This window comes from Mauremys reevesii, linkage group 19 (genome assembly GCF_016161935.1).
Source record: "Mauremys reevesii isolate NIE-2019 linkage group 19, ASM1616193v1, whole genome shotgun sequence".
In the NCBI taxonomy this organism is placed as follows: domain Eukaryota; kingdom Metazoa; phylum Chordata; order Testudines; family Geoemydidae; genus Mauremys; species Mauremys reevesii.
In genome coordinates this window covers 1,605,588-1,749,766 of record NC_052641.1, presented here as the reverse complement: position 1 = coordinate 1,749,766, position 144,179 = coordinate 1,605,588, and the positions used below count along the sequence as shown (strand labels likewise).

The window sequence follows — 144,179 nt, the reverse complement described above, 5'->3', positions numbered from 1 at the left end:
CAGGGAAAATACATCTCCCTAAGCCATATCTGAACTAAGCATCCAATGTTACAGAAACAGTAAGTAATAGCAAGGAAATGTGTTCGATTATCTTTGTTTTAGCTTGTGAATTTTCCCTGTGCTAAGAGGGAGGTTTATCCCTGTTTTTGTAACTTTAAAGTTTTGCCTAGAGGGAAAATCCTGTGTTTTGAATCTGATTACCCTGTAAATTATCTTCCATCCTGATTTTACAAAAGGTGCTTCTTTTACTTTTTCACTTTTTCTTTATAATAAAGTTCTGTTTTTTAAGAATCTGATTGGGTTTTTAGGACACTAAACTCACCTTGGTTACTCTCAAGCCTCCCCAGGAAAGGAGGTGAAGGGGTTTGGGGGGGATATTTTGGGGAAAACAGGAACTCCAAGTGGTTCTTTTTCTGAATCTCTGTCTAACTCACTTGGTACTCATCTAAGGACAAGGAAGGATTTGTGCTTTGGGGAAGTTTTTAACCTAAGCTGGTAGAAATAAGGTTAGGGGGTCTTTCATGTGGGTCACCACATCTGTACACCAGAGTTCAGAGTAGGGAGGAAACCCTGACGTGGTGGCAACAGTGGGATCATTTTGAACCAGAAGCACAAACCTCAGGGTATTAAAAGGACATTAAAAGCCCTCTTTTGGCTGCTTGGAAAGCTTTTTTTTTTTTAGCTGAGAGCAGCTGAATTTTTTTTCCTCTGCCTTAAGGCAGAGGAGTTATAGAATCATAGATTATTAGGGTTGGAAGGGACCTCAAGAGATCATCTAGTCCAACCCCCTGCTCAAAGCAGGACCAATCCCCAAATGGCCCCCTCAAGGATTGAACTCACAACCCTGGATTTAGCAGGCCAATAATTCAAGTGTTTTTTTTTTTCTTTTTCTTTCTAGCTCTCGAGTTTGGCTAGGCTAAGCACAGAAAGGTTAGGATGACCAAAAGTGATGTCCAGAAAAAAATGGAATTAGCCAGATTTAAAGCCGAGGAAAGAAAAAAGGAACATAAAAGACAGCTACGAACTCAGACAGATGGAGTTTGATGCACAAGTGGACAGAGAAAAAGCTGCCCACAAGAGAGCTATGGAGGCCCAGAAGGAGGCCCAGAAGCATGAACTGGCTGTTATGGAGTTGAAGAGACAAAACCCTTCAGCTGCTGGCTCCACTTCCCCCAAAAATCCTCAAATGGGAGCGACTATGTCCACAGTATAATGAATCCAGCAATATTACCGAATATCTCATCACCTTTGAGAGACTGTGCACCCTCCATGCAATTACTGACGATCACAAGATGACCACATTGGTAGCAAAAGCTCTGGACATATTCAACAAGATGCCTATTAAGGATGCTTCTAACTATGGTAAATTTAAATATTTGGTTTTGAAACAAATTTCAAATTACACTTGAAATTTACAGAGTAAAATTTAGAGACCTTAAGAAATGGCCTGGACTAAGTAATGTGGCTTATGTAAACCAGATGAAGGCTCTGTTAGATAAATGGGTCAAAGGAAGGGGTGTAACTAGCTTTGAAGAGATGTGTGATTTGGTTGTACAGGAGCAGTTCCTGACTATGACCAAAGATGATATAAAACAGTGTTTATGGGATAAGAAAATGGACTCAGCAGGAAGTCTTGCTTCTTATGCTGATCAATATGAGCAGTCCCAGACCATCAGAGAGGTGGGGCAAATCGAAACAAAACAGGTGGAGGTAGCAGAGAGGAACAACCCTGGTCACAGTTTGGGTGGATACCAGAAGGGACACCCCAAGACCACACTATACCACCAGGGCCAGCCCAAGGCCCCAACTACACCCCAAGGAAAACCCCAGACACCTTATCATCCCACCATACCATTCTCCAGCAACCCACCTCACCCCAGTGACCAGTCAGCTGGGCAATGTTTTAAATGTAACAAGCTGGGGCATATAAAGGCCAACTGCCCCAAGAACCCCAACAGATTGCAGTTAATTGTACCAGGGTCACACCAAAGGTCCTCAGGCCCAGATGTCTCCCAGATACCCTAAGAGTGAAGGGAAACTAAGTGTGGGCGGGAAGAAGGTTATTACATGGAGGGACACTGGAGCACAGGTGTCAGCTATCCACCAATCCTTAGTGGACCCCATATTCATCGACCCAGAGACCCAAAGTGTCAATTCAACCATTCAAGTCAAACTCTTTTGACTTGTCTACAGCCAAGTTGCCTGTCCAGTACAAGGGCTGGTCAGAAATGTGGACTTTTTCAGTCTATAATGATTATCCCATTCCCATGCTGCTGGGGGAAGACTTGGCCCACCATGTGAAGCTAGCCACGAGGGTGGGAATGGTCACCCGCAGCCAGTCTAAGCAAGCCTTCACACCTAGCTCCGTTCCTGAGCCTTCTACAAGGGCCCAGTCTGTTACCAGAGACCCAGACTGGGGTGGTGGAACCAGACCCCATGCCAATGTCTGCGACAGCAGTAATAAATCCAGTCAGAGACCCAGCCAGAGCCAGTCCCAAAACTGGAACTGGTGGAGCAACCAGCACCAGAACCATTGCCAGCCCTGAATCCAGCGCTTGCAACCCCATCTACAACTCCAACGCCAGAGAGGGCACCACCAAGCCTGCACTGGCAGTAGCAGATAAACCTACACAAGAGGTTCAGCTGGAGCCTGAAACACAACACAGTGCACCAGCAGAGAGCAGTTCAGTCAACGGAAACATCCCCATCCCCTACATCGCTTCCAGAGGGACCAAGCCCAAGTCCACAATGCAATGAGGAACTGATGTCTCCAGCATCAAGGGAACAGTTCCAGGCCGAGCAGGAAGCAGATGAAAGCCTCCAGGGAGCTTGGACGGCAGCACAGAGTAACGCACCGCCTCTCAGCTCTTCTAATCGATCCTGGTTTGTTGTAGAAAGAGGACTTTTATACAAAAAAACACTTTCTGGTGGGCACCAGGAGGACTGGCATCCTTAAAGACAGTTGGTAGTTCCAACTAAGTATCGGGTAAAGCTCTTGAGCTTAGCCCACAATCATCCTAGTGGCCATACTGGGCTGAACAGGACCAAAGACCATTTGGGGAAGTCATTCCACTGGGAGGGAATGGGCAAGAATGTTTCTACTTATGTCTGGTCTCGTGAGGTGTGCCAAAGACTGGGAAAACCCCAAGACCAGGTCAAAGCCCCTCTCCAGGTACCCCCCATAATTGAGGTTCCATTTCTGCGAGTTGCTGTGGATATTCTGGGTCCTTTCCCAAAAAAAAAAAAAGACACCCAGAGGAAAGCAGTACATACTAACTTTCATGGATTTTGCCACCCGATGACTGAAAGCAGTAGCTCTGAGCAACACCAGGGCTAAAAGTGTGTGCCAGGCATTAACAAAAATAGTAAGTAATAGCAAGGAAATGCATTAGATTATCTTTTCTTTTAGCTTGTAAATTTTCCCTGTGCTAAAAGGGAGGTTTATCCCTGTTTTTGTAACTTTAAAGTTTTGCCTAGAGGGAAAATCCTGTGTTTTGAATCTGATTACCCTGTAAATTACCTTCCACCCTGATTTTACAAAAGGTGCTTCTTTTACTTTCACTTTTTCTTTATTATAAAGTTTTCTTTTTTAAGAATCTGGGTTTTTAGGACACTAAAAACCCAAGGGTCTGGTCTGTGCTCACCTTGGTTACTCTCAAGCCTCCCCAGGAAAGGGGGTGAAGGGGCTTGGGGGGGGGATATTTTGGGGAAACAGGAACTCCAAGTGGTTCTTTTCCTGAATCTTTGTCTAACTCACTTGGTGGTGGTGGCAGTACTCATCCAAGGACAAGGAAGGATTTGTGCTTTGGGGAAGTTTTTAACCTAAGTTAGTAAAAATAAGCTTAGGGGGGTCTTTCATGCGGATCCCCACATTTGTACCCCAGAGTTCAGAGTGGAGAGGAAACCCTGACAAACACCAATACACCTCTACCTCGATATATCGCAACCCGATATAACACTAATTCAGACATAACGTGGTAAAGCAGTGCTGGGGGGGGGGAGGGGGGGGAGAGGGAGGGTGGCGCTGCGCACTCCGGTGGATCAAAGCAAGTTCGATATAAGTTTCACCTATAACACGGTAAGATTTTTTTGGCTCCCAAGGACAGTGTTATAATGAGGTATAGGTGTATTTAGAAAGGGTTCTAGAGGTTATCCTGGCAATTACAGACTAGTAAGTCCAGCGTCCGTACCGGGCAAATTAGTCAAAACAATAGTGAAGAATAAAATTGTCAGACACATAGAAGAACATAAATTGTTGAGCATAAGTCTGTAAAGGGAAATCATGTTTTACTAATCTATTAGAGTTCTCTGAAGGGGTCAAACAACATGTGGACAAGAGGGATCCAGTGGACATAGTGTACTTAGATTTCCAGAAAGCCTTTGACAAGGTCCCTCACCAAAGGTTCTTAAGTAAATTAAGTTGTCATGGGATAAGAGGGAAGAACTTTTCATGGATTGAGAACTGGTTAAAAGACAGGGAACAAAGGGTAGGAATAAATGGTAAATTTTCAGAATGGAGAGGGGTAACTAGTGGTGTGCCCCAAGGGGTCAGTCCTAGGACTAAACCTATTCAACTTATTCATAGAAGATCTGGAGAAAGGAGCAAACTGTGAGGTGGCAAAGTTTGCAGACGATACTAAACTGCTCAAGATAGTTGAGACCAAAGCAGACTCTGAAGAACTTCAAAAAGATCTCACAAAACTAAGTGACTGGGCAACAAAATGGCAAATGAAATTTAATGTGGATAAATGTATAGTAATGTACATTGGAAAAAACAACCCGAACTATATACATACAATATGATGGGGGCTAATTTAGCTACAACTAATCAGGAAAGAGGTCTTGGAGTCATCGTGGATAGTTCTCTGAAGACATCCATGCAGTATGCAGCAGCAGTCAAAAAAGCAAACAGAATGTTGGGAATCATTAAAAGAGGGATAAAGAATAAGATGGAGAACATCTTATTGCCCTTATATGAATCCATGGTGCGCCCATATCTTGAATACTGCATACAGCTGTGGTTTCCTCATCTCAAAAATGTTTCTGGCATTAGAAAACATTCAGAGAAGGGCAACTAAAATGATTAGGGGTTTGGAATAGGTCCCATCTGAGGAAAGATTAAAGAGGCTAGGAGTTTTCAGCATGGAAAAGAGAAGACTAAGGGGGGATATGATAGAGGTATATAAAATCATGAGTGGTGTGGAGAAAGCAAATAAGGAAAAGTTATTTACTTGTTCCCATAATACAAGAACTAGGGGCTACCAAATGAAATTAATGGGCAACAGGTTTAAAACAAATAAAAGGAAGTATTTCTTCTTACAACACACCATCAACCTGTGGAACACCTTCCCTGAGGAGGTTGTGAAGACTAGGACTATAACAGGGTTTAAAAGAGAACTAGATACATTCATGGAGGTTAAGTCCATTAATGGCTATTAGCCAGGATGGGTAAGGAATGGTGTCCCTAGCATCTGTTTGTCAGAGGGTGGAGATGGATGGCAGGAGAGAGATCACTTGATCATTGCTTGTTAGGTTCACTCCCTCTGGGGCACCTGGCATTGGCCACTGTCAGCAGACAGGACACTGGGCTGGATGACTTTTGGTCTGACCCAGTATGGCCGTTCTTATGTTCTATCAGTAGAGATTCTATGGAACAGTTTGATTCTTTCAATTTTTTTTAAACTGTATTTGACTCTATGCTTTCTTTCACATATAGTGCCAACTACCCATTGTTGGCTAAGACCTGATCATCCCCCCGCCCCCACATTAAAACTAGCCTTGGGTGAAACTCAGGGAGTTCACAACTAAAATTGAAAAAAAGAATGTTCTGCTCTGATAAAGCACCCCCACCTCAGGAACATCCCTGAAGAGAGTTATAACCACCAGGTTGTAAAGTAGAGACTCCCAGGCACTGGGAAATTAGGGAGGATACAGAAAGAGACTCAACAAATGGTAAGATAAGCTTTGACCATCATTTTTATGTTAGCTGCACAAATAGAGATGGTCACAACTAAGTTAAAATTTGGGCGTGAAACATACAATGTTAAAAAAACGTGGTCAGGAAGGAGGAGTGTGTAATTGTGAAAGTTACTGGTGGCCCCCTTAATGACTAGCAGACAGCCAGTAGAGGGAAGCGGAAGCAGAAGCCTCACGTACACAGTAACCTGAACTTTTGAACTGTCTTTCCTCCTGCTGCCTTGAAGCAGAAGGAACTAGCTCCAAGCCGGTTTGCACTGACCAGATAATGGTTTCACGGGATCTAGCAACCACCAATGAAGTGTTAACACAGCATGGTCTTTGTCTGAAAATGTATAAAAAGTTTGTGAAATTTGTGTGCAGCAGAGTTCTTTGTACCGGAGTATAGAACTCTCCTTTTTTCTGCAGAATAAAGCAATCTTTCCTTATCCCTGTCAGGCTGTTATTGGTTCTCAGCTAGACGGACCCGATATTTTGGTAACATAATTGGTTAAAATCTTTCTTATCTAGGGGTGTAGGATAATGATATGTTTAGTAAATTTGAAGTTGGTAGCTAGTTTTACCCATATAATGTAAATGAAAAATGTTCTCTGGGATCAACCTCAGACTACAGTACAACAAGCTGTAAAACATTGTACTCACTAAACAACCATGACATGTATGAGGGCTGGGAACCCCCAGATGAGTGGATCCTGACTGGCCATTGGCTGAAATTTGTCTGTATATTGGGAGTGGTGAACATAAGACATTTGTTTGGTATCTGTGTATGTTGCTAATAAACAGATGTTTAGAGCACAGCTTCATAAGACAGACACTTTCACTGGGAAAAGGTTCATTAGACCCATAGAGCCCTGAGCCCCATGGGAAAGGGCAGGCACTTAAATTGACCAGGTTTCTTTCTGAGCCCCGCGGCTAAGGGTAGGTGTCTTACACCCCAAACTCTCAGTAGGGTAGAGGTGGGGTCCCCTAGATTGTGCAGGTAAAACCACAAACACAACCTATTCTGCCATTCCTATATATTTTGTATTGTAATATTACCATGTCCCATTGATTATCATCATCCCACCAAGTTCAGTAATGCCTATTATATCAATATCCTCATTTAAAACCAGGCATTCAAGAACAGTCACTTGAGAATTTAGCCTTTCTGCATCTGTATACAAGAACTTATAAATTTTGTCAATATTTAGTTGTCTGCCTCTTCAGCTACTACTTTATGAATTTCTGTCCTCCCCTCTTTAATAGGATATAGAGAATCCCCATTAAGAGACCCTCCCTTAAAGGATGGCTCTTCCAAACCATTTGTTTCTTCACATCTATTGCAGTTCCCCCAGCCCTTAGTTTAATACAGGGTGGGCAAACTACGGCTTGCGGGCCACATGCGTCCTGCGAGACTGTCCTGCCCGGCCCCTGAGCTCCCGGCAAGGGGAGGCTACCCCTGGCCCCTCCCTTGCTGCCGCCGCCTCACCTTGCCGTGCCACACTGCCAGCACTCTGGCCCGCTGCTCCTGCCAGGGAGCGTTGCAGAGGTGTGGCTGGCTCCAGTGAGTGGGGAGCTGGGGTGGGGGTGTTGGATAAGGGGAAGTGGGTTGTAGGGGGCAGTCAGGGGACAGGGACTGGTTGGATGGGATGAGGTTCGGGAGGAGGAGGAGAAGTGAGGGGGATGGGGTCCCGGAGGGACGGTTAGGGGATGGGGTGTGGATATGGGTCATGGCAGTCAGGGGACAGGGAGCGGGGGAAGGGGTTGGATGGGTTGGGGATTCTGAGGGGGCAGTTAGGGGGCAGAAAGTGGGAAGAGGTGGATAGGGGACAGGGAGGAGTGATAGCGATAGCTCAGTGGTTTGAGCATTGGCCTGCTAAATCCAGGGTTGTGAGTTCAGCCCTTGAGGGGGCCATTTGGGGATTGGTCCTGCTTTGAGCAGGGGGTTGGACTAGATGATCTCTTGAGGTCCCTTCCAACCCTAATAATCTATTATTCTATCCAGTCCTCCATACCATTCACAACCTCAAAGGGCCAAAAAATTAATGTCTTCTTTATTAACTTTACATGCCAGAAGTCTGGTTCCATTTTGGTTTAGGTGGAGCCCATACTTCCTGTATAGGCTCCTCCTTTCCCAAGAGGTTCCCAATAAACCTCAAACTCTCCTCCCTACACCATCATCAAATGATGAGTCAAAGATATTGAAATTCACACATGCAGCAAGATGAAGGTCTTTTAAAGCCAGAGAGCTTCCAACCATCTGCTGTCTCAGTAATTAACTGGCTCAAGAGGGCATGCTATGGCCATTAAACCTGAGCTATACCATGCATTTGAGTCTGAGCCCTATCACTGACAATGTGTGTTGTAGATTTTTCCTACATTCTGCAGGAGTTTCTCTTCAAAGTCTTGTCTTGATACCAACATTTGTCTTAAGAATACTATTTTCAAGTGCTCTTAAATTTACATGTAGATATTGGACTGGTAGCTAATTCGGAGTTTTGAGAGCACTGATCTGTCAGTTATTTGTGTGAAAAAACAAAAACAAAAAGAACCCACATCCCTACCTGACATAGCTTGCTGGCAAAAGCTCTAATGCAAACACAGTCACAGTGGCAAAAAAGTCCATTAAAGAGAAATCAAGGAAATAAAATGTCCATAAACTACATTAAAGCAGAGTTAAGGTTGCCCAGTGCTGCCTCATGCCCTTTCAGCACGTGTATAGTGGTGAAAGTAAAAACCTCTGAAAACCAGGAAACGAAGAACTAAACACCACCCCTGCAATGCAACCTTAACTCAGCCTTAACTTTGGAGATGGCATATGTCACTGGAAATAGGTCAGTAAGGATGGTGCAGATGTTAACCAACTTCCCAGGGAAGTGGTAAATTTTGTCTCTCTCGAACTCTTCAAAGCAGGACTGAATGCCTTTCTGCCCTTCCTACTTCTCCACGTGAGTACCAACGATACTGCCAATAATGACCTTGAACTGCAGGTTACATGGCTCTGGGAAGGAGGATAAAGTAGTCTGAGGCACAAGTCGTGTTCTCGTCCATCCTCCCTGTTGAAAGAAAAGGCCCAGGTAGGGACCGTCGAATTATGGAGGTGAATGTGTTGTTATGCAGGTGATGTCGGAGAGAGGGCTTTGGATTCTTCGACCATGGGATGCTGTTCCAGGAAGAAGGATTGCTAGGAAGTGATGGGATCCACCTACTGAAGAGAGGGAAGAGCATCTTCGCAGGCAGGCTGGCTAACCTAGTGAGGAGGGCTTTAAACTAAGTTCACCAGGGGATGGTGACCTAAGCCCAGAGATGAGTGGGGGAGTGGGATGCCAGGAGGAAACATAAGGAGGAGAGTACAAAACGGGAAGCCTCCTGATTCATACTGAGAAAGGAGGGCAATCAGCTAGTTATCTTAGGTGCATGTACACAAATGCAAGAAGCCTGGGAAACAAGCAGGAAGAATTGGAAGTCCTGGCACAATCAAGGAACTATGATGTGACTGGAACAACAAAAACTTGGTGGGGCAGTTCACATGACTGGAGCACTGTCATGGATGGGTGTAAACTGTTCAGGAAGGAAAGGTGGGAAGAAAGGTGGAGGAGTTGCACTGTATGTAAGAGAGTGGTATGATTGCTCAGAGCTCCAGTTTGAAACTGGAGAAAAGCCTGTTGAGTATCTTTGGGTTAAGTTTAGAGGTGAAAGCAACAAGGGTGATGTCGTGGTAGGAGTGTGCTATAGACCACCGGATCAGAAGATGAGGCAGTCGAGGCTTTCTTCAGACAACTAACTGAAGTTTCCAGATCACAGGCCCTGGTTCTAATAGGGGACTTCAATCAGCCTGACATCTGCTGGGAGAGCAATACAGCAATGCACAGACAATCCAGGAAGTTTTTGGAGTGTTGGGGACAACTTCCTGATACAAGTGCTGGAGGAACTGACTAGGGGTTGTGCTCCTCTTCACCTGCTGCTTACAAACAGGGAAGAATTGGTAGGGGAAGTAGAAGTAGGTGGCAACCTAGGCAGCAGTGACCATCAGATGGTTGAGTTCAGGATCCTGACAAAAGGAAGAAAGGAGAGTAGCAAAATACAAACCCTGGACTTCAGAAAAGCAGACTGACTCCCGTAGGGAACTGATAGGCAGAATCCTCTGGGAAGCTAATATGAGGGGCCAAGGAGTCCAGGAGAGCTGGCTGTATTTTAAAGAAGCTTTATTGAGGGCGCGGGAACAAACCATCCTGAAGTTCAGAAAGAATAGCATATATGGCAGGTGACCAGCTTGGCTTAACAGTGAAATCTTCGGTTAGCTTAAACTCAAAAAAGAAGCTTGCAAGAAGTGGACATTTGGACAGATGAATAGAGAGGAGTATAAAAATATTGCTCAAGCATGCAGGGCTTGTAATCAGGAAAGCCCAGGCACAACTGGAGTTGCAGCTAGCAAGATATGTGAAGGGTAACAAGAAGGATTTCTACAGGTATGTTAGCAACAAGAAGGTGGTCAGGGAAAGTGTGGGAGCCTTAGTGAATGAGGAAGGCAACATAGTGACAGATGATGTGAACAAAACTGAAGTACTCAATGAGGTTTTTGCCTCGGTCTTCACAGACAAGGTCAGCTCCCAAACTGCTGCACTGGGCAACACAGTATGGGGAGGAGGTGAGCAGCCCTCAGTAGTGAAAGAGCTGGTTAAGGACTATTTAGAAAAGCTGGACGTGCACAAGTACTTGGGTATAATGCATCCAAAGGTGGCTGATGTGATTGCAGAGCCATTGACCATTATCTTTGAAAATTCATGGTGATCGGGGGAGGTCCCGGATGATTGGAAAAAGGCAAATATAGTGCCCATATTTAAAAAAAAAGGGAAGAAAGAGAACCCAGGGAACTACAGACCGGTCAATCCCCTGCAAAATCATGGAGCAAGTGCTCAAGGAATCCATTTTGAAGCACTTGGAAGAGAGGAAGGTGATCAGGAATAGTCAACATGGATTCACCAAGGGCAAGTCATGCCTGACTAACCTAATTGCCTTCTATGATGAGATAACTGGCTCTGTGGATTTGGGGAAAGCAGTGGATGTGATATATCTTGACTTTAGCAAAGCTTTTGATACAGTTTTCCACAGTATTCTTGCCAGCAAGTTTTAAAAAGTATGGATTGGATGAATGGACTATAAGGCGGATAGAAAGCTGGCTAGATTGTCGGGCTCAACAGGTAGTGATCAATGGCTCGATGTCTAGTTGGCAGCCGGTATCAAGAGGTGTTCCCCAGAGGTTGTTCCTGGGGCTGGTTTAGTTCAACATCTATATTAATGATCTGGATAATGGGCCAAAAGAAATCTGATGAGGTTCAACAAGGAGAAGTGCAGAGTCCTGTACTTAGGAAGAAAGTTCTGCTGAAAAGGACCTGGGGATTACAGTGGATGAGAACCTGGATATGAGTCAGCAGTGTTCCCTCGTTGCCAAGAAGGCCAATGGCATATTGAGCTCTATTAGTAGGAGCACTGCCAGCAGATCAAGGGAAGTGATTATTCCCCTCTATTCGGCACTGGTGAGGCCACACTTGGAGTATTGCGTCCAGTTTTGGTCCCCCCACTACAGAAGGGATGTGGACAAATTGGCAAGTCCAGCAGAAGGCAATGAAAATGATTAGGGGGCTGGGGCACATGGCTTATAGGGAGAGGCTGAAGGAACTGGGGTTATTTAATCTGCAGAAGAGAAGCGCGAGGGGGGATTTGATAGCAGCCTTCAACTACCTGAAGGGGGGTTCCATAGAGGACGGAGCTAGACTGTTCTCAGTGGTGGCAGATGACAGAACAAGAAGCAATGGTCTCAAGTTGCAGTCAGGGAGGTCTAGGTTGGATTATTAGGAAACACTATTTCACTAGGAGGGTGCTGAAGCACTGGAATGGGTTCCCTAGGGAGGTGGTGGAATCTCCTTCCTTAGAGGTTTTTAAGGCCTGTCTTGATAAAACCTTGGCTGGGATGATTTAGTTGGTGTTGGTCCTGCTTTGAGCAGGGGATTGGACTAGATGACCTCCTGAGGTCTCTTCCAACCCTAATCTTCTATGTTTCTAAGATATTTTCATCAAAATACAAGGTATTCAGCTCACTACAATGATAAATAGGCCAAACCGTATGGCCTATATTATACAGGAGATCAGACCGATGACCTAACAGTATCTCCTAGCCTTCAAATGTATTGATGAATAATCAATAGGAGGAAGGACTAAGAGAACATGCCATTGTTTGTGTTGTACAGATTTGAATACTAGCATTTATCTGCATGCACTCCAGCTACGTGCACTGTGTCAGCTGCAGCTTTAAATGAATGGTGGAGGGAATTGTTGGAGCAGCAGGGCAGAGCTGGGATTGTGACATGAAGAGAGGTGCATGTAAAAGCTGAAGGAACAGATGTTCCTCATTTCAGTGCTGAGTGTTGTAGGTTGTGCCAATAAAGGTGCACAAGGATGAGTTCTTGCCATGAGAAATGTCAGCAGGCTGGTGCCATACATGCTAGTGGTCTCCAGGACTCAGTGAGGGGTAAGTGAAGGCAATAACTTGGAAGGAATCCTCAGTGCAAAGCAAATAAGGTGGTAACACTGTAAAAGTCTGAGATGGACTGTGTGCAGTAGGCTCAGTATTTGAGTGCAGACAGGGGTAAGTAGCTTCTGTTCCCTGCATTGGACCTAACCCTACATTTTGCCTTAGCAAAGAGGTGTTAGACTTTGTGCTATACTGCACTTGTGCTCTGTTCCAAAAGTATTCTGTAGCGTGAGGGTAATGTTTGTCATTGGCCAGTTCTGGTGTTACTGAAACAGGGTACAACTGAGTTGCATTGTGAGATGTGAACCTTAACTCTTCATTTCCCCTTCTAATACCTGGGGGAACAGGAATCCTTACCCAGCGAGTTCACAGTCTCATAGTTCTCCAGCATGACATCTCTGTAGAGGGTTCTCTGAGTCGGGTCCAGCAGAGCCCACTCTTTCTTGGTGAAATACACAGCCACCTCCTCAAAGGTCACCAGCCCCTGAAAGAGCAAGAGCCTTCTGACAACCCCACTGTTCAGAGGGGAGGAGCACCAATCACATGGAAGCTCTGGCATAGTCTGACCCCCATCCCATCAGAGCAGCTAGGAGGCATCAGGGTGAGGGACAGAAAGAGAGAGAGGGCAGGGGTCTTCATATTCATCACTCACCTACTAGCCAGAGGCTAATACAGGAGCTGGAGCCCCCAGAAGGAATCAGGGACAACTCTTTGGTGAGAATCAGAATACTCTCCCCATTGCCAGCAGGCGGCATGGGGTATCTTCCATGGGCATCACTGGTGGGTTCCCCTTTATATCTCATAGGAGCCTCTGGCTAATAGGTTCAAGCTCCAGTACTAGAGTCTAGTAAGTTTTCTTAGCCCAGTCCAGGATGTTTGGTTCTTGTTTGTCAAATTAGGAAATTCCCACCTACAAACCCCATGGGTCTGTTGCTGGGATCTAGGCCTCACAGTAAACAAATCCCAACAGGTTTGTCATCACGCTGCCCCCCTCCATTTCTCCACCCTGAGTATTTCCTAACCCCTCCCCCAGCCAGCACCTCTCAGACCTACCCAACCAGAAATGCCAACCTCATTTGTATTTACTGCCCTTCTCCCTCCAACAGGAACCAACCAGTAACTCCCTGATAATCCCTACCTCAATTGGCTCCACTGCAGCCATTTCCCTTCCCTGATCCCTGGAAGGATGGAAAGATCTGGTGGAAAATGCGGATGCTGTGCTGCAGCCTGTTAGGGCAAAAAGGGCAATTGGGGACATGTCAGAACAGGAAATAATTTCACAGCATAATTCATAAAATATAAGGGTTGGATAGGAGATCATCTAGTCCAGCCCCTTCTTAAGGCAGGACCAATCCCCAGTTAAATCACCCAATAGATTTTTGCCCCATATGTCCCCTCCAGGATTGAACTCACAACTCTAGGTTTAACAGGCTAATACTCAAATCAGTGAGCTATCCCTGCCCCCAACTCTTCCCCTGCACACTGATGTTCTAGACCATTGGTCCCCAACCTTTTTGTGGCCAGTAGCACATTCATGTTTTCAGAAGAGTGTGGCAGGCGCCAACAATTTTTCAAGGCTTATTTTGTATTTGTACATTAAATAATATGAAAAACACCATATTTAATATTACATAATGTATGAATCCATAAGATAAAAAGGGTAATTTTACATGTAAAAGGTATTAATAAAATTATTCAGCAATTACTCTTTCACCTTAGCATGTGAATTTGCTCTTTTTTAATCTACTTGTAAGAAAAATTAAGGAGTTTTGACAAAATCATAGAATCATAGAATTCAAGATCAGAAGGGACCATTATGATCATCTAGTCTGACCTCCTGCAAGATGCAGGCCACATAAGCCGATCCACCCACTCCTGAACTAATTCTCTCCCTTGAGAGAACACCAGAACTGAGAATTATCTCTCTGCTGTTGAATGCTCCAAATCATGATTTAAAGACTTCAAGTAGCAGATAATCCACCAGCAAGCGACCCCTGCCCCATGCTTCGGAGGAAGGCGAAAAACCTCCAGGGCCACTGCCAATCTACCCTGGAGGAAAATTCCTTCCCGACCCCAAATATGGCGATCATGTGGGCAAGACTCTCCAGCCAGACCCTCTGGAAAAGGCTAACAATATCCCAACATTGACCCTTTGTACTAATTACCAGTGTGGCACGTTATTGACCTATTGACTAAACCCGTTATCCTATCATACCATCCCCTCCATAAACTTATCTAGCTTAATCTTAAAGTCATGGAGGTCCTTCGCCCCCACTGTTTCCCTCGGTAGGCTGTTCCAGAATTTCACTCCCCTGATGGTTAGAAACCTTCGTCTAATTTCAAGCCTAAACTTCCTGACTGACAATTTATATCTGTTTGTCCTCGTGTCCACATTAGCACTGAGCTGAAATAATTCCTCTCCTTCCCTGGTATTTATCCCTCTGATATATTTAAAGAGTGCAATCATATCTCCTCTTATCCTTCTTTTGGTAAAGGAAAACAAACCGAGCTCCTCAAGTCTCCTTTCATACGACAGGCTTTCCATTCCTCGGATCATTCTAGTGGCCCTTCTTTGTACCTGTTCCAGTTTGAATTCATCCTTCTTAAACATGGGAGACCAAAACTGCACACAATACTCCAAATGAGGTCTCACCAACGCCTTATATAACGGGACTAGCACCTCCTTATCTCTACTAGAAATACCTCGCCTAATGCATCCCAAGACCGCATTAGCTTTTTTAACAGCCACATCACATTGCCTACTCATAGTCATCCTACGATCAACCAGGACTCCTAGGTCCTTCTCCTCCTCCGTTACTTCCAACTGGTGCGTCCCCAGCTTATAACTAAAATTCTTGTTAGTCATCCCTAAATGCATAACCTTACACTTCTCATTATTGTATTTCATCCTGTTACTAATACTCCAGTTTACAAGGTCATCCAAATCTCCCTGGAGGATATCCCGATCCTTTTCCAAATTGGCAATACCTCCGAACTTGGTGTCATCCGCAAACTTTATCAGCCCACTCCTACTTTTGGTTCCGAGGTCAGCGATAAATAGATTGAATAAGATCGGACCCAAAACCGAACCTTGAGGAACTCCACTGGTAACCCCGCTCCAACCCGACAGATCACCCTTCAATACGACCCTCTGCAGTCTCCCCTTTAACCAGCTCCTTATCCACCTCTGGATTTTCATTTCGATCCCCATCCTTTCCAATTTAACCAGTAATTCCTCATGCGGTACCATATCAAACGCCTTACTGAAATCAAGATATATTAGATCCACCGCATTTCCCTTGTCTAAAAAATCTAAATATAACAGTTTTCATCTTATGTATTTTAAAAAAGTAAAACATTGTTGAACTGCTAGTCCAAATATATTTATTATTCTTACTTTAACATAGAATGAAGCCTGCAGCCCCGGAGCTCTCTGTCCCTGGCAGGCGCGGGGCCACGGTTCCTCTCCGGCTTAAGCGGAAGCCCTGCGCCTGCTGGGGACCGAGAACACCGGCGCCTGCAGCCTCAGAGAAGCCAGAGAGAAGCCGCAGCCCCGTGCCTGCCAGGGACAGAGAATGCCGGCGCCCGCAGCCCCGGAGTTCTCCGTCCCCAGCAGGCGCAGGGCCCCAGCTTCTCTCCCCTGCTGGGCACTAGGAGGGCCCCGTGCCTGCCAGGGACAGAGAATGCCGGCGCCCGCAGCCCCGGAGTTCTCTGTCCCCAGCAGGCACAGGGCTGCGGCTTCTCTCTGGCTTAAGCCACGGCTCCGCACCTGCCAGGACCGAGAACACCAGCCCCGCAGTTTTCTGTCCCTGGCTGGCGCACGGCTTCTCTCTCCTGCTGGGCACTAGGAGGGCGCACATAAATGCCCTGGCGGGTGCCATGGTGCCCGTGGGCACCGCGTTGGGGACCGTTGTTCTAGACTGTCCTGCATGTAACAGAAAAATCTGGTGCCAGGGGGAAGGCAGGAGGGGAGGGGAAGAGGCTCCGGACAGTCCCATGAGTGGGCGGGGGGCAGTCAGACCCGGGGGAGGCAGGACGGGGGTGGCCAGTCGGACCTGGGTAGGATGACCAGATAGAAAGTGTGAAAAAAATGAGCCAGGGTGTGTGCGGGGGGTAATAGATGCCTACAGAAGAAGCCCCCAAATATCAGGACTGTCCCTACTTGGGACATCTAGTCACCCTAGCCAGGGGGGACATGGCACGGGGGGGGCGTACACAGGGCGGCTGGTCAGACCCGGGCGGTCGGACCCCGGGGCTGAGGCTCCCCAGCGCCCCACAGCGCAGGTGGCCGGGGACCAGGCTGCGCCCCCAGGACACGAGAGTTTGCCTTGGAAACCGAAGGCGCCCGGGGGTGGCCGGGCGGGATCGCTGAGGGTGGATGAGAGGTGGGGGGAGGGGCTCCCTTACCTGAGCCAGAGAGGGCGGAAGCGCCTCCGCCCCCCGGCGCAGGCTGGGAGATGTAGACGCTCCTGGGTCCGGAAGTGACGTTGCGGGGATGACGAGCAGGGCTGCGAGCTCGGGCGGGGGGGCGCTGGAGGCTGGAGGCGGGTTTTATGCTGCTCCAGAGCTTGTCTGTCCTGCCTGCAGATGCTGGGCCAGTGAAAGACGTGACCTCGCCCCTGGCTCGTGTCTCCTGGCTCTGAGCATGCGCAAAGGAGGGAGGCGGCCCCCTGCACACGCAGAGGCATAAGTCACAGAGCTCATTTCCCAGCGCACCTGGCACATGGGTGCCCGCCCCCCCCCCGTAGCTCCCCCTAAATCTTTAGGCTTAGGCAGTACCACCCGACACCACCGATTATTCAAACGGCTAAATGCCAGTGTTTACTATGCAGACAAGAAAAGTTACATTTGCTGTTCAGGCATTTGAAAGTTAAGTTGCCTGTACATTTATACCTGCCTCTGGAAATTTCTGCTACATGCATCTGATGAAGTGAAGCTTATGCTACAATACGTCTGTTAGTCTATAACGGGGTCGGCAACCGGTGGCTCACGGCTAGCCAGGGTAAGCACCCTGGCGGGCCGGCCTGGTTTATTTATCTGCCGCGTCGGCAAGTTCGGCCGATCGCGGCTCCCACTGGCCGCGGTTCGCGGTCCCAGGCCAATGCGGGAGGCAGGAAGCCGCGGCCAGAACATCCCTCGGCTCGCGCCGCTTCCTGCCTCCCGCATTGGCCTGGGACCGCGAACCGCGGCCAGTGGGAGCCGCAATCGGCCGAACTTGCCGACGCGGCAGATAAACAAACCAGGCCGGCCCGCCAGGGTGCTTACCCTGGCGAGCTGCGAGCCACCGGTTGCCGACCCCTGGTCTATAAGGTGCCACAGGACTCTTTGTCACTTTTTACAGATCCAGGCCTTGGCTACACTGGAGAGTTACAGCACAATAAAGCCGCCCACAGCATTGTAACTCACTCCCTGTCCACACTGGCAAGGCACATACAGCACTGTATCTCCATGGCTACAGCGCTGCAGGTACTCCACCTCCCCAAGAGGAATAACAGCTGCTGCGGAGTGGCTGAGATGCTGGTGCTCCAGTGTAAACAGGGAGTAACCTTATTACGCAGTGATTGACCTCCAGAAACTCCCCACAATCCTTTTAAGTGAAGGTTCTTCTCCTTGTTTTGTTGTGATGCCTCTCTTTGTTTTGTTGTGAACTCTGGGCTCCAGGAGCTGCTTATCAAAAAAACAAACACAACTACTGTTTGCTGTGAATGAGTAGAGGCAGGGAGGGGGGCTCCCTTTGGAACGGTCCACAGCTAATATTTGCTTGAAGAGAGAGGCATTGTGCAGGAGGGGGACCCTTTCAGCAAGCGGCTGCTTATCTGGTCTGTGAGAAAAAAAACAAACAGCTGCTGTTTGCTTTCAGTGAGTGAGAGAAGGGTCAGAACTTGCAAGGCAGGGTACTGACACTGTCTGCACTCCAAAAATCCACTCTTCCCCCGCGCTCCCTGTCACATCACACCCTGCCCCTTTTGAAAACCATGTTGCAGCCACTTGAACGTTGGGATAGATGCCCATAATGCACTGCTCCCAATACCACTGCAAATGCTATAAATGTGGCCACAACAGTACACTGTTAGCTGTCAGTGTGGACAGACTGCAGCGCTTTCCCTACTCAGCTGTATGAAGACCGGTTTAACTCACAGCACTGTACAGCTGCAAGTGTAGCCATACTCCCAGACTAACATGGCTACCCCTCTGATACTTGAAAGTTAAGTATTATTTAACATTTTTTAACAAGGCATTTTAAGTTGTTAGTTCTCCTTTATTGGGGTAGGTAGCAGAGCAGTACCATGAGAGGAGTAGAACAGGAAGAAGGCAGAATTGAGACCTTTCAAAGTTTTGGTGCAAGTGAGGGGGTATGGGGGTGTCATTTGAGCACCTCCCCCTTCAGGTGCCAAAATGTTGTGGACTGGCCCTGGCGTTAATGGGCTAAATTTGAAGTTAGTAGAGCAAGGGGTTAATGAGAGACATGGTGACAGCTCAGGGATATTAACATGTGGTTATTGCAACTTTTTGTGAACATCTGGGGCCAAACAATGGCTGATCCTCCTCAGACTGATGTCAGCAGCTGAGATTAATTTGGCTGGTGTCTGGCACCCACAGGCTTATAGTGACTGATTCACAGGGCCCTGTAGCCTAGGGCCTGGTCTATGCATGGGAGAATTGAGGTAAAAGCAGGAGGTCTGACCCCTGAAGGTGCTGCCAGAGAGACAAGAAGGGGACAGGTGTAGCCTTAACTTAAAAATACCATTCACAGGGCATGTGCTGAAAGCATGGGATATTCCACTCATTGACACCAAGATTGGTTTGATGAAAACAAGGAAATTCTAACAATTCAACAGAAAATAAATGTATTTTGTAGCTGCCAAAATGACTCCTCTAACCAATAAAAACATTAGGCCAAATTGTCTTTGAGGAGAGTGGAGCCAATCTGGGAATGTAAGGGGGTTGGGCCTTTGGAACTTGGCCCATATATAGCTTTTGTTGCTTGGAAGAAGCTTCTTGTGTCATAGAATCATAGGGGTGGAAGGGGCCTCAGGAGGTCATATAGTCAAACCCCCTGCACAAAACAGGGCTAATCCCCAGATTTTTACCCCACTTCCCCCCAAATGGCCCCCCTCAAGGATTGAACTCACAACCCTGGGTTTAGCAGGTCAATGTTCAAACCACTGAGCTATCCATCCCCCCCCCATCATTGTCACTATCATCATCATCCTGGTCTATGAAACCCTGGATCTTAGAGGCCTTCTCTTGCCACCACTTGTGTTTGATGTCACATAGGAGCTGAGGGTGTTTCACCTTGCAGGCTGGGATGCCATTGGCCAGATTTTCATAATAGTTCAGCACCCAGAAACCATCATGCTTCTCAGTGGGGCTGGGGAAGGGAACTCTTCTTTGTTGTGATGGTGTAGTGAGGACTGTGTTGGAATTGCAAGCTATCACTTTAATAGAGGGGTGTTTCCAGGTCCTGTTTGCAGTCCAGAGGGCTCTGTAGTGAAGACTGCTAGCAGAAAATCAGGGCTTATCTATAGGAACAGGTTAGTTTGTGGCCAACTGGACTGGAGTGTAAATCTGCCTCTCACTGGTCTGGCACACTAAGCATTTGTGTGGCCCCTGCTTCATGCACTAACAATTCTGTAGTGCGCTTCCATTTACCCCGCTTTGAAATGGGAACAGATCTACATGACCGGGGATCTTTAACAGATCAACATGCACTGGGGAACTTTCAGTGGATGGCCACAGGGTGCACACAGCCAGCTAGTGCAAGGTGGATTTACTCTCCAACCTGCTGCGCACTAAGGGTTCCTATAGACAAGCCTATGTAAAGAAGATGGGTGAGTTCTACTCATTGCCTTAGGGAGCAGCCCTACCCCTCACCCCCCGTGGGTTCTTGTGTGTTAAGATTCTGGATTCTAAGGAATAAAGTTGTGTTACACTGCAACCTTTCAGCCAGAGCATTTATGTTTGTAATTAACTTCTCTGTGTGTGCTGTGACCGGCACCGTTCTCAGTGGGGTCGGGGAGGGAATTCTCCTTTGTTCTCAGTGAGAGCTGCTGGGTGCTCAGTGTTTATGAAAATCTGGCTACTGAAGTCATGTTTCCTGACAAGCATGAGAGCACCCTGGATATGGCCTGAGCATCGCTACTTAGTTGACTTCTGAAAATACCACATCAATGTGAGAGCTGCTAAATGGGCCTTGTTCAGGACTACATTTGGACTCTGGCAAAACTCCCATTGCCTTAAATGAGAGTTTTGCCCAAATCAGAACTAAGGGTGAGGCTGTAACTTGTATTCAATTGCACAAAAGGCAGTAAACGCCAAGCTCTACAGCTAGGGTCACTCCGCTTGTCCTGTGAATGTATGTTGTGGGAGCAGGAATCTGAGTGAGTTTTTACTTTGAATTTCCAGGCTTACGTTTTGTTTTTATTAAAATCCTTCATTAATATATTTTGGGCCAGACACTGTCATGTGAGCTAAGCTCTTCTGAGCACAGGAGAATTGGGGGTGTCGGGAAACTGGTCACAACTCTCTGATTCTAAGAGCTAGTCTGCACTGACCACAGTTTTGGATCAATTAGAGAAGCCTAGAGACTGCTTGAACTTATGCCAGTGAAAGATAGGTATAGCATAGTAGAGCTTCACCATACCCCTTCTTTCCCCCAACACACTTTCCCATTAACTAATCATCTTCAGTATATGCAGAAATGAAATCTTGCCTAAGAGCAACTTAATTTTTAGAAAAAAAATTAGATTTTATGTATTATTATCTACCAAATAACTTGATCAATACAGAATGAATATATCATCACTATAATAATAAGGATGTTGCATTTGTCAAGCAGTATTCACTTTAGATCTCCAAGTGCTGCACTGCTAATTAGCCTCAGTATTACGTGATTGTTATGTTCACAGTGCACACACAGAGTTAGAAACAAAACATAAATACTCTTCCTGAAAGGTTGCAGTGTAACACTGCTTTATTTATGATAATCCAGAACTCTAACACACCACAGCTAAATTTAGAGAGAGACAAAGCAGGCTGCTCCCTAAGGCAGCAAGGTAGAACTCAATCCACCTTTCTCTGTGAAAGCTAAAAGCATAGGACCCACACTGGATGCTCCCTTCAGAGACCCCTAGCCTGCAAGCAGGACAAGGAGATCCCTCAAGATTTAAAGTGACAGCTGGTGATTTTTATAGTTTTCAATACACCACATTAATCACTTAGAAAGCACCCCATAGTTGGCCATCACTTCAGGGCCCAGGGAAGAGGACTCTGGAGGAAATATTTACTTTGAATTTCCAGGCTTTAGTTTTATTTTTATTAAAATCCTTCATTAAAATATTTGGGTCAGATCCTGTCATATGGCTCAGCCCCACTGAGCACAGGAGAGTCAAGGGTGTCAGGAAACTGGTTACAATTCACTAATTTTGAGGATCAGTCTGCACTGGCTGCAGCATAGGTTTGACTGCTTGAATTTATGCCAGTGGGGGATAGGTCAGAATAGAGCTGCACCCTATCCCCTGCCTACCCGCAACACCCCCCACTCCTATTAATTAATGATATTCAGTAACCAGGATACAGCCTGGACTTTTAATAGCTCAATAAAAAAACACAAAGGAGCCACATCTTACTATGAAATTCTTTTAACTAGTCACGGTGTCACCACTGTCTCAGTGTCCTGCCTTCATTCTGCACATGTTTGCTCCCAAGTCAATGACACTTTTGCTTGCAGATCTGTTTTTCCCATGAGTCCTGCTGGCTCTGTGGGTGATTCTGGCTTTTCTCATTGTCCTGGCCAGTTATTGCTTCTGGAGGCAGCACAGAGCAAAGGTGAAGTAACAAGAGGCCGGAATTCGGTGTGTGTGTGTGTGAGAGAGAGAGATTGAAAAGCAAAATCAAAAGTCGAGAGACAGGGATTAAGGGGACTAAGGATTCAGTGTTTTTCAGGGGAGTTTCAGGCAGTGGGAACCAGGCTGGGGATGAAGGGGGAGCTGTATAAATTATGGCTTCATTATGTTTGACTTGAGCTATGTCAAATGTTCAGATCTCACTAAGTGTTCAGATCTCACTAAGTGATCCATCAAATGTGATTCTGCACTATTCCATGGGGATCAGCATGGCTCAGTTTGAAACACCATGTGAGGCTCAGTGAGCTGGGCTTGGAGCACTGACATATAACTTGACTGTTTGCAGGAAAAACATAACACAAAGTGGGGAGGGATGTGTGTGAGGGGATACTTAGGGCCCAGTTCTGCTCTTTAGTTCTAAATCTAGGAGAGTAGGAGAACCAGCCCTCAGAGACCGCAGCAGGGAAAGTGCTTTTGAGCCCTTAGGATGCACTGGGGTCACATTCTGGTTTTCTCCACAGCCACAAGAGTTAGAAATATACTTTTTCTTTAAGAAGGAAGGCTGAAATCATCACATTGCCACTTGACTCCAGGAGCTGGGGCTTTAAGGAAAACAATCATTACCATGAGACTCATGACAAAATCATGAGAGTTGCAAAACAGTCCATGTTTAGGTGATAGGGATTCACTCATTTTGAGATGTGTATAACATTTGTCTGCGTGCCCAGAGAGAACTATGTTGGGCTCATTTTCAAACACTAAACAATCAGAACAGTGAACTGTCACTTCCTTGTTCCCTGAGCCTTTTAGAGAATTCTCTGCACCAGCTGTTCTGGTTCACTGTGGCTAGGATTGCTGTAATAAAACAAACACACCCAGGAATTACATGGCTGATCTGTGAAGATGCTCACACTGGGCACAAGAAGGTCTAACCCAGGCGTGTGTCAGATATGGTGCTACCTCCATTTCCAGCAGTATTGGTACCCCAGGGCTGACACACCAAGGAGACGAGCTCCTAGTGGAAAAAAGCTGATCTTAGAGGCAATTCCTGTAGGGGCTCATACACCCTTTGCTCCCTCACTCCCTGGGCATCCAGCTAAAGAAAGGCCCCTCCACCCCATTCTTAGCTAGGGCACCTCTCAACTAACCTGGCCTTACAGAGACCTGTTCCCATGTGTCACTAGGACCAGGGGGCAGGCACCACACCCACAAGTCAGGAGTTACATAAGAACATAAGAAAGGCCGTACCGGGTCAGACCAAAGGTCCATCTAGCCCAGTATCCGTCTACCGACAGTGGCCAATAACAGGTGCCCCTGAGGGAGTGAACCTGAAAGGCAACGATCAAGTGATCTCTCTCCTGCCATCCATCTCCATCCTCTGACGAACAGAGGCTAGGGACACCATTCTTACCCATCCTGGCTAATAGCCATTTATGGACTTAACCACCATGAATTTATCCAGTCCCCTTTTAAACATTGTTATAGTCCTAGCCTTCACAACCTCCTCAGGTAAGGAGTTCCACAAGTTGACTGTGCGCTGCGTGAAGAAGAACTTCCTTTTATTTGTTTTAAACCTGCTGCCTATTAATTTCATTTGGTGACCCCTAGTTCTTGTATTATGGGAATAAGTAAATAACTTTTCCTTATCCACTTTCTCAACATCACTCATGATTTTATATACCTCTATCATGTTCCCCCTTAGTCTTCTCTTTTCCAAACTGAAGAGTCCTAGCCTCTTTAATCTTTCCTCGTATGGGACCCTCTCTAAATCCCTAATCATTTTAGTTGCTCTTTTCTGAACCTTTTCTAGTGCTAGAATATCTTTTTTGAGGTGAGGAGACCACATCTGTACACAGTATTCGAGATGTGGGCGTACCATGGATTTATATAAGGGCAATAATATATTCTCAGTCTTATTCTCTATCCCCTTTTTAATGATTCCTAACATCCTGTTTGCTTTTTTGACCGCCTCTGCACACTGCATGGACATCTTCAGAGAACTATCCACGATAACTCCAAGATCTTTTTCCTGACTCGTTGTAGCTAAATTAGCCCCCATCATGTTGTATGTATAGTTGGGGTTATTTTTTCCAATGTGCATTACTTTACATTTATCCACATTAAATTTCATTTGCCATTTTGTTGCCCAATTTTGTGAGATCTTTTTGAAGTTCTTCACAATCTGCTTTGGTCTTAACTATCTTGAGTAGTTTAGTATCATCTGCAAACTTTGCCACCTCACTGTTTACCCCTTTCTCCAGAGTTGGCCTAGGATGAGGGGACAGGAACCTCCGCAGACAGACCTATTCGTGTCTCTCCATTTGTTTCTCTGTTTCATAACTACAGCAGAGCTGCATCAAACAATAATAGGAACTTTACCATTAACGTGATGGGATGAAATCTCATCTCTCACCCTTTTCTCCCTCTAGACACCCTGCGATCTGAGATGGTCACTGTTTGGGCCAGTTACAATATTAACTCTTTCCCCATAAACACTACAGGGGGAAGTCTCACCTCTCACCCTTTTCTCCCCCCTAGAGACTCTGCGATCTGTACTTCAGGGTGAGAAAGGTCAGTGTGTGGGTCAGTTACCATATCTGACATTAGGGTTGTTCCCATAAACACAACAGTGTGACATCTCATCTTTCTTCTTCGAGTGTTGCCCCTGTGGGTGCTCCACTTTAGGTGTCCATGCACCCCTGTGCTCGCAGTCAGAGACTTTTGGTATCAGTGCCCGGTTGGGTCACACATGCGTGATCCCTGCCTCGCGCTGGTGCAGGCAGTTAACTGATGTTGTGCGACCAACCCCCACTCCGTTCCTTCTCTGCCGCCCTTGGCTACGAGTTGGAGCAATCATCAGCACCTGGCTACTTTGTAGTTAATTAGTTATAGTTATTTAGTTTCCTTGTTAGCAGCTACTTAGCTTGTTTCCCTTTTCTTTTTTCCTTGGTAAAAAAAAAAATAAAACCCAAACCTTCCCCTTTCTTCCTGGACTTGCGGGCTACTGCATGTGGAGAACTTCAGTGACACCTCAGGATAAACAGCCATTTTGAGGGCAAAACACCACCCCCCCCATACCCTGACAACAAAGGTCGGTATGTTTGCTGCCTGGGTGAAGCACACATGCCACAAAGTGTTGGCATTGCCTCAGGCTCATGGCAAGAACAGGACGGAGTGGAGAGGTCTCTCAGACCTGCGTCAGGGCATGAGGCTTGGGGGCACACACACACACACACACACACTTTGCTGATTGCGGCTTCTGATGGGTCTTTTCTCCATCTCCACATCAGAGTGCCCTGCCAGCTGTCACTTGAAGAAGCACCTGGGTCTCCACCACAAGAATCGGGGGAGGGGGGGACACCACACAGCTGTTCCACGGACATAATAATAAGCTTACTTCTCCACTATGCCTCACCTCTGCATAGCCAACTACGCGACATTACTAATGAAATATGACTATACAAACTATTCAAAAATATCTGAATTGATTAATTTTATTGCCAAGGACATAATAATAGCACCGGCTGTGCTGTCAGCGCCAGGAGCTGGGGTGGCTGAGAGCTCCAGCACAGAGACTCTGCAGGGGATGGCTCTGGCACAGGCACTGAAGGGAGGCCAGAGCCCCATGCCTCCGTGCCACAATCTGCAGCTGCTCTGCGGGCAGGCATCCAGTGCCGGCACCACCAGGGCTGTCACTGCTGGGAGACAAGGTGGCGGAAAACCCTGGCACCACTGGAGCCAGAATCTCTGCAGGAGCTGGCTCAGACACAGGCACAAAGGGGAAATATCAAAATGCCGGGCCTCCACACCGCAATGTATATTCGTTCTGTGGACAGGCATCTTGTGCTGGCATCACCAGGGCTGTCAGCACCGGGAGCCGAAGTAGCAGAAAATCCCGGCACTGCTACAGCCAGAGACTCTACAAGACAACAACAGCCCAGAAACACAACTCATGATAAAGACTGGTAAAGACTTGATCAGTTTTGGCAATAAGGCTTACATAAGTAAGCCTTACTATGCCTCACCTCCGCATAGCCAACTATGCAACATTACTAATGAAATACAACTATACAAACTACTCAAAAATATCTGAATTGATTAATTTTATTGCCAAGGACAAGAGAGAACAATTCGCAGTGCTTGATTCTGAGAACATGGCTGCAACATCTGTGCTGATGGTGGCTGTAATGAGAAGGGTCCCCTGGCACTATCGTTCTGGTTTCCCCAAAGAGGTGAAATCCCTGGGGCAAAACTTGCCATTCAAGGGGCCCAACTTATTCGCCAAAAAGACAGACGGCTCACTCCACTCACTCATGGACTCACGAGCAACTCTCTAACCCTTGGGAACCTAGAACCCCAAACCCAAGAGGAAACAGAGGAATTACTTTATATCCCAATGATATCATCGGCCAATGTATTCACAACAGCAGTGACTTGATTCACAGGATCGCAGACACAGGCCCTAGATGGGACAACAATCTACTTCTCAAGTAGCTGTGTCCCAGCCATCAACCTCCAGACATCAAATTTGAAGCCTTGGTCGAGGGCCCGAGGGACCACTCTCACGACTATAGGTTTAACACACATGAAGGTTTCCACTTTCTTTATATACGCTATCACACTCAATTTCATCGATACACTCATAGAAATAGCTGTTGGAAATGACTCTGAGATCCTTTCCACATAAAACTGGAACAACTGACTGATTCTGTGTGTATGAAAGTTTTTGTTTCTGGTCTATCCAAGTTAGCTTGTATCAGAGATTTGACACTGCAGCTGGTATAGACCACAAGTGTTTTCAGGAGACAGGAATAAATCATTGGGACAGATGCTATCTTAGAACATTTCCTGTGGGGAGCTTTCGTTCAGACTAGGCCAGCTTGATGCAGCTGATCCACCTTGGCAGAGCAGACCACAAACAGTCATGTTTCAACATGATGACACTAGCAAAGAGAAACAGCAGAGTGACTGATAAAATAGCTGGTAGATCAGATAATTAATTCACTTTTACATGGTTAAAAGTAGGTCATTGTGCCTAATGCAAAAAGCTCATGATTGAACTCGCATATAAAATGTCATCACTAGAACTTATAAATTGTGGTTATTACATTAGCTGAGACACAAACTATTGCAGTAAATTACCTTTTAACAGAATTAAAATCCATTCTTTGGACTGCCAGGGAAACTGAAGCTTGATCCTTCTAGCCTCTCTCAGGCAAACTCCCCACCCTCTTACACTCTGAGTAAGAGCTGCAGGATTGGGTCCTTTCTAGGGAAAAAACTTAACTCTGCTCCCATGCTGCTGTTAACGGTAACCAGTCTGGGAAATGTCTCTGTTATTGTAAACAAGTATTCTACCCATTACATCAGTCCCATCGTAATATCAAAGTGTCTTGCTACACTGCACTCTGTTTGGGTACCTTAGGTTTAAAATACAGTAGGAACTAGTTCACCTCTAGTGAACTAGTTCTCTAGCTTGCTTCTTGCTTGCTTATATATACCTGTCCCTGGAAATTTCCACTACTTGCATCCGAAGAAGTGGGTATTCACCCACGAAAGCTCATGCTGCAAAACGTCTGTTAGTCTATAAGGTGCCACAGGATTCTTTGCTGCTTCTAGTTCACCTCACTAATTTGCAAGCCTTATCATTCTGAGATCTTTACTGGGAAGTAAGAATGGAGGTTTCATTATTACTAATCCTGTATGTATTTCTAAAGCAGATTACAGGACACTGACGTATATTTTATGGTGTATTGTTATATACTGTATAAACAGAACTAAACTATCCTTTTCAAAGTAATAAACAGTATGTGTTGCCATGCAGGATCACTGATCTCTTCTAGTTTGCTTGTTTTCTTGCTAAGTCACAAAAATCAGTTACCACCACAAGTCTCCTACTCACTTGTGCAAATTTTGCAGTTTCTATTATGTGTATGTTTGTTTTCTCTGACCTCTTTTTCTCTTAACAGTTGTATGTAGCCCATGTGCTAGCACTAGGCTGACCCTACTGCAGAGAGGATGCTCAGAAAAGTTCAAACGAATCAATGAAAGCTGCAAAGTTAAAGTGAATTAAATCCTTGTGTGTGTGCTCTTATTCAGAACTGGTTTTAGTTCACTGTAGCTTAATCCTCTTTAGGATTTAATTTTTTCTCATTAACTTCACAGTGCTAGTTGATTTGTCTTAACTTTCCTGAGTACTTGGTTTCCTAACTTTGACTAAACTAGTCATTGAACTGAACTAGTTAAAAAACTGAAATGAAGAAAATAGTCTCTCCATGCTTGTAGACAAGGCTATTGCTGAGAGACTGCGGCCACTAAACTGTGATATAGCGGTTGCATGGCTGGCCCGTGTTTGGCAAATGTACCCTTCTGCTGATGGCATGGACTTAACCCAATTGGCTCAGTTATGTGCCTCCTTGTGATGCAGATGCTCTAGACCTAGGCATAGGTCCTTGGGAGCGGACTGCCTCTGGACCCCGGAAATGGATGATAAGTGCTCTTAAAATATTACTGCCTGCATTTTCCCTTAAGAAACTGTATATAATGGAAGAGCAGAAACCAGGAGAGGCCCCAGAAGCTTACCTAATTCGAAAGAAAATGCTGGCAGCTCTCTCTGATTCATTACCCCAGACAGAAGAGAATGGGATTGTTACTTTCCAGTATCAGGGACACTAATTAGTACAGAGCATTTATGCAGGACTAAAGTCTCAGACAAAATTGATCATGGGGACTGTGGATTTAGAACACCTAACCTGGAGTGAACTAGTGGCAAAAATCAAAGAGGCAGGAGATTTGCTGCGAGAAACTGGTGTCTTAAAAAGACAAGTCGGCAAAAAGACTACCTCGGAGCCCATGCAGGCTATCACTTTTACAAATAATGGTCCTCACTCTGCCAGGCACCCTTCCAATTCTAATTCCCCTACCTCCCACAACCCTGGGCAGCGCCAACCTAAGGAGACCCTTAGGAACATGATTTGTTCCTGGTGAATTTAGGGGAGGAGCTGGTGAATTTAGGGGAGGATATGGGAAAATATGATCACCAGCCCCTCAGCATCCTGATTAATGCTTTGTCTTGGGTCATGCAGAAAATAGTTAATGCAGGGAGCTCCCCCACAACCCACTGCCCCGATATGGAGTGCATCCCCCACGCCCACTCCCTGTCAAAGCCAGATCCCTGCCTCCCTCTTCTGAGTGGAGGCTCTGGGAGTCTGACAATCAGTAGGGTTGACCGGTTCCCCACGTGCCTCCCCAGCTGATTGCAAGACATCAGTGCAACGTATAGAGGAGGAGACCCACTGTGACGGCTACAGTGGAGAACCCAGGGATGTTAGCCCAATTGCTAGCGGACAGGATCTCCAAAGGGAGACTCACCACTAAACTGGTTCAGCTCAGTAAGTATGAGGGAGAAACTGTCTCCCATGGTTTGTCTCTTGGGAGTGATAATTTGCCTGTTAAAAAAGCCATCCCAATCTCTCAGTGTTTGGCTGTGAATAGCCATGTGGTCTGTGACAAGGGGGAGGGAAGTTCAAACTGTTGGTCTAGTCAGAAAAGCAGTTTAACTGCTGGGGCAGAAAATGTCTTCAGTGTTCTGTCTAGTATCAGAGGGGGAGCCGTGTTAGTCTGGATCTGTAAAAGCAGCAAATAGTCCTGTGGCACCTTATAGACTAACGGACGTATTGGAGCATGAGCTTTCATGGGTGAATACTCACTTGGTCGTCCTGCATCCGACGAGGTGGGTATTCACCCACGAAAGCTCATGCTCCAATACGTCCGTTAGTCTATAAGGTGCCACAGGACTCTTTGCTGCTTTTACAGTGTTCTGTCTGTGGCGCAGGCAGAAGGTACCTCAACTGAGGATTTTTCAGTTTTTCTCAGTAGTCATTCTGGACTCAACTGAAACCCAGAAAGATGCTTAGGCAGATGTTTCTATAGAGCAACCCCTAGCTGAAAAGGGAAAGGACAAAATTTCTGGAGAAAATGAATTGTTGCCTAAAAGTGCTCCTGAAGGAATAGAACTTCATGCTAGCTTTTGCAAGCAGTTTTCTGTAACTGAAGGGTGTGGAAGTGAGTTGATTGAGTTAGCTCTGAATGAATCATTGCCTGTAGCAAGCAACAGTGTAGGTGCTGAGAAATTTTGTTCAGTTTCTAGCTGCCAAAGTTTCTCAACTGTGTATAACTCCATTGACTTTGTTTTAGAAAGATCCAGAATGGAAGCCATCCCTACTAAAACCAACACTGCCTCTGTTACTACTAAGCAACTCTTTACACGCACCTGGGATGGCCACTGCTCTATTTTGAATCAGGCCAGCCCCAGTGTTTGTCAGCTAGAAATCCTGAATGAAAAAAATTGAAAACCCTGGTGGAAATGGTTTCATTCTTCACAACTCAAAGAATGGAAGGATAAACCACCTGACCCTAAAGACTGTCTTCTCCATCCTGTCGGCCACTCTTCTTGGCCGGCAAGAAGGACTAGCTTTGAGCCGTTGGAAAATACACATTGAGTGGGCTGGTCAGTGCCTACCCCGATATTAAGACAGGAAAAGGCCAGAAAAGTCATTATGGCCACCCTCACATAGGTCACTGTTTCATGTTCAACCTGTAATATTGATCCCAGATTCTCCCAGTATATACGGGGGGAGTGTGGGAAGGTTTTCTCTCTTCGTCCCCTCATAGGTCCTGTACACGAGCCATGACATCCCACTGGTGCACCAGCACCCTGCTGTTCATAAGTGGCTGGAGTCTGATGCTGTCCAGGCTCTATGCTGTACCTGTGCTCCCTTTGAGCCTCTGGAGTTGCTTGCCAGCTGGAGGCCGGGAAGCAAAATTGTTGTGCCACCTGCATGGATTCTATGGGAATGAGAGCAACCCCCTGGCACTGCAGCATCACTACCAGTTTGAACGGGACAGACACACCCAGTGACAGCCTCCTGGGTAGTGAAAGGTGCAGGGTTGCACTGTTTGGGGAATAACCATGCCCCTATGTGTCATCATTGTCATTGGAACTCAGACACCTCCGTTACTTGGAGATGAACTGCAGCTATCTGATCACACCAGCAAGCAGGAATATCACACGATTCCTCATAAACTGGGAACCGCTGAACTGGACTTTAGCTGGACATGACTTGATTCAGCAAGGTCCCCCAGATTAGTAGTTCCATTAAAGGACACACATTGTGACAAACTCATGCCAGCAATTTGGTTTAAATTCTATAGGCATAATGCCATTTTGGAGGGATTTCATGAGCCCAGTTTGTACAGAGTGGAATTGGGCCAACAATAAAAAACTAGTTTAAATTTCAACCCTCTGATCACAAACTTTGCTCCTCTCTGACATTTAAGAGCCCCAATTTCAGGACCCCATCTGTTGAAATAGGATCAACAAGAACATTTGGTTCTTCAACCTCAGACTTCTTGGAAGGAAGTTCAAATCCACTTAGGGCATGAATATCTCTCACATTGCACCTGCATGTGCTCCCTTGATTGGAACTAGCCATAAGGATTGGGATGAATGGGTAACCTGGGAATAAGTCTCACTGTTCCTTCAATGTTATCCAGGAAGAGGGGTCTGTTATTGTCTATGTTGGTAAAGCTTGTGTGTGTGTAAGGACAAGATGTAATATTGTATTGATTAATGGACATTGGGTCCAACCCATGGGGCCTTATGTTAATCGCTGTTTCTATAATGTAACCACCATTGTTAGTTGTGATATTAAGTTTACTGTGCCTATATGGACTACAACATTTAAATGCCTATCCTGAGCTCTACAAGGAGATTCTCCCATTTAACTGGGAATGGGTCTCATTGCCATTAAGGTAAAAACAGGCCATCACTCTTGGTGGGAGACTTTGCTTGGATGGAGCCCCAGTGCAACAGGTCTTTTAAATATCATGCTTCAGCCCATTGTAGTGATCATTGGTTTCCAAAATTATACTAGCAATTGGTCTGATTCTGCTGGTTTGCTGGATACAACAGCTGCAATGGATGGAAGATCAGACCCGGTACCACACAAGCACCCCATCAATAGCGGGACTTGATTCCAGTCAGCTCTGTGTTTTTGGGGAACCAGGGCACAGTATCTAGCCTGTATGACTCATGAAGGACACCCCCCCCCCAGCCTCTGTTTGATCCAAAACTGATCAGAGAAAAGGCTTGAAGAGAACAATGAAGGGCATTGAGATACACACCTAGACCCCTCCTGACAAAGGTGACAAGATTAAGACATCTCCATTTGCATACAGAATGAAGAACAGAGACAACTCCCCTAACCTCATCTGCATGAAAGATAGGACAGGGATTAGCATAAAGAATGAGCAACAGACAACCACACTGAACTCTGGGACCAGAAAAGCAGGGACGCACTGCATCATAGGAATCACTGCTCCAGATGCTGCACACTCCTGCACACACCCAGCTCAGCAATTATCAGACCAGTAATAAATCTTTGATTGATATCCCAAAATACTGAAGCAACCTAGTTACATTTTTAGCTCCCTGGAAGAAAACATCACCCATAGCCAAGAGTGATCAACTCCTATCGTCTAGCATAAAGAAAACCCTTGAGTCATCCGTTTATCCATAAACAAATCTAGTATTCTCCCTTGAACGATTTGTTTTGCTACAAAACCCCCCTACCTATGCCCAAGTAAGTGGTCTGATGTATAGACCCAAACTCTGCATCAGTTCTACTGGGATTCCATCTCCTGACTGAGCATGCTGGGGGGCGCTGCCTGTCTCCAGCACTCAGGACCCTGAGCTACCACCATCACCTGGGAACCCTGACAAGTTCAAGCCTCTCTCTCTGTTTTCTTTTCTACCTCAGGTATTAACCTTTAAAATGTAACTGTTATGTTTGTTTAGCCCTCCTTGTATACTTATCACTATTATTCAATAAATAACTTTTATGGTTCAGCTGGTTGCTCTTCTCTCTCTCTCTGAATTTTACTCGTTTGTGTTTTCAGCTTCCCCTATTTACTCTGCAGCAACACTTCTTTTACTTAAGCTTAAGATCCCTGTAGTGCTCATAAATACTGTGGGTTTATCACGTAGGTTACTACCAGTACAATTGTAACGTGAAAGTGGGATAGGGATGAGTTAAAGTTGGGGCACATAAGGGGTGGGGCAGCTGAAAGTGCTGCTTAACCTAGCCTATTGAGTACAGGGACACATGAGGGGATCAGCTGGAGAGTGCTGTTTGACCCGGTCCGCTGTGTGTGTGTGTGTGTGAAAAACATAGGTGGGTTGTTTTTTTTAAAGTATATGGCTGCAAACTGATGGTAATGGTGTGTTTCAAACTAACAGTGTTTTTTCAAAATGTGTTTTAAACTGGATTTTGAGGTGTTCCTAAAAAAGCTATGACTTTTTAAATAGAAAAACACCCTAATGAAAATTTTATTTTTAAGTTTACAAGACAGTTCATGTGATTTATAATAATATTGTCTGCTCCACAGTATGGTCAAAACATGAGAGACCCATAGACGAGAGGGTAAACAAGCTTAAAAGAAAAGAGACAGCTCAAAAGAAAAATTCACCAGTATCAGTGATTGATGGACAGGGATTTGGCGCAATCAAATTTTTGAATTGCTCTGCTCCAGCTCCGCTCTGGCACCAATAGTGACTGCACCAACTCTGCACCGACTCTGCTCCGCAAACCGACTCAAATTAATTTTTAACTAAATAAAGTGCATACTGTAATTTTGAAAAAACATTATTTTTATTCAGACTTTTAAAAAATTTAAATGTCATGAACAATGATACAAACTAGAGTAATTCATTCTGTAAAAAAAATTGCAGCAATCAAGTTGTCTTTCATGGCCTGCTGCAAATCATTTAAAATTAACTTCAAATCTGAAAACAGGCACTCTACACTGAACTGTTGGCATGCTCGAAGCAATTCTACAGGCAGCCTGAATGCGGTGTAGACAGCTGTGAATGGCCTCAAAAACTGACAACTTTTAGCCTACCAATTAACTCCATCAGCTCACAATCTTCCCGAAAGTTTCTCTCTAAATAACGCGTCATTACAATTATGAAGAACGGAAACTCGCTAGCGTTTCCTGTTTATCCAGTTCCTTTTCAAAGTCATCATCTTCTGAAGAATTGATGCTTGACTAATCGCCATTTCCCCATGATGGTTGAAAACGTCTGAGATGGAGGCTTGAACAAGTTCAGAGTTGAGACAGAAGTTTGAGAATAGCCTGCTATTTCTGAAGGATGTAAACTTTCTGAAACCGCAAATTCGATTGTTGATGACTCCTTTTGTTGTGTTTCGTTTTCTTCAACTTCTTTCACCAAGTTCAAATGTAGCAAGAGATTTTGTTTTTTCGAGTCGTCGAGCAGTATCAAGGAGCCCTTCCTTTGCCTTTGGTATTTCCCTTGAGGTAAGAAGAATCCGATACCGTGGGTCAACATAAACTCCAGCAAGGAAATGAATATTGTCAAAAAGCTTCTCTTCGCATTTCTGCATGGAGGATAGCATTCCTTCTGCAACTTGTCCACCATTTTCTTGCAAGAATTTTGACAGTTTTTGTCATTCCTTCATTAAAAGTCCCGGGGTTACATCGACAGCTTGAAGATTCAAAGTTGTTTGGTTTGGCTTTGCCAAGAGGGCTTGCAGATTCTTCACTTAATCACATTCAGCTTTTGTTAAGTTGAGTTCTCTTGTTCCAGCAGCAGCAACTTGAAAAATGAGAAGCCGATCAATTATCGCAAATGTTGAACCCCAGCGAGTGTCAGTATCCAATGATTGAGTTACCCCATGTAGATCAAGCAGACCACTTCGAATACTTGGGGTTTGTAGTCTGACAACGACTTGAATTTTTGCCAGAAATTTCTTCGCATGTTCTTTGTTCAGTCCATCCCAGATTGCCTATTGAAGAGTATGAATACTACACTTAATCAGTTGGACTTTTGAGTCGTCCTCCATTAAGCCATGTTGGAAGTCATTAATCCATTACGCAGCAGCATCCATATTGAGTTTGATTTCATCCATTCCTTTAGTTCCTTCATCAGGCAAAATAGCTTCAGTTCTGTCCATATCCCTGTTCTCAGAGGCAGAAATGGTTTAATTGTCACAGCTGAAAATTTTGATGGCACATGTCATGTTTGCTGCATTGTCAACACAGATGCTCAGCACTTGCATTTCACCAATCCCAAATTTTTCTAAAATAGCTTTTACTTGACTTTTCACATACCAAGAATTGTGACGCCCTTATGGCGCCCTTATGGCCAAGGTTTTTTCCTCAGCTTTATCTTTTCCTTCTTCGTAGTACTGAGCATTGATTGCAAGGAAATTTCTGTTTCTGCGGGTTGCCGCATTCATTTTCAGGTAGCACAATTTTTGCTCCAGAGCTTTCTTGAACTCTTCGCGACCAGACTCAGCTGTGCTGACAACTAAATGATGAACCACATTGTGCCTTGTTGAAATGCCAAGCTGCTGACCCATTTCACCTGCAAGTTTTTGGAATCCTTTGTTCTTTAGCCCGAAGGTAGTGAGTGGTGTAGTACTCAAGCAAACCATTTCCATCAGCCCTTCACCGAAAGTATTGGCATCCATGGTGACTATAACCTTTGAGGACTTCAAATATGAGTTGTTTTGTTTGTTCAATTTTGGGTTTCTTTTCAGATGAAACTCTGCAAAAAATCTTTTCTCCAGGATGAACATCGGTTAGGTGTGTCAGCTTTCTGTTTTGCCTCATCTTCCGGGTCCTTTTTTGTAACCAGAGCCGCATAGTTTTCAGTTACATTTTACATGCCGCCAAAGTTTGAAAGTTTTCATGGCACTTGCTTCACTTGTCTTGAAGCTACATGGTTTGAGCTTGCCATTCACTTCTTTTTCCAACTTGCACGTTGCCGATTTCGTCTTTGCTTTTCCCAAAAGCGCAAATTTGGGCTTTCCAAATTCAAAAGTAAAGACATCATTGAGATCCTTATCTGATTCTTTAATACATAGCTCCAAAAAACTTTGTAATTTTTGTATCTGTACATTAAAGCTTGATTTCGGCCATATTACATAAAGTGGTAAAGTAGATGTTAATATCAATTGTTATACAATCTGAAAGTGTTTGGCACCTTTAGGACTGACTTGCTAAATATTCATTTTGGACTGAAAAAAAATGGAGCAGTCAAGATTGTCTGTGCTCCAGCTCTGGGCAAAAACCTGCAGCTTCACTGCTCCGCTTTCCAGCTCCGGGCTTCGCTCCAAAGCCCTGCAATGGATGAAGCCCAGTAAATATATTGTGTTTATTAGTTTGGTGAATTTATGACGTTTTGTATTTTAAGTACATATGTGTGGGTGAGAAAGACGGTAAAGGTAAGTTTTATACCATATTCCTTCCCCACACCCAATCAGGCATGTGCATCTCTCCTGACAATGCTGTAGTCAGAGCACCTCCACCAGAACGGCCAAAGAACCAGAGACATTTGAGACCTTTAACAACGCAAAACAGCACAAGAGTGCAGATGAAACATCATAGCCGTCCAAACCTCATATACGTCAAACCCAAGGACAAAACAAAAGACTCTGGTAAAAACCATCCGAGGGATAACTCAGTGGTTTGAGCATTGGCTTGCTAAACCCAGGGCTATGAGCTCAATCTTTGAGGGGGGCATTTGGGGATTGGTCCTGCTTTGAGCAGGGGGTTGGACTAGATCTTCTGAGGTCCCTTCCAACCCTAATAATCTATGATTAAACAGAACTCCAGTTCCTCAGCGGCCACTGCCACACCAAGCCCTGAGAAAACTAAGCGAAAGCACACACATATTCACAAACCTGGAGCATGAGCTCTAGGGGGTTGTGAATAAAAAAACCCCAAGGCCTGACAAACCATTCTCCCAACACCTTAAGCTCATCATAGCTCCCCCATATTTGGAAAAAATATGATGCTTCGTTCAGAATACTGGTGAACGCTTTATCTCGGGGGGGGGCTAAAAGAAAGGAGGGCTGGAAACCACATAAAAAATGCAAAAGCTTTGGCGGGTGAATTTTTGAAAAATACTTCAATTTTTCCAAAGGGTGGCTCTGAGCAGGCGTGACGACTCATGGAAAGGGGCCTGGGTAAAAGGGGCACCCTCATCACATCAGCTCAGGTGTAAACAAAGGGGCGGGGGGAAACAGTACCTGGTGGATAAACAAATGGCTGCCAAAAAGTTCCCAGCAAGGGTCGCTGTAAACATTTTTAAAAGGGCTAAAGAGGTAATGAGGGAAAAACCAAAAAGAGATGCCCCCCTACTGGAGGCTCTCAAACTGGCTTGTCCAAAAATGGGGAAGTGGAATCAGACTCTCACGCAGAGTCTGGTTTAAAAAATTCCCAAGCGGGCTCCCTAGATGGGCCCCCATCTACTCCTGATGACCCTCACAAAGGCACTTTAGAGCAGCGCCACCCAGAGGGTGGGGCAATTTGCCCCGGGCTCCGCAGGGGCCCCCACGAGAATGTCGGAGGCTCCTTCCCGCCTCCACCTTCACCTTCCCTCATCCTCCGGTGCCTCAGTGCACCGCGTCCAGGAGCGGCCCTGGACAGCGCTGCAGTGGCGTGGCTTGGGTGAGGCCTGAGGTCCTCCTGCTCGGAGCCATGTGGTAAGGGGGCAGGACTGTGAGCTCCGGCGGTCCGAGTGGCAGGAGCTCCTGGACGCAGCTCGCTGAGGCTCTGGGAGAGGGGGGAGGTGGGGGTAAGAGGCATGGTAAGCCCCTCTGAACCTGGCACCCGACCCCATCCCCTCACAGCCCTGATCCCCAGCCCCTCTGAGCCGGGCACCCCCCGACCCTATCCCCCCCACAGCCCTGGCCCCCAGCTCCAAGCCCAGCCCTTCTGAGCCAGACACCCCCCGACCCCATCCCCCCCCAGCCCTGACCCCCATCTCCGACCCCAGCCCCTCTGAGCTGGGCACTCCCTGAACCCATCCCCCTACATCCCTGACCCCCAGCTCCAACCCCAGCCCCTCTGAGCCGGGCACCCCCCGACCCCATCCCCTCCCACAGCCCTGACCCCCAGCTCCGAGCTCAGCCCCTCTGAACCGGGCACCCCCTGAGCCCAGCTCCCCACAGCCCTGACCCCCAGCTCCAAGCCCAGCCCCTCTGAGCCAGGCACCCCCCGACCCTTTCCCCCCAGCCCTGACCCCAGCTCTGACCCCAGCCCCTCTGAGCTGGGCACTCTCTGAACCCATCCCCTACAGCCCTGACCCCCAGCTCCGAGCCCAGCCCCTCTGAGCTGGACACTCCCCTGAACTCCCCAGCCCTGACCCCCAGATCCGAGCTCAGCCCCTCTGAGCCAGGCACCCCCGACCCTATCCCCCCACAGCCCTGGCCCCCAGCTCCAAGCCCAGCCCTTCTGAGCCAGACACCCCCGACCCCATCCCCAGCCCTGACCCCCAGCTCCGACCCCAGCCCCTCTGAGCTGGGCACCCCTGACCCCATCCCCCAGCCCTGACCCCAGCTCCGACCCCAGCCCCTCTGAGCTGGGCACTCCTGAACCCATCCCCTACAGCCCTGACCCCCAGCTCGAAGCCCAGCCCCTCTGAGCTGGACACTCCCCCTGAACTCCCCCCCCCAGCCCTGACCCCCAGAGCCGAGCTCAGCCCCTCTGAGCTGGGCACCTCCTGACCCAGACCCCAGCTCCCCACCCAACCCTGGGCAACAGTAGCACCACCCCCAGGCAGCGACAGCCCATTTGCACCAACCATCACCAAGCGACAGCCCATTATGTAATTGCAAATGTATACGTACCATTAAAGCATTTAATGTTTTTAAATCATGTATTTCGTGTATTTTCAAATTATTAAAAAATAATTTTTGAATGTATTTCACTGGTTATATTTTACATTTCCAAATACAGGTTACTATAGTATTGCAACTTTTTTTTTATGGAAGGGGCCCCCAAAATTGCTTTGCCCCAGGCCCCCTGAATCCTCTGGGTGGCCCTGATCTCTGCTGCTCTCCCTCTGGGCTCTCTCAGCAACTGGCCCCCACAGGGCTTCCTGCCAGCCTGAGTCTGCGGTTTCTAGGCCTGCTCCTGTGGATGTTGGCCCCTCTCCTGATTCCAAAGGACTTTCCAGGAAATTGCCACGGCTTCTGGGAATCCACGTGTGGCTCTGGCCACCACCAGGAATCATTTGGCTCCTGGCCCACAAGGCAATTTGAAAGCTGAGTGCGCGGACAGGAGCTTGACCCCTAGACCCTCAGATTAAGAGCCTGATGCTCTACAGATTGAACTAGCCAGGCTTGCTGAAAGCATCTGCCCTTTCCATCACAAGAGCAAGCAGTCAGGCAGGCAAAAGTGAGGCAAAAAAAGTCCCATGAACTCCTTCTCTTTTCCTCCACAGCCACTGCCTCTCAGCAGGATTCCTCCTCCTCCCTTCTGTGCCTCAGTGCAACTAAATCTCCGCACTTAGACAGACAGTCCGTCTGCCCCACCCCAATCCCCCATGCTTAAGCCTCCCTGCAAGAGTCCTGCACCTGACTCCATAGAATTAAGTCTCACATCTCGCCGGGAACTCTACTTCTTGTGCCCAGAGCAACTCTGCCCCTTCAAAGATGACCTGGCTGCATTGGTAGGAGCATTGCCAGCAGATCAAGGGAAGTGATTATTCCCCTCTATTTGGCACTGGTGCGGCCACATCTGGAGTATTGTGTCCAGTTTTGGGGCCCCCACTACAGAAAAGATGTGGACAAATTGGAGAGAGTCCAGTGGTCAAAATGATTAGGGGGCTGGGGCACATGACTTATGAGGAGAGGCTGAGGGAACTGGGGTTATTTAGTCTGCAGAAGAGAAGAGTGAGGGGGGATTTGATAGCAACCTTCAACTACCTGAAGGGGTGGGGGGTTCCAAAAAGGATGGAGCTTGGCTGTTCTCAGTGGTGGCAGATGACAGAACAAGGAGCAATGGTCTCAAGTTGCAGTGGGGGAGATCTAGGTTGGATATTAGGAAACACTATTTCAATAGGTAGGTGGTGAAGCACTGGAATGGGTTACCTAGGGAGATGGTGGAATCTCCATTCTTAGAGGTTTTTAAAGTCCAGCTTGACAAAGCCCTGGCTGGGATGATTTAGTTGGTGTTGGTCCTGCTTTAAGCAGGGGGCTAGACTAGATGACTTCCTGAGGTCTCTTCCAACCATAATCTTCTATGATTCTATGATCTGCCCCACATGCTGGTCTGTGAGTGGCCTTCAGTGGGTGTTTGGCATGCCGGGGAGCAGGCTGGCTGGGTGTCTTTGTGGCTGTCTGCTTGCCACGCATAAGCATGGTCCCTTCCTCTTGCCCTGCCCTCAGTTGCTCTGTAGCTTTTAAACCTTCCCTTGGAGCTGTCAGCACCAGCCACCTCTGCTCTAGGTGCCCAGAGGAGGAAAGGTGTGCTGGGCTCCAGCCTGGGGCTCTTTCTGCTTCATGCCTATCCCTGATTATGAAGCCTGGCCCTGGCACTCCTTTCTTTAAGTGCCATATGGGCAAGAAGAAAAGTGTGGCAGCAAGCACAAGTGCCAAACTTGTGGGCATCAGGTGAAGTAGTAAGAATCCCAACCATCAGGTCAAACTGCAGGACTGCAGGCATTGGTAGTCAGGCTGCAATCCATTGCAGCTATCCTGACCAAAGATCTGGTCCCAGTGGGTGAGTGACACCCAGCAGGAGGGAAAGGACTAATTCTTACACAACCAGAGAGAGGACAGCTGAGCACTTTGAGCTCTAGGGCTTTACCACAAGCCCCCAAAGGTCCCACTGGGATTTGAACTAAGATTTCAAGATTCAGAGTCCTGAGTACTGACCGTTACACCACGGGACCAGCTTGTGCTCCCTTTTCTGGACATCTGTGATGGGGCTGGCTTGTATACGGGTCAATGGGAAATCAGGACCCTGAGACTGACAGTCCCCAGGGACAATGGGGAGAGGCGAAACCTCCAAGTTAGCCTGACTGACAGGGCAGACAGTCTAATGAGGGAGTCACCAGGCCATGTGAGCTGGAACTACTTGGGCCAGAGTGGGGCCAAGCTAAGAAGAGAGCAGGATCCCAAGCAGCGCTGGGCAGCAGAGTGTGAGAAACTGCTACCTGTAGGAATTTGCTACCTGTAACAGATACTCATATGTAAAGGATTGTAAAAAAATACTATCTGATGTTACAGTAACTCCTCACTTAAAGTCATCCCAGTTAATGTTTCATCGTTACGTTGCTGATCAATTAGGGAACATGCTCGTTTAAAGTTCTGCAATGCTCCCTTCTAACATAGTTTGGCAGCCACCTGCTTTGTCCACTGCTTGCAGGAAGAGCTGCCCCTTGCAGCTAGCTGGTGGGGGCTTGGAACCAGGGTAGCCTCCCTGTCAGCTCCCTGCTCCCCTAAGTTCCCTGTGCAGCAGCTGCCCAGCAGGCTAGCAATTGCAGCTGTCCCTCCCCCCACTGCCATGTGCTGCTCCTGCCCTCTGCCTTGGAGCTGCTCCCCGAGACTCCTGCTTGCTGTGAGGGGCGGGAGGGGAGAAAGGGGGGTCTAATGTCAGGGTGTCCCCCTCCCCCCTGCTCCTGCACCCTGCTTACCCCATCTTCCATAGAGCAGGGGGACACACAACAGGGCTCAAGACAGAGGAAGCTTGCTGGCAGCAGCAGCTGCGGTCTCAGCAAGCTGATCTAATTAATAAAACAGTGTATTTAAAGGGGAAATGTGCATCTCTCTCTCACACACACACAGTGTGTGTCTCTGTCTGCGATGCTCTCTCCCCTCCCTCCATTCCTGCTGCCTTGTAGACTGTAAGAGTTAACCCTTGAGGGCTCAGCCAATTGCTAGTTCATCATTTAGCAGTAAGGCATTCCCTGGAAAATATCCCACCCTCTCACTCCTCCACCTCAACCAAGCTTCACAATCATCATCACTGTGTACAGTATTAAATTGTTTGTTTAAAACTTATACTTTCTCTGTGTGTGTATGTGTGTATATATATAATATAGTCTTTTGTCTGGTGAAAAAAAATTCCCTGGAACCTAACCCTCTCATTTACATTAATTCTTATGGAGAAATTGGGTTCGCTTAACATCGTTTTGCTTAAAGTCGCATTTTTCAGGAACATAGATGTAAGCAGAGTCAGGATGAGCTCCACCCTGACCTCTGGTGGTAAATTATGGGGAGTGCAGAAAGAAGTTTCGAGTATTTTCATTAGCATTTCAGTTATTTGCATTGGAACTCCCACGCCACTTAGCATACCGCACAGCAGCATGGGATGGTTATTTTCACAGCTGTGGGAGCCCCAATTTCGTTGTTATTGGGGCAGGAGCAATAAAATGTTGTCATCCCGATTAAGTAAATGAGGAACTACAAAACTGTCTTATGATAGAGGGTTTCATTATCAACCAAATAGCACTTGCTAGACAAGGGACATGGGTTCCAAAACCCAGTCAGGAGAGAGGTTGGGGACAGATATCTGTACTTGGTGGTGCAGGCTCTTTGTGTGAGCCAGAAGCACCAGTTCCACCTATGCCTCTCTCCACTGTGGAATGTCAGAGTTAATTTTTTATTTCCTTAAGAATCTAGATACAGGTTACTGAGCTGAACTCACTGGCACTGGGGCTCCCCTACTATGAGCTGGAATTACTAAGAGCTGAAATCACTGAAGAGCTGGACTTGCTGAGCTGAGAGCACTGAGTACTGTGCTAATGAGTGGGGGAGCCTGAAGCAATACCGTGGAGCAGAGCAGCTGGCAGAGCGGAGTGGAGCAGTTTGTGGAGCCACTGGGTGAGTGGAGCCAAGCAGCTTGTGAGGATGGCTGAAGTGGATCACAGGACAGCTGGTGGACCAGAGCAGCTGGCAGAGCGGAGCAGCCCACAGAGCAAGTGGAGCTGAGCTGTTTGCGGGGATGACTAGTGGAAGCAGAACCCCACGAAGAGGCAGGGCAGTTGGCCCCGAACCACGTAAGGTGCCCCTTTCTACCCAGGCTGGGGAGGGGGACCTCTGCAGAGAGACTCTTGAACTCTGGGGCTGCACTGACCCGGGACAGAGACTTTTGGATTGTGGGACTTTTGGGACTGTGGGTGATTTGGTGGTTGCTGGACTCAAGGGCCCCGAGAGAAGGACACGGCCCAATTTGCTGGGGTGGGTCTTTGCTCACGGTTTGACCTATGAACTCTAGCTGAGGTATTTTCCCAATTTAATACTTGTTGTTTATCTCATGTAATTAAACCTTTTCTGCTACACCAAGACTCTGTGCTTGTGAGAGGGGAAGTATTGCCTCCTCGAGGCGCCCAGGGGTGTGTGTAAGATTTTCCCAGGTCACTGGGTGGGGGCTCGAGCTGGTTTTGCATTATGTTGTGGGGAAGGGACCCCTATGTATTGAACCCGGCCCTTGCTGCTATCGTTTCAGCCCAGCAGAAGGGTTACATAACTATAACATTAAGTGAGGCGTTTCTGTACAAATGAAATTGGATAGCGAGGGTAAGCCTAAATCCTATTTTCAAAAGTGACTAAGTCAGAGCCCAAGGAGTTAGGCATGTGAAGAGGTGTGATTTCTGATTGACAGCGCTGTTCCTGTTTCTCTTAAAGTCGCATTTTTCAGGAACATAACTACAGCATTAAGTGGGGAGTTACTGTATTTGCTACCAGTAGCAGTGAATTCTTGCCAGTAGCAGTTACTGATGCTGATATGGTTGTCCTAATTTGCTACCCATCACCTTTCTCATCTTCTGGCACAGAGGTAATGAATCGTTGCCAGTAGCAGATACTGATACCTAAGGTTGTTTTTATTTGCTGACTTGTCCTATTTTTCTAAAACTTGACAGTGGTGTGGGACGGAAGCATAAAGTCTTTGGCTTCCAAATGACTCTGCCTGGTGTACATCTGTATCAATTACAGGATTGTAAAAAATAGAGTTGTAGTAAGATGAGGCCCTGAAACATAAACTCTTGTGTCAGAGGCCCAGTCTGAGGCCTGAACCAAAGTACTTCCAGGCATTGCTAAGCAAAAGCTGGGCTGTGAGCCAGAGGCAGGCCCCACTCACAGAAGTTGATGAAAAGAGGGCTGCTAGAAGCACATAAGTGCTAATAGGAGAAACTTGTGCCAAGATGACATCAGAACACTCCACAGAGATAACAAGAAACAGGCAGGTGCATCTTAAAGACAGGGTCAAAAGGACAGCATGATGGATAGATCTGTTTGAAACAACATGATCAAAGGAGGAGACAGCACCCTAATGAGTCAAGGGGCTGTACCTCAATACGTCAGTAGGCCTGAGTAATCTGTCCCGTAACTGTATAAAAGTAGGTCCTGGAGTGCACATTTTTGTCTGGCCTAGGGGGCAGTGGAAAGTCCTGTCACTGACTGAGCTGGTCCATTGCCAGGGGGCACAAATTCGTAGTATGTCTTGTAGATGTTATATCCTTGGGGGCAGCCTGTTTAGGCAGAAATCACTTGAGGCCAGACAGCAGACAGCTAACAAAACTACCATTTTATTTACAGACACAGAGCTCACCCAACTGGCCGAAACCATCTGGGCTATCCCCTAATAATCTAACTCAGTTGCCATAGGAACAAAAACCATGACAACCAAATACACAACATATTCCTCCCCCACAATAAGAACATCCCCTAAATAAACACACACTAGACTAGAGAAGGAGGGTAAACTGCCTCCATTCCCGGCTAAACCCTGGGGATTATTTTGCCCCATAACCGTGGGTTTGCCCTAGCTAAAGATCCAGCCAATGAGGAGGCCTTCTGTCTCTAGATGGATTACGGCGAACTTCTGGTCTTGTTGCACCCGAAAGTACCATGGGCTCTGGGTCCACAGCACGAACAGGTGAGGAGGTGGTATCAGCTCGTGCTGGGCAAAGGGGTATCTCAGCCGCTGGCAGTAATGGAGGAGAACAGTCAGAAACAGGTGATTTGTGATTCGGTGTCTCACCAGAAGTGGTGAAGTCAGACCACTCAACTGCAGATGTGTCCTGAGGACTGGCATGACCTGGCAACAGCTGATCTACATGTCGCCGCCAGGTAAGATTCTCTGCAGTCTGGACTGTGTAGGAAACAGGTCCTGTTTGAGTGATGATTGTGGCAGGGACCCATTTAGCTCTGGAAGTATAATTTCAAGCCAAAACTGGCTGTCCCGGGCTAAAGGTTCGCTCTTTTGCTCTGGGTGCCCGTCTGATAACTTGATTTTGCTGCTGATGTTGCACAATTTGTCGGGGTTCAGAAGGTTTCAGCAGATCAAAGCAAGTGCGCAGCTGTCGTCCCATCATTAGAAAGGCCGGAGATGCCTTGGTTGTAGCATGAGGTGTGTTTCTGTAGGAAAGTAAGAAGGTATCCAGACGCTTTTGAATGGAGTGTTGTCCCCTTGCTGATTTCAAAGCGTGTTTAATTGTCTGCACAAATCTTTCTTCACTATTGGAACGATAGGAGTGGCCCATGAGCTATGGGTAACTGGTATTAGGACTCCATTGGTGACCAGGCGCTCCAGGTCCGCTTCGACTTTCGGCCTGATGGCATATGGCACAGTTCGGGCTTTCAGATATTTTGGTGGACTGTCAGGTTTAATGTTTAATGTTCAATGTCACAGTGATTCCCTTCATACTTCCCAAATCATCTCCAAAAACAGCAGCATGTTTCCTTAGTATAGGGGTTAGACTGGTTTCTTCTTTAGTCATCCGGTGCACTTCTGCCCAGTTCAGTTGAATCTTCCCAAGCCAAGACCTACCCATTAAGGCTGGGTAGTTACCTCTCACCACAAACAGTGGCAATTTAGCAGCCTGTCCATTGAGCTCCACCTTAACATCAATAGTGCCCAACATGGGCACAGCTTCTCCCGTATACATCTTCAGAACAGTTTTTGTTGCCTTAAGCGGAAGATGCTGTAGCTTTTCTTTATACACAGTCTCGGAGACCAGCGAGATGGCTGCACCGGTGTCCAGTTCCATGCGTATAGGTTTGCCATCCAACAACGGGGTTACCCAGTATTCATGTGAGCCCATTGCCAAAGACAAAACATGCAGTGGCACTTCCTCTTGCGATGAGGTGTCACTTTGATCATCCTGGGTCTGCTCTAGGGTATGCAGGGTTCCTCTTTTTGTCGGCCAGACCACAGGCCTCTTTTTCTTTTGTTTACAGGCACACTCAATGTGTCCCTTTTTGCCACAGTGTCGACACACCAGGTCCTTACACCAGCATTTTGATGCCTGGTGACCCGGCTTACCACAGCGGTAACATTCTTGACTCTGCACAGTTTTGTGGGTCGGTTCTTGTGACACTTTTTGCACCCTAGGGGATGCACCGATGTATTGCGCCTCCCTTGTAGCCAGTTCCATGGAGACAGCAATATCAACAGCCTTCTGTAAGGTAAGCTGAGCCTCTGTCAGTAGGCGCTTCTGTATAGCTTCACTGTAGAGGCCACACACTAACCTGTCACGCAGGGCATCATTTAACATCTCTTTAAATTCACAGTGTTCTGCTAGCTTTTTTAAAATTGCTACAAATTGTACAACTGTTTCATCTTCCTTTTGGTCTCTTTTGTGGAACCTATATCTTTCAGCAATGACCAGTGGTTTTGGGGAAAAATGGGACCCCAGGATTTCCACAGTGTCACTGTAAGATTTAGTCGCTGGCTTAACAGGGTGTAGTAAGCTGCGTAGCAGGGAGAAGATTTTAGCCCCTACAACACTTAAGAATATTGGCACCTCCTTCGCTTCTGTAATGTCATTTGCAATAACAAAAAGCTCAAAATGCTCAGTATACACATGCCACTGCTCTATAGTCTCATCAAAAGGTTCCAGTGGCCTGGTCAGAGTAGCCATGATTTTTAGTTTCACTTTCACAGTCAGTGCAAACAAGCAGCTTTTTTGTTTGTTTGTTCTTTACCTTGACTTCTACTTCCTTCTGTTACTGGAGCAGCACCGGAATCCCATCCATCATCGCCACTTGTTATATCCTTGGGGGCAGCCGGTTTAGGCAGAAATCACTTGAGGCCAGACAGCAGACAGCTAACAAAACTACCATTTTATTTACAGACACAGAGCTCACCCAACTGGCCGAAACCATCTGGGCTATCCCCTAATAATCTAACTCAGTTGCCATAGGAACAAAAACCATGACAACCAAATACACAACAGTAGAGTCTACAGGAAACGATTACTGTGCTTCGTTTGACAATAAACCTGGCTCGGGTTCCTTCATACCTTACTAGAGTCTGTGGTTTTGGGGGGGTTTTCTCGGGGTTTGCTATGTCAGCTATCTGCGCAGAGCCGGGGCAGCACACAGAGGGAACATGCACGCAGCTGACTGTTATCATCATTGAACAAGAGCAGAGCACCACACTGGTAGCTACTGACAACAAGAGTGAGGTCATTTAAACAGAATTTATTTTGCTGCTTCATTTACTGTGCTAACAATGTAGCATCCTAGAGACTAACAAATTTATTTCAGCATAAGTTTTCGTGGGCTACAGCTCACTTCTTCGGATGCATCCAAAGAAGTGAGCTGTAGCCCACGAAAGCTTATGCTGAAATAAATTTGTTAGTCTCTAAGGTGCCACAAGTACTCCTGTTCTTTTTGCGGATACAGACTAACATGGCTGCTACTCTGAAAAATGTAGCATCCTGACACTGATACTTCTGCCCAAGTGACCTGTGTGTTGGATTCATTTTAGTGGGAGGTGGGACGTGTGGAAGATAATTTAAACTCTTAATTTCCTTCAATATACTTCTATGCTGGTGCGATTTCTGATCATTACAGTTCTATTTTATTTATTACAATAGTGCAAGTAAGTCAGTCACACAAGTAACATAGTAAACGGTAGCGAGTCTATGCTGACATAACTTGAGTTAACATACGCTTGTAATGTAGATATGGCCTTAGGTATATGAAATGTTTGGGCGAGGTAACAGGAAAAGTATGAGGGTAGACCAAGATTCAGTCAGGTGTTTAGGCTCCAGCTTTTGTGGAAGTGGCCTTACTGCACCCTAAAGGCTCAGGAACAAAGAGGTACAAACAAGATATCATGTCTTTATTAACATTTCTTAACTTCAGTGTGCATAACTCATGCTTTTAGAATTCTTGTGGTTGGGTCAAGCCCTCTTCGGGTTATAGACGTGTGTTCATTACATTTTGAAGGCCAAAGCTATAAACGAGTTCAACAAAGAATTAGATCAGTTCCACAGGATAGGTGCATCAGCTATTAGCTGAGATAATCAGGGATGAATCCCCATGCTCTGGGTGTCCCTAAACCTCTGACTGCCAAATGCTGGGTGTGGACGATGGGATGGTTCACTCACTGATTGCCTGTTCTGTTCATTCCCTCAGACGCACCTGGCACTGGCTGCTGTCAGAAGACAGGATACTGGACTAGATGGACTCTGTCTGACCCACTATGGCAGTTCTAATGTTCAACAAAAAATGACTTTTGCCGCTGAGAAAGATGTTATAACCCACACACAGAGGTGAAAGTAAGCCGGTACACCCAGGTATGGCGTACCAGCAAGCAGCTTGTGGCTTCAGCAATATTGAGGGCCTGGGGGCCCGGCTCCACCAATGTTCGGGGCTGGGTCTCCCCCCTGGCCCCACCTGCTGCCCCCCGTGCCTCCCCCAAGTGTCACCCAGCCCCCCCTTGCTGCACCCGTGCACCTCCCTGGGCCTCAGAGCAGAGCATCCCTGTCTCTCCACTGCAGCTCCATGCTGCCTACCTACATCAACTGCTGCTGCAGGGTCCTAGTGGCCCCCATGCACTAGTGGCAGGGCAGGCTGCTCTTCCCCTGCTCTTCCCCCTCAGATCCTTTCATTTTCCAGCAGGACCCTCCACCAGCACGTGCACCACCCCACCCCCCGCCCACAGTCACCACTCCTGCCCCATGCTGGGCAAGGGGCAGCCCCATCCCACACCCCTAGTGACGCTACAGTGAGGAGCAGCAGCAGGGAAGGAGACGCACATGTGATGGCAGCCCCCCCCCACGGCACCCACCACAGGGGAGGCGAGGGAGATTCCTGGTCCTGAGAGGGCCCCTAGGAGCACATGCAGTGACAGTGGTGGGGGTGAGTGTGCTGTTGGGGGGGTGAGTGAGAGGGGCCCTTACCCCAGAGTTCATTGCTGCCAGCGGGAAGAGGGCTGAGGGGAGTCCTCCTCTCTGCCTCCACCTCAAACTCATCCCCAGCCCTGCCCCACCCCAGAGCCCACACTCCCAGCCAGAGTCCTGACCACCTGCACCCCAACCCTCTGCCCTAGCCCTCAGCCCCCTCCCACACCCCAAACCCCTCATCCCCAGCCACACCCAAACCCATCCCCAGCCTTACCCCACAGCCCTCACCCCTGCACCTCCTCCCATCTCCAAACTCCCTCCCAGAGCCTGCACCCCTCCTGCACCCCAATCCCCTGCCCCAGTCCAGGGCCTGCACCCCAGACCTCCTCCCCCACCCAAACTCCCTCCCAGAGCCTTGGGCAGGTGGGGGGCAGAATTTGGGGGGGACAGAGTTTGGGTGGGGACGGGTTCTGGGCACCACCTAAAATTCTACAAACCTGCCACCCCTGCTGGAGAGATTTGATTGAGTCTGACTCTGTTCTATAGCCTCAGCTAATGTGGTAGAGGCTCATGCAGGGGACGATCAGGGGTCTGTTGGTATTACAATAGCATACTGCCTTTGATGAATATTTGTGAATCAAGTTCTACACGCAAGCAATGGCCTGTGGAAAATGCAATCACCATTGGTGGATTGAATGAAAAAAAAAAGTTTTGAGAGCAGGTCAAACATTCATAGATTCATAGACTCTAGAACTGGAAGGGACCTCAAGAGGTCATCGAGTCCAGTCCCCTGCCCTCATGGCAGGACCAAATACTGTCTAGACCATCCCTGATAGACATTTATCTAACCTACTCTTAAATATCTCCAGAGATGGAGATTCCACAACCTCCCTAGGCAATTTATTCCAGTGTTTAACTAACCTGACAGTTAGGAACTTTTTCCTAATGTCCAACCTAAATCTCCATTGCTGCAGTTTAAGCACATTGCTTCTTGTTCTATTCTTAGAGGCTAAGGTGAACGAGTTTTCTCTCTCCTCCTGATGACACCCTTTTAGATACCTGAAAACTGCTATCATGTCCCCTTTCAGTCTTCTCTTTTCTAAACTAAACAAACCCAATTCTTTCAGCCTTCCTTCGTAGGTCATGTTCTCAAGACCTTTAATCATTCTTGTTGCTCTTCTCTGGACCCTTTCCAATTTCTCCACATCTTTCTTGAAATGCAGTGCCCAGAACTGGACACAATATTCCAGTTGAGGCCTAACCAGCGCAGAGTAGAGCAGAAGAATGACTTCTCGTGTCTTGCTCACAACACACCTGTTAATGCATCCCAGAATCACGTTCGCTTTTTTTGCAACAGCATCACACTGTTGACTCATATTTAGCTTGTGGTCCACTATAACCCCTAGATCCCTTTCCGCCGTACTCCTTCCTAGACAGTCTCTTCCCATTCTGTATGTGTGAAACGGATTGTTCCTTCCTAAGTGGAGCACTTTGCATTTGTCTTTATTAAACTTCATCCTGTTTACCTCAGACCATTTCTCCAATTTGTCCAGATCATTTTGAATTATGACCCTGTCCTCCAAAGGAGTTGCAATCCCTCCCAGTTTGGTATCATCTGCAAACTTAATAAGCGTCCTTTCTATGCCAATATCTAAGTCGTTGATGAAGCTATTGAACAGAGTCGGTCCCAAAACAGACCCCTGCAGAACCCCACTTGTTATACCTTTCCAGCAGGAATGGGAACCATTAATAACTACTCTCTGAGTACGGTTATCCAGCCAGTTATGCACCCACCTTAGAGTAGCCCCATCTAAATTGTATTTGCCTAGTTTATCTATAAGAATATCATGTGAGACCGTATCAAATGCCTTACTAAAGTCTAGGTACACCACATCCATCGCTTCTCCCTTATCCACAAGACTCGTTATCCTATCAAAGAAAGCTATCAGATTGGTTTGACACGATTTGTTCTTTACAAATCCATACTGGTTATTCCCTATGACCTTACCACCTTCCAAGTGTTTGCAGATGATTCCCTTAATTACTTGCTGCATTATCTTCCCTGGCACAGAAGTTAAACTAACTGGTCTGTAGTTTCCTGGGTTGTTTTTATTTCCCTTTTTATAGATGGGCACTATATTTGCCCTTTTCCAGTCTTCTGGAATCTCTCCTGTCTCCCATGATTTTCCAAAGATAATAGCTAGAGGCTCATATACTTCCTCAGTCACCTCCTTGAGTGTTCTAGGATGCATTTCATCAGGCCCCGGTGACTTGCAGGCATCTAACTTTTCTAAGTGATTTTTAACTTGTTCTTTTTTTATTTTATCTTCTAAACCTACCCCCTTCCCATAAGCATTAACTCTGTTAGGCATTCCTTCAGACTTCTCGGTGAAGACCGAAACAAAGGAGTCATTAAGCATCTCTGCCATTTCCAAGTTTCCTGTTACTGTTTCTCCCTCCTCACTGAGCAGTGGGCCTACCCTGTCCTTGGTCTTCCTCTTGCTTCTAATGTATTGGTAAAAAGTCTTCCTGTTTCCCTTTATTCCTGTAGCTAGTTTGAGCTCATTTTGTGCCTTTGCCTTTCTAATCTTGCCCCTGCATTCCTGTGTTGTTTGCCTATATTCATCCTTTGTAATCTGACCTAGTTTCCATTTTTGATATGACTCCTTTTTATTTTTTAGATCATGCAAGATCTCATGGTTAAGCCAAGCTGGTCTTTTGCCACATTTTCTCTCTCTCCTACCCAGCGGAATAGCTTGCTTTTGGGCCCTTAATAGTGTCCCTTTGAAAAACTGCCAACTCTCCTCAGTTGTTTTCCCCCCCAGTCTTGATTCCCATGGGACCTTACCTATCAGCTCTCTGAGCTTACCAAAATCCACCTTCCTGAAATCCATTGTCTCTATTTTGCTGTACTCCCTTCTACCCTACCTTAGAATAGTGAACTCTGATTTCAGGATACTTTCACCCAAGTTGCCTTCTACTTTCAAATTCTCAACGAGTTCCTCCCTATTTGTTAAAATCAAGTCTAGAACAGCTTCCCCCCAGTGGCTTTTTCAACCTTCTGAAATAAAAAGTTGTCTGCAATGCAGTCCAAGAACTTATTGGATGGTCTGTGCCCCGCGATGTTATTTTCCCAACATATATCTGGATAGTTGAAGTCTCCCATCACCACCAAATCTTGGGCTTTGGATGATTTTGTTCGTTGTTTAAAAAAAGCCTCATCCACCTCTCCCACCTGGTTAGGTGGCCTGTAGTAGACCCCTACCATGACATCACCCTTGTTTTTTACCCCTTTTAGCCTAACCCAGAGACTCTCTCAACACTTCCGTCTCCTATGTCCATCTCCACCTCAGTCCAAGTGTGTACATTTTTAATATATAAGGCAACACCTCCTCCCTTTTCCCCCTGTCTATCCTTTCTGAGCAAGCTGTACCCATCCACACCAACATTCCAGTCATGTGTATTATCCCACCAAGTTTCAGTGATGCCAACAATGTCATAGTTGTATTTATTTATTAGCACTTCCAGTTCTTCCAGCTTATTACCGATACTTCTTGCATTTGTATATAGGCATCTAAGATACTGGTTTGATCTTGCCTCCCAGTTTTGCCCTGACCCTCCTTTCTCTCTGCCATCTCCCAGGTCTCCATGTTCCCCACTTACCTGTGGGCTTTGCTCACCTGTCCCCGTCGAACCTAGTTTAAAGCCCTCCTCACTAGGTTAGCAAGTCTGTGTGCAAATAGGGTCTTTCCCCTCCTCGAAAGGTGAACGCCATCTCTGCCTAGCAGTCCTTCCTTGAATAGCATCCCGTGGTCGAGGAAGCCAAAGATCTCCTGGCGACACCATCTTTGCAGCCAGGCATTCACCTCCATGATGCATCTGTCTCTGCCCAGGACCCTACCTTTGACAGGAAGAATCGAAGAGAATACCACCTGCGCTCCAAACTCCTTCACCCGCACTCCCAGAGCCCTGTAGTCACTCTTGATCCACTCAGTGTCACACCTCGCAGTATCATTTGTGCCCACATGGATGAGTAGCATGGGGTAGTAGTCAGAGGGCTGGATAATCCTTGACAATGCCTCTGTAATGTCTCGGATACGTGCCCCCGGCAGGCAGCATACCTCCTGAGATGAAATGTCAGGGCGACAGATGGGTGCCTCCGTCCCCGTCAGCAGAGAGTCTCCGACCATCACTACCCTACGTTTCCTATTCGCAGTGGTGGCAGCAGACCTCCCAGCCTTAGGGGTACAAGGCTTCTCCTCCTTACTGTAGGGGGTGATTCCTTCTCTCCTGTATCAAGAAGAGCATAACAGTTACCTATTACCACGGCGGGAGGGTTCGGAGCAGGGGTGGAGCACTGCCTGCTGCCAGAAGTAACCAGTTGCCAGTGTCCACCCTGAGCCATCTCCTCCTCCACCAGTGGTGTGTCAGCAGTCCTGTGTACTGGGACAACTACCTCAGCTGTCTCCACATGGACACTGTCCAGGAATTGCTCGTGGATTCGGATGCTCCTCAACCTAGCCACCTCCTCCTGTAGCTCTCCCACCTGCTGCCTGAGAGATTCCACCAGTAGGCACCTTTCACATTGGATGCACCCCCTCTCAGCCTGGATATCAGTAAGTGGAAATTGCAAGTTATAGTCCCTGCAAAACCACACCAGGATCTGGGGAGAAGCATCCATGCTCTGTCTGGCTACAGGCGCAGGTGGAGGAGACAGAAGCAGTGCTGGCACAGGTGTTGCAGGTCTTCCTAACCATCGTAAACCTCCCTCTGTCAAACTCTCTCTCAAACTCCCCTGTCTGCAGCTCCCGGTCCGCTCTGGTCCCCTGGTCGCTCTGCCTCTGGCTTTTAAAGCCTGCTTGCCTAGGTCAGTCCCTTCCCCTCGTGAGTCACACTGGGGAAGGCCAATCAAGGGCAATCAAGGGAACAAGGTCAGGCACTCAGTTCCAACTGCCACAGCAGCTGTAACTGAAACTGAAGTCACCTGAAATCAGAATCACAATTAAGATTCAAACAGTCGAGCACACTCTGGTACGTCTACACTACGAGATTATTCCGATTTTACATAAACCGGTTTAGTAAAACAGATTGTATAAAGTCGAGTGCATGCGGCCACACTAAGCACATTAATTCGGTGGTGTGCGTCCACGGTCCGAGGTTAGCATCGATTTCTGGAGCATTGCACTGTGGGTAGCTATTCCGTAGCTATCCCATAGTTCCCGCAGTCTCCCCCGCCCCTTGGAATTCTGGGTTGAGATCCCAGTGCCTAATGAGGCAAAAATCATTGTCACGGGTGGTTCTGGGTAAATGTCGTCAGTCATTCCTTCCTCTGGGAAAGCAACGGCAGACAATCATTTCGCGCCCTTTTTCCCTGGATTGCCCTGGCAGACGCCATAGCATGGCAACCATGGAGCCTGTTTTGCCTTTTGTCACTGTCACCGTATGTGTACTGGATGCCGCTGACAGAGGCGATACAGCAGCGCTACACAGCAGCATTCATTTGCTTTTGCAGGATAGCAGAGACGGTTATCAGTTGTTCTGTACCGTCTGCTGCCATTGTAAATTGGCAATGAGATGACAGTTACCAGTCCTTCTGTACTGTACTGTCTGCTGCTGTCATGCTCACCTGGTAGCCTGTTCAGCAGCGGGATCTCTTGCTCTCCCTCTCAAATTCAGTCAGTTTGGAAGTCAGATTACCAGCAGAATAAAGGTCTGCTTTAAAAATAAGAAGAAAAAGTTAGAATTAAAAATTCCAAATGATAAAAAAACATAGCAAGTGCAATAGTAGAAACACAGATGTCATTGCAAGTTCTTACTTATGCATATTTTCAATGACTAGTTGTTAAAATATAAATTAAATAGTACAGTGATATGCATCTGAGGAAGTTGTGAAGGCTAGAACTATAACAGCATTTAAAAGAGAACTGGATAAATTCATGGACATTAAGTCCATTAATGGCTATTAGCCAGGATGGGTAAGGAATGGTGTCCCTAGCCTCTGTTTGTCAGAGGATGGAGCTGGATGGTAGGAGAGAGATCACTTGATCATTGCCTGTCAGGTTCACTCCCTCTGGGGCACCTGGCATTGGCCACAGTTGGTAGACAGGATACTGGGCTAGATGGACCTTTAGTCTGACCCAGTACGGCCGTTCTTATGTTCTTATGTTATGTTCTTATGTTCTTATCTGCACAATAACAAAGCTAAACGATAAAGTGATTAGAGTAATTTAGGGAATCAGAGAATTCAGGGAATCCCAGTAGCAGATAAGACAAATTTGTGAACAACTATGAGACTTTATGTAGTCAGATACACTGATAAAGGATTCTTTGTTTCTGAGGGGGTATATGTAAAATATTTCACTGAATTAAGTTGTCCTACAGCACCTCAGTGGGTTACGTCAGAAAGAGAGGCGCTGCAGTGACTATGCATTGAGATGCCTGTGCCTTTAAGAAAAAGCATTGGAATGCATGTGTCTTTAATACCCCATCCTTGGGAAGCCCATACTGAGCGGTGCTGTCTGTGGGCAGGCAAATAATAAAGCACCTCTGCCCCCGCACCCTATTTTTTCGAATACTGGTGTCTCAGTCCACTGGTGGTAGCCCTCTGCCCCGGCTTGTGTGGCAGTTTTGCCCTCTGTCACCATTTGGCAGCGCCTCACCCCGGGCTTAACTCCAGCTCCTTTCTCCCCCCCCCCCATCCCTGATTTTGCCCTTCAGCCCCTATCCTAACCCTGCCTCCAGCAGCTTGACCCCCCCAACCAGTCAATTTCCTCCCCCTGCTTAGACCCTGCCCATCCCCGTGCTCTGATTTGCCCCCTTTGCCCCTTTTTAACCCCATGTAAAAAGCAGTCCGCAGAACCTTATGCCAAGTAAGGGCAGGGTGAAGGGAAGTGGCTTCAGCAGATGTTAATGAGCATGCTCAGTGCACCCTAAGTAGCAAATTCCTACAGATAGCAGTTTCTTGCACTATGCCTGAGGCAACATGAGGGCAGCAGCTCCATCACTGTCCAGGCCCTGCCAAGGTGCATTCCCCACCCGGGAAAAGATCCCCAGGGGCTGCGAGACCTGCGTCTCCCAGAGCTTTTGTGTGGAGTCTCTTTGTACGGAACCTGCAACTCTGGCCGGGGGCGGCAGAACCCGGGACTGGGTCCAGCTGGAGACAGTCCCCACCTCAGATGGGCACAGAAAGTGCTTCAGTGAAAGTCTGTCCCTGGCCCAGCCCCGCTGGGGCTGCAGGAGCAGCCCGGAGCTCAACCCGGGCTCCCAGCTCACACTGGAGGCAGCAGCAGCATCGTGTGCCTTACAGAGCCCAATCTCTAGGAGCTGCCCTACGGGTCTTTTCCTTGTTTTTCCTGCTTCCTTCCTATCAGCACCCAGCTGCTCACTGCTCTGGCCCCTTCCTGGCTCCTTCCAGTCCAACCTGGGCTGCAGTCTGCCACACCCACTGGAACAGGGACTTTCTGAGGTGGGAACTTGCCCCATCTCCGCTCCTCCTCCTGCCCCTCCCTCTGAGTGTCCCAGGGCCGCTGCATGGTCTGACCCACATCCAGACTCTCACTCCTGTCAGCACTCACAGGGGCCGATCCAGCTTGGGAGAGTGAGCACCAGGGCCGGCTCCAGGGTTTTTGCTGCCCCAAGCAGAAAAAAAAGCAAAAAAAAAAAGCCCCGATCGCGATCTGCAGCTCTACCGCTGCTGCTTCAGTCTTCTGCGGCAATTCATCGGCTGGTTCTTCACTCCAAGAGGGACCGAGGGACCTGCCGCCAAATTGCCGCTGAAGACCCGGACGTGCCGCCCCTCACTGTTGTCTGCCCTAAGCACCTGCTTGCTGGGCTGGTGCCTGGAGCTGGCCTTGGTGAGCACCCCTGGAAGCCTGAAAGTGACCAAGTCTCCCTGCCAGAGGGGAGGAGAGTAGAGGGGAGGGGTGAGAAAGGGAAAGAAGAGTGAGAGACTGAAAGTGAAGAAGTGGAAATAAGTGGGGGAAAGCAGCGCCCAGCTCTTTTCTATTGCATCACCCCTGAGTAGATTGTTCTTGAGCTCTGGGTAAATATCCCCCAGTGTCCAGGGTCTCCCAGATCCCCCTGCCTCCCAAGGGAATGCACACAGGTGTCTCCTTCATGCCAGGAATGACAACAAGGAAAGGAGCTGTAGGTGTCATCCTTGTGCCAGTTATGACAGCAAACATTGGGGAACATTCATCTGTATCTCACTTTCCTCAGTGTTACAATCCAGGAGGTATTTGTTCCAGGGCCGGCTCTACAGTTTTCGCCGCCCCAAGCAGCGCGCCGAATTGCCGCCCTGGGGGGGCAGTCCGTGTGCCCTTAGGGCAGCAGGTGCGTTTCCGTGGCGGCAATTCGGCGGCAGCTTCTATGTTTAACTGAAGCCATCCCGGACAGCTAAACATAGAAGCTGCCGCCGAATTGCCGCTGCCGCGGAAACGCGCCTGCCGCCCTAAGGGCACACAGACTGCCCCCCCTGCCCGCGGCGGCAATTCGGCGCACTGCTTGGGGGCAAAACAAGGGGGACTGCCGCCCCTTGCAGAATGCCACCCCAAGCACCAGCTTGGAATGCTGGTGCCTGAAGCCAGCCCTGAATTGTTCTATACTCCTTCTTGATGGGCACAGAATGCAGCAGCAAAAGGCAGGGATTTCCCTACATCCCCCTGAGTGGGGCATACACCCTCCCCCCCAAAAAAATTTCCCCAACATCCCGAGTGGTCAACTAGTTACAGTGTTGTTAATTTTGTTATTGGTTAGAAATTTGAATTGAAATCAAAACATTAATACATATTTACAGTATATGAAAAAATACTTGTACCTGACAAAGCATAAGTTTGAAAAGTATGAAGAAAGATTAGCTTCCTCACACAGCTGTTGTTTTTATGACGTCGGCACATTTGTTTAGGAAATGTTGGCCAATTTTATAATTTCAAATTATGATTTGTAGGCAAGGTTTGAATGAGCTCTCCCCTAACAGCTAGTATATGATAAGTATCTATAGTATATAATTTTAAAAATGTATTATTTTCTAAGGTCATTATCTCACATTGTCGCCATTCTGGGTAGTTTCTGTACTAAACGTTTATTATTATATTATAATTAATTTTACATAAGAACAGCCATATTGAGTCAGACCAATGGTTCATCTAGCTCAGTATCCTGTCTACCGACAGTGGCCAATGCCAGGTGCTTCAAAGGGAATGAACAGAACAGGCAATCATCGAATGATCCAGCTCCTGTCATTCACTCCCAGCTTCTGGCAAACAGAGGCTAGGGATACTCAGAGCATGGGGTTGCATCCCTGCCAATCTTGCCTAATAGCCATTGATGGACCTATCCTCCATTAACTTGTCTAGTTCTGTTTTGAACCCTGTTATAGTTTTGGCCTTCACAACATCCCTTTGAAATGAGTTCCACAGGTTGACTGTGCATTGTGTGAAGAATCCTTTTGTTTGATTTAAACCTACTGCCTATTAATTTCATTGGGTGATCCCTGGTTCTTGGTGCTATGTGAAGGAGTAACATAGCACTTCCTTATCCACTTTCTCCACACCAGTCAAAATTTTGTAGACCTCAATAGTCGTCTCTTTTCCAAGCTGAAAAGTCTCGGTCTTATTAATCTCTCCTCATATGGGGAATCTGTTCCATACACCGAATAATTTCAGTTACTCTTCTCTGTACCTTTTCCAATTCCAATCTATCTTTTTTGAGATGGGGTGACCAGAACTGCACACAGTATTCAAGATGTGGGTGTGCCATGGATTTATATAGTAAAAGAATAGGAGCTTGGTTTGCTGACAAACTATGTGAAAAGGCTGCAAAACACCAATCCTCTGGACTGCATCGACACGCAGAAAGCCTTATAAGCCAGTAAAAGCCTATGTTAGAAATACTTAATGAGGCTGTTGAGAATGCTGGAGACACAAACACAATTTATGCAAAGCAACATGGCGGTCTCATCATACGTCCTATTTAAGCAAGACTACCACACACTACAAACTGGAGGGCAATGTTAAGTTCATTATCACTTGTTAATCCTGAAGCTGGACACTGGTTCTGACCAAGACCAGCAAATGCTCACTATCTTTCTGCAAGAAACTCAGCTGACTAGTTAGAAGCATGTGGTGCAACAATGAAAGACTCTGCAGTTGAAAAAGCGAAGAATTCTCTCACCATATTCCAAAAATGTGCATGCACGGCTGATGAATACAATGATGCAAATAGGCATGAAGTATTAGGTCATTGTGGTTATCTTCATGTCAGTGGTAGGCCAATAAATGCATTTCTAGATGTTCAGATTATAGAAGAGACATTGGCTGCATCTGTAACAACCCTCAGCTTAGAAGAGTTAAATGCTTGTAAATGAACCCCAAACAGATGGCTGCTTGTGCATTTGGTAGAGTGGCAAACTTCTCTGGAAGACATAGTAGAGTACAAGTTTTGCGCAAAGAAAAGTGTAACCCTCTCCTATACACACTGCAGAGGCCATCTACTCCAACTAGCGCTAGTACAAGCTGCAGAATCTTCAAAAGACATTTAAAAAGCCATCAATTTAATGTCTTCATTATACTCTTTTTTTTCAGCAAGCAACCAAAAGGACTGAATATCTTGGGAAAAATAGAAGACGCTGGGACTGAAGTTAAAATTAGTCTAACCTGGGAAAACCCGTTGACTTTCTCATGAGCGATCCTTGGTTGTTGTCTTAAAATTACTGCAACTTGTTATTATTGGCTTTGAAAATTATCTAGTGAGATGGGATGGAGCTAAGTAGTGAGGCTGGTGGATTACTTTTGCTACTATGTTCAGAGTACACAATTGCCATTCTGTCTTGTAAGTCTACTGACAAATCACTTGGGTCATTAAACAGTGCCACCCAGGTATCTGCTACAACAGTAGTAGATCTTTGTCCAGCAATAGAAGTTACACTTGGATCAATTGGAGAGATATCCATTGAAAACATACTGGAAGAAGCAAAGACTTCAGTCCAGAAGTTGACTAATGAAGGCACTTACATTAAATCCTTAAGTGAAGAGGACAAGAAGTGTTTGTTAAATCAGCTGAAAAAGTACACAGATTTGATTCTTCTACAACAGTGACTTCTGGATTCTATTCAACAGATGCCTGTTATAAAACATCAACCGTTGAGTGGAGTGAGGCACTACCAGCAATAGGGTTACCATGTGATCAAGACAGACTAGAGCATTTGAACACAGTGTAGAATGTCATATGGTGAATGGATGAATGGCTTCAACTTCTTCTTTATCATTACTAGTGGTTTGACCCAAACTTTGTGCTATATTTCCTGGGATGAAAGAAGTAGGCATACATCTCTTGCTACTCCCACAGCTACAGTTGAGCATCCTTTTTCCTCATCCCCTGCACTCCACGCCTAGGGACTGGTATTCCAGTGAAAGCTAGAGTTACATCCAGTTGTGAGAGCCCAAACCGTGAGAATGGTCCTCATTTTCCTGTCCCTGTTTGACCAAAAGTTTTTGTTTTGTCCTGTTATTAAACTTGAGTCTTTGAAATAAAATAAGCCTTTATTTATGACATACATACATCGCTTAGTGCTAACATTGAAACACAGTGGCTACAGGTAGGAATATTTGATCCTTGCAATTAATGCTCAGGAAGCAAGCACTAGAGGGGTAATTCATGACATTAAGTAAACATTGCCTGGCTGAATGCATCATATAAAGGCACTGTGATGTGGTGGACTAGGCCCTAAGGCCCTGTGCTAGAAGCTTTGTGGCCCTGCCACACCCCACCCCAGAAAAAGGCAGTAGAGAGGTCCTACAAGCTGTCTAGAGTGGCTATGTGAAAAGGAGCCAGTCAGGGCCCAGCAGTCTAGTATAAAAAGCGCTGCAGGGCCAGAGCAAGTTCAGTTCCTTGCTAGAGCTGGATGAGAGTGGATGGTGCTCTGGGCTGGCTACCAGGGTAAGGTGCTGGGGTAAGAATGAAAAATATGCTGGAGCCATGGAGAAGTGGCCCAGGTAGTTGTAGCAGTGATGCAGTTTATTTAAAGTGACATGGCGGACAGCTGCTATCTATGTATAGGGTCCCTGGGCTGGGACCTGGAGTAGAGAGTGGGCCTGGGTATCCCCTATCAGCCAATGTGAAAGTGGCTTGGACTTTCATGCACCCAAGAAGGGGAACTGAACTCTTTTAGTGGCCCAGATGACGAGCTGGGCCAGAAAGGCCGAGAGAGGTGAAGAGTCTCCAGAGAGGTATCCCTGGGGGATGTGGCCCCACACCAGGGCCAGGACTGCTTAACTAGCAGGGATAATTCGAGGAAGCCCAGAAAGGGCTGAGAGGCAATTTGTGCAGCATACTGTGATAGTCCCTGCTGGACTGATTGAAGAGTGAGCCCCAGGATAAGGCTGCAGATCAAAACACCTTACAGAGGGATATTGTGCAACACTGCGATGATCTGTCAGTTGACAGTATTCAGAACGTAATTGTTCAGCACTTAGGTGGTCTGCAGGAGCAGTTTCATGAATACTTTCTTGAAGTGGACAAAGACTAATGTATTCATTGGATCAGGAACCCAGTCAACGTTAAACCGAACCCCAAAAAATGCTGCTCTCTAAAGAAGAGGAAAGCCTTATCACCAGGGGGGTGGAATGTATTTATCACAGGTCACTGGGTCAGGGCTCGAGCTGATTTTGCATTGTGTTATTGGAACGGAATCCCTAGATACTGAACACAGCCCTTGTTGCTGCCAACTCTGATGGGCAGAAGGGTTACATTTATAACTATACAATATAAGCAGGCATGGCACCTTATGAATCCTTTAGACTTTTTGATGTTTGCAGCATTTGGTGAATGGTGACTTCTTCTTCCTTGCTTGCTACAAAGCAGTGGCACTTGCATTCAAAGTGGTATTCACCTACAATCATGCTCTGTTCATCTGTCTATACCAACAGATTGCTGCTTTGCTTCTCTAGAACAGAAACAGGCTACCCCTCTGATACTATACAATATAAGGAATTGAGAGCTTAAAGTTATTGAGGCAATTGTATTTGAGAAAAGAGACAGATAAACAAAAGAAACATTTAATTAAGTAAGTTATTACCTTTTTATTTAAAACTTTTTAATAAGAATTGATAAAAATTCCTAGAAAGTTATTTACCCACTTTTTAATATTAATTTAGTTAACTTAAAGGAATTTCTATTACTTCATATTACTTTTATTTTTACAATGCTGCTATTTAGAAAAAACGACAGCCCATGTTTCAAATATTAGTTAGTGGCTGGGAGTAGAAGCAGAGTCTGCATTTCTGTTGCTTGGCAACTGTATCTTCAGATAGCTATGAGAATTTCCAACTGTTTCATTCCAGAAGGGTTGAAATAATTCATTTACTGGCCTCATTTAAAGTAACATTACCACCTGCAGCATTTCGATAATTTTTTTCATTGCTTGGTTTCTTCCTGCAATGAGGGTCTTTGTAATAAGTATAAGTTTTAATTTTCAAAACCAAGAGAGGGCTGAAGGGGCTGAGGGACACAACCTAGGAAGGGAGGGAGGCATGAGCCAAGAACAATTAATTAACTCTGTGGGGTCATTTTAAAGTACAGGCACCCATGAATTTAGCAAACAAACTGAGAGAGGATATAAAGGAAGGCTTATACCTCCCACCACAACAATAATGTTTCCTGGGAGGCAGGATCTGGGAGCTCTTGAATGAGAGGGGAGTTCAATCTCTGGAGCCTGCTCAGCCTGGGGCTTCCCAGACAGACTCTGAGGGAGCATTTTGCCAGTGAGGGGCGAGGAGGCCAGGTGGGGGATGGTTACTGTGATTTCTCAGAGCTCTGTAACTGAGCACCGAGGCCCCTCAGACCTTGACATGGGCGGTTGGGCCTAAATACAGTTTCCTCTTCCAAAGCCCCCTGTACTCAAGGATTCAGATATGGGGTTTTCAAGTGTCCTGTCCCCTCCCTCCCCTGCTGTGTGCAATTCCCCCAGGGGGTCTCTGGCAGGGATGGGTGACAGGGTTTCTGAGCTAAACAGTGAGTTAGGGAAGGGATATTCCTCACTTCAGGGGGCTGATGGAGTAAAACTCTTGTAGTTCCTCCATCCCTTACTCTCATTAGCATGTCTTCCCTTCTGCAGCCTGGTTAGGGGTGGCAGGGGCCCAGGTATTACCACAGTGGGGCCCCTGAGGCTGAGTTGCCATTTTCTGTCTATAAACAGATTTTTACCCCATGGGGATTCACCAGGCTGAGTGGGGAGGATACCCCAGAAATCACATCTCATATTCAATGCTATAAGTGTCTGGAGTACCATGGGTTGGAGCCTGAACCATCCAGCACTGTAGTGTCATAGAATACTAGGGTTGTGAAGGGACCTCAGAAGGTCATCTACTCCAACCCCCTACTCAAAGGGGGGCCAATCCCTGGAGAGATTTTTGTACCAGATCCCTAAATGGCTCTCTCAAGGATTGACCTCACAACCCTGGGTTTAGCAGGCTAATGCTCAAACCACTGAGCTAGCCCTCTCTGCTCCTGAAGAGTCCCCTAACCCCAACCCTCCAATCCAGAGGCATTGAAGGCCAGAACGTTGTTGTCTTAGTAATGCTGTTCAGACTGGCCAGTGTTTTGGTCCTGGGTTATTAACAGAAGATACGGCAGCCTGCTCGTTCAGCAGAGTTCAATGTTACTCATAAAGAAAGACCACAGGCACGGTTTGGCAACAAAGGCACTCTGACAGGTTTATTCCCGCCCCCAGACACAGTCTCAGCACTCTGGTTCTGTGTTTACAGGTATACTGACACATAAGTGCCTAGTAGCAAGTAATGTCTCGGTCAGCAGTATTTCTGCTGTTCCCCAGGCTGAACAAAGGCTTAAGGCAAAGTACCCTGACATTTATAGGCTGAGACAAACAACTAACATACACAACTGTCATAAACAGATAGTTAAGGGTTAATGTCTCTTTTACCTGTAAAGTGTTAAGAAGCTCAGTAAACCTGGCTGACACCTGACCAGAGGACCAATAAGGGGACAAGATACTTTCAAATCTTGGTGGAGGGAAGTCTTTTTTTTGTGCTCTTTGTTTGGGGGTTGTTCGTTCTTGGGATTGAGAGGGACCAGACATCAATCCAGGCTCTCCAAATCTTTCTGAATCACTCTTATGTTTCAAACTTGTAAGTAGCACAGGCAAGGCGTGTTAGTCTTATGTTTGTTTTCTCAACCTGTAAATGTTCCTTTTTGCTGAGGGGATTTTACCTCTGTTTGCTGTAACTTTGAACCTAGGGCTAGAGGGTTTTTTTTCTCTGGGCTATATAAATCTAAGTACCCTGTAAAGTATTTTCCATCTTGATTTTACAGAGATGATTTTTACCTTTCTTTTTCTTTAATTAAAAGCTTTCTTTTTTAAGAACCTGATTGATTTTTCTTTGTTTTAAGATCCAGGGAATTGGGTCTGGACTCACCAGGAGTTGGTGGGGGAAAGGAGGGGGGAATGGTTAATATCTCCTTGTGTTAAGATCCAAGGGGTTTGGATCTGTGTTTCCCAGGGAAGGTTTTGGGGGGACAGAAAGTGTGCCAAACACTGATTTCTGGCTGGTGGCAGTGTTACCAGATCTAAGCTAGGAATTAAGCTTAGAAGTGTTCATGCAGGTCCCCACATTTGTACTCTAAATTTCAAAGTGGGGGAGGAAACCTTGACAACAACTTACACAGCACCATACGTATTTCATGACATCTCCCCTTGTTCCTGATATCTTGAACCAAACATCCCTATTCATTATTTCATCAAACCATCTTATCTTGTACTATATGGGGATGTATGTGTACTCGCTGCAATCTATTTACATAAAACAGCCAGTGCCTAGTACACTAGCAACAACTTTGCCAAATTCATGTTCGGGACAGTGAGCTCGTAAGCATCTGCTTTATTACATAACCCGACTTTGTAGAGAAATCTCTGTATTAACTATCTCTATAAATCTTTATGATGTTGCATTGTGTTATTTTGTATTAAGTATCTTTCTGTATTAAGTATCTTTATGACATTGCATCTTGCATGATGTTATTTTGTATTTCATATGACTTGGCATTGTGCCTCTCTATTTTACTTGGCATTGTGCCTCTCTATTTTCATACAACTTTGTATTAGATCCCTATATAGAAAATTGGTAGAAAACTTTGTATCAAATGTTATAGCCCCTAAGGATAGTATAGTTAAAGTAAAAGAAACATGTGCCTTTTTGCTAGAAGTAGAATAAGATTCCCCTCCCCCCACTCTGTAATCAATTGCCCTATTGACTGAATGAGGTGTGAATGAGTGAGGCTTGGAAGACACCCACCTCCAGACAGCTACAACAGTTGGAGAGGGAATGGGAGCCAGAGCAAAGGACAATACAATTTGTCAAGTGGGCCCAATAAAGAAGAGCAGACACACTGACGGCCTCAGGGATTAGAAGCCAGCACCTTCTTTAGAAAACACCCTCTTTGAGCAGCATTGGGACAACACCCAGAGAAAAGCAGCACAAAGACCAACGGACACAGACCAACGTACACAGACCCAGATTTTGAATCTGGTCTAGATTTGCATAAGAGGGAAGCTGCTATAAATGAGAGGTGTCTTGCAGAAGGACCCCAGGTCTCATCTTGTCACCATCGGAGCATCGATCCAGATCGGCAGAAGCCCGGCTCCATCCCTCCCCCATCTAACTCACCTGGCCAGTGCAGTTAAGGGGAGCAACTAGTTGGTAACAACAGCAAGATGGAGTGTGTTTGTGTGTGTGTGTGTGTGTGAATGCATGACTGTGATATATATCTCATATGCATATCATAGAGTATTAATTAATACCTGTATTACTAATAAATGTGGCGTTTTGCCTTAATCCCCCTGAAAAGATCCTGTATGGTACTTTGAGTACAACAACTTTGGTTGATAGCCTCTGGTTCAGGCCTTAGATCTTGCACCAGGCCCAGTGCTCCAGGCTGGCTCTACTATACCTGTGTCTTATGATTTATGATGTGATTGGAATAACAGAGACTTGGCGGGGTAACTCACATGACTTGAGTACTGTCAGGGATGGATATAAACTGTTCAGGAAGGACAGGCAGGGCAGAAAAGGTGGGGGAGTTGCGTTGTATGTAAGAGAGCAGTATGAGTGCTCAGAGCTCCAGTATGAAACTGCAGAAAAACCTGAGAGTCTCTGGATTAAGTTTAGAAGTGTGAGCAACAAGGGGGGCTTCAATCACCCTGATATCTGCTGGGAGAGCAATACAGCAGTGCACAGACAATCCAGGAAGTTTCTGGAAAGTGTAGGGGACAATTTCCTGGTGCAAGTGCTGGAGGAACCAGCTAGGGGCAGAGCTCTTCTTGACCTGTTGTTCACAAATGGAAGAAATAGTAGGGGAAGAAAAAGTGGATGGGAATGTGGGAGTCAGTGACCACGAGATGGTCGAGCTCAGGATCCTGACACAAGGAAGAAAGGAGAGCAGCAGGATACAGACCCTGGACTTCAAAAAGCAGACTTTGACTCCCTCAGGGAACTGATGGGCAAGATCCCCTGGGAGAATAACATGACGGGGAAAGGAGTTGAGGAAAGCTGGCTGTATTTTAAAGAATCCTTATTGAGGTTGCAGGAACAAACCATCCCGATGTGTAGAAAGAATAGTAAACATGGCAGGCGACCAGCTTGGCTTAACAGTGAAATCCTTTCTGATCTTAAACACAAAAAAGAAGTGGAAGATTGGACAAATGACCAGGGAGGAGAATAAAAATATTGCTCAGGCATGCAGGAGTGAAATCAGGAAGGCCAAATCACACTTGGAATTGCAGCTAGCAAGAGATGTTAAGAGTAACAAGAAGGGTTTCTTCAGGTATGTTAGCAACAAGGAGAAAGTCAAGGAAAGCGTGGGCCGCTTACTGAATGAGAGAGTCAACCTAGTGACAGAGGATGTGGAAAAAGCTAATGGAAAAAGCTCTGACTTCACAAACAAGGTCAGCTCCCAGACTACTGCACTGGGCAGCACAGCCTGGGGAGGAAGTGACTAGCCCTCAGTGGAGAAAGAAGTGGGTCAGGACTATTTAGAAAAGCTGGACGAGCACAAGTCCATGGGGCCGGATGCACTGCATCCAAGGGTGCTAAAGGAGTTGGTGGATGTGATTGCAGAGCCATTGGCCATTATCTTTGAAAACTCATGGTGATCGGAGGAGGTCCCAGATGACTGGAAAAAGGCTAATGTAGTGCCCATCTTTTAAAAAAGGGAAGGAGGAGGATCCAGGGAACTACAGGCCAATCAGCCTCACCTCAGTCCCTGGAAAAATCATGGAACAGGTCCTCAAGGAATCAATTCTGAAGCACTTAAAGTACAGGACAGTGATCAGGAACAGTCAGCATGGATTCACCAAGGGCAAGTCATGCCTGACTAACCTAATTGCCTTCTATGAGGAGATAACTGGCTCTGTGGATGAGGGGAAAGCAGTGGCTGTGTTATTCCTTGATTTTTAGCAAAGCATTTGATAAGGTCTCCCACAGTATTCTTGCCAGCAAGTTAAAGAAGTATGAGCTGGATGAATGGACAATAAGGTGGATAGAAAGCTGGCTAGATCGTCGGGCTCCACGCATAGTGAACAATGGCTCAATGTCCAGCTGGTAGCCGGTATCAAGTGGAGTGCCCCAAGGGTCGGTCCTGGGGCCGGTTTTGTTCAATATCTTCATTAATGATCTGGAGGATGGCGGGGACTGCACTCTCAGCAAGTTTGCAGATGACACTAAACTGGGAGGAGTGGTAGATACGCTGGAGGGTAGGGATAGCATACAGAGGGACCTAGACAAATTAGAGGATTGGGACAAAAGAAATCTGATGAAGTTCAACAAGGACAAGTGCAGAGTCCTGCACTTAGGACGGAAGAATCCCATTCACTGCTACAGACTAGGGACCGAATGGCTAGGCAGAAGTTCTGCAGAAAAGGACCTAGGGTTTACAGTGAATGAGAAGCTGGATATGAGTCAACAGTGTGCCCTTGTTGCCAAGAAGGCTAACAGCATTTTGGATTGTATAAGTAGGGGCATTGCCAGCAGATCAAGGGACATGATCCTTCCTCTCCATTCAGCATTGGTGAGGCCTGATCTGGAGTACTGTGTCCAGTTTTGGGCCCCACACTACAAGAATGTTGTGGAAAAACTGGAAAGAATCCAGTGGAGGGCAAAAAAATGATTAGGGGGCTGGAGCACATGACTTATGAGGAGAGACTGAGGGAACTGGGATTGTTTAGTTTGCAGAAGAGAAGAATGAGGGGAGATTTGATAGGTACCTGAAAGGGGGTTCCAAAGAGGATGGATCTAGACTGTTCTCAGTGGTACCAGATGACAGAACAAGAAGCAATGGTCTCAAGTTGCAGTGGGGGAGGTTTAGGTTGGAAAAACTTTCTCACTAGGAGGGTGGTGAAGCACTGGAATGGGTTACCTAGGAAAGTGGTGGAATCTCCTTCCTTAGAGGTTTTTAAGGTCAGGCTTGACAAAGCCCTGGCTGGGATGATTTCATTGGGGTTGGTCCTGCTTTGAGCAGGGGGTTGGACTAGATGACCTCCTGAGGTCCCTTCCAACCCTGAGATTCTATTATTCTAATTATCCCTTGCTCAGCCCTGCCCAGGGCTAGACTGTCAGAGGTCTCAGCCCCCTCCTTGGCTGCACTTGGAGCTGGGAGTGCCTAGTGCTCTGGGAATCAGCCCAGATGGGCCCTGGCACAAGACAGAACATTGAATTTTTTTCCTGTTTCTGGGTCTGTGCAAGGAAAATAGTTTTTCTCTGTGCAATGGCCAGGAGGTGTCAGCACAGGCTCAGGAAGTAGGAAACTTGCACAGAGACCTGACAGCTCCAGTCACCTGTGCTGAAAATAGATATTATATCCATGGGAGGAAAATGGGACATTGATTCCCTCCAGGCAGGTTTCTGCTTCTTTCCCAGCTGGGTCGTGCCAATCCCAGCAAGATGTGAGAGACCAAAGCCCTGCCCTGAATAACCCTTGGATACAAGCTCTTTTCTCAGAGGCAGCTGCAAATGTTACTGATTTGCAGCTCAACCAGTGCTTTTGCCTGTGCGCCACACCCTTTCCTGTGGTCAGCCCTGGGCAGCTGCATTGTGAATGTGCATGATTGCTGCAGGTGGAGAAGTTGCGGTGTAGGTAGGTTTGAGGGGTGTAGGAGAGAAGGTGGTTGCAGTAGTATTTAGTTGGTGCCAGTCAATGTAACTTAAATGGCACAGCACCAGCCTCCCTGTCAACCACCAATGGGCCTGATAAACTTTAGTTATGTTTGGATTCTGTGGAGTGGGGGAGCAGGGATCCAGTCACCTTGGGCAGGGTCTTTTTGGCAAGGTTTTTTTGTCTATGAAGCAATGAATGAAAGGCTGTCTCTAAACCGAAGGGGGAGGGGTCTTTTGGTAAGGAGGGTAGAAGAATATAAACATCCAGTGAGGATGAGGTTTGAACCCATGCATGTGAAGCAATGTGAATTAAATGGCTAGTACCATAACTAGTCAGGCACTTCATTTGTAAAGGCACAGAAGTGAAAATCTATGGCCAGCAGAGTTAAGGACATAAGAAGGAGTTTTTAAAAAATCTATTAGTAATTAAAAGAATCCTGACAATGTGACTGGTGTACGGTCAAGTCAAACTGCCTAGAAGTTCCAGCAGAAAAATGTAGACCCCAAACTCTGTGTTTGGTGGAGGGGTGTAATTCTCCTTTTAAATATCTTCGATCATTTTTGAAGGTAAAAATGTTGGTACAAGACAAAGTAAAAGGAAGAAGACTTGAAAAGCTACATGAAAGCGTGAGGATCTCTGACTGCCAGGGAAGTGGGGAGATTTTCATGGAGGGGGATTAAAGGATAAAGTAGAGTCTTTTGCTGGAGCAAAGGGAGAGCTTTTTGCCGTTTAATTTTACCAATTGATAAACCCACCATCCTGCTACTGCCCCAGCTCAGAGTCCATTGTCACCTCCCCTAAATACTGGCAAAGCATCTTGGTGGCCCTGAGACACACCCCCTAGTCCGGCCCTTCTCTCACATGCAAAACCCCCACTGATGCCAGAGCAGCCACCTCCCAATTGGGTCCCCTGGCAGTCACAGCTCTTTGAGCAGCTCCTCTGGGTGATGCCCTCAGTGTTTGTGCAAAAACACCTAGCAGCTTTTTCCTCCTTGGGCCAGTGGTGAGTTTCCCTGCCTCTCACACAGGAGCCCAGGTGTTGATTTGCCAACAAGGAGGCTGCAATTTTGACACAAATATCCAAAGTTGGACACTGAGGTCTGGCCTATACTAGGAATTTCCTTTGGTGTAGCTACGTTGCTCAGGGGTATAAAAAAAGCCACCCCTTGAGATATGCAGCTACTGACCTTACCCCAGGTGTAAACCAGTGCTAGACTGACTCCCATCAGCATAGCTACTGCCTCTCAGCATAGCTACTGCCAATCGGAGAAGTCCTCTCACCACTGTAGGTAGCATCTTCACTGAGGAGCTGCAATGGGGCAGCTGCACTGCTGTACTGTGTTAAAAGCACACAAGCCCTGACTCAGATCTTCCTTCTGATCAGCCCTAAGCCAGGTCTCTATAACTGCAAATTATTCCAGCCTCTGGGAATGAGATCACCCTAGCCACAATTCCAGCTCTAGTGGCTCTTTTCTCTCACAGAGGAACAATGAACAAAGTCTGTTACTGTTCAGCAGGTGATGAATATTCCTATTGATAACATTTCTTGCTGAGAGAGAGAAGAGGTGTTTTCTCTCTGTTTCACTTCATTTTTGCCCCTTCCTTCAACTCCAGAATCCTCCCTTGTATTTCAGACTGCAGTGATACCCTCCCCACCCCAGGACTCTGGAGCCTTTGGAGGAGAAAGATCCCAGGAGCTGAGGATGAATCCAGGGGGTGAGCAGCTGGCAGGAAAGAGCCCTAGCACCTCTTCTGGGAACGCAGGTGAGGTATGACTCCCCTCTTTTCTAGATTCTCCCTGTGGGGCTCTGAAGAGAGGTGTGTGTGTGTGTGTGTGTGTGTGTGTGAGAGAGAGAGAGAGAGAGAGATAAAGTCCATCCAGCATCCCCCTTTGATCTAAGCCAAGGGAAATCTGAGCGCTCAACTGTCCCCTTGGCAGCAGCAAACAAGAGATGTTTTCCACTGCCCAGGAGCCCCCAGCCTGGGACAAAAGTCAGCTCCAGACTTTCCCTCTCTCCTGTCCTGGAAATCAAGTTCAAGTTTTTACAAGAAGCTAAAGAAGCCTCAACCCCATATCTGAATTAATGTCACATTTCTCACTACTTGACAGAAACAAATGTCATTTCAATCCCAGGTGAGTCCACTTCAGTCATTTCTCAGCCAGAGTCATTCACCCATATTCCTTAGGGCACTGCGCCACCGTGTGGGTGTTTCATTTCCCTCCTCAGTTGCCACACAGAGAAACAATTGCCTTTGCACAGATCCATGAACAGCAAAACCTTTCTGTGTCTTCTTACAGAGGGAAGGGCTAGCTCAGTGGTTTGAGCATTGGCCTGCTAAACCGAGGGTTGTGAGCTCAAACCTTGAGAAGGCCATTTACGGATCTGGGGCAAAAATCTATCTGGGGAGTGGTCCTGCTTTAAGCAGGGGGTTGGACTAGATGACCTCCTGAGGTCTCTTCCAACCTTGATATTCTATGACTATCTGAGCCAGGGCATTCAAGTCCATTGAAACCTTCTCTCCTTCCAATGGAAATGGTCAGACAGAGGGAAGGTGACCATCTTTCTCCCTGACAGGGAGATATTCGCTTTCTTCATGCTGCTGTTATTGTTCCATGCTTTGGCCGGATGAGAACTGGAACATGCTGGGAGAGTGCCTGCCCCACTGAGCTTTCTAGGCTGGTTTGTTCACACACGATGTTGTTCACACGGCTTCACTTGGCTGAATCAAACTGAAATCTGAACTTTCTGAAGTTTGCCTGACTCTGGTCATCTTGGCTGTTTCATGTTTCTGTAATGAGATGGCTGATTTACTTGTATATCCCATCTTTGCTTTACCCTGGTCTGGGCAATCCTGACTGCCAGAAAACCTCTCACTGCTCAGCACTGAGTGATGCCCATACGCCTATTTCAGAGACGATCCTGCCTGAATCTCACCCCTCCCCTTGTTTAAAAAAATGATCCTGGAGTTTCTGGGGAGTTTTGAAAGCCATGATTACTAGGGAAAGATGCTGGCTCTGCTCAGGCATCCACAGAAGAGGGCCTCATTCTGCTATTTGACATTGGTGTAACACTGGAGCAACTCCCTTGAGTTCTATAGATCTACTCTGTATTTAACTGGCTTAACTGAGAGCAGAGTTTGGTTCAAGAGCCTCCGTTCACTCTCAACGTCAAAAAGCATTGATCTGCAGATGGAGACCTTGGCACTTACTGTTAGCTCAAAGGAAGAGAAAATGACCTAGCTGGAAAATCTCTCCTGGAAGACTGAAGGAAGATTTACTGTGTAACGTCACCAGATCCTGGCCTCCCCAGGAAAAGAAATGAGAGAGTCTCCTTGTGCCACTGAGCCCTGGGGCAGGATGGAATGGAGCAGGGAGCAGGATGGAGCTGTTGCAGGGCAAATTGCTAGTTGAGGATACCACCCAGGGACATTGCAATGCTTAACTTTTAGGCACCCTGCAGTGCCCAGGGTCCCCATACAATGCATGCGAAGAGTTAGACTGAGATGCCTAGGAAAGGGATTCTCAGAAACCAGCAAGTTGAGCCGGGAGTCATCTGAAATAGCCCATGGGAGATGCTGAGGAAAGGGGTGTGACCTAACCCCACCTCTCCAAGGGACTGAGGCTCTGAGTGGTGCCTTCCTGTTGTATTGAAGCATTTCTATCCCTTTGTGGAACCATCCCCCCAATTCCCATATCTACCCATGCACTACAAGGGAAAGGATACCGCTTCCAGGCCATCCCGAATGAACTGACCCCATGTGAGATGCTCCAGCAGAAGAATAAGATACAGAAACAGCCAAGGTCCCATGGTGCCATATGATTGCAAGGAAAGCTGGCTGGGTTTCACCTTGACTGTAGCTCATGGAGGTGGCCAAGAGGAAGAGATTCACAGCTGTGGATGGAGTTGGCTCCTTTAGCCCGTGTAAACGGTGCTGGCACTGTCGTGCTCACACCTCCAGAGGCTCCCATAGCTACCAGCAGGTACTGATCTGAAAGGTGAAGGGGACAAAGGACTAAAGTGTCTGAAAATGTTAGTGTTTGATTCTGTAAAGCTCCAGCCATTCCCTGATGTGAGGCTGAATAAAGCAAGCATTTATTCATTTGACATTTATTCTTATATATTCCACATGCATAGCTCAGTAGGATGGAATATTTGGGTGTTAATTAAATTAATAATCCTGAGGGCATTCTGCTCCAAAGATTTAAAAATTCTGGGCACAATATCTTAAAATTCTGCAAATTTTATTTGTCAAAAAAATGTGGAGGCTCCAGCCTGGCATTGGGGAGCACAGGCCACTGGCTGCACAGAAGGGGGAGATCACTGTGCAGCTCCCCTATCTCAGGACATGGACTCAGTGATGAGGCTGCACCCAACCCTGACACCGTGCAAGGACCCGGCCTGCCCCAGAAACACCAGAGTCCTCCCCCTCCATGCCAGGTGCACCAGTGTGCGTCAGGCAGGTTCAGCAAGCCAGGAACCAAGTGCAAATGGGCTTAGTGTGTGGGGAATCCCGGTGTGGGTTGAGGGGGTTCTGTTTGGGGCAATCTGGGTGTGGGTGGCTCAGTGGGAGATCAGGGTGTGGAGGGATCCGGCTGCACAAGAGCTTGTTGGGGAGTTCTGGGTGAAACATTAATGGGACTCTGCAGGGGAGGGGGTCCAGGTGAAAGTGGTTGGGGTTCAGCAGGTGGGGTCTGAGTGTGTGGGGAGGGGCTATAGCTCAGCAGGGGGTTCTGGGTAGGTGGGGCTCAGTGTGGGGGGGTCCAGGTACAGCTGGTTGGGGCTCGGTAGGGTGGCTTGTTGTGGTGGTCCAATTACAGGGGGAGTGAGGCTTGTTGGGGGAGGTCTTGGTGCAAGGAGGGGTAAGGCTCGTCGGTAGGGTCGGGGAGTGAGGGGGTCTGGATGCATGGGGATTGGACAGATGGGGGAGCAGCTCCCTGTACAGGGATTTCTCCTCCATGGAGCTGAGGAGCGATGGGTGCATGAAGCATTGTGGGGGAGAAGTTTGCAGAGTTTCTTATAGCTGTGAGGAGAAATCTGGGGGCAGGTATGACCTGACTCTGGATGCTGTGCAGGGGAAGAAGAAATCCCACCTTGCCCAGACAGCATTAACAGCTTAGCCCGGTGCAGGGTAGGACCCACCAGCTTTGTCTTCCCCAGTCCCCACAGTGATTTACCTCTCTGTGTGCACTGGGCACCCAAAACATACTACTGGGGGGGGAGTTGCATGACTGCTCTTGTGTCTTCCCATTGTTTCCCCATCAGAAAGTAATTTTCTGCAGGGAAACAAAGAAATCTGCAAGGGACATAATTTCCCCCAAGAGTAAATTAATCTGTGCTCAGAACTAATACCACCTCACCAACTTTTCCCAAATAGTGACACAATGGGCAGAACACTGCAGTTTTGTCTCCAGAAACACATGTTCACCCAACTGAACTGAAAAGAGCCCCTGATCACTGTAAGAGTGCTCCAGTTTCCAGAGCGCGGCATCACCACAGACACTGGAGCAGATCTGATATTTTGTCCGGCATAAGACAGGAGTGACATGCGCGTAACGGTTTCTGAGGGACATTTGGGATGGGTGTTCCTGGTGATCAGTCATTGCTTGAGGGTGAGAGATTTGTCTGGCATCCTCCCTGAGATTGCATTGGAGTGTAGAACTGATAAAGTGAACAATTAAAAACAATTGAATTTATTAATATAACTTTGTAAGTAAAGTTTTATGAATGAAACAACATTCATTCATAAAACCAGTTACCCCAGTAACTGGCTAGTTGACAATTAAGCTGCTTGTTAAGAGCCATAGCTGTTCAGTCAGCTGAACTTGTAAATTTCATTTTCAATCCAATTGCTGCTTAAATCACTGAAACTTGCTTTGTTTCAACATTGTAACTTCTGCTCCCTGTTTGCCATTCCTTACACTTGTCCATATTGTAACTCAAATTCCATTTTAAAATGTTCACTACAGTTGGTAAAAGCCTGCTGAAATCTTCATTTTGCAAAAACCCTGATTATAGAATTGTAAGGGACCTCAGGAGGTCATCTAGTCCAACTTCCTACTCAAGGCAGGACCAATCCCCAGACAGATTTTTACCCCAGTTCCCTAAGTGGCCCCCTTAAACCCAGGATAGTGAGTTCAATCCTTATCAGGCCAATACGCCAACCACTGAACTATCCCTGCCCTTCCCTGAAAAAGATAAAAAAGTTATAGAACTGAAAGGTCATTGAGTCCAGCCCCTTATCTTCATTAACAGGACCAAGTACTGATTTTGCCCCCAATCCCTAAATGACCCCCTCAAGGATTGAGCTCATAAACCTGGGTTTAGTAGGCCAATGCTCAAACCACTAAGCTGTCCCTCCCCTGTAATTTTTTTAGTTTAGTTTAGCTGTGTGAATGAGGTATGTATGGATGATGGACTCAACCTCCAGCCCCAGCCTGTCCTGATGTAATAAAGTGTAAAAAACAACGGCTGAAGAGGCAGACAACAGCCCTCACAAAGCAAGAAGAGTCCACCCTAAAAAGAAAAGAACAAGCATACAATTGAAGGAACATCAAAGCCAGGTCTGATCAATCACACCGACCCCAGAGGCAGCGTGACACAGCAAGACCTATTGACTCTGGATTCAAACTAAAAAGCATATAAAAAGGATGGGTGAGATGGAAGACTTTGGGTAACTTTCTGCTGCCAACATTGAAGGTATCGGTGTGCGCCCAACAGAGACCCAGCCCTTCCTTGTGCCAGGCTTTCCTGGCCAGTTAGCCACCACAATCTACGAACCCAAACTGCAAACCCAAGCCACGGACTCAAGCTATGTTCAGGACTGGTAACTATCCAACAGCTGCAGAACATTTGGTATGTGTGTGTGTCTGTGTATATATACATAGATATTAGACATTAGTTATTGGTCATAAATCAAATTGTGTTTTCATAATCAATGTGGCATCTTTTTACCCCAGGCATCTTGTCTTGTCCCCTGAAATGATCCTGTGCGGTTTTGTCTGCATAACAGGAGTGGCCCACTGACCCACCTCTGGACGCATGGGCCACTGGCCTTGTAAGCCTATCTGCTTTCATAAACTGCAGCCTGATTGTGTCACTTCTTCTCTGTATTCCAAGCTGACCTTGGACTCCTTGAAATGTCAAGTCAGCAAAGCCAGTATAACTGAGACGTTAGTCCGTGGGCAGTACTGATGGAGGCCGGCTTTCCCCACAATCATTCTGCTGTTGGTGAGGGAGAGCGGGTCCCCTGCCCATCTGTCAATGACTAAGCTCAGACACGCTGGGACAGAGTTTATTTTTTCTAGCAAAGCTGATATCTTAAGGGATTTTGAACGGGGGAAGCAGGATGACACTAATCTTGCAGCACTTGAATAAGGCCATTTATCTTTGCCTTTGCCTTCCTGTGTCACTGGCTAGTTTTTAAATAATGTTATGGGTTTTGTTGTTTTTCATATCAGCGCTGCCGGTTCCTGGCAGCTCTTCTTCTCTCTCGAAAACTCCAGCCATCATCCCCCTGTCTGAGGCAGCCACATTATAAGGAACATGAATCGACTAAGTTGCAAGAGGGTCCTCAGTGCAGAACCTGAACCATCTTTTGCTGTACTTGTTACTCCTTGGAAAGCTGTGGCCACTGTTAAAGTTACCAGCCATTTCTGTGTCCTAGCAACTACCAACAGCAACTACCAGTTGTGTCATGAAGACAAAGGGTACAATGCATCCCTGATGCAACTCAGAGCTGCTCTGCCAGGGAGGACTGTGGTACAAGAGGCTTAAAATGTGCCCAAATGAAAGTTCTGGGGTCTTCCACATGGTTCAGAGGGATTGTGGGATCTTCTCTGGGTGTATCTAACTGCAGAGGTGTTGCACCTCTTGTGCTCCGTGCTCTGCCCGTGCCCTAGAGATGGGGGCGGGGGCAAAAGCTGTCAGCCGTTGCGGGGACCCCAGAGCTCCAAGACGCTGACCCCAGAGCTCTGAGCTGCAGCGGGGGCCCTGGAGCTCTGAGCCATTGCCACAGGGGATGGGGGCTGGAGCTGTTAGCCCCCTCCAGTCATCCGCTCCTTTGTTTTTAGTAAACGTCACAGACAGGTCAGGGACTTCTTTGAATTTCTTTCTATTGCCCATGACCTGTCAGTAGCTTTTACTAGACATTACCGTGACAACATAACCTTACTGTTCATGCTAAGTTCGCTTTTCCAGACAGTTGTGCATCCACCTAGGCTGTAGTTCCCTAGTTTCCTTATAAGTAGCTCATGTGAAACAGTATCAAAAGCCTTACTAAAGCTGAGATATATACCGCTTCCTCTATCCCCAAGGCTTGTTACGCTGCGCTGCTACCCAGCCAGTGTGTGTGTGTGTGGGGGGGGGGGATTAAGTTTGCTCTCAGGGCAGAGACATAGCATTGTATGTTTATGTGTCACTCTGCTGACTGGGTGACATAAATATCGTTGTTAAATAACTGACTGAAAACAACCCAGATCAACTAACGCATGCTCCAGTGACTCATGAATCGATACTCAACAGTGGAAACTCTGGCCAGCAGGGTGGTGAACTCTGCATCGCTCTGCCTGGAGAACAAAGGACAGACGTGGCCAGCAGAGTATAAATGTGGGTTCTGGAAGAAGCTTGGGGCTCTCACCTGGGCTGAAGGAAGGAAGTCAGAGGGAGACAGCCAGAGCCTGAGAATGGAGTTCACTACAGCTTGGCTTGTGCTTTGTGGCTTGATCAGAGTGGACTATGCTTTAACCTTCTTTTCTTTTATGCTAAGGACTTCCAGTGCTGCGTTCCAACTGACTAATACATCCTCCTCTGTTCTGAAAATGCTGCCTGGGGGTGTCACTGTCACTGCAAATACTTGCTGAAGGGCACTAGGGGTTCTCATGACAAATTTTTTGGTGGCTATGGTAACAATTTTTCCTAAAATACTTAACTTTAGGGGAAAAATAAATATGTACATATCCACGTCCAAGTCATTGTCATTTATTTATGTAGGGCTTTTTTACAGACTGAATAATCAAAATAATGTACAGTTGTCTCTACTCTTTACTGGAGCTAAATAGAATAGAAACACAAATAGGTGCTTTTTGTTATTTCTTGTTCTTTTTAGTTTATTTTTTTGACCTGCTAGTCAGTCTACTGTGAAAAGTTATACTTGTGTATTAATATCACCTTTCATAACCTGCCAGCTAGCTACTAAGTCTGACAAGAAAAGTGATATTAACAAACAAACAAATATAACTTTTCACAGCAGATTTACTCAGCCTTGGCAATTCCAGGGACAAATTAAGCCCTGGATGGGGAGGTGGGCATGTGGAGATGGGGAGGCAGTGGGGGTCAGGGGCGATGGGAGGTGAGGGAGGTGAGCCCGGGGGCTGGAGCCCCAGGACTGGAGCCTGCTGCCTGTCACCCCAAGATTGAATTCTGACTGCACTGCCTCTGGGAAGGTGGGGAACTCACTGGCTGCCTGCTCCTCCAGCATTTGTGTCTCTAGAGGGAGGCAGGACCCAACCCTTGCTGGGACCACTCAGGAAGGGGCCACTGCTTTCCCCGCCCCCATCACTGCACAGGAGGCTGTGTTCGCAAGAAAAGACCTTGGTAACTTCATTTGAGAAACATTCCGCTTGTCCCTGAAGAGTGGAGGAGGAGGAGGAAATCAAGTCATTATTTCTGCAGGGAGCAGAAATATGGAGTAGCTTTATTCAGTGGAGCACTGCTTCTGGGCTTGGCCAGTTAGCACTGATGAGTGGGATGGGGTGGTAGTGTAGAACTGGGGCTGGCAGGGTTAAAGACAATAAGCACTTTAAGTATATTAGGAACAAAAACAGTTTTACAACGGCCTAGAATGGAGACAGCAAACAGGTTAATCATGCAGAAAAGGTAGCTGTGTTCAATAAATATTTCTGTTCTGTGGCTCCATGACAGTTCATAGAATCATAGACTCATAGAATATCAGGGTTGGAAGGGACCTCAGGAGGTCATCTAGTCCAATCCCCTACTCAAAGCAGGACCAATTCCCAACTAAATCATCCCAGCCAGGGCTTTGTCAAGCCTGACCTTAAAAACCTCTAAGGAAGAAGATTCCACCACCTCCCTAGGTAACCCATTCCAGTGCTTCACCACTCTCCGAGTGAAAAAGTTTTTCCTAATATCCAACCTAAACCTCCCCCACTGCAACTTGAGACCATTACTCCTTGTTCTGTCATCAGGTACCACTGAGAACAGTCTAGATCCATCTCTCAGGTAGTTGAAAGCAGCTATCAAATCCCTCCTCATTCTTCTGCAGACTAAACAATCCCAGTTCCCTCAGCCTCTTCTCATAAGTCATGTGATCCAGTCCCCTAATCATTTTTGTTGCCCTCTGCTGGACTCTTTCCAATTTCTCCACATCCTTCTTGTAGTGTGGGGCCCAAAACTGGACACAGTACTCCAAATGAGGCCTCACCAGTGCTGAATAGAGGGGAATGATCACATCCCTTGATCTGCTGGAAATGCCCCTCCTTATACAACCCAAAATGCCATTAGCCTTCTTGGCAACGAGGGCACACTGTTGACTCATATCCAGCTTCTTGTCCACTGTAACCCCTAGGTCCTTTTCCGCAGAACTGCTTCCTAGCCATTCGGTCCCTAGTCTGTAACAGTGAATGGGATTCTTCTGTCCTAAGTGCAGGACTCTGCACTTGTCCTTGTTGAACCTCATCAGATTTCTTTTGGCCCAGTCCTCTAATTTGTCTAGGTCCCTCTGTATCCTATCTTTACCCTCCAGCATATCTACCTCCTAGTTTAGTGTCATCTGAGAACTTGCTGAGGGTGCAGTCCATGCCATCCTCCAGATCATTAATGAAGATATTGAACAAAACCAGCTCCAGGACCGACTCTTGGGGCACTCCACTTGAAACCGACTGCCAACTAGACATGGAGCCGTTGATCACTACCCGTTGAGCCCGACGATCTAGCCAGCTTTCTATCCAGTTAGTATCTTTCTTCCTTTGCAGGACTGTAGTATACAGTTTTCACTCTTTTCTCGGTGACTCTGTATTTATCTATGTATATTTCCAGAAAATGTTCCAAGCCAAGGGCACAGTGAGACTTTCAGAGACATAACAAGTACAAACCCTTTTATTTAGATCAGTCCCTAGCTATGTACTAGGCTCATAATTCACCTGCGGGCACAGGTAACTGCCTCCTTGCTCAGAGTGAAAACCACCTGGTGGTTTATTTGTCAGTCTCAGCAGCACCACCTACTGGTGAGTCCAATACACTTATATGAATTCACATGGTCTACACTACGAGTTTATATCGAATTTAGCAGTGTTAAACCGCATTAACCCTTCACCTGTCCACACAATGAAGCCCTTAGCGCTGAAATCGGTATTTCCATTTTGAATTAGTGTGGCCGCAATTCGACGGTATTGGCCTCCGGGCGCTATCCCACAGTGCACCATTGTGACCGCTCTGGACAGCAATCTGAACTTGGATGCACTGGCCAGGTAGACAGGAAAAGCCCCATGAACTTTTGAATTTTATTTCCTGTTTGCCCAGCGTGGAGCGCCGATCAGCACGGGTGTCCATGCAGTCCCAAAATCAAAAAAGAGCTCCAGCATGGACCTTACGGGAGATACTAAATCTGATCTCTGTATGGGGAGATGAATCTGTTCTATCAGAACTCTGTTCCAAAAGACGAAATGCCAAAGCATTTGAAAAAATCTCCAAGGCTATGATAGACAGAGGCCACAGCAGGGACTCAACACAGTGCTGAATGACAAGCGTAATGGAAAGCCAAAGAATCAAATGGACACTCATGGAGGGAGGGAGGGGGGACTGAGGACTTGAGCTATCCCACAGTTCCCGCAGTCTCCGAAAACCATTTGCATTCTTGGCTGAGCTCCCAATGCCTGAAGGGTCAAAAACATCATCGCGGGTGGTTCAGGGTATATGTCGTCAATTTCCTCCCCCTCCCCGCCATGAAAGAAAAGGGAAAAAAATCATTTCTCGCCTTTTTTCAATGTCACCGTATGTCTACTGAATGCTGCTGGCAGACGCGGTGCTGCAGCGCTGAACAGCAGCATCCCCTCCCCTCCCCTCCCTGATGGCAGACAGTGCAATAGGCTTGGTAGCTGTCCTCATCATCCCGTGAGTGCTCCTGGCTGGCCTCGGTGAGGTCGGCCAGGGACACCTGGGCAAAAATGGGAATGACTCCTGGTCATTCTCTTCTTTAAGCTTTGTCTCCTGGAGATTCAGTCCTGCCTGGAATATCATAGCAGCTGGAGGCTGCACTCCTCTCCCCGTCCACCCTTTAATGACTAATGGAGATTCAGTCCTGCCTGGAATATCATAGTAGCTGGAGGCTGCCTCACCCCGTTTTATCTCAATAAAGTCAGTGTTTCTTATTCATGCATTCTATATTAGTTCATCACACAAATGGGGGGATAACTGCCGTGGTAGCCCAGGAGGGGTGGTGGAGGAGGGAAGCAATAGGTGGGGTTGTTGCAGGGGCACCCCCTAGAATGGCATGCAGCTCATCATTTCTGCGGGATGTCTGGGGCTCTGACCCGGAACAGCTGTCCTCTCTGGTTCTTTAGTAGGCTTGCCTGATATTCTAGGCAGGACTGACTCTACCTTTAGACAAAACATAAAGAAGGGAATGACCTGGGGAGTCATTCTCATTTTTGTCCATGCGCCCCCGGCCGACCTCACTGAGGTCAGCCAGGAACACCTATGACAGCAGCAGACAGTACAATAGGACTGGTAACCATCTCTGCTACCTTGCAAAGTCAAGTACCGCATCTGTCAGCAGCATCCAGTAGACATACGGTGACAGTGAAAAAAGCCTAAATGGGCTCCATGGTTGCTGTGCTATGGCGTCTGCCAGGGAAATCCAGGGAAAAGGGCGCGAAATGATTGTCTGCCGTTGCTTTCACGGAGGGAGGATTGACTGATGACATTTACCCAGAATGCATTGGGATCTCAACCCAGAATTCTAATGGGCGGGGGAGACTGCGGGAACTATGGGATAGCTGTGGGATAGCTACCCACAGTGCAACGCTCCGGAAATCGACGCTAGCCTCGGTACATGGACGCACACTGCCGAATTAATGTGCTTAGCGTGGCTGCGTGCACTCAACTTTATACAATCTGTTTCCAAATGCCGGTTTCTGTAAAATCGAAATAATCCCGTAGTGTAGACATACCCGGTGTTGGTCCTCTTTCTGAAAGCATCCCCCCAGGATGAACTCTGTAGACTGGGGTGTAAATACATCTGTTCAGACCATGCAGCCACAAAGCTCTCTTCCCCATTCTGCTTTCCAAGTGAGATAACCTGGCCCTAACACATATAGATCCTTTAGGAGTTTAATATAAACAACTAGGGATTGAGATTATTTCTCTAGATTTCATAATGAATCAATCTCTCCAGAGGCTGGACTCCTCTGTTCATCCATGGCAAAGATACTGTGATGGAGTAGGGAGTATTAACCTGGTAATGTTGCATGGGAGTTTTACTAGTTTACTGTCTGCACTAATACTAGATGGTGATGGGATATAAAGGTGTGACTTCACTTGAGGGTCCTGTTCTCTGTACCTATAAACTCTGTTTTAAACTATGTTCCTGTCGTCTAATAAATCTTCTGTTTTATTGGCTGGCTGAGAGTCATGGTGAATTGCAGGAAGTGGGGGGGGTGCAAGGCCCTGAGTCCCATATGCTGTGTGACAACTGGTGGCAAAGGTGGGACGTACTGCACCCCGTAGATGGAGATTTCTGCAGTGAGTGACTGGGGAACAGTAAAACGAAGGGGGATTAATGAGCACCAGGCATGCTGAAGGCTAAGAGCGGTTTCAGGAGGTGAAGGAGCTACGCTTAACCCCTGGGAGTGTGTGACCAGTGAGAAGGACTGTTGCAGTAACGGGGGTCCCCCTGAGGACTGTGGTTAGTGGTTCCAAGGGCAGAGGTGTCTGTGGCTTGACCCTGGGAGAGAGAAGGACTGTTGCAGGAACAGGGTCCTCCTGGTGAGCGGGTCCAGGGATGGAGGAGTCTGCAGCTAGACCCTGGGAGAGAGGTGGTGAACTGGAGAAGGGCTGGCACAGTAGGGGTTCTTCCTGGAAACCGTGGGGCACTGAGAGCACACAACTTGGGAACAGGGGTGGCTCCAGGCCCCAGCACGCCAAGCGCGTGCTTGGGGCAGCATGCCACGGGGGGCGCTCTGCCGGTAGCCGGGAGGGCAGCAGGTGGCTCCGGTGGACCTCCCGCAGGCATGTCTGCGGAGGGTCCGCTGGTCCCGCGGCTTCGGTGGAGCATCTGCAGGCACGCCTGCGGGAGGTCCACCGGAGCCGCGGGACCAGCGGACCCTCCGCAGACATGTTTGCAGGAGGTCCACCAGAGCTGCGGGACCGGCGACCAGCAGAGCGCCCACTGCGGCGTGCCGCCGTGCTTGGGGCGGCGAAATTGCTAGAGCCGCCCCTGCTTGGGAACGGCGGTCAGATGTATAACCATCTCCTTAAGAAAGACCTTGTAGAGCTGTGCAGAGAGAGAGGGCTGCACATTGGAAAGCTAACCAAAGCACAGCTGATTGCCCAGATGGAGGAGGATTGCTCAGAGGATATGACCACATGCCGTGGTCATATGACCACATGGCGTGGGCCTGTGCCTATGCCACTGGAGACCAGGTGATGGTTCCCATCCCTGTGAGAAAAAAAAACCTATAAGCTGCCCAGGAAGGCCCTTTCAAGGTTGTCAAGCAATTAAATGAGGTTTACCTCATTTCTATGTGGTAGAACTGTCTAACTGAGCACACTGCCATCAGGTGTACCATGTTAATGTGTCAAGTATCAGAGGGGTAGCCGTGTTAGTCTGGATCTGTAAAAGCAACAAAGAATCCTGTGGCACCTTATAGACTAACAGACGTTCTGCAGCATGAGCTTTCGTGGGTGAATACCCACTTCTTCAGATGCAAGTGGTGGAAATTTCCAGGGGCAGGTTTATATATGCAAGCAAGAAGCAAGCTAGAGATAACGAGGTTAGTTCAATCAGGGAGGATGAGGCCCTGTTCTAGCAGTTGAGGTGTGAAAACCAAGGGAGGAGAAACTGGTTCTGTAATTGGCAAGCCATTCACAGTCTTTGTTTAATCCTGAGCTGATGGTGTCAAATTTGCAGATGAACTGGAGCTCAGCAGTTTCTCTTTGAAGTCTGGTCCTGAAGTTTTTTTGCTGCAGGATGGCCACCTTAAGATCTGCTATAGTGTGGCCAGGGAGGTTGAAGTGTTCTCCTACAGGTTTTTGTATATTGCCATTCCTAATATCTGATTTGTGTCCATTTATCCTTTTCCTTAGAGACTGTCCAGTTTGGCCGATGTACATAGCAGAGGGGCATTGCTGGCATATGATGGCATATATTACATTGGTGGACGTGCAGGTGAATGATGATGCTTGGCTGTAGACAATGGATCTTGTGGTGTGCCCTATACCGAAAACCTACCGACCGCTATGCCTACCTTCATGCCTCCAGCTTCCATCCCGGGCACACCACAAGATCCATTGTCTACAGCCAAGCACTGAGGTACAACCGCATCTGCTCTAACCCCACAGACAGAGACCAACACCTACAAAATCTCCACCAAGCATTCTCAAAACTACAGTACCCGCACGAGGAAATAAGGAGACAGATCAACAGAGCCAGACGTGTACCCAGAAGCCTCCTACTGCAAGACAAACCCAAGAAAGAAACCAACAGGACTCCACTGGCCATCACATACAGTCCCCAGCTAAAACCCCTCCAGCGCATCATCAGGGATCTACAACCCATCCTGGAGAATGATCCCACACTTTCACAGGCCTTGGGTGGCAGGCCAGTCCTCGCCCACAGACAACCTGCCAACCTGAAGCATATTCTCACCAGTAACTGCACACCGCACCATAGTAACTCTAGCTCAGGAACCAACCCATGCAACAAACCTCGATGCCAACTCTGCCCACATATCTACACCAGTAACACCATCACAGGACCTAACCAGATCAGCCACACCATCACCGGTTCATTCACCTGCACGTCCACCAATGTAATATATGCCATCATATGCCAGCAATGCCCCTCTGCTATGTACATCGGCCAAACTGGACAGTCTCTAAGGAAAAGGATAAATGGACACAAATCAGATATTAGGAATGGCAATATACAAAAACCTGTAGGAGAACACTTCAACCTCCCTGGCCACACTATAGCAGATCTTAAGGTGGCCATCCTGCAGCAAAAAAACTTCAGGACCAGACTTCAAAGAGAAACTGCTGAGCTCCAGTTCATCTGCAAATTTGACACCATCAGCTCAGGATTAAACAAAGACTGTGAATGGCTTGCCAATTACAGAACCAGTTTCTCCTCCCTTGGTTTTCACACCTCAACTGCTAGAACAGGGCCTCATCCTCCCTGATTGAACTAACCTCGTTATCTCTAGCTTGCTTCTTGCTTGCATATATAAACCTGCCCCTGGAAATTTCCACCACTTGCATCTGAAGAAGTGGGTATTCACCCACGAAAGCTCATGCTGCAGAACGTCTGTTAGTCTATAAGGTGCCACAGGATTCTTTGTTGCTTTTACATGTTAATGTGATTAAGCCATATTATGACAGGGGAAATGTGGTGTTGGCTGTGTGTGGACATTAGGAGGAGCAGGGAAATGACCCTTTAGTAGATTTATTCCCTGAGGCAGGATCTGGCTCCTCCCTGGAAACAATTACCCTCTCTGATCAGCTAACCCCTGCCCAGCAAGCTGAGATCAGAGGGGTGCTGCATTTGTACTAACAGTTGTTTTCCAAACAGCTTGGACTCACTAATCTGACTGGTCACCAGGTGGGGACAGGATCACATCCTATAATAAGATTTCCCTTCTGAGTCACAGGGAAAACTGCTCAGGACCTGGAAAGAGGTCAGTGACATGCTGTCTTTGGGGGTGATCCATCCATCTTCCAGCCTTTGGGCCTTGCTGGTCCCCAAAACATAGAATATCAGGGACTAAGGGACCTCAGGAGGTCATCTAGTCCAACCCCCTACTCAGGGTAGGACCAAGCCCTGGGCAGATTTTTGACCCAGATCCCTAAATGGCTCCCCTTGAGGATTGAAATCATAAGCCTGGGTTTAGTAGGCCAATGCTCAAACCACTGAGTTATCCTTCCCCCTAAAAAAAAAAGGACAGGTTGATCTGGTTCTGTGTGAACTATCGGAAGCTTAATACCATCACCATGTCTGATGCCTACCCCATGCCCAGGCCTGACGAGCTCCTAGATAAGCAGGGAGGGGCTCACTACCTTACCGCTATGTAGGGTTAACAGATAGCAACTGTGAAAAAACAGGCACTATGGATCTTACAAAGGGGTACTGGCAAGTGCCACTGGATGCAGATGACAGGCTGAAATCTGCCTTTATCACTCCCACTGGGGCTCTGGTTCCTGACCCTTCCTTTCAGCCTCAAGGGGGTGCTGGCTACCTTCCAATGCCTGGTGGATCAGCTACTGAGGGGGATGGAGAGTTTTGCCATGGCGTACACTGATGACATCTGTGTCTTTAGCCAGACCTGGAAGGACCTGTGTCCCAGATTAAACAAGTGCTGGACTGACTCCAAGAGGCTGGGCTGACCATAAAAGCTGAGAAGTGCAAGGTGGGGATGGCCGAAGTATCTTACCTGTGCCACTGGGTGGGGAGCAGCTACCTAAAGTCAGAACCAGCCAAGGTGCAGGTGATCAGAGACTGCCCTCCTCCCCAGACCAAAATGCAGGAACAGGCCTTTATTGGTATGGTGGAGTATTATCAAAGATGTGTGCCACACTTTAGCTCCATAGACGCCCCCATCACTGAGCTATGCAAGAAGGGAAAGCCAGACAAGGTGGTCTGGACCAAGCAGTACCAGAGGGCTCTCTGTGCACTCAGTGGCCCAGTTCTGGTAAACCCAGACTTTGACAACCCCTTTATGGTGTTCACCGACGCCTCAGACATGGGGCTGGGTGTGTGTTAATGCAGGTTGATGAAAAGGGGGAGAGACATCCCATCGTGTACTTGAGCAAGAAGTTGTTACCTTGGGAGCAAAACTATGCGGCTATAGAGAAGGAATGCCTGGCTATGGTTAAGAAACTCCAGCCATATCTATTTGGGTGACACTTCACTGTGTATACTGACCACTCTCCCCTGACCTGTCTACACCAGATGAAAGGAGCCAATGCCAAGCTCCTGAGGTGGAGCCTGCTCCTCCAGGATTACGATATGGAGGTGGTCAATGTGAAGGGGAGTGCCAACGTGATAGCTGATATGTTGCCCTGGACAGGGGGGGCCTGGACTTCCCCAGGTCACTGGTTAGAGAGACCCCACTTAGTTCAGTCTCAAAGGGGGGAGAGATGTGACAGAGTAGGGAGTATTAACCTGATAATGTTGCATGGGAGTTTTACTAGTTTACTGTTTGCATTAATACTAGATGGTGGTGTGACTTCACTTGAGGGATAATACTTGATGGCCAGCACATAACCTGAGCCCAGGAGGCAGTTGGGGCCAGGTGACACTTTTTGCCTGGGAAACTGGACAAAGGCTGAAGGAGGAGTCAGGGTGTACAGATGGGTGAGACTGCTGGAGGGGGTTTCAGTTTGGTGCTGGCTGGAGAAACGGAGGGAGGCCCAGAACCAGGGTCTGGGCTCCCTACCCCAGGGCCGTCCTTACCCTTACTCATAGACCCATAGACTTTAAGGTCAGAAAGAACCATTATGATCATCTAGTATGACCTTCTGCACAATGCAGGCCACAGAATCTCACCCATCCACTCCTGTAGTAAACCCCTAACCTATGTCTGAGATATTGAAGTCCTCAAATCATGGTTTAAAGATTTCAAGGTGCAGAGAATCCTCCAGCAAGAGAATCGTGCCCTATGCTGCAGAGGAAGGCGAAAAAACCCCAGGGTCTCTGCCAATCTGCCCTGGAGGAAAATTCCTTCTCGGCCCCACAGATGGCAATCAGCTAAACCCTGAGCATGTGGGCAAGACTCATCAGCCAGACGCCCAGGAAAGAATTATCTGTAGCCCACCCCATCTAACATCCCATCACAGGCCATTGGGCATATTTACAGATAATAGTCAAAGATTAATTAATTGCCAAAATTAGGCTATCCCATCATACCATCTCCCCCATAAACTCATCAAGCTTAGTCTTGAAGCCAGATCTTAGGTCTTTTGCCCCCACTGCTCCCCTTGGAAGGCTGTTCCAGAACTTCACTCCTCTGATGGTTAGAAACCTTCATCTAATTTCCTGTCTAAACTTCCTGCTGGCCAGTTTACATTCATTTGTTCTTGTGTCCACATTGGTACTGAGTTTAAATAATTCCTCTCCCTCCCTGGTATTTATCCCTCTGATATATTTATAGAGAGCAATCATATCTCCCCTCAGCCTTCTTTTGGTTAGGCTAAACTAGCAAAGCTCTTTGAGTCTCCTTTCATAAGACAGGTTTTCCATTCCTCAGATCATCCTAGTGGCCCTTCTCTGTACCTGTTCCAGTCTGAATTCATCCTTCTTAAATATGGGAGACCAGAACTGCACACAATATTCCAGATGAGGTCTCATAGTGCCTTGTATAACAGTACTAACACCTCCTTAACTCTACTTATATCTACCTCACCTGATGCATCCCAAAACTGCATAAGCTTTTTTCACGGCCATATCGCATTGATGGCTCATAGTCATCCTGTGGTCAACCAATACTCTGAGGTCCTTCTCCTCCTCCATTACTTCCGATTGTTGCATCCCCAATTTATAACTAAAATTCTTGTTATTAATCCCTAAATTTTCACTATTAAATTTCATCCTATTACTATTACTCCAGTTTACAAGGTCATCCAGATCTTCCTGTATGATATCCCGGTCTTTCTCTGTATTGGCAATACCTCCCAGCTTTGTGTCATCCACAAACTTTATTAGCACACTGCCACTTTTTGTGCCGAAGTCAGTAATAAAAAGATTAAATAAAATTGGTCCCAAAACTGATTCCTGAGGAACTCCACTGGTAACCTTCCTCCAGCCTGACAGTCTCCCCTTTAACCAGTTCTTTATCCACCTTTGAATTTTCATATTGATCCCCATCTTTTCCAATTTAACTAATAATGCCCCATGTGGAACCATATCAAATGGCTTACTAAAATCAAGGTAAATTAGATCCACTGCATTTCCTTTGTCTAAAAAATCTGTTATTTTCTCAAAGAAGGAGATCAGGTTGGTTTGGCACGATCTACCTTTTGTAAAACCATGTTGTATTTTGTCCCAATTACCATTGACCTCAATGTCCTTAAATACTTTCTCCTTCAAAATGTTCTCCAAGACCTTGCATACTACAGATGTCAAACTAACAAGCCTGTAGTTACCCAGATCACTTTTTTCCCCCTTTCTTAAAAATAGGAACTATGTTAGCAATTCTCCAGTCGTACGGTACAGCCCCTGAGTTTACAGAGTCATTAAAAATTCTTGCTAATGGGCTTGCAATTTCATGTGCCAGTTCCTTTAATATTCTTGAATGAAGATTATCTGCCCCCCCCCAATTTAGTCCCATTAAACTGTTCAAGTTTGGTGTCTACCTCAGACGTGATAATATCGACCTCCATATCCTCATTCCCATTTGTCATCCTACTATTATCCCTAAGCTCCTCATTAACCTCTTTAAAGACTGAAGCAAAGTATTTGTTTAGATATTGGGCCATGCCTAGATTATCCTTTAGCCTCCACTCCATCCTCAGTGTTTAGTGGTCCCACTTCTTCTTCCCTTGTTTTCTTCTTATTTATATGGCTACTATAGGTTTTAATTCCCTTTGCAAGGTCTAACTCTACATGGCTTTTAGCCTTTCTCAATTTTATCCCTACATGTTCTGACCTCAATAAGAAAGTAGCTTTCCTTGCTGATCCCTCCCATCTTCCACTACTTGTAGGCTTTCTGCTTTTTCTTAATCACCTCCCTGAGATGCTTGCTCATCCAGCTTGGTCTACAGTTCCTGCCTATTAATTTTTTCCCCCTTTCTTGGGATGCAAATTGCCCCAAATTTCCTGGTGCCCTACGCAGCTGGGTGCTGCTCCAGCGGCCAGACTGATCCCCCGGCCGGCTGAGCCAGCCAGGAAAGCTGCCCCCACACCCTGTCTCTTTTCCAAAGCCCCCACCCCTGCTCTGCCCCCACCCCCTTCCCACCCCTGCTCTGCCCCAGCCCCGCCCCATCCCTGAGCTAAGTCCCAGGAGACTGCAGCAGGGGTGGGGCATACCCTGCACTCACTGGGCGGCGGGAAGTAGAGGGACCCAGCCCCAGCCTGCTCGCTCCACTGGCTCGTGCTGGGGGGCCCCCCTGCCCCCCAAGCCTGCTCCTGCCTCCCACAGACCTTGGGTGCAGCCCTCCATCCCCACATAGGGCACTGGGAGTCCTGGGGCCAGCCCCCAGGGCACCACAAGGTCTAGGGACGGCCCTAAGATGGACCTGACTGAGGGGTCCTGTACTCTGTACCTACAAGCTCTGTTTTAGACTATGTTCCTATCATCTAATAAACCTTCTGTTTTACTGGCTGGCTGAGAGTCACAGTGAATCGCAGGAAGTGGGGGGTGCAGGGCCCTGACTCCCCCACACTTCATGACAGATACACAGCCCAGATAGCAGCCGTCCGAGTAACTTTTCACATACTGTGCTACCAGCATGTACGTAACTCTGATCTAGGGCAGAGCGTGGGGCTCACTCTCCTGGGCTCATTCAGCCATTTATACCTCTCTGCTGAGGCTGCCAACTAGTGCCAGTTGGGGGCCTTTGTGATGGGGACACCTGTCTGCTGGGATCTGGACTGAGACCCACCAGATTTGTTTCATACAAGCCACCGTCTGATGAAAACAATTTTCAGTCCTTTCTAACCAAATTAAAAAGGGTAAATAGGATGACGCGGGTAGTTATAGGCCTGTCAGTCTGACATTATTCCCAGATGAGATAATAGAGTGACTGATATGGGACTCAGTTGCTAAAGGAGGGTAATTAATGTAAATTAACATGGATTCATGGAAAATAGGTCCTGTCAAACTAACTTCATATCTTTTTTTCCCAACGAGATTAGAAGTTTAGCTGATGTAGATAATACTGTTGATCATGGGTGGTGGGTGAAGCTTCTCCTTGGAGAGGCTAACCCCATACCCCACCTCTTCTGGCCGATGCCACGTCCTCGCTTGTTGCTCTCAAACCTACCCTGCCATCCTTAGCTAGGGGCAGGGGAGGGCTGAGAGCTCAGTCAGAGCCATGGCTGGGGGGAGGGGAGGACTGAGAGCTCAGTCCTGGCCAGTGTTGAGCTCTCAGCTACAACTGGGACCGCGGGCAGAACTCTCAGCCCAGGCTGGAGCTCCCAGCCTGGAGTCTCTCCCCACTTCCACCCCTTCCACCTGCAGCCCTGCCCGCAGCCCCATCCCATTCCACCTCTTCCCCCACGGCCCCTCTCCTGTTCCACCCACAGCCCCGGCCCCCTTTGACTCCCACTCCACCTCTTTCCCCCACCCCAGCCCTGGGACTGGAAAAGCTCTGTGCCCTATCGTGGCCCTGGGCCTGTGGAGGGGGAGATTTTTCTGGGGGCCCAAATCTGCCACTTCCCCCCACCCCTGATGGTGTGAGATTTGGCTTAGCCTCCCGCAGCCTCCATTACATGCCACCTATGCTGTTGATGTAATAGACTTCTGTAAGGTGTATGACTTGGTACTACACAATTTTTTATTAAAAAACCCTAGAATGCTGTTTAATTAACATGGCACACATCAAATGGATTAAAACCTGGTTAACTCTGTCTCAAAATGTAATTGTCAATGGGGAATCATCACTGAGTGGGTGTGTTTCTAGCAGGATCCGGCAGGGATCTGTTCTTGCAATGGTCACCTCGGGATGTGCATAAGCCCAAACAGAGCTGTGCCATTGGAGATGTCCCAAGATGTTGCTGTTTTGCTGCAAAAGCCTTGGTGACATCGCTAGGAGGGCTGAGCAGCTAAGGTGTGGGTCTTGGCCTTTTAATAGGCACAGGTTCAAATACCGCTTCTGTAGTGCATTTTCTTTCCCAGGTGGGAGCTGAAGGTTGGTGCTGTTTCTCCTTTGGGCTACCCTGGGACCTTACTCCTGCTGAGTGGGGTAATTTTTATCCTTGTTTAGCCTCCAATGTCCGGAAGCCTGGCAGTTCCATAGGGGTCTGGGGCAGGTGTTGGGCACACACCTCAGTGCAGGCATAAGCCATAAAGTCGCAAGCTACGGCACAGGCAGGGGCAGGAGGGGTTTCACCTTCATGTCCTGCCCTGCACACAGAGTTGCAGCAGGTTACCTAAGGTGTGATTTGAATCTGAGTTAGTGAAAGCTGTGAAGCCTTGGGTGTGGACATTCTTACATCATTTGAAATCTGGTTTACATCGGTTCAGCTCACCTCTGTACATATAGAGGTGCTACATACATATAAATATACTGGCAGCCCTCTTTGTTCTGTTCCACCACCTTTTATGGCTTTGGCACAAGGTGGGAATATTTTGTCTCTCTGGTCCCCGCCTCTCCTTCTAAATGGAAGAGCACCAGGTTTAAGATGGATTCCAGTTCCAGATAACATGGTCACATGTCCTGTGAGACTCCAAGGGTACGTCTATTCGATGTATTGGGGATTGATTTATCATGTCTCGTCTAGATGTGCTAAATTGATCTCTGAACGTGCTCCCTGTCAACTCCGGAACTTCACCTCTGCAAAAGGAGGAAGTGGAGTCGATGGGGGAGCAGCCACGGTCGACTCACCACCGTGAGGACGGCCAGGTAAGTCAAACTAAGATGCTCCGACCTCAGCTATGCTATTTGCATAGCTAAAGTTGAGTATCTTAGTTTGAACCTCCCCCTCTAGTGTAGCCCAACCCAAAGTCTCTGTTCTTTCCGCCTGACTCACAGGAACAGAGGAAGGCTTACAAGTAAACAGAGCCATTTACAACAAATTGTCCTGGTCCATGGGAGCCATCAAGATTCTAAACCACCATTAATGGCCACACTTTGCATAATTACAATAGGACTTCAGAGTAATACTTCATATTTCTAGCTTCAGATACAAGAAATGACACATTCATACAAATAGGATGAACACACTCTCTGTAGATTATAAGCTTTGTAATGATACCTTACAAGAGACCTTTTGCAGAAAGCGTATTCCAGTTATATTCACACTCATTAGCACATTTCCATAAAACATATGGAGTGCAATGTCACAAGGGGTTTGCACCAGTTTTTAACTAAACTGATTGCATTTAAACAGATGCAATTTTTGTGTGTAGACCAGGAGTTCTCAAACTGGGGATCGGGACCCCACAGGGGGTCATGAGGTTATTACATGGGAGCTTGCGAGCTGTCAGTCTCCACCCCATAGCCCGCTTTGCCTCCAGCATTTATAATGGTGTTAAATATATTAAAAAGTGCTTTTAATTTATAAGGGGGGGGGTGTCACTCAGAGACTTGCTATGTGAAAGGGGTCACCAGTACAAAAGTTTGAGACTCACTGGTGTAGATAAGCCCTAGAAGCACAAATTCCCCTACAACACGACTTGTCTAACTTCCTCCTTCGCTTCCTCAAGTTAACTAGCTAATTCCTTTTTCCTCTTACCTTCTGTTGTTACCTGCATGCTCTAGGGCACCCTCACTGGTTAATTTAGGCACCTCCACCCTTTCCCAGTTCCTAAGGATCCAGGCAAAAGGCACCTACCCGTACCCAGTTCCTAGGACTGAGGGTGTAACCTTCTGCAGATTGTGGGTCCTCTTCCTGGTGAAAGTGCCTTACACAGTAATATCCTTAACCTCTATTTATTAACCATCACCAAGCAGATTACACACCTAAGCATACAATGCTCTGCTCAATTCTGATCATGCAGGAGGACTTTCCCTGTTGGCCCAGCAAGGTCAATCTCATCTGGGTTCTGGTTGCTGCATGTCACAGTTGTGTGGAAGATTCTAGCAGCTCTGATCTTGGGCTGTGTCTTGGAGGTGGGTTCTTCTTCTTCTTCTTCCACGTATTTCCTTCTTATTCTTCGTTTTTCCTTTTCCTTTCTTTCCCAGTTGGTCTCCTCCTCGGACCCCAGTTTATATAGTGAAACTCAAGTCCTGCTTACCTTAACCAATCATTTTATTAAAATATTACAAAATAATTCTCTAACCAATCCTAACATGTTGCAAAACAATTCTTTACCCAATCATACCCACCGCCTTAGTTGATTTAAATCTTGCATAATCAGTTATGCAACAGGCATAGGCAATCAAAGAATGAGACAGAAACCATACAGATAAACAATAGAGAAGTAGGGACCAGAAAGGCAAAACAATAAAGTAGAGATTTCACAATCACAACTGTTGATCGTATTTTGTCTTGCAAGGAATCACTTATCAAACAAAGTTTTCTTTAAACATATTAAGATCTGTTTCTTTATCTGGTGGTGCTTGGTACCGTTAGGACAAGAGCAGATTCTTAACAGCCTGATATTTCATTGTTTTAATGTAATTTAGATGGAATGCACAGATGTGACTTTCTGTTTTTTTGGCTCACGGCTGCTGCTGTCCTAATGTGGCTGCAGAAAAAGGCCTCAAACCTTACACCATGGCTAGGGTTTCCAGGCATCTGGTTTTCAACCAGAGCACCCAGTTAAAAAGGGACCCTGGCAGCTCCGGTCTGCACTGCTGACCAGGCCTTTAAAAGTGCAGCTGGCGGCACAGTGGGGCTAAGGTAGGCTCCCTGCCTGCCCTGGCTCCACACAGCTCCAAGAAGCAAGACATGTCTCTGTGGCCCCTAGGAGCCCCTACCCCAAGCACCGGCTCCACAGCTCCCATTGGCCAGGAATCACAGCCAGTGGGAGCTGCGGGGGTGGCACCTGTGGGTGAGGGCAGCGTGCACCATAAAGGGCCATCTGGCCCTGCCTCTGCCTAGGGGGCAGACATGCTAGCTGCTTCCAGCAGCAACACCGACTGGGAGCCACCTGAGGTAAGCGCCGCCGAGACGGAACCCCCTCCCATACCCAAACTCCCTCCCACAGCCCGCACCCTGCCCCACCTCTCGCACCCCTGCCCCAGCCCTGAGCTCCCTCTCACATCCAAACTCCCTCCTGGAGCCCACATCCCAAACCCTGTCCTGCATCCCAACCCCAGCCCTGAGCCCCTCCCGCACTCCAACCCCTTGCCCTAGCCAAGTGAAAGTGAGCGAGGGTGAGGGAGAGAGAATGATGGAGGGAAGGGGGCTGGAGTGGGTGGGGGCAGGGCCTCAGAGAAGAGGCAAGGCAGGGGCAGGGGCAGGGTAGTGGTGTTGGTGTCACTAGGCCTGAGTAAACCAAAGTTGTGACTTTGGGCCTGAAGTGAACCAAAGTTCTTACATGCTGTGAATTTTAACCAACCTGCATGCTAACAGCCTAAAAGCAGAATATGTGAGAGTCAGCTTTTTAGCAGACAGCTGCAGTCCCGCTGAAACTAGCAAAAGTAGTGAGAAGGCGGGAGGAAAGGGGGGAGAAGGCTTCTGTGCCTGAAGCTGACAAGGCCAACAGATAAGCTTGCGAATGGGAACTTTTTCTAACACGCTGAAATGTAATGTTCAAAGTAACTGCTGTTGGGAAGGGAGGGGTGAGGGGGAAAACCGAACAAAAGGCTTACACAAACAAGGGGGGTATAAATGCTGGGATCCCGCCTGCGAGCGGGTGTGCAGGATTTGAGATTGCTATGTCTCCCTGGCACCTTATTTGGGCTCAAATAAACCTGGTTTTTGCTTCTCCACCCTGGTGTGATAATTAGTGCTACGCACACCGGGCAACGAACCTGCTGTTGCTCCGCCTCGGGCTCTTTGAGCCGGCAACAGTGGTGTTCAATTTTGTGCAATTAGAAAGTTGGCAACCCTAACTGTGGCTATTGCCCTTAATCTTATTCTGCGCACCCCCCAGGTAGAGAGGGTTGGACTTCTGACAACAGAAACAACACCACTTGCCAGCTCAGCAAACTTTTCCTTTTTTTTTACCCGAAAGGGCAGCTATGATTGTTTTTGATCCCCTTTAACAGACTCCCAAACCAGGGGGGTTTCCTTCTAAAACTCTCTGCAGCTAAAGGGAAGGGAAACAAAGGGCGCTGTTCAAATACAAGCCAGGCCTGATACTTTACATTTCAAATCGCTTTTCTGTCTCGCCAGTAAAGCGTGTCAGAGGGTTGTCATGGTGTTTGCCACAGGCTGAGCAGGCTGAGGGGCGGAGGCGAGCCGAGACAGCGGGGGGACAGGGGCAGGCGTGCAGGGGGCGGTACTGGGGAGCTGCATTGGAGGCGGGGCCTCGAGGGATGGGGGGCGGTGCTGTCCTATGGGCGGGGGGCGGAGCTGGCTCCCGGCGCGGCCCCACCCCCGACTCCGGCGTCGGTCGCCAAGGAGCGGAGCTGGCCGGGCAGGTGAGTGCGGGGTGGGGCGGGGCCCCGCTTGTCGCCCCGGCGGAGAGAGCAGGACGGCCCCGCGGGGCGATGGTGGGCAGGAGCCCGGTTCCTCCCCGGGCGATGATTGGTCTGGAGCCCGGCTCCCGCCCGGGCGGACCAGCCCCACGGGGCGCTGATGGGCAGAGCGGCTGGCTCCCCCCACACCCCGGCTTGCCCTGCGCGGCGATGGTGGGCGCAGCGCCCGGCTCCTCCTGCTCCCGGGTGATGGCCGGGCCCACGAGGCCGGGCCGTGGGGCAGAAGGCGCCCTGGGTCGGTAGCCGTTGGTCAGTACAGGTCAGGCGCAGCCTAGGGCGCTGGTCACGATCTCCTGATGCCTCCTCCCGGACAGGTATTGGCCAGCGGGAGTGAGACGCAGCCCTGGCTCAGCGCTTGTTGGGCTGGATCTGGGCTGCAGACTTGTGGCTAGAGCTGTGTGGGAATAAACAGGGGCGGCTCTAGCCATTTCGCTGCCCCAAGCACGGCAGCACAACGCGGGGGGCGCTCTGCCGGTCGCCGGCCCCACGGCTCTGGTGGCCCTCCCCCAGGCGTGCCTGCGGATGCTCCCCCGAAGCCTCGGGGCCAGCGCACCCTCCGTAGGCACGTCTGCAGGAGGTCCACCGGAGCCACCTGCCGCCCTCCTGGCGACCGGCAGAGCGCCCCCCCCCCGCATGCTGCCCCAAGTACGCGCTTGGCGTGCTGGGGCCTGGAGCCGCCCCTGGGAATAGATCCTTGAGCAACCCAGCTCCTGCTGTAGACAGCGCTTCTCCCCTCCACACAGCTACAGTCCGGCCTCGGGGGGCGGTGGAGTTCCGACGCAGGCGGGAGAAGCTCTCCTGTCTGCTAAGAGCGATGGCAGCGCCACATGTGTAGACAAGACCTTACTGCTGCCTTGTATGTTGTGGAGTCATTGGCACTGGTGCAAACGGTGCTGTTCCGCCAGGCTCTGGTTTGGTGAATCAATCACACGGGTGCATCGAAACAGTGACTTGTGGCCCTGTATTTGTTAGTGTAGTTGCTAACATATAAAGCAAAAAGAACAGGAGTACTTGTGGCACCTTAGAGACTGAGGCTATGGCTACACTTGCACTTCAAAGCACTGCCGCGGCAGTGCTTTGAAGCGCTAAGTATAGTCAAAGCGCCAGCGCTGGGAGAGAGCTCTCCCAGTGCTGTCCGTACTCCACCTCCCTGTGGGGAATAACGTACAGCGCTGGGAGCCGCGCTTCCAGTGCTGGGGCTTTGACCACACTGGCGCTTTGCAGTGCTGCAATTTGCAGTGCTGGAGAGGGTGTGTTTTCACACCCTGCTGCAGTGCTGCAAGTTTGCAAGTGTAGCCATGGCCTAACAAATTTATTTCAGCATGAGCTTTCCTGAGCTACAGCTTAATTAGGGGGAGGGATAGGTCAGTGGTTTGAGCATTGGCCTGCTAAATCCAGGGTTGTGAGGTTAATCCTTGAGGGGGCCACTTAGGGATCTGGGGCAAAAAAAATTGGTCCTGCTAGTGAAGGCAGGGGGCTGGACTCAATGACCTTTCAAGGTCCCTTCCAGTTCTAGGAGATTGGTATATCTCCAATTATTACTTCTTCAGATGCATAGAATGGAACACACAGACAGGAGATATTTATACATACAGAGAACATGAAAAGGTGGAAGTATGCATACCACAGGAAGAGTCTAATCAATTGAGATGAGCTATCATCAGCAGGAGAAAAAAACCTTTGAAGTGATAATTAAGATGGCCCATAGAAGGTGTGAGGAGAACTTAACATAGGGAAATAGATTCAATTAGTGTAATGACCCAACCATTCCCAGTCTCTGTTTAGGCCTGAGTTAATTGTATCTAATTTGCAAATTAATTTGAGTTCAGCAGTCTCTCTTTGGAGTCTGTTTTTAAAGTTTTGTTGTTGCAAAATTGCCACCTTCATGTCTGTCACTGAGTGGTTAGAGAGGTTGAAGTGTTCTCCCACTGGTTTTTGAATGTTATGATTCCTGATGTCAAATTTGTGTCCATTTATTCTTTTGCGTAGAGACTGTCCGGTTTGGCCAATGTACATGGCAGAGGGGCATTGCTGGCACATGATGGCATATATCACGTTGGTAGATGTGCAGGTGAACAAGCCCCTGATGGCGTGGCTGATGTGATTAGGTCCTATGATGGTGTGCATACTTCCACCTTTTCATGTTCTCTGTATGTATAAATATCTCCTGTCTGTGTGTTCCATTCTATGCATCCGAAGAAGTGAGCTGTAGCTCACGAAAGCTCATGCTGAAATAAATTTGTTAGTCTCTAAGGTGCCACAAGTACTCCTGTTCTTTTTGCGGATACAGACTAACACGGCTGCTACTCTGAAACCTAACATATAAAGGTTATTAATATGGGGCATTTGGAGTGGAGACTAGAGGGACCCATTTTCCCAGGGAAACAGCATGTAATATTCCCTTTAACGAAAATAAGGCCAGTTAACTAATAACAAATGGCTAATATGTAGTTAGCATCATTCATAATTCCCTCCATACTTTCCCAAGGTCTAGTGGGAAGATCATTACAATAAGACAAGCATTGAAAAAAAAATGCAGGAATCAAACTTCTAGGCTTTGTCTTCACCTCCAAAACCAGTGTGCTTTTACCATGGAATAATGAATGCGTGTTAGCTATCCTACTGCACAATCTCAGCGAAGGGATGGCATTGTAGTGTTCATTGTGAGATAAACACGGTGCCCTCTCTGGGGTTGACCTCACTTATTTACCTTGCAGTAAAAGTGACAATGCTTTGTGTCCACTAGGATTCATAGACTTTAAGGTCAGAAGGGACCATTATAATCATCTAGTCTGACCTCCTGCACAATGCAGGCCACAGAATCTCACCCACCCACTCCTGTAACAAATCCCTGACCTATGTCTGAGTTATTGAAGTCCTCAAATTGTGGTTTGAAGACCTCAAGCTGCAGAGAATCCTCCAGCAAGTGACCCGTGCCCCATGCTGCAGAGGAAGGCAAAAAAACCTCCAGGGCCTCTGCCAATCTGCCCTAGAGGAAAATTCCTTCACCACCCCAAATATGGCGATCAGTTAAACCCTGAGCATGTGGGCAGGCCTCGCCAGCCAGCACCCTGGAGAGAATTATCTGTAGTAACTCAGATCCCATCCCATCTAACATCCCATCACAGACCACTGGGCATACTTACTTGCTGATAATCAAAGATCAATTGCCAAAATTAGGCTATCCCATCATACCATCCCCTCCATAAACTTATCAAGCTTAGCCTTGAAGCCAGATGTCTTTTGCCCCCACTACTCCCCTTGGAAGGCTGTTCCAGAACTTCACTCCTCTAATGGTTAGAAACCTTCATCTAATTTCAAGTCTTACTGTGCAATAGTGAACAGGTGTAAAAAAGCCACGTTTGTTGCAGTGGAGACATGTCCCTAGCTGCACAAGAGGAAATGCCAACCCAGTGTGACTTAATTTAAACAAAGAGGCTTTTATTTTTGCTGGAATTTTCCAAGCACTTTGAGAAAGTTCAGTGCCCAGATTTCAGTGGGATTTGAAAACCCGAACCTTCTATGCCTAAATAATGTATGGTACTGCTGATCATATCTTTAAAATGTCTGGTTGATGATCTTAAAATATTGCAATATGTTAATGAGGCTTTAATTCTGCAATGCATTTGCTGGGATTCTGCTAACCAGCACTGTTGTAAAATGGGTCAAAGGAGCCCTTTAAGAACCCCAAAGAATTTACTTAAGGTTTCCCCAAATCTTCAAATGATGTTATCGGCTTTGTAAATGGGTGTTTTGCGTCTGCATAGAGGGAGGAAAGAAAAACAGTACTGATTAGCTTAAACAGAGTAGTTTTTTTTTCAGTCATATACAGTATGCTCTCACTTTGTGTTGATTTTCTCCTTCATAATCATATGCAAGTCCCATTAACGGTGTTTGGAAATAAACCCCAAAGAGATCTGGCTGGCCAAGCACCTTCTCTTTCATGGCCTGGTCCAATCAGTGTGTACATATTAAAAAAAAAACAAAAACAAACCAGCAAATCCATCGAAACACTCCGCTGAGTATACAGCTCTCCTTGGGGAGAGGATGAGAGAGAGAACAAGCCACAGGTGACAGATATTTAGCCATGTTGCCCAGTGCATGACTAGAGGGTGCTGTGACACTGCCATGATGATGGCGGGATAAGAACCTGGATAATCAAATGTTGGGGTCTGATCTTGTGGTTTAGTTTCACATCTGTGTGTTATACTATGACTGTTTGCTATTGGGGTATTGTTGTTTCCCAAAGCAAGCATGTTGATTTCACTGCTGTGTCACAATAGAATGAGGCAATTAAAACTTGTTTAAATGCAAATACTTTCTGCTGCCAGGAACAGGTTGCTAAAGAGCAATGTACATTTAAAAAAATAAATAAATCCCTATGATGAAATGCACTCTTTTTGAAGCATACCTAGGTGTCATTCAATTACCATGGGAGCCCTGACAGTAGAACTTAATTCTAGTAGACTGTTACAATAGTGCCTGTCCTACATACAGGAGGATGGTAAATTTACATGGAAAGTCTGCCAAGAAATGACATACTGTATTGGGCTTGCCAAAATGCAACAAGACTCTGGAAGTTTGCATTCTTATTAAGCATTCAGAGTTGCAGAGGGATCTGCAGATTTATGCTATAGTTAGCCAGTTGCAAGGAAGCATTCTCGAGATACAAAATACAATTTGTATTTTTATTCCTTGAATCCTTCTTTTCACACAGTGCTATCTGCCTTGATTATATAGTGCAATTAAAATCTGAAGGTGTTTATGAATGGAAAACTTGTGTTGCTTGCATGTAATGAGGAATAATTAGCCACCAGGAAAACTGATCTGCAAAATGGCTATGAATGTCTGTTACTAGTAGATTGCTAGAGGGTTTGTTAAAGTAAATCTTATAAATATGCTGGACTTTCCAGACTCACTTTATTAATAAAACACTTAGCACTGTTACCATTATTACTTTTTGTACACCAGCTCAGGGGCTCACATTGTAATAGGCACTATACAGACATATAGTAAATGACAGTCCCTTCAAATCTTCAAAGCATTTTGCAGATGTAAGCAAACCCCCAGGAAACGGCACTGTTGTCGTTTTGCTTTCTTTCTGCTAGTTCACTGTTTCATGCAGTTAATTTTAATATTTGCAAAATCCATTTAATTAAAAGTCAAGGAAATAAAGTTAAATTCTATTAAATAAAATACAGACTGAGTTTCCAGCTTCTTCCTGTTGCCCCAAAAAAAATAATCAATCACCTCTATTCCTAGGACACTGAAATAGTTTGCAAACTCAGTCTTGTTCTGAATGACTGAAAGTCAGTTACCCAATTAATACACTCCCTGGCCTATGAGATTGGTTTAAACACTTTAAACCTTTTGGCTGTATAAACATCTGGATTGAACAAGCAGAGCTTAACTAGGTTTTACTCATTGCTAATTGCAACGGATAACAGGGTAAAATTAGTAAAGGAATGTCTGCCAGGAAACCAGTCCTCTATCTGACCTAGCAATTCCAGCATCTGTGCTTCAGGCTTCTGTGATCAGTGACATGAAGGTTATTTTGATTTGTTTGGTAAATGCAGTCAGTGAATTTTCAGCAGACGCCTACTGACCCGGAAGACAGGAGCTTTAGCAAACAGCTAGGTCAGACTGAAATCAATCCAGTTAGACCATCTCCAGCTGAGAAGAATCCGATTACTGTACCTGGTAATTCACGACCATTGAAACCAGCCTATGGACAACAGCTGCACCTCTCCTGTATTGATTTAATGCTTTTAGTGAGTTTAGTGCTAGTAAAAGGCAGTGGGGTGACTGGAGCCTTTATCCCAGAACAGTTAGAACATGGGCACAACAGTGTAGGCTTCCCCTTTGCTACTTTGCCAGCGTGTATCAACTGTTAGTTGGAGAGATCACCCCAAGGTGACTGGTCCCAGGACCCCCTGCTGCTGGGAATGGCACCTTCGCTGGGTTCTGGGTGACACAGGGCCAGGTTGGTTCAGCATTACTTAAACCTCTTGAACAGCCTATTTTCCCCCTCTGGTTAGCATTATTTGGGCTTTCCCCGAAGATTAGTGTGATGCTCTTTGGGAGCCTGGGTGGATCGGGGGCCTGGTAATGGGACACAGAGACTTACAGTTCTAGGTCTCTGGCTCATCTCTAGTCTTGTTGTGACCAACATGATCCTTAATGTAGGCAGCTTAGGAGCCTCAGACAGACAAGTGAGTTGGTAGTTGTCCACGTCATAAAACCTGCCAGAAACTGGCACCGTGAAGGTCAAGGACTGAATGCCCATATTGACTGGGTAAGGCTGAGGTAGTTCAAGTAGGGACTGAGGTACATAATGAGGACACTTCCTGTGCCACGCCTGTTCTGCGGCCACAGGGTAACAATCTGCCAGCCGGGCACCAGCACAGAATTCAGTTAATTACAACAAACAGTAACAAAGACCAACAAAACAACAGTAAAACCCAGACAGCACACTCCCAGGAAACATACTCTCCTTTCAGCTAGTACTACGGGCCATTCTCATCTGGGGTGTTTGCTAATAAGATGCTGATTGAGTTGCCCATAAAGCAGCATCTGCTGGCCACACCTTCCAGCTGGCACTGTGCAGAGAGAAGCAGCAAGCATATGTTGTCAGAAGTGATGGGTATGGGGACGGGAAGAGGAGTAAGGGAAATGCAAGGAAGCTAATGAAGTGAAAATGATGCATTATCAGCATTGGATCCAATGCCTGTAAAGATCAGAATTGATTTATAAATTCCCCATAATGTGCCCTCTCCTAATCCCCCAGTTCCCAGAGACTGCCTGAGATGCTGAGGTTTCGATGCTGAGCACTACATGCTGTATTACGGAGCTGCTCACCTTGGCTCATGGGGAAACTGCAGAGTAAAATCAACTGCAGCACCTCCAAATACAGGTAAACAATCTCCTGGGAATGCTAGCTCTATGTTAAGTTACTAAACCCCACCGATTACGGCAGGGAGGTTAGTGATCATATGCAATCATCTGGGTTTTATGAACTGTAACTTATCCTTTTGATTCTAAAGGTTGCTTAATTTCTCAATGGTCTAAAATACCTGTCTCTGCCTCCACACACATTCGAAAGCAGTGGCCTAGATCCCAGCACTGCAATGACTGTGTGGCTAAAATGGCAACTCCACCCCCACTCTGCATTTGCTTGTAAAAGTTGCTTTAGTGGATGGAGTGTGTTGGCAGCTCACTCAAACTAATCCATCCTCTCTCTAGAGAGTGTCACTGACAGCCACCTGGGCAGTTCCTAGGCAAGGGTGCAAAGGACCTGGGTGTACTATCTTGGGTGGAATATGGCTCCTCTTGACAAAGGAGATACTGCTCTGCTAGTCCTGCACCCTGAGCCATCTAGCAAACAATTGTCCTTAGCCCTGCAATATAGTGTCTACCAGTACAGCTGGGATGCGAATAGCTGTACTGTCACACACACGTTCTTTTCATAGCTATTAGCCAGGGCAAAGGGGGAATTCTGGTGGGCACTGGCAAGCAATGATCCCTTACTCTCCAGTATTAAACCAAGGGAGGTGCTGGTGCCACCATGGAAGAGATCAGAGAGAGTTTCAGATATAGTTCCCCGCCTTCTCTCCCTCTCCCAACCACACATGGAAATGGAGCACTTCCCTCAAACTAAATAGTCTGGGAGCTATATCAAAGTATCTGGCAGCAAAAAGGGGATCTCTGGTTTGAGAGTATCCTAACAGCAACACATTTAGCTTTGTCTTGCTCTCATAATGAACCAAGTGGTGGTGCTGACGGCCTGTGTTGGGAGTAGTTCCTGTATTCCTGAGCCGGAATGATGTGCTGCAAGCTATTTGTGTGGGAGGGAGAGGGGAACTCCTGCTGGAGGGGTGGGGATATGCTACTGCAGGAGGGGATTTAACTGTGCATGGGAGAAATGGTGAGCACTCTAGGCTCTGAGAGTGAGAGAGACACCCTCAATAGCCTGAGCAAGTGACATGCATGGCTCCCCCTGCAAAGAAAGGGTTAAATTCTCCCTTTCTCCATGAGTAGGGAGGTGGGAGTACTGGCCCATAAGTACTGGAGATAAGCCAAGGGCACAGAGCAGGAGGAAAGAGAACAGGATTGTTATTGTGAGGGATATTTGAGAGAGCAAAAAATGTCTGAACTATTGGAACAGTGGCTGAGTCAGACCATCATCTGCCAGCTGTAGCAGGGAGACTGGTGAAGTTTGGTTAAAGTGGATCCCATGCACCATAGTGGAGGTGAGTAACCGTTCTGCAGGTTTAGGAATTAGAGGTGGAAGAGACCTATTATGTCACATCTAGGAAACACATTTATGTCCCCGGAGAGCTGATCTCTGCATTGTCCAGAGCTTGTGTGTTGGCTTGCCTTTCTCCAGCATCTCAACATGCAGCGTTTCTTCCTAAAACAAGGCGCTGCTATCCTTACATTCAGTCTAATTGAAGCCAATGCCATGTGGTTTGAGAAGTGGGCTGAGTGATCTATGGCATACGACGTCTCTGTAACATGCACTGAAGTTCCTGCTGCTGTGGTGTCTTTCCCTCTTTGACAGGCCTGATGATTATGTGGAAGAGGACAGGCCCGCGCAGGCTGTTCAGCAATACACCCCTGCTCACACTGGCGCCGTCACTTCTGTGGCTGCTCTAACATCAGATCTCTGTGTGTCGGGAGGAAAGGACAAGGTAGGGTGGGTCACAATTCACAGGAACAAAATGAAAATGGATGCAAGGAAATCAAATGTGTCTGGAACTCTCTGCCATACAGATAAGGGCAAATGACTTGGCGAGATTCAAACAACAGGGTTTAAGTGTTCACAGGCATCAGACCAACAGTTGGTTAAAATAAAAATGCAAAGGCTGTCAGTACTCCAGGCCACTGACTGTCCACCAGCTGGGGTGGGGAAGAAGTGCCCCTCCCATTTCCAGGTACTTGTGATGGGGAGGAACACCGGCCATGAGCCATTGTTGGCACCTGTGCTAGACAAACAGCTCTTGTGAGGCAATTCCTTTGCTCTGAAGCATTTCAAACCATGAAACATCCGTTTATTTCAGAGTGAGGAACTCAAAACCAACTATCATGGCTCCATGAAATTCACCTTTGTGGGCAACAAATTACCCAGCCCACCTCTGAAGAGGGGTTCCAGAATAAATATACCTTCCCTGCCATAAGCACTATGTCTCTTGTGATGCTAACACAGTTAGAGAAGGCTGAGCTGATGGCACAGAGCATGCAGGCCTTGCTGGCACAGGGGGATCACTACCAGAGCAGAGACTCAGTTAGGCTGTGAAGTCGGGAGGATGTTAAGATGTGGCAATAGTGTTTCAAATGTTTATTTTTAAATCACTGCCCCCTTACCAGGGTGCCTGGCATGCCACACAACACAGCTGTGCAATCTTCCAATTCAAAGAGCATCATAGAACCACAGGGTTAGAAGGGGCTGCAGTGGTCATCTAGTCTAAGCCCCTGTTAAGATGCAGGATTTGTTGTATCTAAACCATCCAAGACAGGTGGCTCTCCAGCCTCCTTTTGAAAACCTCCAGTGAAGGAGCTTCCACAACCTCCCTAGGCAATCTGTGCTATTGTCCTACTGTTCTGACGGGTAGGAAGTAACGTCAGTCTGCATGCACGGATGGGCTGACTGAATTCACATAGACGTTTCTCTCTCCAGACCGTAGTTGTGTATAACTGGAGATCGGGAGCAGTGCTGAGGAGGTTCGTGGGACATCAGCACGAAGTGACTAAGGTAAATATCAGACTTCTCAAAAGTGCAGAGTGAGTCTTATGTGGATCACTGACTTCCGTCAAAGACAGACCGTAACAAGGGACAGCGATTAGTCATCATCCAGAACTGATGTGACTTTGCTTGGTCAGCAAGGAAGGGATGAAACATGCCAGGTAAGCTGCCTCAGGTGCCCTGGATAGATCCTCTTGCTGCATAATATGAGTTGATTTTTCACAACTAGGAAGAGTGAGTTTCTGTTCCCTAGAGATGAATATGCAGTGACAACATCCAAACAGCACTGGCTCTATGCAGCTTTAATATGTATTCATTCCTTCATATCAAGATATCATGACAGCAGGATGAATTGCTGGGTCAGGTTTTTATTTCAGGGATGATATCAGTTTGTCTTCAAGTCTTATGCTACTAGATTATGGGTACAGACTAATAGCTACTCACAGCCCCCAGAGGGCTTTGATCTGAGACCTGGTATCCTATTTGTGAAGCCAGTTAGGCTTTCTTTGTAGCAAATAGCGTGTGAATGTGCACGCACCCTCCCCCCCATTTATAGCGAAGCAGGACTGGTAGTACAACCTATTATTAAGGTTGCCTAAGACTTCCCTTCATAAGATAATTTTTTTGTTGCTTATAACTTTGCCAAACTTTAACCATTTTGGTTGAAATTTTCCATGCTGGCCCCAGGCTAACTTGTTTTGCAAAGTTTCAGCCAAAATGGGTCAGCTGTTTCTGTGAGCGAGGCTGGGGCAAATGCATTGTTTTGCAAAATGTTGAATTGCTGGTGACTATTTCATCGAGAGGTTCTAGCGCATCTGTGCATTGGAGCAGGAACATAAACTTTGGCAGAAAATGGCCTTTGTGTCAGGGATGAATGTTTGGTGTTCCTGTGAAAATCTGCCCTCATCTGGCCTAGTAATAAGCCTTTGGAAAAAAATCTGTTTGCTCATGTGCAAAGTTTCCTAGAGTTTAGCAGCTAAAATCTCCAAAGATTTCATCCTCCTTGAGGATATTCCAGCGCCTCTGTGCTATTGGGCTGCGCACGCACCATCCCCACGGAGTGACTGGGCAGCCTTAACCCAGGGCTGGGGGGCAAAGCTGGACTTTCCCTGTAATTGGACCTCCTGGCTAGGCCAAGGCCTAGGCACTGCAAGTGAGAGCAGGGAGCCAGTCTCTCCTGTGCGCTCAGGACCCCCTTGCCAGTATCCAGGCAGCGTGGAGGAGGAAGCCACTTGCCTCAGATGCAGAGGGAGAAGAGCCAGTCTGGTGGGGGAGAGGGAATGAAGTAGAGTGGAACAAGGAAGCTGGAGTGGAGGAGACTGGGAGCTGGGGCGGGGAACAGGTGCGGGAGGGGGGACTGGGAGCCACTTGGTGCGGGAGGTTAGACAAGGAGCTAGGGGAAGTGGGGAACTGGGATTGGCTGGACACAGAGATTGGAACTAGGATGCTGTGGGGCTTCCTTATTCTCTGGGCGCCCTGGGATCTATGCAGAAGTGCGGAGCACTCTCAGCTGGGACTGAAGTCACTGGCAGCTGTGGTATAAATATAAAAAGTGCTATAGAACGCTAAGGACTCTGCAAATCAGGTCCTAAGTGTTTCAAATCAGTGGGAAGTTTTGTCCTTAATCTTTCTCTGCCTCAGTGGCCCATCTGTCAAATGGGGATAATCCCATCCTCCCTTCTTATGGGGGTGTTGTGAAGATTAATGTTGGTGAAACACTCATATACTATAGTGATGAGCCCCATCAAAAAGCTCTTGAGAAAATAATAATTCTGTTGTCAGTGCAGGATGTGGCCGCCCATTGAACAAGAAGGAGAAAACAAAACCTTGACTAGCTGTTCATTCAGTGAGCACCAGGCTCTGAGTGAGGCAAAAAGCAGTATGTGAGCTCATGTAATTAAAGATGATCATAATGGATATACACAATGGAGCTGAATTAAGGTTGCACGAGCAACCTTAATTGTGGCATTTCCAAACTTTTGAGTGCTTGGCTCACAACCTGAATATGTTCTTTTAGTGTAGATTTGCGTGAGATATATATTGTTATGCTGCATGAAACCTTTTTGAAGATGGCCTTTCACTCAGCATAAATGTACAAAACATTTAAGCACCTTTACAGAATAGATGGTTGAAACAATAGGAGCTGCTGCCCAAAACGCAGGCCATCTGCAAGGCTGTTCAGGAATCTGAGCTATGTGTGGGTGACATGGGTGGACTCGGGGCTAGATGCAGACATGGGTGGCTGGCTACTGTTTGAGGAAGCTATGTGCACGTGGAGAAAAGCAGCAGAAACACCACAGAAGCAGCAAGCAAGCCCCAGAGACAGCCATAGAAACACTTGTAGCAGGACCCTGAGCTAGGGGAGAGAGCTTTCGCGTACAGTGCTGGCTGGAAGGAGGCTTGGAGCTGTGGACAAAGAAACTGTCTCCTGCTGTATGATTCCTACTGTATTCAGAGAAACAACCTTTGTACATTCTTTGTAAATAAATATGATTGCATCAAGAAATGCCTGATTCAATGATCTGTTTCTCCCCCTAGCAGAAACAACCTTTAGGAGCCTGAATAGTAACTAACCACTAAGGTCACAGGGAGTAACAGCAGATATAGAACACATTAAATCAAGTGCTTGCTGCAGGGGTATCGTGGCAGCAGTTTACTCCATGGAGACTAAACTGGCCCCCTGGTTTACACAATCCCGTTACTGGATCTGGATCTGGATCTGGATCGCTCAGTTCATCTGCGCACTCAATTTTAGGAAAGCAGGTTAATTCTGCTTGCCTACCCACCCCCTGCCACCTCCATAAACTAAAGTTTAAGTGCTAGTGCAGGTGTTTGGCCTCCTCCTGGTCCCAGGACCGTCCTTACCCATACACAAAGTACGCAGCTGCACCACATTGGGGCACCACATTTCCTGGTGCCCTGCGCAGCTGCATACTGCTCCAGCCCCTGCCCTGCCTCTTCCCCAAAGCCCCCACCTCTTTCTGCCCCCCACTCCACCCCTTCCCCAAAGCCCCTGCTCTGCCTCAGCCCCACCTCTTCCTGGCCCTGCTCCACCCCCCACTCTCCTGAGGACTCCAGAAGCGGTCGGGCCTACCCTCACCGGTAAGTAGAGCGACCCGGCCCCAGCTTGCTCCACTCCCCTGCTCCCAGCTGCGCTGCTGGTGAGTGTTGGGGGTCGGTTCCCCCCTGCCCCCCGAGCCTGGGAGCCAGGGGAATGGAGCAGGCTGGGCCTGGGTCACTCCACTTCCTGCAGGAAGTGGCCAGGTCCCCCTCACTCCTCCCCCGCACAGTGGCCTGGTGCCAGCCCCCCCCCCCCCTCCACAGAGACCCGTGGCCCCATACAGCCCCCCCCCCATAGGGCACCAAAATAGCTAGGGATGGCCCTGCTTGGTCCCCAGTTGTGTACATCACAAAGCCACTGTGCACTTTGCACAGCTCACCAGACATGAAGGGCTGGAATAGATGGGGTGTTGCAGGTACATAGCTAAACTGTGCAACTGTGTTAGGTCATGCCTGGCTCTAGCCTCTGCTAGTAATCCCTTATTTTAAAGAGCCCCTGTTGACTGTCAGTGGGAACTAGTGACTGGGAGAGGAGGCTGGCACTCAGAAGATTCAAGTTCTATTCCTGGCTCTGCCGGTAACCTTCCTGGGTGAGCTTGGGTCAGTCATTTCCCCTCCATGTGCTTCAACATCTCCCTCTGCAAATGGGGATTAATAATGTGCTCTCTGCTAGAAAAGGGCTGGCCTCAGATGAGAGGCCCTACTGAAATACAGAGTACCCTGGACAGTCCCCTCAGTGTGTAAGGAACTAAATCAAAGACATGCTGTCTTGCAAACTGCAGCTCCTTCCTAACCCACTGGCATTTCTGTAGAGCAATGGTTCTCAAATTTTAGCAACCCGAGGACCCCCGTTTGATTTAAAAAATTTCAGAGATTCCCAAATTCCCCACTCAGCCCTGGGCCTCACCCCCTCTCCAGCGGTGCCCCTCTTCCACACCTCCTTCCACCCTCTCCCCAAAGCACGCCCTGTCCTCGCACCTCCCACTCCCTCCCAGTGCCTCCTGTATGCCTTTGCGGACCCCAGTTTGAGAAACATGGTTGTAGAGTATTTCATGTGGCCCGCGCCCCATCTGTTCTGTGGCAAGCTGGGCCTAACTCCTGTGACAAGGTCTTGATGGATGGCAGTGCTGAATCCCACAGTGCCCTTGGAGGCAAGTAGATTGAATGTAAGGTGAACAGGCCAGCCAGGGCAATATCCCTTGTGTGACAATAGTTTGGTATAATCTCCATTGCAGGAGGTCTAGATTTACTCTGCCCTCCAGTGTCTTGTATGCTGCGGCATGCTGTACTTGCACTGCCTGGGGACTGAAGTGGTTGCAGAGGAAGCAGGAGTGTGTGTGGCTCCCGCTCGTGGTGTGTATACCCCGTATCCGTGCAGTGGAGATGGGGACTGTTAGGGTGGGAGGCAGTTTGGGCATTTGCCACCCGAGTTCAGTAGAGGCTTTGGCACTGGGGAGGGACTGCATAGAATCATAAAATATTAGGGTTGGAAGAGACCTCAGAAGGTCATCTAGTCCAATCCCCTGCTCAAAGCAGGACCAATTCCCAACTAAATCATCCCAGACAAAGCTTTGTCAAGCCTGACCTTAAAAACCTCTAAGAATGGAGATTTCACAACCTCCCTAGATAACCCATTCCAGTGCTTCACCACCCTACTACTGAAATAGTGTTTCCTAATATCCAACCTAGACCTCCCTCACTGCAACTTGAGACCATTGCTTCTTGTTCTGTCATCTACCACCACTGAGAACAGCCTAGCTCATTCCTCTCTGGAACCCCCTTTCAGGTAGTTGAAGGCTGCTATCAAATCCCCCCTTACGCTTCTCTTCTGCAGACTAAATAAGACCACTTCTCTCAGCCTCTCCTTGTAAGTCATGTGCCCCAGCTCCCTAATAATTTTTCTTGCCCTCCACTGGACTCACTCCAATTTGTCCACATCCCTTCTGTAGTGCAAGGACCAAAACTGGACGCAGTACTCCAGGTGTGGCCTCACCAGTGCTAAATAGAGGGGAATAATCACGTCCCTCTATCTTCTGGCAATGCTCCTACTAATACAGCCCAATAGGCCGTTGGCCTTCTTGGCAAAAAGAGCACACTGCTGACTCATATCCAGCTTCTCATCCCCTATAATCCCCAGATCCTTTTCTGCAGAACTGCTGCTTAGCCCGTCAGTCCCCAACCTATAGCGGTGCATGGGATTCTGCCTTCCTAAGTGCAGAACTCTGCACTTGTCCTTGTTGAAGCTCATCAGATTTCTTTTGGCCCAATCCTCCAATTTGTCTAGGTCACTCTGGACCCCATCCCTACCCTCCAGCATATCTACCTCTCCTCCCATCTTAAATTCATCTGCACATTTGCTGAGGGTGCAATTAATCCCATCATCCAGATCATTAATAAAGATGTTGAACAAAACCAGTCACAGGACCTGGGGCACTCCACTTGATACCAGCTGCCAACTAGACATCAAGCCATTGATCACTACCTGTTGAGCCCGACATTGTGGCCAGCTTTCTATCCACCTTATAGTACATTCATCCAATCCATACTTTTTAAACTTGCTGACAAGAATACTGTCATCAGACTGTATCAAAAGCTTTGCTAAAGTCAAGATATATCACATCCACCACTTTCTCCAAATTCACAGAGCCAGTTATCTGATCATAGAAGGCAATCCGGTTGGTCAGGCATAACTTGCCCTTGGTGAATCCATGTTGACTCTTCCTGATCATCTTCCTCTCCTCCATCTGCTTCAGAATGGATTCCTTGAGGACCTGCTCCATGATTTTGCCGGGGACTGAAGTTCCCCGAGTTCTCTTTCTTTCCTTTTCTAAATATGGGCACTATATTTGCCTTTTTCCAATTGTCTGAGACCTCCCCCGATCATCACAAATTTTCCGAGATAATGGCCAGTGGCTCTGCCATCACATAAGCCAACTTCCTCAGCACCCTTGGATGCATTAGATCTGGACCCATGGACTTGTGTACATCCAGCTTTTCTAAATAGTCTTTAACCTCTTTCTTTCCTTTTCTAAATATGGGCACTATATTTGCCTTTTTCCAATTGTCTGAGACCTCCCCCGATCATCACAAATTTTCCAAGATAATGGCCAGTGGCTCTGCCATCACATAAGCCAACTTCCTCAGCACCCTTGGATGCATTAGATCTGGACCCATGGACTTGTGTACATCCAGCTTTTCTAAATAGTCTTTAACCAGTTCTTTCATCACTGAGGGCTGCTCACCTTCTCCCCATACTGTGTTGCCCAGTGCAGCAGTCTGGGAGCTGACCTTGTCTGTGAAGATCGAGGCAAAAAAAGGGTTGAGTACTTCAGCTTTTTCCACATCACCTGTCACTATGTTGCCCCCCCCATTCAGTAAGGGTCCCACACTTTCCCTGACCACCTTCTTGTTGCTAACATACCTGGAGAAACCCTTCTTGTTACCCTTCACATCCCTTGCTAGCTGCAACTCCAATTGTGCCTTGGCCTTCCTGATTACACCCCTGCATGCTCGAGCAATATTTTTATACTCCTCCCTAGTTATCTGTCCAATTTTCCACTTCTTGTAAGCTTCCCCTCCTCCTCTCCCTAGGTGAGCATGGCAGCAATCATTGACATTTGGGGATGGAGGGGGGACAGACCAAGGACCTTGTTTCCTTCTCCCTGCCCTACCAGCCTGTGACAGCTTCCTGCCTCCCTACTACACCCCTGCATCCACTAAAGGTGGCTAGGCACAGCTCTGCAGGTTTCTGCCAAAATGATCAGCAGCAAAGCAGTTATTGACCTTTAAATAGCCATCATTAGGTATCAGAGCTCTCACTTCCCAGGGAGGAACTGTTCACATCTCTCTGAGCGCTTGATTCAGGCTTCTGTAGAGTCAGGAGAACAGAGCTGCCTCAGTTTGTGTCTAGTTCGTACCTGGGAAGTTCCTTTCACACCCCGAGTGTGATTTAGTTTTGTTAATGAAAGCTTAGGGCCGGTTTACACTATAGACCTATAGTGATATATCTGCGTGGCTCAGGGATGTTAAAAATCCACCCTCCTGAGTGACACAGATGTACCGACCTAACCCTCCGTGTAGACAGTGCTATGTCAGCGGGTGGTGGATTAATTACACCAGTGGTTCTCAACCTTTTTCATGAGAGGATCCCTAAAAATTTTCACATGAAGGTGTGGACCCTTTTGGAAATCTTAGACAAAGTCTGCTGACCCCCAGGGGTCTGTGGACCACAGGCTGAGACCCACTGAATGACACCAATGGGAGAAGCTCTTTTGTTGGCATAGGAACATCTTCACTGGAGCATTACAGCAGGCAGCTATGCCGATGCAGTGTTTGAAGTATAGGCCTGCCCGTGGATTATGTCTCTCGGGTCAGTGGTGGAGTAGGGTCCTTGCCTTGGAATCGTTGAGAGCTCAAGGTCCTGGATGTATTCTAAATCTCTTCCTTTGCTTCCTCTCTTCTGCCTGTGACTGTGACCTGGATCACTTAAGAGCCTCATGTTAATCTACTAGTTAACATTTGTCCACAGTTCTTCCATAGAAGTTGAGGAGTGTGTTTCTGGGTTAGTTTAACTCTTGAGGGGAGCTATAAGGCTCTGCAGCGAGTGACGTGAATTCACTGTGCTGCAGTAATCTCCCTGAATTGCACAGCCTGGAGTCATCTTTATGTGAGTACAAAATGGAATTTGTAAGTCAAAATATCCCCCTTTCAGAGCTGTGTGTTTCCTGGGCCTGACAGTTAGGAACATTGCTGCAGCCAAGTGCAGAGCTCTGAAACCATTGCAGACTTGCTGGGTTTTCCTTGCCTTGCCGTTGGGTTGAGCTGGCAAATGGATCTTGTATCTCTCATTCTGTTCTGTGCAGGTGGCCTGTGTCTTTGAATCCAACAGTTTTTTCAGCGCCTCCCGTGACAAGACAGTCATGATGTGGGAGCTACACAGGAACTCAGGGCCGAGCCAGCACTTCCCAGGACATGACTTGGTTGTAACTGGACTGGCGGTGAGCCCAGGTGAGGCCCAGCTGACTCCTGCTAGCAACTGCAGTAATGCTGGTTTCTCTGCCCTCTCTTACATAAAGTCATTGTGGTTGTAGACTCTTTACAGCTGTGCACAGGTTCACGGGACAACACCATGTGCAAGTGGGACATAGAGACCGGGGAGTGTCTGCGGAGAGCTGCCATCTCCAGGAATCTGGTAAGAGCAAATGTCCCTGTTTGCCCTAGAATGGCAGCTCCCTACCCACTGCATGTGAATCTATGTAAAGGGGAAGCTATTTTTGCTGCTGCCCTAGCAGCAATTTCCTTGTGCATGTGGTGAGAGCAGGCCTTGCCCTCCCCACAAACTCCAGTTGCATGTTTCATTAATGCTCTGAGCTCAGGCAGGCCAGGGCAGTAGCCACTGAAAGCTATTCACAATGGATGGCACTTCAGGGGCCCTGGTGACTGGAAGTGGTGGGTCCACTTCACCAGATGCCCAGTTTGCACTGATCAGCATATTTGAAAGCAGCCTCTGCAAGGAGGCCAGTGGTGAGTGGGTGCATTCTCCAGGTAATGGCAAAACTGCAGAGCATGTGGCTGGTACCTGAGAGGTGTCTCTCCCGGGTGCACTGCAGCATTTGCTTCCCAGTGCTTTATTTGGCACATCTACCAACCTAAAACTCCCCTGGGGAAACCCAGCGGTGCAGATGTAACCCAAAGCTCCAGGACATGGGCCCTAGCTTTCCAGAATGACTAAGGTGAATTTTAGAAGAAGCCTTTCACACTGGGTCCCAGCTTGATCAACCAGGAATCCCAGAAAAAGTCCTAAGCCTAGCACTCAGATCAGAGGCAGCCTGGAGTGAATGAGGGCAACTGCCTGGGGGAGTGTGGGTCACACTCAGCACTGACTTCCGTGCTGAGGAAATGGAATGTGTCCTGGGCACCTTGGACTTGTCGGAAGTGAGGTCCCTGCCCCAGAGTGCTCAGTGGACAATGCAAAACGGAAGGAGCCACAATACAACAGCATTTTAGCGTAATCCTGCACACATCCCCAAGAGCAGGAAGAGACCCCAGCAGGAGGGTGTGAGGTAAAGCAGGCTTCAGCTTCCATTCCATCATCTCCGTACTTCAGTTACTGCATTGGTGGCATCTACTTGCAGCACACGTTCTGTTCTGTCACTGCCACCCATTTTCTTACCAGTCAGTTAAGACCCTACTGTAGTGTCTGAGAGCTGTGATAGTGCAACACTGATTTGCTCTCACACCAGTGTGATCATTGTACAAAGCAGTGAGTGTGATAAGCCCCCTTGTCTGCCTTTGCCTGGCACGTGAGTTAAGCCTCATGGCTCCTCGTGTGAGGCAGGGTATGTCCTACCAGGGCCAGATTAACTTTTTGTGGGCCTGGCGCCAAACATATTTGTGGGCCCCCAGGGGGAAGGTGCAGGGTGGCGGTATGGTCAGTCTCCAGAGTGAAGGGCGGTCTGGGGGAAATGAGGCACAGTGGTGGGAGTAGCCCCGCTCCGCGCAGCCCAGCAGGAGGGCACTGTTTACAAACCTGCAGCTGCCAGATACACACTGGTCTGCCCAGCCATGTGCTGCCAGCATGCCCATTCCCCTGGGGGGCGGGCCCGCACCACACCGCCCCTCTGTCCAGTGCCTCACTCTTATGTCCAGCACCCCCTCTATGACCAGCCCTCCCCCCTCCCGGAGACCTCCCCCGCTGGCCTCCCACCACAACTGCACAGCACCCCGCACGCCACACCGCTTGCCCTGCGCCCCTTGCCCATAGACCTCCCCACTGCCCACCACCTCCTCACAGTCCCACCATCACAGCTGCATAGTACCCCATATTCCTGAGGGGATTCTGCACCAAAAAAAATTTAAAATTCTACGCATGGTATTTTAAAATTCTGCAAATTTTATTTGTCAATAAATAAATGTGGAGGCTCCAACATGGCAGTGGGGAGCAGGGGCCACTGGTTGCATGGAGGTGGGAGATTATCATGCAGCCTCCCCCCACCCCACCTCACCCTGGGATAGGGACTCAGCAGTGAGGCTGCACCTGACCATGACAGGCCAGGCCTGCCCCAGAAACACCCTGGGCCCCTGCCCCCATGTGTCAGGTGTACCAGGTGTGGGTGAGCAAGCTCAGCCCGGCAGCAGGATCCCAGTGCAGAGGGACATAGTGTGGGGGGATCCAGGTGGGGATAAGAGAGTTCTCTGGGGGGCAATCTGGGTGCGGGTGGCTCAGTGGGAGATCTGGATGCACAGAAGCTCATTGGGGGGTTCCAGGTGCAGGGGCAATGGGACTCTGCAGGGGATCCAGGTGACGGTGTTTGGGGCTCAGCAGGCGGGGGGTCTAGGTGCAGGGGAGGTGGAGTTCATTTGGGTGGGGGTGCAGGTGGTTGAGGCTCAGTGGGGAGGGTGTCTGGGGGGGCTCATCAGGTTGGTACAGGTGCAGGGGAGGTGGGGCTCATCAGGGTGAGGGTTCAATGGGCCTACTTAACAGGGAAGCCCCAGCTTCTGCCAAGGGGATGCAGCATGCTGGGCCCCAGATTCCCCCATCCCCTTCTCTTCCCCATCCCATGCTCCTTCCCCACTGCTCCATTTCCCCAGGCTTGGGGGTCAGGCAGGAAACCGCCCCCAAGCACTCCCTGGTGGAGCGGAGCAGGTTGGGGCCAGGTCACTCCACTTCCTGCTGCCCGATGATTTGGAGGGCGGGCCCGACCCCGCACTCACGGGGCAGCAGGAAGTGGAGTGACCCGGCCCCAGCATGCTCCGCTCTGCTTCTGTGGCTGGGCGCGCCGATTCCCTGCTGCTGTCTCCCAGGGCGCGTAGCTCAGGGGAGAGGGCTTGGAGGGCAAGGGGCAGGGCGGAGCAGGGGCGGGGGCAGCTTTCCTGGCCATCTCAGCCAGCTGGGGGATTGGGCTGGCCGGCACCTCTTCTAACTTGGGGCCTGGCACCATGGTAAACCCGGTACTGCCTATCCCTGTGTTACTGCTGGGCAGACTGGGGCACTGAAGGGTTAGGTCCATCCCTTAGCCCATCGTGAAATCAGGCTCCAGGTGACTTGCCCAGAGGCAGAGAGTTGAAATGAGTCAGGACTAGAACTCTGAACTCCCACTTCCCACTCCGCAGCGCAAAAGTGGCCAGACTGGGTCAGACTCAATGATGGGCTAGCCCCATCTCTTGTCATTGACAGCATGCAGCGCCAACTACTTGAGAGGGAGGGGCAGGAATCCCTGGAGAGAACAATGTGGTGTAACCTGACCATGGGAAAGCTTCTTTCTGACTCCCTTGAAAGTGGTCTCATGTCCTGAGACAGGAGGGTTTCTTACCCCTCTATTTTGTAGCCCATGTAATGGGAACAGGGACATGTCAATTACCCATAGAAATGTCCCGTTGGGATTTTGTGTAGGGCAGTTTAACTCTACAGAGCCCAAGGCCCGAGGACTGACCAAGTCCCCTCTCCTCCTTCGTTGCACCTCAAATTATACACTGGCTACTAAGGGAGCAGCATTGATGGGATCCAGAGGTAGCTCCATCCAGCCCTCCTGGCTCCAGTGATGGCTGCTTGGGACAGAGGATGGCTGGGCCCCAAGAGCAGTGTATATAAGAACATAAGAACGGCTGTACCAGGTCATACCAAGGGTCCATCTAGCCCAGTATCCTGTCTACCGACAGTGGCCAGTGCCAGGTGCCCCAGAGGGAGTGAACCTAACAGGCAATGATCAAGTGATCTCTCTCCTGCCATCCTTCTCCATCCTCTGACAAACAGAGGCTAGGGACACCATTCCTTACCCATCCTGGCTAATAGCCATTTATGGACTTAACCACCATGAATTTATCCAGTCCCCTTTTAAATGCTGTTATAGTCCTAGCCTTCACAACCTCCTCAGGTAAGGAGTTCCACAAGTTGACTGTGCGCTGCGTGAAGAAGAACTTCCTTTTATTTGTTTTAAACCTGCTGCCTATTAATTTCATTTGGTGACCCCTAGTTCTTGTATTATGGGAATAAGTAAATAACTTTTCCTTATCCACTTTCTCCACATCACTCATGATTTTATATACCTCTATCATATCCCCCCTTAGTCTCCTCTTTTCCAAGCTGAAGAGTCCTAGCCTCTTTAATCTTTCCTCATATGGGACCCTCTCCAAACCCCTAGTCATTTTAGTTGCCCTTTTCTGAACCTTTTCTAGTGCCAGTATATCTTTTTTGAGACGAGACCACATCTGTATGCAGAATTCGAGATGTGGGCGTACCATGGATTTATATAAGGGCAATAATATATTCTCAGTCTTATTCTCTATCCCCTTTTTAATGATTCCTAACATCCTGTTTGCTTTTTTGATCGCCTCTGCACACTGGGTGGACATCTTCAGAGAACTATCCATGATGACTCCAAGATCTTTTTCCTGACTCATTGTAGCTAAATTAGCCCCCATCATATTGTATGTATAGTTGGGGTTATTTTTTCCAATGTGCATTACTTTACATTTATCCACATTAAATTTCATTTGCCATTTTGTTGCCCAGTCACTTAGTTTTCTGAGATCTTTTTGAAGTTCTTCACAGTCTGCTTTGGTCTTAACTATCTTGAGCAGTTTAGTATCATCTGCAAATTTTGCCACCTTACTGTTTACCCCTTTCTCCAGATCATTTATGAATAAGTTGAATATTTATAAATAAATTGAATAGGATTGGTCCTAGGACTGACCCTTGGGGAACACCACTAGTTGTTACCCCTCTCCATTCTGAGAATTTACCATTAATTCCTACCCTTTGTTCCCTGTCTTTTAACCAGTTCTCAATCCATGAAAGGACCTTCACTTCTATCCTATGACAGCTTAATTTACATAACAGCCTTTGGTGAGGGACCTTGTCAAAGGCTTTCTGGAAATCTAAGTACACTATGTCCAGTGGATCCCCCTTGTCGACATGTTTGTTGACCCCTTCAAAGATCTCTAATAGAATCATAGAATCATAGAATCATAGAATTCAAGATCAGAAGGGACCATTATGATCATCTAGTCTGACCTCCTGCAAGATGCAGGCCACATAAGCCGATCCACCCACTCCTTAGCAAGCGACCCCTGCCCCATGCTTCGGAGGAAGGCGAAAAACCTCCAGGGCCATTGCCAATCTTCCCTGGAGGAAAATTCCTTCCCGACCCCAAATATGGCGGTCAGCTGAACCCCGAGCATGCGGGCAAGACTCTCCAGCCAAACCCTCTGGAAAAGGTTATATCATACCATTGACCCATTGTACTATTTACCAGTGTGGCACTTAATTGACCCATTGACTAAGCCCGTTATCCTATCATACCATCCCCTCCATAAACTTATCTAGCTTAATCTTAAAGTCATGGAGGTCCTTCGCCCCCACTGTTTCCCTCGGTAGGCTGTTCCAGTATTGCACTCCCCTGATGGTTAGAAACCTTCGTCTAATTTCAAGCCTGAATTTCCTGACTGACAGTTTATATCCGTTCGTCCTCGTGTCCACATTAGCACTGAGCTGAAATAATTCTTCTCCTTCCTGGTATTTATCCCTCTGATATATTTAAAGAGTGTAATCATATCTCCTCTTATCCTTCTTTTGGTTAAGGAAAACAAACCGAGCTCCTCAAGTCTCCTTTCATACGAAAGGCCTTCCATTCCTCGGATCATTCTAGTGGCCCTTCTTTGTACCTGTTCTAGTTTGAATTCATCCTTCTTAAACATGGGAGACCAAAACTGCACACAATACTCCAAATGAGGTCTCACCAACGCCTTATATAACGGGACTAGCACCTCCTTATCCCTACTAGAAATACCTCGCCTAATGCAACCCAAGACCGCATTAGCTTTTTAACGGCCACATCACATTGCCTACTCATAGTCATCCTGCGATCAACCAGGACTCCTAGGTCCTTCTCCTCCTCCGTTACTTCCAACTGGTGCGTCCCAGCTTATAACTAAAGTTCTTGTTAGACATCCCTAAATGCATAACCTTACACTTCTCACTATTGAATTTCATCCTGTTACTAATACTCCAGTTTACAAGGTCATCTAAATCTCCCTGGAGAATATCCCGATCCTCTTCCGAATTGACAATACCCCCCAACTTGGTGTCATCCGCAAACTTTATCAGCCCACTCCTACTCTTGGTTCCCAGGTCAGCAATAAATAGATTGAATAAAATCGGACCCAAAACCGAGCCTTGAGGAACTCCACTGGTAACCCTCCAACCGGACAGTTCCCCTTCAATACTACCCTCTGCAGTCTCCCTTTAACCAGCTCCTTATGGAGCTCTGGATTTTCATTTCGATCCCCATCTTTTCCAATTTAACCAGTAATTCTTCATGCGGTACCGTTTCAAACGCCTTACTGAAATCCAGATATATGAGATCCACCGCATTTCCCGCGTCTACAAACTCTGTGACTCTCTCAAAGCAGGAGATCAAGGTGGTTTGGCACGATCTACCTTTCGTAAATCCATGCTGTAATCTCTCCCCGTTGCCATCGGCCTCATGCTCCGGAACCACTCTCTCTTTTAAGATTTTTCCATGACTTTGCATACTACAGATGTTAGACTAACAGGCCTATAATTTCCGGTCACTTTTTTCCCCTTCTTGAATATAGGAACTACATTAGCTAATCTCCAGTCAGTCGGTACAATCCCGAATTTAGGGATTTATTAAAGATTATCGCTAACGGGCTAGCAATATCCTCGCCAATTCCTTAATATTCTAGGATGAAGATTATCCGGGCCCCCGATTTACTTCCGTTAAGCTGTTCAAGTTTGGCTTCTACCTCAGATACCGTAATGTCTACCCCATATCTTCATTCCCATCGGTCCCTCTATCACTATTCCTTAGCCCTTCATTAGCCTCATTGAAGACCGAGGCAAAGTATTCGTTCAGATATTGTGCCATTCCAAGATTATCCCTAATCTCCACTCCGTTTAAAGTTTTAAGCGGTCCCACTTCTTCTTTCTTGGTTTTCTTCCTATTTATATGGCTAAAAAACCGTTTGCTATTGGTTTTAATCCCCTTCGCTAGGTCCATCTCCACTCATCGCTTTGCCTTTCTCACAGCTTCCCTGCACCCTCTGACCTCAATAAGGTAGGTTTCCTTGCTGATCCCTCCCATTTTCCACTCCTGGTACGCTTTCTGTTTTTTCTTAATGACCCCTCTAAGACGCTTGCTCATCCAGCTCGGTCTAAAACTGCTACCTATGAGCCGTTTCCCCCTTCTCGGGATACATGCCTCTGACAACTCCTGCAACTTCAACCTGAAGTAACCCCAGGCGTCATCTGCTCTTAGATCCCTAAATATGTTAGCCCAGTCCACTTCCCTAACTAGTCGCCTTAATTTAGTAAAATTAGCCCTTTTGAAATCATACACCCTAGTCTCAGATGCACTATTGATTATCCTCCCATTTATTTGGAAACGAATTAGCTCATGATCACTCGAGCCAAGGTTGTCCCCTACAACAATGTCCTCAACAAGGTCCTCGTTACTCACCAAAATCAAATCTAAAATGGCATCCTCCCTCGTCGGTTCAGCAACCACTTGACGAAGGAATTCATTAGCTATCACGTCTAGGAAAAGCTGAGCCCTATTATTATTTCTAGCATTTGTTTCCCAATCTATATCCGGGAAGTTAAAGTCCCCCATGATCAAGCAGTTCCTATTAGTGTTTACCTCCTTGAAAACATTAAAGAGTTCTCTATCCATCTCTAAGCTAGATCCTGGCGGTCTATAGCACACCCCAATCACTATCCCGGGTGAGGCTCTGGTAGTTTTCTTCCCCAATGTGACCATTGCCCAAACAGACTCTGTATTGTCCATTGCAGTGCTAGTTATCTCATTACATTTTACCTCATTATTGATATACAGTGCTACTCCCCCACCTTTACCTTTGCATCGGTCTTTCCTAAACAGCACATACCCTTCCATACCTGTACTCCAGTCATGGCTACCGTTCCACCATGTTTCTGTTATTCCTACGATATCCGGTTTCAATTCCCGGACCAGGAGCTCCAGTTCCTCCATTTTGTTACCTAAGCTTCTCGCATTGGTGAACAAACATCCTAATTTTCCCTGTTGGGCTCCTCTCACTCTTTTCACCCAACTCGGTAGGGACACAGTACTTCCAGTATGACTTGTAGATCTAGAATCTGTCCCCCCCCTCTTCCTTACACGTAACCGCCCCCCTCTGGCTATATCTGTTGTTATCTTGTTGTCCTCACTCCCAATGTGAAAATTTGGCGTGGAGAGCACTAGGACCTCTCCCGACCGTCTCCCCCCAGTGTCTAGTTTAAAGCTCTTTTAATCAGATGAGCCAGCCTCCCTCCTAGAAGTCTACTTCCTTCCCTACTTAGTTGGAGCCCATCCCTTGAGAACAGTTGTCTGTCCCCAAAAGCCTCCCAGTGCCCATACATCCCAAAGCCCTCCTTGTAACACCACTCCCTCAGCCAACTATTAATCGTCACGATCCTCTCACCCCTTTGGCGCCCTTCCCTAGGGACAGGTAGAATCCCACTGAAGATCACCTGAGCCTCAATTTCCTTGAGCGTCTTACCCAACCTGGCATAGTCTCCCTTGATCCTCTCTAGCGAGAATCTAGCCATGTCATTCGTTCCTACATGAAGGATGATCAAAGGGTTCTTACCCGCTCCTCTTAGGATCCTTTTCAACCTCAGGTCCACATCCCGTATTTTAGCACCCGGTAGACAGCACACCCTTCTGTTCTCCAGATCGGCCCTGGTCACAGGCCTGTCCAACCTTCGCAGTATGGAATCCCCAATCACGTAGACCTGCCTTCGCCTGGGGACAGCATGGTCCTCTACCCTATCCCCCGTTCCCCCTGGTTGCAAGCTCCTTCCATTCCTATCATCCCTTGTGGTTCCCCTTAAGCCATCCTGTATCCGCCCTGGGCCCAAACTTGGTGCTACTTCCATCGACTCCTCCCCTTTTTCTATGGGACTGGCCGCTCGCCTCTTCTTCTTTGGCCTCCCACTGTCAGCTACCACTTGCTGTACCCCTTCCTCATTCTCCAAACCTTCAAACCTGTTCCTTAGCTCAATTTCGCCCTCACTGGCTCTCCTTTTCCTTGGCCTGCTTCTCACGGTCACATGCTTCCACCGCCCATCTTCCTCCTCTGGTGGTCCCCCTTCCTTGGCCCCAGCCCCTGCTCCCCCCTGTGCCCCTGGGCGTTCCCCCTCAGTTACTGCTTGCCATTGCTCCATCAGCCTCTCAAACCCCCTTCTATTCTCTATCAGGGTTTCTACCTGCAGCTCTAGGCCCTGGATCTTTTCCTCCAGCAGCTCTATTAGGCGACACTTCATGCATATATAGTACTGTTCTGGGTCCCCTGCTAGGACCAGGTACATACCACAGCTGCTGCATGCTCTCATCCTCGGTGTGTCCTCTGCTGCTTGGCTCATGGCTGCTGGCTGCTGCTGTCTTGGCTCCGCTTGGTGTTCTTACCTGGGGGGCGCTGGGCCTCCCCTTCCACCTCCCCCTGCCAACTCCCACGCTAACTCCCCTGTTGGCAGCCCTGTTTGCTGCCTCCTGTGCCGCTGCCTGGCTGGGCGGCCGCTTTTATAGGCCCCTCCTAGCCTGGCTCCTCCCCCTACTCAGGGCTCAGCCAATCCTGGCTCAGCTGCCCCTTCAACAGCCTGCCCCTCCGGGCCTCTACAGCGAGATACAAACACTACACAAACAGACGCAAAGACACTCACCTGCTCCTCCAATGGCAACTCCCACGCTAACTCCCCTGTTGGCAGCCCTGTTTGCTGCCTCCTGTGCCGCTGCCTGGCTGGGCGGCCGCTTTTATAGGCCCCTCCTAGCCTGGCTCCTCCCCCTACTCAGGGCTCAGCCAATCCTGGCTCAGCTGCCCCTTCAGCAGCCTGCCCCTCCGGGCCTCTACAGCGAGATACAAACACTACACAAACAGACGCAAAGACACTCACCTGCTCCTCCAATGGCAACTCCCACGCTAACTCCCCTGTTGGCAGCCCTGTTTGCTGCCTCCTGTGCCGCTGCCTGGCTGGGCGGCCGCTTTTATAGGCCCCTCCTAGCCTGGCTCCTCCCCCTACTCAGGGCTCAGCCAATCCTGGCTCAGCTGCCCCTTCAGCAGCCTGCCCCTCCGGGCCTCTACAGCGAGATACAAACACTACACAAACAGACGCAAAGACACTCACCTGCTCCTCCAATGGCAACTCCCACGCTAACTCCCCTGTTGGCAGCCCTGTTTGCTGCCTCCTGTGCCGCTGGGACACAGGGAAAGACAGGTTTCTGTAAAGGGAAAGACATGATTTCCCTTTACAGAAACCATGTTGACTATTGCTCAACAGTTTATGTTTTTCTTTGTGTCTGACAATTTTATTCTTAACTATTGTTTCGACTAATTTGCCCAGTACCAACGTTAGACTTACCGGTCTGTAATTGCCGGGATCACCTCTAGAGCCCTTTTTAAAATATTGGTGTTACATTAGCTAACTTCCAGTCATTGGGTACAGAAGCCGATTTAAAGGACAGGATACAAACCTTAGTTAATAGTTCCGCAACTTCACATTTGAGTTCTTTCAGAACTCTTGGGTGAATGCCATCTGGTCCTGGTGACTTGTTTATGTTGAGTTTATCAATTAATTCCAAAACCTCCTCTAGTGACACTATGTGTGGGCAGGGGTCAGTTTGGGCTTTGTTAGGTGGACAGGATTCTGGTACTTCTTTCCATTCGGCAGGTAACACACCTGTGCTGGGTTCCTGCAGAGCCGTATGTCATCCAGACGTCAGAGGATAAAACAATCAGGTAAAGCCTAGCAGTGGGGACCACCTGCAGAGGTGAGACTTGGTGTATTCAGGAGAACATGGGTGAGGCGTCCCAGAGCTTTGTAAAACCATCCCATGGACAGTGCTGGTGATTAGGCCTGTTGGTGGGATGGGGGCTGCTAATGGCCTTGGACTGCAGAGCTGTTCACTTGGGTCCAGGATGAGTGCCTGGGCATCCCCAGACCAGTACACTATGGCTGTTGGGCGCCTTTATCCTTCACTGGGTGGGCGGCAGTGGCATCTGTCATTCCTCAACCCATCTTTTGGTAGGCCAGGTGTCTCTAACCCTGGTGGGGAAGTAGACGCGCCAATAGAGAACTTCATTACTGCTTGAATTGGGGTAATAAGGAGGTTATTGTTTGGAGTCTGCCGCAAAAACCACAGCAGGGAGTGGCTTTGTAGGTTAGTGAAGTTGTCTCCCAAGCTCTGTTGCTAGAAGCAAACCTTGTGCTAACCTCATATTTCGTGGAGAGTATGATCTACGGCAGGGTAGCGCATGATCAGGACACCAGTGCTGTGAGCAATACTGCTTGCCACTGGGTAGAACCTACGTTAGTATTTGGCATGGCTTTGTCATCACTGATCAATATTATTACCATTGCTGGTGAGTTTGCAGACAGAATGTGTGATATGCAGCAGAGCAGGAGGGTGACCAGCTATAAGAGGAGCAGTGTCCAGAGCTGCCCAGCTCTCTCCCAGGCAAAGGTGCCACCAGCAAAGAAAAGAAACCGGCATTTCAAAGTGGCCAAGATGGACATCCCCCGCAGCCAAGCTACAGGGTGGGAGATGGATGGGGCAAAGGGAGTGGGGCTGAAAACACGTTGTGGGCTGAAGGGGGAAGCGTTGTTGTTTAACATGAGTATTGCGGTAGCTTCTCCTCAAGCCCCCAACCAAGACTGGGCCCATTGTGCTAAACCCATGGAGCTTGCAGGCGTGGAGGCTAGATCTCAAGGGAGGAATGACTCTAGCTTGGGTCGAGGGATGGAGGGCTCTGGTTCACACATGTGGAACACCATGAAGAACTAGAGAATTGGCAGGTCTGGGCCAGAACACGTGGTTGAGTCATGGAGCTCAGTAATCCTTGAAATAAGAGGAGAATAGGCCCAGGCTGGAGGTGTGAAGAGATTGGGTTGTGCATATTGTCATGAGCATGCTTCAAAATAGCCAGCTTGCATTCTCTTTTGTAGATTCTGCCCCAGTAACTGGCCAGACATTGCGAGGAGTTCAGTCACTGTATTAACTCTCCCTCACTTGTTCTTTTTTCCTCCTTTCCAGGATCTGGGACAGCCGGGAGCTGCAGGTGGCCCATAGGTTCCCGGTAAAGCAGTATATTCAGACCTACTGTGATGTAAGCCAGGATGGCCGGTACTGCATCAGCAGCAGCAATGGCTTTGGTGGGGAGGGCTGCGAAGCCACAGTGAGTTTTCTGGCTGGGCAGCAAATTGCTGCTTGTTCTAGACCTCTCCAGAAATTGATACCTATAGACAGTAACCTGTCTTGCGGGCAGCAGGGCTTAGCGGGTTCACCTTGGTGCTCTGAGAGCAATCCTGCCAGGAAGTGAAGCCTGTGCGCTGGACTGGCTTTAGCCTTGGTATTACCTGTCCCTCACCAAAGGATCTTATGTAAATGAAGTTGTCATGGGATAAGAGGGAAGGTCCTTTCATGGATTGAGAACTGGTTAAAGGACAGGGAACAAAGGGTAGGAATTAATGGTAAATTTTCAGGATGGAGAGGGGTAACTAGTGGTGTTCCCCAAGGGTCAGTTCTAGGACCAATCCCATTCAACTTATTCATAAATGATCTGGAGAAAGGGGTAAACAGTGAGGTGGCAAAGTTTGCGGATGATACTAAACTGCTCAAGATAGTTAAGACCGAAGCAGACTGCGAAGAACTTCAAAATGATCTCACAAAACTAAGTGATTGGGCAACAAAATGGCAACTGAAATGTAATGAGTCTGAATGTAAAGTAATGCACATTGGAAAAAATAACCCCAACTATACATACAATACGATGAGGGCTAATTTAGCTACAACTAATCAAGAAAAAGATCTTGGAGTCATCGTGGATCGTTCTCTGAAGACATCAATGCAGTGTGCAGCAGCATTCAAAAAAGCAAACAGGATGTTAGGAATCATTAATAAAGGGATAGAAAATAAGACAGAGAATATCCTATTGCCCTTATTTAACTCTATGGTGCGCCCACATCTTGAATACTGCGTACAGATGTGGTCTCCTCATCTCAAAAAAGCTATACTGGCATTAGAAAAGGTTCAGTGAAGGGCAATTAAAATGATTAGGGGTTTGGAACGGGTCCCATATGAGGAGAGATTAAAGAGGCTGGGACTTTTCAGCCTGGAAAAGAGGCGACTAAGGGGGGATATGATAGAGGGCTATAAAATCATGAGTGGTGTGGAAAAAGTGAATAAGGAAAAGTTATTTACTTGTTCCCATAATATAAGAACTAGGGGCCACCAAATGAAATTAATGGGCAGCAGGTTTAAAACAAATAAAAGGAAGTTTTTGAGTTTTTGGCTAACTGTTCTTCAAACTCCTTTTTGGCTTTTCTTATTACATTTTTACACTTAATTTGGCAGTGTTTACGGTCCTTTCTATATGCCTCACTAGGATTTGACTTCCACTTTTTAAAAGATGCCTTTTTATCTCTCACTGCTTCTTTTACATGGTTGTTAAGTCACGGTGGCTCTTTTTTAGTTCTTTTACTGGGTTTTTTAATTTGGGGGTATACATTTAAGTTGAGCTTCTATTATGGTGTCTTTGAAAAGTGTCCATGCACCTTCTGTTTCTGTTTAACTAACCCCCTCATTTTTGCATAGTTCCCCTTTCCGAAATTAAATGCCACAGTGCTGGGCTGTTGAGGTGTTCTTCTCACCACAGGGAATTACGCCTTTTGAAATGAGTACTAATGAAAAATCATCCCACTGGGTTTTGACTCTTTCAGGGGAGTTATAGGACCAAATGCTGATCCCTCCCAAAGCCAGTAGCAAAATTCCTATTGTGTTCGGTCAGTCTGGAGTTTGACTCTGCATTTAAAATAAACCTGCATGGGGCTGGGTCCCACAACTGCCCTGGTGATTGCATGGCTGTACCCCTGCTGCTCTAGGAATGTGGCATACGCTATCCCACATCCGCTGCGGGGAGGAGTGGAAGATAAAGGCTGGAGAGCAAACACAGAACAGATATGTGAAGGAGTTAAGACTGGCAGCAAGCTATCTGCCAGCAATTCAATGGGGAGATGAGGGGAATGGAGCACCAAGCTGGAACGCTCGTGTAAGCCCCGTGGGTATGTTTGTCTCAGGCTCGAGATACATGGCCATATCAGTGTGGTGGCAGGTGCTGAGTGAGGACAGCAAGGAGGTACCTGGGAGATGTAGTGATTGTTTTTTCTTTGTAAAGCAGCCAAGCATGGTGAAGGAATAGTAACAAATTGGTGAAATGGCCTTCGGGTTGAGCTCTTTGTATCTGTTCCTTTGCAGCTGTGGGACCTAAGGCAGACAAGAAGCCGCGTGCGTGAGTTCAAGGGGCATTTCCAAACCACAGCATCCTGTGTCTTCCTTCCCAAGGGTCTAGGTCTGACCCCAGTCGTTGCCACTTCATCACATGACTGCATGGTGAAGGTCTGGAACCAAGACAGCGGAGGTACGGCCTCGAAATGTGACTTAGGGCTTGGCTACACTTGCGAGTTAGGGCGCCCGGGGCTGCGTTAATGCACTCTAACTCCTGAGCCGTCCACACTAGCAAGGCACTTAGAGCGCCTGGACTCTGCAGCTGTAGTGCTTCCGGTAATCCAGCTCCACGAGAAGCATAGTGCTTGCTGCACCTTGGCTGAAACACCCGAGCATCAGTGGGAACGAGGTGTTCCGTTACTGCGCTCTGATTGACCTCCGGAAACGTCCCATAATCCCCTTAAGTCCAGTGGCCACTCTTGTCATTGTTTTGAACTTGGTTGTAGGAATGCAGATATGCCCTTTCAAAGCTCTGTTTCTGACATCCGGTATGCTTATCTGCTCCGGGACAAAGCAACCATTACTGAGGAATGCTGCTTGCTTTGAGTGAGTGTGGGGGGGAGGCGGGTCTGCTGCTGTCTGAACTTACAAGACAGCATGCTGACACACTCTCAGCCCCCCAAAAACCCACTCTTCCCCCACATACACACAACACACTCCCTGTCACACTCCACCCCCCACCCCCACATTTGAAAAGCACATTGCAGCCACTTGCACGCTGGGATAGCTACCATTATGCATGTTGCAAGAGCTGCTAATGTGGCCACACCAGTATGCTTCCAGCTGAGTGTGTAAACACAGCGCAGCATTTTCCCTGCTGCGGTCTCCGAAGGCTGATTTAACTCCCAGTGCTCTACATCTGCGAGTGTAGCCATGCTCCTAGGAGGAACCATGTATTGACGGGGTGTTAAAACGTCCCTCTTTATTCCTCTCTCAGATGGTTGGTGATGTGCTAATGAGCCTTTATCCCAGTGGTCCCCAAATATTGGTCCCCAAACATTGCCCCCCTTACCCATGTCCACACCCCTCCTCCCTGGGGCCAGGAGTGGGGATGTGGCTCCAGGTGGGGGGGGGAGGGGAGAAGACAGGTAAAGGGTTAAGGAGGCCAAGGCTGGGGCCTCAACTGGGGATGAGTCTGGTGTTGGGAGCCATAGGGGAAAAATTCGCCAAGTTCCCTGCTCCCACTCACCTCACCTCTGCCTCCTCCCCTGAGCACGCTGCGTCCACGCTTCTCCTCCCAGCACGTGCCACTGCAAAACAGCTGTTTCATGGCATAACAAGCTCTTGGAGGAAGGGGAGAGGAGTGGAAACGCAGCGTGCTCAGGGGAGAAGGCGGGGAAGAGACGGGAACGGGGCGCGGATTTGGAGAAGGGGTTGGAATCGGGGCGGCGCAGGGGCGGGTCGAGCACTCACTGGCACCAGCAGAAGCGCCGAAAGCAGGGCCACAGCCAGGAGCGGGAGTGGAGCTGCAGCTGGGCTGCAGTGGGGGCTGGCAGCTGGGCCTGTGGCCAGGAGCAGCTCCACTGCTGGCCTTGGCCCCAGACCGGGAACAATGCTGCAGCCAGCAGCTGAGGCTGGGAGCTGGCAGGAGCCGGGAGTGGAGCTCCGGCCGGGTGCAGAGCTGCACCGAGACTGGGGAAGGGGATGCAGCTGTGGGCAGGGAGGGGCTGGGTGGTGCTCCCTCCTCACCACCTATGGGGGCTGGCCTGGGCCCCACCACACCCTCCCAGATGTTCCTCCATGCTACCCCACAGTTTGGGGACCTCTGCTTTGTTCTGTAAGTCACTGACGCAGATCCAGCCTATGGGGTTTTGACAGAAATGGCTATTTCATGACCTGTGATAAACAGCTTGGACTCAGTTTCTATAACAAAAATAATGAGTGCGCAGGTTTGTAGCCTCGGAACTCAGTCACATCCTGATTCAAGTGAAAGGATGCTATAAAGAGTGGAGTTATACACATGAGACAGTCCGGCAGCCGGGAGGACAGAATAACATATGAAAGGAAACGCCAAGGAGTTGTCCCAACTGGACTAGATGCTGTAATTGCATTTTGAAGCCAGGGCCTGGTTACTAAACATTCCCGCTCACTTTGGTTGATGTTCACAGGGCTGGCTCTAGGCACCAGCAAAGCAAGCAGGTGCTTGGGGTGGCACATTTGCAGGGGCGGGTGGGATCCAGCATAGGAGCTGAGAACCAACAGGGGGCCCTGGGAGCTGAAGTTCCTTTGTTAGCTCCCTGCCTATAGAGCCAGCCCTGGAGCAGGGAAAGAACTACATTTCCCAGCATTCCATTGGCAGCTATCAACAGGAAAGGGAGGGGGAGGGAGTGAGGTTGCTGAGACCTTATACTGCAGCTTGCTGTGAATGGAGAGCTCACTGCTAGAACTGGGTTGCACTGTGAATGGTAGGGTAACCATATTTTAACATTCAAAAAAGAGGACACTCCATGGGGGTAGCCCCGCCCCTATCCACTCCCTCCCACTTCCCACCCCCTGACTGCCGCCCACAGAACCCTTCAAACCCCCCTGCTCCTTGTCCTCTGATCCATCTAACCCCCCCCACTCCCTGCCCCTGACTGTCCCCCTGAATCTCCACCCATCCAGCCCCCCCCGCACCCTGTCCCCTGACTGCCCCGACCCCTCTCCACACCCCCACCCCCTGACAGGTCCCCCCCGACCCATCCAACCCCCCCTGCTCCCTGTCCCTTGACTGCCTCACGGGATCCCATGCCCCTTCTCCAAACCGCCCAGGCCCCCTTACCTCCCCCGCAGAGGCGCAGCCCCGTCCCCCAAGATGGGCGTGCTGAGCGTGGCATGCTGAGGCTGCAGGGGAGGAGGGGGGGGAGTAGAGGAGGGGATCTGGCTGGGCCGCCCTGTCAGCCATGCCGCGCTCTGGATTGCAAGGGAAATCCTGGACTTTTTGAGAGTTTTACAAATTCCTCCCAGACGGCTATTTAAAACCCAAAAAGCCGGACATGTCCGTGAAAATATGAACATAGGCTAGGTAACCTTAGAATGGGGAGCAAGTGTGCCCAAGGAGTAGAAGACTTTGGCCCAGATATCCCCTTCAAAAGACATCCCCAGACTGGATTAGGGATACTGTTGTGACCTCAGCTTGCAGCCCCCCAAAGAAAGAATTGGGTGGACTAAATGGACAGAGCCCCTCTCTATCTGAAGCCTAGCAAGGGAGGTACGTGGATCCCACTAGAATTTAAAATGAAAAGTAATGGGGGGAGGCTCTACTGGACCTGGGCAGCTTTAGATACAGTACCAGGCACGCAGGAGGATTTCCACTTCTGAGCCATGGAAGCAGAAATTGACTTTTCCTTTCCAGATTTAGCTAGTATTCAGAAAGAGAATCTAGCACCTGCCTTCCGGATTTGAAAACCCTCAAAATTCAGGAGTACTCAAGCTCAATTTGGGCAGCTGTTACTTCATTTCTCCCAAATCAAATATACTGATCCACTGTAACTTGCTGTAGAAAAAGTAGGATAAAATTGAGCAAGAAATGCTTCCCAGTGGTTATTAGGACTGGAATTGCTATTTTCAACAGCCATTGCCATTTTTTTTTAGTTTTTATTTGTTTAAATGGAAAACAGTGATATTGCATTGGCAAATTCCCCATAGAAACAAAGAGTGGAACAAAAGAATACCTCAACTTTTCCTCATTTATGTAGGACAGTCTTAGGATAGGGCTGGGGCGGCAGGGGGGTACGGGTGGGAGGGGGGCCCAAAACTGGGCAGAGAGCCCAGGGCTGGGGCAGCAGGAGGGTGTGGGGGGAGCCCAGGGCTGGGGTGGGGGGTAGCCAAAATTTTTTTTGCTTGGGGTGGCAAAAAACCTAGAGCCAGCCCTGAATGTTCATACTCACTTTTGTGACTGGGAATTACAGTGATTATGGGATTAATCTTGCTTGCTTCCCAGCCCCTCCCACCCAAGGTGTGTGATGAGGTTTGGCCTTACAATGATCTGAGAACAAAGAGCAAATACCTCCTAAGCTTGTGTTAGTTGTTGCTTATCTACCATCCAGTTTAGAATACAGAGAGGAGAGAGCTACTGGGAAACAGCATAGACTCTCCCTCTGCCCACAGACAGTTCAGCTTCCTGCACACACCCATAGAATCATAGAATCTCAGGGTTGGAAGAGACCTCAGGAGGTCATCTAGTCCAACCCCCTGCTCAAAGCAGGACCAATTCCCAACTAAATCATCCCAGCCAGCCCCTTGTTGAACCTCATCAGCTTTGTCAAGCCTGACCTTAAAAACCTCTAAGGAAGGAGATTCCACCACCTCCCTAGATAACCCATTCCAGTGCTTCACCATGCTCCGAGTGAAAAAGTTTTTCCTAATATCCAACCTAAACCTCCCCCACTGCAACTTGAGACCATTACTCCTTGTTCTCTCATCAGGTACCACTGAGAACAGTCTAGATCCATCTCTCAGGTAGTTGAAAGCAGCTATCAAATCCCTCCTCATTCTTCTGCAGACTAAACAATCCCAGTTCATAGAATCATAGAATTCAAGATCAGAAGGGACCATTATGATCATCTAGTCTGACCTCCTGCAAGATGCAGGCCATATAAGCCGATCCACCCACTCCTGAACTAATTCTCTCCCTTGACTCTGCTGTTGAATGCTCCAAATCATGATTTAAAGACTTCAAGTAGCAGATAATCCACCAGCAAGCGACCTCTGCCCCATGCTTCGGAGGAAGGCAAAAAACCTCCAGGGCCACTGCCAATCTACCCTGGAGGAAAATTCCTTCCCGACCCCAAATATGGCGATCAGCTGAACCCCGAGCATGTGGGCAAGACTCTCCAGCCAGACCCTCTGGAAAAGGCTAACAATATCCCAACATTGACCCTTTGTACTAATTACCAGTGTGGCACGTTATTGACCTATTGACTAAACCCGTTATCCTATCATATCATCCCCTCCATAAACTTATCCAGCTTAATCTTAAAGTCATGGAGGTCCTTCGCCCCCACTGTTTCCCTCGGTAGGCTGTTCCAGAATTGCACTCCTCTGATGGTTAGAAACCTTTGTCTAATTTCAAGCCTAAATTTCCTGACTGACAATTTATATCCGTTTGTCCTCATGTCCACATTAGCACTGAGCTGAAATAATTCCTCTCCTTCCCTGGTATTTATCCCTCTGATATATTTAAAGAGTGCAATCATATCTCCTCTTATCCTTCTTTTGGTTAAGGAAAACAAACTGAGCTCCTCAAGTCTCCTTTCATACGACAGGCTTTCCATTCCTCGGATCATTCTAGTGGCCCTTCTTTGTACCCGTTCCAGTTTGAATTCATCCTTCTTAAACATGGGAGACCAAAACTGCACACAATACTCCAAATGAGGTCTCACCAACGCCTTATATAACGGGACTAGCACCTCCTTATCTCTACTAGAAATACCTCGCCTAATGCATCCCAAGACCGCATTAGTTTTTTTAACGGCCACATCACATTGCCTACTCATAGTCATCCTACGATCAACCAGGACTCCTAGGTCCTTCTCCTCCTCCGTTACTTCCAACTGGTGCGTCCCCAGCTTATAACTGAAATTCTTGTTAGTCATCCCTAAATGCATAACCTTACACTTCTCATTATTGAATTTCATCCTGTTACTAATACTCCAGTTTACAAGGTCATCCAAATCTCCCTGGAGGATATCCCAATCCTTTTCCGAATTGGCAATACCTCCCAACTTGGTGTCATCCGCAAACTTTATCAGCCCACTCCTACTTTTGGTTCCGAGGTCAGCGATAAATAGATTAAATAAAATCGGACCCAAAACCAAACCTTGAGGAACTCCACTGGTAACCCCCCTCCAACCCGACAGATCACCCTTCAATACGACCCTCTGCAGTCTCCCCTTTAACCAGCTCCTTATCCCCCTCTGGATTTTCATTTCGATCCCCATCTTTTCCAATTTAACCAGTAATTTCTCATGTGGTACCGTCTCAAACGCCTTACTGAAATCAAGATATATTAGATCCACCACATTTCCCTTGTCTAAAAAATCTGTTACTTTCTCAAAGAAGGAGATCAGGTTGGTTTGGCACGATCTACCTTTCATAAAACCATGCTGTAATTTGTCCCAGTTGCCATCGGCCTCAAGGTCCATAACCACTCTCTCCTTTAAAATTTTTTCCATGACTTTGCATACTACAGATGTTAAACTAACAGGCCTGTAGTTACCTGGGTCACTTTTTTTCCCCTTCTTGAATATAGGAACTATATTAGCTAATCTCCAGTCAAACGGTACAACCCCCGAATTTAGGGATTTATTAAAGATTATCGCTAACGGGCTAGCAATATCCCTCGCCAATTCCCTTAATATTCTAGGATGAAGATTATCCGGGCCCCCCGATTTACTTCCGTTAAGCTGTTCAAGTTTGGCTTCTACCTCAGATACCGTAATGTCTACCCCCATATCTTCATTCCCATCGGTCCCTCTATCACTATTCCTTAGCCCTTCATTAGCCTCATTAAAGACCGAGGCAAAGTATTCGTTCAGATATTGTGCCATGCCAAGATTATCCCTAATCTCCACTCCGTTTAAAGTTTTAAGCGGTCCCACTTCTTCCTTCTTGGTTTTCTTCCTATTTATATGGCTAAAAAACCGTTTGCTATTGGTTTTAATCCCCTTCGCTAGGTCCATCTCCACTCATCGCTTTGCCTTTCTCACAGCTTCCCTGCACCCTCTGACCTCAATAAGGTAGGTTTCCTTGCTGATCCCTCCCATTTTCCACTCCTGGTACGCTTTCTGTTTTTTCTTAATCACCCCTCTAAGACGCTTGCTCATCCAGCTCGGTCTAAAAGGTCTGCTACCTACGAACCGTTTTCCCTTTCTCGGGATACAGGCCTCTGACAGCTCCTGCAACTTCAACCTGAAGTAACCCCAGGTGTCTTCCGCCTTTAGATCCCTAAATATGTTAGTCCAATCCACTTCCCTAACTAGTCGCCTTAATTTAGTAAAGTTAGCCCTTTTGAAATCGTAAACCTTAGTCTCAGATGCAATTTTGTTTATCCTTCCATTTATTTTGAAACGAATTAGCTCATGATCACTCGAGCTAAGGTTGTCCCCTACAACTATTTCCTCAACAAGGTCCTTGTTACTCACCAAAATCAGATCTAAAATGGCATCCCCCCTCGTCGGTTCAGCAACTACTTGATGAAGGAATTCATCAGCTATCACGTCTAGGAAAAGCTGAGCCCTATTATTATTACTAACATTTGTTTCCCAATCTATATCCGGGAAGTTAAAGTCTCCCATGATCATACAGTTCCTATTAGTATTTACCTCCTTAAAAACATTAAAGAGCTCTCTATCCATATCCAGGCTAGATCCTGGCGGTCTATAGCACACCCCAATCACTATCCCAGGGGACGCTCTAGTAGTTTTCTTCCCCAATGTCACCATTGCCCAAACAGACTCCGTATTATCCATTGCATTGCTAGTTATTTCGTTACATTTCACCTCATTATTGACATACAATGCTACTCCCCCACCTTTACCTTTGTTTCGGTCTTTCCTAAACAGCACATACCCTTCCATACCTGTGCTCCAGTCATGGCTACCGTTCCACCATGTTTCAGTTATTCCTACGATATCCGGTTTCAATTCTCGGACCAGGAGCTCCAGTTCCTCCATTTTGTTACCTAAGCTTCTCGCATTGGTGAACAAACATCCTAATTTTTGCTGTTTGGCTCCTCTCACCCTTTTCACCCAACTTGGTAGGGACACAGTACTACCAGTATGACCTGTCGGTCTAGTATCCGTCCCCCCCCTCTTCCTTATACCTAACCCTCCCCCTCTGGCTATATCTGTTGTTATCCTGTTGTTCTCACTCTCAATGTATAAATTTGGCGTGGAGAGTACCTGGACCTCTCCCAACCGTCTCCCCCCAATGTCTAGTTTAAAGCTCTTTTAATCAGATGAGCCAGCCTCCCTCCTAGAATTCGACTTCCTTCCCTACTTAGGTGGAGCCCATCCCGTGAGAACAGTTCTCTGTCCCCGAAAGCCTCCCAGTGCCCATACATCCCAAAGCCCTCCTTGTAACACCACTCCCTCAGCCAACTATTTATCGTCATGATCTTGTCACCCCTTTGGCGCCCTTCCCTAGGGACAGGTAGAATCCCACTGAAGATCACCTGAGCCTCAATTTCCTTGAGTGTCTTACCCAACCTGGCATAGTCTCCCTTGATCCTCTCTAGCGAGAATCTAGCCGTGTCATCTGCTTCCTACATGAAGGATGATCAACGGGTTCTTACCTGCTCCTCTTAGGATCCTTTTCAACCTCAGGTCCACATCCCGTATTTTAGCGCCCGGTAGACAGCACACCCTTCTGTTCTCTGGATCGGCCCTGGTCACAGGCCTGTCCAACCTTCTCAGTATGGAATCCCCAATCAGATAGACCTGCCTTTGCCTGGGGACAGTGCGGTCCTCTAACCTATCCTCCGTCCCCCCTGGTTGCAAGCTCCTTCCATTCCTATCATCCCTTGTGGTTCCCCTTAAGCCATCCTGCATCCTCCCTGGGCCCAAACTTGGTGCTGCCTCCATCGACTCCTCCCCTCTTTCTATCGGACTAGCCGCTCTTCTCTTTTTCCTTGCCCTCCCACCGTCAGCTACCACCTGCTGTACCCCTTCCTCATTCTCCAAACCTTCAAACCTGTTCCTTAGCTCTATTTCTCCCTCAGCCTCTCCTCATAAGTCATGTGCTCTAGCCCCCTAATCATTTTTGTTGCCCTCCGCTGGACTCTTTCCAATTTCTCCACATCCTTCTTGTAGTGTGGGGCCCAAAACTGGACACAGTACTCCAGATGAGGCCTCCCCAATGTCAAATAGAGGGGAATCATCATGTCCCTCAAAATGCTGGCAATGCCCCTACTTATACAGCCCAAAATGCTGTTAGTCTTCTTGGCAACAAGGGCACACTGTTGACTCTTATCCAGCTTCTTGTCCACTGTAACCCCCAAGTCCTTTTCTGCAGAACTGCTTCCTAGCCAGAAGGAAGGACTCTGCACTTCTCCTTGTTGAACCTCATCAGGTTTCTTTTGGCCCAATCCTCTAATTTGTCTAGGTCCCTCTGTATCCTATCCCTACCCTCCAGCGTATCTACCACTCCTTCCAGTTTAGTGTCATCTGCAAACATGCTGAGAGTGCAGTCCACACCATCCTCCAGATCGTTAATGAAATTATTGAACAAAACCGGTCCCAGGACCGACCCTTGGGACACGCCACTTGATCACTACCCGTTGAGCCAGCTTTCTATCCACCTTATAGTCCATTCATCCAGCCCATACTTCTTTAACTTGCTGGCAAGAATACTGTGGGAGACCTTATCAAAAGCTTTGCTAAAGTCAAGGAATAACACATCCACTGCTTTCCCCTCATCCACAGATCTATCTCCTCATAGAAGGCAATTAGGTTAGTCAGGCATGACTTGCTCTTGGTGAATCCATGCTGACTGTTCCTGATCACTTTCCTCTCCTCTAAGTGCTTCAGAATTGATTCCATGATTTTTCCAGGGACTGAGGTGAGGCTGACTGGCCTGTAGTTCCCCAGATCTCATCCCACAGTCTGCTGGTTGTAGAGGCCACTCTCCAGCCCTGGCAGTGAAGGAACCTGAGCTCAGGCTGGATCCACAATAAACTGCCTTAATCCTCCTGCTTGGGTGCAGTGTGCTGAATGGCATTATTGGTATGCTAGCCTCAGTCTTAACCAGCAGTTGATATCTGCACTTGTTTTAATAGTAGCTAAACTAAGACTCTGAGTGCAAAATCATGTATTATTAATTTGTGTTACAATAGTGCCTAGGACCCCAGTCTTGGGCCAGGACCCCAAGCACCCAGGGGCTGTACAAATACAGAACAACACTGAGTGAATTTGATTCTGTTTGCCTGTTTCGTAAATACCCTGTGTACTGCTGGTGCCACTGGGATGGGAGGAGCTACTACAAATGTCCTAGAAGACACAACATTAGGCTGTCTCCAGATATAGGTGCAAATGTCTGATGTTCTACTCTCCATTTAAAATATATATTGTGCTGAAACCTCCTTCATGTTGGAAATAAGTTCAAGTCTAACAGCCCTGCATACCAGTCCCCACAACCAGAATCAGACCAAAGTATTGCAACCCTCAGGAGAATGAACTGTTGTGTACCATAGGCAGAAAACCAGGGCGGCTGGTGGGTGACCAAGATGTGCCAATGCCCAAGGATCCTTCAGTGACAGGGAATTGAATGAGTGAGATATTACCCAGATGATCCTAGCTAGTGATCTGCACCCTATGCTGCAAAGAGGGTGAAAACCGCCAGGGTCCTGTCAGTCTGACCTGGGGAAAATTCCTTCCCAATCCCCAATTTGGTGATCAAATGTATATTGCCAAAAAAAATGTAATAAAGAAATAAGCAGAGGGAGGGCGATGAATCTGTGTGGCATTAATTAGGGTTATCTCCAGAAGTGCAGTAATGAAGAATTTTATTGGCATTGGAAGAGAGGCTTGTTTTAATGTCCATTGGTGGTGATCAAAATCATCAGGAGGTGCTGAATTAATATGAGGGCTGACTGTGTTTTCTGCACTGAGACTAATGTGTTACAGGTCTCAGTTGCACTTTCTGCAAAGCAGTAAGGCTCTAAAGTTCTGAGGTTTCTTTCTGAACGTGATCTCACCCCTACCCCCATCCCCATGACTGAGAACAATAAATCCAGCAACAATTAGGCCAAAGGAATTAATGTGTTGGTGAAACAGGACCCTGCAGACAAATCACTGTGAGAATAGCATGTTTTGTGTGATGGGAACGTCCTGAGTTGGAAATCTGCTAAATTATAGTGCCTAAGCAAGACAATTAACCCTCAAGCATAGATCCTTCCACAGGCTATTGTAACATACCAGCTATTATGAGAGGATGTACAGTTCCTAACAGCCCACCAAGGGTCAGTGCTGGGGCCGGTTTTGTTCAATATCTTCATTAATGATCTGGAGGATGGTGTGGACTGCACCCTTAGCAAGTTTGCAGATGACACTAAACTGGGAGGAGTGGTTGATACGCTGGAGGGTAGGGATAGGATACAGAAAGACCTAGACACATTAGAGGATTGGGCCAAAAGAAATATGATGAGGTTCAACAAGGACAAGTGAAGAGTCCTGCACTTAGGACGGAAGAATCCCATGCACTGCTACAGACTAGGGACCGAATGGCTGGGCAGCAGTTCTGCAGAAAAGGACCTAGGGGTTACGGTGGACAAAAAGCTGAATATGAGTCAACAGTGTGCCCTTGTTGCCAAGAAGGCTAATGGCATTTTGGGTTGTATAAGTAGGGGCATTTCCAGCAGATCGAGGGACGTGATCATTCCCCTCTATTCAGCACTGGTGAGGTCTCATTTGGAGTACTGTGTCCAGTTTTGGGCCCCACACTACAAGAAGGATGTGGATAAATTGGAGAGAGTCCAGCAGAGGGCAACAAAAATGATTAGGGGACTGGATCACATGACTTATGAGGAGAGGCTGAGGGAACTGGGATTGTTTAGTCTGCAGAAGAATGAGGAGGGATTTGATAGCTGCTTTCAACTACCTGAGAGATGGATCTAGACTGTTCTCAGTGGTAGAAGATGACAGAACAAGGAGTAATGGTCTCAAGTTGCAGAGGGGGAGGTTTAGGTTGGACATTAGGAAAAACTTTTTCACTAGTAGGGTGGTGAAGCACTGGAATGGGTTACCTAGGGAGGTGGTGGAATCTCCTTCCTTAGAGGTTTTTAAGGTCAGGCTTGACAAAGCCGTGGCTGGGATGATTTAGTTGGGTTTGGTCCTGCTTTGAGCAGGGGGTTGGACTAGATGACCTCCTGAGGTCCCTTCCAACCCTGAGATTCTATGATTCTATGATTCTAATGGGTACCTGAGAATGTGTCTCAAACTGTGCCAACCCCATTGCTGTCACAGTCAGTGTGTATTAGGACTGACTCCTCCATTGTCCCAGGCTTGCAGACAGGGGCGGCTCCAGGCACCAGCACGGGTGTGGGGTGGGGGGGGCGGGGGGCCGGCGCTGCGGTCGCAGCAGGGGGCAGGTTGGTTGTGGCTGGCGGCATGGAGGGGGTCCGCTGGTCCCGCGCTTTTGCAGGGGCAGCTCTAGGAATTTGGCTGCCAAGCATGGGGTGGCACGCCAGGGGCGCGCTGCCGTCGCCGGTCCCGCGGCAGCGGGCAGGACCTCTTGCAGACGTGCCTGCGGAGGGTGCGCTGGTCCCGCGGCTCCGGTGGAGCATCCGCAGTCATGCCTGCGGGAGGTCCACCCAAGCCGCAGGACCAGCGGACCTCCCGCAGGCATGACTGCGGAAGGTCTGCCGGAGCCACCTGCCGCCCTGCCAGCAAAATGCCGCCCCAAGCGCGTGCTTGGTGCGCTGGGGTCTGGAGCTGGCCCTGGCTTCGGCGGACCTCCCACAGACGTGCCACCGAATCCGTGGGACCGGGGACCTCCCACAGGCAAGCCGCCAAAGGCAGCCTGCCTGCTGTGCTTGGGGCGGCAAAATACCTAGAGCCGCCCCTGCTTGCAGGAGTTTCTTAAGGCTATGTTGGCACCTGAATGGGCTTCGGATCAGCACTCTGAGAGAGCCAATCGAAGGCACAGCAGGAGCTGATCCTGAGAGCAGCCCCTGCAAAACAAACACTGCAACAGTCTGGAATCCCAGCTCACAATCTGGGTGACCTGCTGTCGCTAAACTCTGGATACACGTGGCACCTGCTTGCCATGTCATCTCCCCTTAATCTCTGTTCCTGTCTGCCACTGCGGGGGGAGCAGAAGAGCAAAGAGATGGCGTGACCCAGATGGGGCCTGGTTTTGTGCTAGTTTTCATGTCTCTGTCATGGGACTGTTGAGCAGTAGAAGCTCTCACTTCTTTAGGTTGAGAGAGGGGCAAAAGGGAACCTTGATCATGTCCCTTTTTAAATCCTAGAAATACTAGCTGCTAACACCTGGCTTGCAGAGGGGCCCGTGGCCACTAGGAGCCCTAGGAAGGCTCCTACAGCAGGGTGCTGTGGTGGTAATGTCAGGTGGGAGAAGTGCCTGACCTGGGAAACAAAGTGAGGCCAGATTTCATATGCTGGACCATGGGTTCCTTTCAGTGTCATCCCTGTGTATCTGTAGAAGGGCCCTATAACGGCACACACATCTGTTTTCTGTAGGTGAGTTGTTTGTTGTCTCAATGTACTTCTGAATTACAACAAAACACATCTGACTGACTAACGTTTCCCTGTTCTCTCCACAGCCTGCCTGGTCACCTTGTGCCTTGATGGATCTGGACCCCTTGCTTCCCTGGCTGTCTGTGACAGCTCCACACTTCTCTGTGCCAGCTTCAACTCGGGAATTCACTTACTCAGGATAAACAGCATTAAAGGGCTGGAGCTCCAGGAGGTGGCAACATTCTGATTCGTAGTGACCCTTTCTGCCCCAGACCATCATGGTCAAAATCCAAAGCAGGAATTGCCTCTCTGGTTAAGAAGTCTCTCGGTCGCTGGTACTCATTTCCCGGCTGACTAGGTTTAATGGCCAGGCACCTGTAATATCCCTAGCCCCAAATCAGCAACAGTGCAGAGCCAGCAGGGTCATCAGGTTCCAGTTTCTGAGATTATGGAAACTAGCTGCATCCATTTTTAAAGCCAAGTCATAGATGCATTTAGGCCAAATTTTAACTTGAAATAAGCCTTGCACATTTGACACACAAAATCAAAAGCAAACTAGTTATAGGTCTAACAGTTAGATGAGAAAAAGAGACACAAGCAGAGACTCTAGTGAAACAGGCTGCCGGCCTACAGGGAAGTGTGTTTCTGGGAACATCCTGCTGACCACAGTGGGGTAGCCTCCATCCTGTCGTGCAAGCATCTATTCCTTGCTATGCTGCACGTTTCGTTGCTTTTCTTGTTACAAAGAGCCTATAAAAGAAGGCCTGGATGCTTGTCAGCAGAGGTAAGGAAAAATCATGGATCGTTGTCCCTCCTCCCATATCAGTGTTACGTCGGCATCCCCATTTGTTACCCCCAAGGACACGCCACCAGGGCAGAGTCTGGCTCACCGAGAAGCCTGGGTTATTGATGCTGTGTGCAGTAGCAGACTGAGGAAGAAAGGGTCCATCCTGTTATCTCAGGGTAGAAGCTGAATACTGTGCTGTGAAGCAGCAAACTTGCTACAGATCTGAAAACCACCTTTCAGATGTCAGCATGTGGAATGAATGGCTTGTTTCGGAACATACCAGTAACTGGCTAACTGAATGAATATGCTAAGGTGTCGGCTAGAGAAGCTCAGCCCAGTTCTCATTGCTCAGGTTCAGTGTGCTGTTTAATGAAGTCGAACGCTGTGCCCCAAAGCGAATGCTTGTTCTACAACCAGGGCTGGTGTACGTGCGTCCCGCTGGAAGGGGGGGAGAATTCATGCGCTTAGCCTGTCACCAAAAGCTTTGGCAGCAGCTGTGAAGGTAGCTATTTCTCCACAATCCAAGGCAGAAGCAAGCTGATAAAAAAGACTAATGGAGTGAAAGAAATAATCACATGTTCTTGGCACATTGCCAGCCCGTTGAGCGGAAGCTGTGGCTGAAGAATTCAGGGAGAGGTGGTGCAGGAAGAACCCCAGAAGAGGGGTTAGGGAGAGTTTTAACTTCCAGGTAAAGCTGATTCTGCAGACGGGATGGCCGGTGTTTTTAACAGGTTTGCCTGGTCTCAGCCTGTCCCTTTTGCCCTGGTGTGGTACCTAGGGGGGTAGCCAGCTTTTCAGTGCAGAAAGGGGTCCAGTGAGTCAGTAACCAGCTCTCAGATGCCTTCCTTTCCATGGGTGTGTTTGGCTCCGAGGTTCACAGTGCTATGGGGAGAGTTCTGTCCACCACTTCCTGATCCAATAGGCTCGGAGCTCACAATGCCAGCTTCAGTGACAGCTGTGGGGTTACTGCTGACTGACATTCCCTGAGTGAGAGCAGAAGTAGGCAAGAAACGTTTCCTCTCCTCTGTGTGCCAGAGGCTGAGGAGGATGCTTAGTATACTACAGAGTGCTTCTCCACCAAGAAAGGCTATTGAGAGAGTTCCATGTACGTACAGATCGGGCTCCCCCTGTGGGGTTTGCAGGGGCTAGCCAGTCTTTGGCTGGCAGCC

General features: G+C 47.8%; 1 protein-coding gene across 3 annotated transcripts; it reads left to right on the top strand.

Annotated features, from left to right (window-relative positions):
* The first annotated feature begins 47,496 nt into the window (after positions 1-47,496).
* WDR31 (WD repeat domain 31) lies at positions 47,497-143,695 on the top strand. 3 transcript variants are annotated; one of them, XM_039506001.1, is made up of 12 exons: positions 47,497-47,620; positions 48,579-48,739; positions 71,083-71,212; positions 103,715-103,840; positions 105,488-105,617; positions 106,604-106,678; positions 114,592-114,736; positions 114,820-114,920; positions 125,436-125,503; positions 126,799-126,940; positions 129,019-129,181; positions 142,310-143,041. In XM_039506001.1, the coding sequence occupies exons 4-12, from the start codon at positions 103,794-103,796 to the stop codon at positions 142,468-142,470; spliced, it is 1,032 nt and encodes a 343-aa protein (XP_039361935.1). In that variant the 5' UTR covers positions 47,497-47,620; positions 48,579-48,739; positions 71,083-71,212; positions 103,715-103,793; the 3' UTR covers positions 142,471-143,041. The 3 variants fall into 3 exon arrangements, with proteins under 3 accessions (XP_039361935.1, XP_039361933.1, XP_039361934.1); XM_039505999.1 differs by lacking the exons at positions 47,497-47,620; positions 48,579-48,739; positions 71,083-71,212 and adding an exon at positions 96,761-96,870 and having other exon boundaries at positions 129,019-129,112; positions 142,901-143,695; XM_039506000.1 differs by lacking the exons at positions 47,497-47,620; positions 48,579-48,739; positions 71,083-71,212 and adding an exon at positions 96,847-96,870 and having other exon boundaries at positions 103,722-103,840; positions 129,019-129,112; positions 142,901-143,695.
* The last annotated feature ends 484 nt before the right edge of the window (positions 143,696-144,179 follow it).

Coding starts and splice junctions, on each gene's coding strand:
- WDR31 (XM_039505999.1), top strand. CDS start 103,794: ATGGGGAAACTGCAGAGTAAAATCAACTGCAGCACCTCCAAATACAG. Junction 114,737..114,819: donor TGGACTGGCGGTGAGCCCAG/GTGAGGCCCAGC, acceptor TTGTGGTTGTAG/ACTCTTTACAGCTGTGCACA. Junction 125,504..126,798: donor TCAGAGGATAAAACAATCAG/GTAAAGCCTAGC, acceptor CCTCCTTTCCAG/GATCTGGGACAGCCGGGAGC.